General features: G+C 36.1%; 1 protein-coding gene across 1 annotated transcript; it reads right to left on the bottom strand.

Annotated features, from left to right (window-relative positions):
* Positions 1 to 35724: 35724 nt before the first annotated feature.
* Positions 35725 to 108467, bottom strand: LOC131065264 (uncharacterized). The gene is made up of 11 exons (XM_057999735.2): positions 108139 to 108467; positions 104548 to 107430; positions 96664 to 96793; positions 96460 to 96548; positions 77742 to 77986; positions 54516 to 54602; positions 54191 to 54290; positions 53888 to 54068; positions 53430 to 53772; positions 37214 to 37283; positions 35725 to 36970 (listed from the first exon to the last, which is right to left on the bottom strand). The coding sequence occupies exons 1-11, from the start codon at positions 108190 to 108192 to the stop codon at positions 36374 to 36376; spliced, it is 4779 nt and encodes a 1592-aa protein (XP_057855718.2). The 5' UTR covers positions 108193 to 108467; the 3' UTR covers positions 35725 to 36373.
* Between the last annotated feature and the right edge of the window lie 35712 nt (positions 108468 to 144179).

Below are 144179 nucleotides of genomic sequence, written 5' to 3' on the forward strand. Positions count from 1 at the left end.
TTTCCACTACATTTTCTGCCTATGCGCTAAGAATTTTTTTCTACGCGCTACGCTGTTACCTATGCGCTAGCCAAACCCCGCTATGCGCTACCGACTTTACCCTATGTGCTAAACCTTTCCTATGCGCTACCCTGCTCTACCCTTGCACCACCCCTCTAACCCTATGTGCTAGAAAACACCTACGCTCTATCTTAATCCACCCATGCATTGCAACTCTAACCCTACGCACTAGGTTTTACCTACGCACTATCCTATTCTACCCATGCGCAACCCTGTTGACCCTATGTGCTATGTTTCACCTACGTGCTACCCTTTCCCCTGCGCGCTATCCTATTAGCCCTATGTGCTAAAATTCCCTGATGCACTAGCCTACATTGGCTACATGCTACAGAACCTAACCCTGATGCTACCCTATTTTAAAAATCTATGCGCTACGGTTTTTATCGTATGCGCTACAGTTTTTACCCTACATGCTAACTCGTGAGATTCTGACATAAAAAATGAAAAACGTGACCAAAAATGATAGACCAAAAAGCAAAAAGGGGCAAAAATCAATGGCTTATAGGTGGACCATACGTGGCGAGCCTCTGGTACCGACGAATGCACTCGAATCGATGAGAAGCATAGGGAACTGGCATTTTGTCTTTCTCTCCAAATGTCACTTTCTCCAAAGTCAACAAGCACAAATGATACAAATAAAACCACTTTTTACCTTTTTATAGGGTAAACAAAAATTAGGGTTAGGCGGTGGAACATGTAAATTGCTCGTGGTCTCAATTATAACCCTAACAAACATCATTATCGGGAGATGAATCAAATTGGCGCATTCAACATAGACAAAATTTTAAAAATGCGATGAAATTTATCAGCAATTATCAAAATCAAATCAAATTTTCAAATTTTTTATTCATCTCCCAAGGGGGCATTATTAACATCATTTATCAAATCTGGCGCACGACATTGACATTTCGACACTGATCAAATTTTGACGACACATCAATTTTCTTTGAATCAACATGTGCACACACATCACTTCAAAGATGGGCAAAATGTAGACGTATAAAAATGACCATATTCCTAAATAAATATTTAATGTTCATTTTATTCTCATTCCTCTATTTAGTTAAATCTAATTTAATTAAATCATCCACATTCCTCTATTTGATTAAATAAATTATTCAATTTATTTATTTAAATTCACTTAAGCCTTTCACATCATTTAATTAAATAAATCATTTTATTTAATTAAATCCCTTCTCTCTACTTTTAATCAAATTTACATTTAATTTAAATTGTTCACTCTAAATAAATAAATCTAATTTATTTAAATCTTCCACTTACAACCACAATTGAAATAAAGCAATTTATTTTAATTAATTTTATTTATCCCTCACCCACTTGCATTTTCCTACATCTCCCACTTGCCTCCTAACCCCCTTCTTAAATTCTTCTAGAACCCATCTAATCCTAATCAATTAAGCCTAAACCCTTCAATTATCCCCTTTCCCTAAATTTGAGGATGTCACTTCTCAAATTTGGAGTAAAGTCTTCCAAAAGCATTAAAGCCTTTATGCCTTCAACAAGCTTACTTGTTGAATGCCCCCAAATTTGGAAGGAATCTTACAAATTTGTCCCCAGAGTCTTTCAAACCATTTATGGTTAACTAACCCTTTGTGGCATGGTTAGAGACTTTTGGCCTAACTCAACCCTCATCTAACCCAGGGGTCTCATCAAGCATTCATTGCTTTGACCATGATTATCTCCTTAACCCTTGCACAAGAGTTTACCCCTTGGGTAAAAGCTTTATCCAATGGATAGCCCTAACCTAACCTTAACCCTTACCTCCTAAGGTAACCATGAGGTCTTCTCAAGCATTTAATGCTTCTTACATCCCCTCTCAAACAATCTTATGTTGACAATTGTCACCATTTCATTGGTGAAATTTGTAAACATGGATTGATAACTTTAAATCCTGGCCCTTGATAAGATCATCCAATCTTGACCATCCATTGCCCTGTTTCTCTTATAAATAGATCCCTCGTCCCATTCTCATAATCCAAGTCTTTAGCATCATACTTATACTCATTTTTAGAAAAGCATTTAATCTCTCTTTGAAATAGAAATAAATCTAATAATCATTTTAGAATCATTTCTATCATCTTAGTTAATCATATAAACTAGTATATCATGTTAGGATAGTATTTTACTAATCTTGTCATCTTATCATCACTAGTTTAGCTCATTTGTTAAAATCATGCATAGATAGGATGCATTAATACTAAGATTCATCAAAAAGCATCCCTCATTCACATGATTGTCATGTGTAAGTCACTTTTCTCAGTGATTTAGAGAGAAAAGGCATTGGCTTGAGGGGCTTGTGAGATAGAGAATAATGGAACACCCCTTGGGAAGTTGAGCTATTCCACATAGCTCCATAACTTGCACCAAGAGTCCCATTGGTGTGTGGGCAAGTCTTTGAATTTATGTAATTTATGTTTCATTGCACCGCTTTTCCCACATACAAGAATCATGAGAAGTATGATAAGCCCTACAAGACTAATCGGATGTTTAGGAATCAAAAGAACTGTTATTATGTTGTTGATGAAGGTGTTATAGATGAAGAATCAGAAGGCGATGAATTTGTGTTTATTGTGATTAAGGAAGATGGACCAGTACCTTTTGATTCCACAAGATGCACTATTGAGGAGAAAATCTTAGCTGCTAAAGTTGAAGAGAAAGATGAATCAGTGATCGACAGTGGTTGTTAACATCATATGACTGGTGATTAAAGAAAATTTGTGAGTATGGAAAGGTATGATGGTGGAATAGTGAGATTTGGAGATGATAAAGCATGTGTGATCTATGGAAGAGGTTCTATTTATTTTGATGGTAAGCATAACACTGATGATATCTTGTATGTTGAAGTTTTGAAGCATAATCTTTTGAGTGTTGGACAGATGGTTGATAAAGGTTATAATCTACAATTAAAGAATGGAAAATGTAAGATTTTAAATGCCTCTGGTATAGAGATTGCATCTAGAACTAAGACTAAAGGTAACATTTTTTATTTGAATGTTGGTGAGAAAAGTTGTTTGACTGCTCAGATTGATGAGAGCTAGTTGTGGCATAGGAGAATGTGTCATGTTAATTTTGATTCAATGATTAAGTGTTGGAATCCAAGAATACTGAGAGGAGGGGTAAATCAGTGTTCTAACAGCAAGATCAATTTTAACCTTATTAACAAAGTATTTCAGTAACCGGTAATCATAAAAGAGTATAGCAGCAAATAGAAATAAAGCAACCACAAGAGAATACATCATAAAATAGAGATTTATATATGGAAAACCTCAAAGAAGAAAAAACACAGTGGGATTGGTCACCCACAATATCTATCCATTGGCCAAATGAATAAATATTACAATAGGGGCTTGCACATGCAGAAAGGCCAATAGCCTAGAGCGCACTGCTCATCACAAAAGGAGCCTCACTAACTACAAACACCAAATATGGAGATACAAAAAAAATTCTAAACTCTAAAAGTGCATCTGCTATGTTGGATGAGTTTCGGTTAAAGCATAGTCTATATCGGTTTTTCACTATGTCCTCCCTTACCGGTAACTTCCTTCGCTTCCCAAACCTCTAAACCAATATCCAAGACTGACTACAGAATATTGTATTTGCATTCTATCGATCAAGATCGGTTGCACAATATCACATCACTATATTCCATTCCATTACCAAAATAACCTAACCGAACTAAAAAAAGACCTTTCCCAAACACAAAAATAAATTCCTTATGTCGGCTTACAATGTTATTGCAATTTATTTACATGTCGGCTTAGAAAAAAATGAATCCATTGAACTTTGTGACCGATGTCGTTGATCGTTGTCGTCTAGACCTGTCATATCAATCTCCCATGTCAGCCTCATATATCTGTCCTAGTTTGTCGGTTTCCCTTGTTTGTCAGTGTCGGTTCCTTGTGTGTCAAATGAATTGAATGGTGGTTGCCAAACAATGAATACCAGTGAGTACCAGTTAAGTGACCAACCCAAAATGGTGTGTGTTGCCATCAATGACAACACAACTAAACCGGATGAGTGTCAATTGCCAACAATCTCCCCCTTTGGCATTGATGGCAACACTCGTGTGAAAAATGGATCTTTGAAGTGTTGTTCCAAAACTAATGACCAAATCTGATCTCTGAAGACTACTCCCCCTAAGCTATACATTACTTCTTATGTCCCAATCATTTTTGATATCAACCTCTCCCCCTTTGACATCAATGACAAAGTCGGGGAAAATGAATGAAATAATGAGAGAAAAGTTGTGATTACCGGATCTAGATGTACTTGAAAATATCCAGGTAAAAATTCTTCAAAAATCCTAAGTATGTATCTACTGGCATGATTGGCATAATTGATGCAGATGAGTTGATGACTATATCAGTAGAAGAATGATGATGACATGATCAATTATTTTAGTTGTCATTGATGAAAACCTATATCAATTAATTTTTTATGATGGTTACAGATGAACTTTGATGTCTGACTTGTTGGATAAGTAATTTAGTCTACCAGATTTAGAATTTGTAGGTATGACAAGGTTTACTGGCAAGACTGAGAATTAGGACTTCAACCAGTAAAAGAAAAGATTTTGATGGAATCAGTAAATCAGTGATGGTTGGAGACTTGTGGTTTGAGACATAAGCTTTTATGATGGATTTGTGTATGTGACTGGAACTGCATCCTATGTTGATTACCGGAAGGCATGTTTTGAATTTTTTATGAAGTTGTGCTAGGGTTTTAGGACCGGTGATGAATTCACTCAACCAGTAATGATTTCTACTATGACGGTGATCGACGGTGAGTCTCCATGAATTTGGTAACACGGCACAACCCGCATGAAAGATTTAATTATTGTTTTGGTGTGATTCAAGGAAGAATTTCTTGGGAATCAGCAAAATGCTTAGTAAAGTGTTTTGAGGATACATATCGGATTTCCGTGATGGGTTATGAATAATCAACAGTTGATATTGCATTTTAATTTGTTGTAATGATCTGGATATTGATCTGATATGATCTGTATTGTAAATTCAAGATGTAATTAGGGTTTTGTGGTCGAATTAGTTGAGATGGCTATTTAGGGCAACACAACTGATGTTTCATGTGTCGGTGGCATTAGGAGAATGAGTTAAGTCATCCCAGAGAAGATAGATCATTTTTCATTGTTCTTCTCTAACAATTACAACAACATAAATCCCTTAACTGGGTAGGTCCTAACAGGCCTTTTCCATCTAAGTCCCCTCACAGGGTGACTCACAAAAGAGTCTTTAAATCCTTTAACCAGGTTGATCCTAACAGATCATTAAGCTCCTAGCTGGAGTGATAGGCAGATCCCTTAATCGGGTGACTCCTAACAGGGTCTGCTCCTAACTGGGTGAATTGTAAGCTCCTAATAGGGCGTACTTCAAAAGAGTACAAATTATTGTGGGCACCAATCCCCACTATGGTTTTTCCCATTTGGGTTTCCATGTAAAAAATCTTGGTGTTCATGTGTGGAATGTCTTTGCATAGTGTTTATATTTCTATGCATTATTTCTGATTACCAATTATGATTTGCTTACTGTTGTTTATCAGAGATATATAAGTGGTTACCAGTAATATTAATGAATTGATAGATAAATTATTTTGATGTGATAATAAGTTAGTATGAGTTTGTGTTGATCAAATATCTAGTTGGTGAATATTCTGATTAATAAGATTGCATATCAAGTGTATGAGATCTGCTAAAGGGTTAGAATCATTGATTTCAAATCTGTTGTAAATGGTATTTTGATTTGAAGTTATAAATTGTCTTAATATTGATTCACCCACCCCTCTCAGTATTAACCAGATCCTCATAGGATTAACAGTATCCCAACCTGTCTTCAATGTGCTCAAAAATGGATACAAAACCATTAAGAATATATACATGAATCTCTTCTTCTGATAGGTTTGTCGGAGTAGGTTTATCCATTAACTCTATGCTTTCCCTCTTGTGAAGTAATAGAGTTTTCAACCGGGGACTCACCAAACCTCTTAATTCCCTTGCCAACCGGATTAGCCTATCCATGTCCTTCTCTAATGCATAAATCTCAGACTCTGTTATCAAAATCTGACCATCAATGGTACTAGTCAGTGTCTGAGTACCATCAAAACTGTTAGCCAAATGTTCTAACCGGGCCTTCGCCACCTTCAATTTCACCTCAAGGTTCGTTGTAATTTTTTATGTGTTAGTACAAGACCTATATATAATGCTACACTCATTTAGAGCCTTATCAATCTTTGTTATTTCCACCACCAGTTTAGCCTTTTCGGGTGAAATCATGTTATCACGGGTGACTTTCCTAGCTGCATTATACCTCTCTACTAACTATCAGTTTGAAATATGTTGAAGAGTTTTAAACTCTTTGGAAATATGCTCTGTCAAAACTTTTAGTTTTTTGGATGGGCTTCCAATCTGATCTATCTTATATTCTGGTGCAAGCTGGTACAAAATCGGAATGGCCTACGCAATAACCTACTTGTCTTTAGTCCCTTCCTTCCTTAACTTTTGAGTTGCAACATACATCAATTCAAAACTGCTTAGCTGCTCAATATTCTTTTGTGCAAAATCAACTTGACCGGATGAGTCAAATGCCAACAATGAATGACTATCCAAAATATTCCTAGAGGATTCAACCTTATGACTTGTACTAGTGGCTTCACCACTTGGTGCAGTAACATGTTCAACCTTAACCTCTTGAGCATGTACATTTTGTGTCGGAGGTTCAATATCCTCAACCTGTTTATTTTTTGTATCCACATCAATAACCTCTATATCTAGAATGTTTTGTTCCGGTGTATCCTTCTTATCCTATATGGTTTCAATATTATCTTTAGGTTTCTCTACATTTTGTACAGGTGGTTCTACCAGAGGAATATCCTCTGTTAATTTCTATTCAAAAATCGGTGGATCCATGCCCAATATACCTTTCCCCTTATCATCTATCGGGATGTCTGGAGTGTTAGACTTTTGAGGGACTTTCGGTGATGTAAAGAATCCAGGTTTATCTACAAAGAATTTTACCCAAGCCTCATGTGTCTCCTTAACTATCTCATTTACTCTACCTACCATGAAACTCACATGTTGGTGTTTACTCTAAAAAATTGTTTTATTTACAAAATCTAAACACTATTGCATCTCTTCATCAGTTATAGCACCACAAACAGTTAACAATTCATGTACCTTTATGTGGTTATCCTCTTCTGCTGCAGATAATCTCCTAGCATCTAGTTTATTGTACAAGTTTGTCGGTATTTGTTTTTCAATCTCTAAAAGTGCTTTCTTATATATGTCTTAATACAACAAAATTGATTCCTCTATCTCTTTTTGCTCCTTATCATCCATATGTATATAATAATGTTGGATATTACAAAAAATTCCATCTTTAGTTATTTGATCTATTAATTTGGCAATTGAAAGAGGAGGAATGACTTCAATACTCTTACTGGATCTGAGAGCTATATCTATATCTGATTTCTTCTTCTTGTCGGGAGTAGAAGTAGACTCCTTAACCGGTTTCCTCTTCTCTGTGGGCTTCCTCTCCTTCAAAATTTTCTTAGGTGTTGCTGGAGGGGTAACCTATACTTTGTGCAGTTTCCCTTCCTCGGGTTTCTTCCTCTATATCTATATATAAGTCTTGGGAATCTGTGGGGGCTCATCATCAGTATCAGAACCCGATTTAACAAGGGCAATATAAGTCTTTGGTTTCTTTCTCTTTACTATACCCTTGCTAGTTGTTGTTGTCGGTGAGGCCTGAACTGCTGCTAGAGAAGATCCTTCGGCTAGTCCATTAATCTGTTTGATTTCAGAAGACATCTTTTGTACAACTTCCCCAACCTTCTTGATTTTTCCTTCTCTTTTCTTCTTGTTGAATATGTAATACCCTAAAAATGGTCACCTAAACCATGGGCCCCTAATCTCGACAACATTGCCAAGGTCCTAACCAAAGGCAATTAAATCAACTTTGAGCACACAATTAATTAATTCTTCAATCATTAAATGTCACATGGCAAGTGAATTATTTTATATTAATTAAATATTTATTTAATTAATTAAATCATTCCAAGAAAATCATTTTGATCAATTATCCTATTTAATTTATTAAATATCCTAGCATATTTAATTAATTAATAAATTTACCATTAATCATAGAAAAGGAATTAATTTATTACAAAAGAGGAATCAATATGCAAAGCGAGAGTTAAATTGAAAATAAAATAAAAGAATTGAATTGAGAGAGAAATCAAACTTGAGATATTATTTCTTCTTCTAAATTGAGATAACTTGAAATCAGAAAAGCAATTAAATGAATTATTAATCATTCTCTAAAATTGGAACTCAAAGCTTTTGAGAAAAGAAGTTCAGTTGCATTGAAAGACTCTTTTCTTGAATAAATCAAAGAAATTGCATGGAATCACCTACTTTTATCACAAGTGAATGGAATTAATTGAATTTTATCTCCAATGCAAACTTGAACTTATAATTTGAATGCATTTCAATCAAACTATAATTGGAATCTATCTCAAGGTAACTCAATCTGATCTGTCAGTTATTTTAATTATCCTAAATTGTTCTTTTTCTTGAATAATCTCAACCGCTCGTTGCTAATTGATCTTGACCGTTGGTCTCTCTTGTGATTCTCTATAAATGCAGCCTTCATCTCTCATTCAAAATACCCTGGAGATTTATTGTTTTTATACAGTTTTTGCTCTCGAGTCATTGAAGATATTGTGCTTGCTTTTTGAGATTATTGCATCTTAGTTTAGCTTTTTGCATATTTAGTTCAATTATGATTGATTGAATTCATATAGCTTACTATTCATCCATCTAGAATAATCTTGCATCCATTTAGCTTAATATCATGCTCATATAGATTAAATCCTTCGTCTTGGTGCAGTCTAGTCACTGGTATTGCTTATACAAATCTGAGAGCAAGTATATACTCGCATCTTTTAGAAGCCAATTGGTCAATTTGTGATGGTTCTATTATTCATGCTTATATCTGTCTAACCATAAATGCAACGACTTAATTGAAGTGTTGTGTCTTACAGCTTGTAGATACTTATTCCACTTTTCACACACACAAAATCCTATCTGAACTTCAGATTCCTTCTGCTTTGTTGTCCCAAAGGTTTTCTCATGTTCATCTATCGGGGCATCAATAAGAGTCTTGGCATATAAGTCCAAGATCTCAGCATCTACCTCATATCCCTTCTCTGTGATCTAGATCTTTCGTGGTTGCACTGCATCCATCAGTGTTTCATCCTTCTTCACCATAAAGAAAATTTCAGTTGAATATTTGTCAACTATATGTTTTGGAACTCTTTCTCTCTGCCTCATTGTTTTCTGAAATGATTTGAAATAACCCCATAGAATGTAGTCTCTCTCCTTTTCCTGTCCCAAACCTCTTAGAGCTTCTTTAATTTTTTTTCCTACCAGTATCAAATGCCCATTGTGCCTTACTGGTTCTGGGTAACTCATTCAGAAAGAAAAGCATTAAACAAACAAGGTTGCCATACCGGAAAATACCCTTTTTCTCACCCTTAATCTTCCCTAGGTTTATTATCAATTCATCGAACATCCATTGACATAGATCTATATTTTCATTATCCTTGATCATTTTGTGAGCACAGTAAATGCATGAATTGGAAACAAAGTTCAACCAATTAGATTGGGTTACCTTGTAACCAATTATCATGCTTGCTAACTGAACTACTTTGTCTCTGATAGTGCTAATTTTCATTGACTGGTTGTCATATGGTGCACTAGTTAACTTCTCCACCTCATTGTTAGATATCTTATTTCCGGGAATCTGACCAGTTTGGAGCAAACCAGTGATTGCACAAATAGCCTCCTTAGTGATCTTGTTAGGTCATTCAAGCCATATGAATTCCCCATGGACTCAACTCAACACATACCGGATCATATCATCTTCAAATTTAGGCATCTCCAAAATGTCCATGAAACCCTATCCTTCATAATTTGGAATTTTGGTTTCATCGATCCACTTATGTCCAGCAGATTTGTCATGTACATTGTTTTTATCTCAGCAGAACCCAAATCCTCCAGAGTGCAATGGATATATGCACGAACATCCTCGACATACAAAACTCCTTCAGGAACCCTAGAAAATGCGCCAATTGAATCATTGACCTTCGCAATTTGAGGGTATTTCGTGAAAATTGGGCGTAGATGGTCCTTGATGTCAACAACAACAACAACAGGGTTAGCCACACCTACCGGAGTGGAGGTTGATCCAGAAGCCATTGCAAACAAAAGATAGCTCAAAATTTGAAAAAATACCTCACAACCTTTGCCGGTGAAACCTCTTGAAAATCTACTCTAAATGCACTGGAATTTGCTTTGAGAATGCTCTTGATCACCTTGAATCACCTTGAACTCGCTTTGTTTCGCTCTAAATGTTATGTGATCTAAAATGAACCAACATTTCTCTTTTATTTTGTGAAACCCTAATTTCCTTTTGACATTAATTCATGTCGGCATATGATACCGGATACAAAATCCATTATCTCAGCACCGATGAATCTCCAAACTGTCTTCACCAAGATCTTAAACAAGCTTTCAGACCTCTACCAGGTGCAATGTGGGATCTTTCATTAATTTTCCTCCCCCTACGGCAAAGGCCTGAAATTACCAGATAAGTTTCCTGCCCGTGCAGGAACATTTTGTTATGTCAATTGAGTAACCGAAGAATTTACCTCTGTCGATTGATCTTCAAACTTCCTAATCCACTGTTTAGCATGAGCTTATCGGATCTCATCAACCTTTTTCTTTCCTTTCTTTTTTGATGTGTCATTCCCTTCTGGTGTATTCTTGCTTCTGCAATATTTGTAAATATGTCCTATTTTGTTGCATGCATAGCAAGTAATATTGTTCTTCTGAATTGCCTTGTTGAGTCCTTGACAATTCTTTGACCTACATTGATTAGCCATATATCCAAACTTTCCACATGCATGACATCTCAGATTTATCCTACAATCTCTTGTCTTGTGACCATACTTATTACACTTTGACATTGATCGGGAACAACATTATTATTCTAATTTGCTCTATTTCTGCATCCACTTGCTCTATGACCAAACTTATTACAAACAAAGAATGTACCATTAAATTTATGTGCACTAGGTTGCCTTACCGGTGATTTATGATTCCGTTTGTCTAGTGGATTCCCTTGATTTGCAATACCTGAGCTTTCTCCATGCTCAAATCCAAGACCTCTAGTGTCTCTCGTGTCTCTTTGATCCTTCAATAATTCATCAAGCTTTGTAGAACTGACCCTGAACTTTTCTTTGTATTCAATTGCAGCATCCAGATAACTTCTTAGGATTGACATCATTTGTTCCAACTCTTGCTCATTGTTCTTTGATTGTACCAACTCAGTTCTCAACACATCATTCTCACGCGCCAACCTAATGCATTCCTTAGATTTGTCTTTCAAAAATCTGCCAAGATTTTCTTCATTCTTCTTTTGGTCTTCAATCTCCTTGGACAACCTCATAGTCATGGCTTGGATTTCATTCTTCATGACACCATTCTCTTGACTCAGTTTCTGACATAATTCCTTAAGGGAATTTTTCTCTTCATCATCTGGATTTTGTAAAAGTTCCTTCCTTTTAGTTTGAACAGATGACAGCCTCTTCTACAAGGTAAGAATGAATTCATTTGCAGAATTCAACTCAGCTTGCAGCTTCAAGTTCTTCAACCTTTTAGCATCATAGTCATCAAGTGCTACTTCAAGTTCCTTCTGTAGACTCATCTCCATGGATTCCAAATTCAGGATCTTCCTTAAGCTATTAAACTTACTCCAAGGCACCAGGCTCTGATACCAATTGTTGGAATCCAAGAACACTGAGAGGGGGGATGAATTAATGTTCTATCGGCAAGGTCAATTTTAACCTTATTAACAAAGTATTTTAGTAACCGGTAATCATAAAAGAGTATAATAGCAAATAGAAATGAAGAAAACACAAGAGCATACACCATAACACATAGATTTATGCGTGGAAAACCTCAAAGAGGAAAAATCACGGTGAGATTGGTGCCCACAATATCTATCCACTGGCCAAATGAATAAATATTACAATAGGGGCCTGCACATGTAGGAAGGCCAACAACTTAGAGCACACTGCTCATCACAAAAGGAGCCTCACTTACTACAAACATCAAATATGGAGTTACAAACAAAATTCTGAACTCTGAAAGTGCATCTGTTATGTTGGATGAGTTCCGGTTAAAGCACAGTCTGTATCGGTTTTCCACTATGTCCTCCCTTACCGGTATCTTTCTTCGCTTCCCAAACCTCTAAAACAATATCCAAGACCGACTACAGAATATTACATTTGCATTTTTTCAATCAAGATTGCTCACACAATATCACATCACTTTATTCCATTCCATTACCAAAATAACCTAGCCGGACTGACTTAAATACCTTTCCCAAACACAAACATAAATGTCGTATGTCGGCTTACAATAATATTAAAATTTATTTACATGTTGGCCTAGACAAAAATTAATCCATTGAACTTTGTAACCGATGTCATTGATCGTTGTCATGTAGACCTGTCAGATCAATCTCCCATGTTGGCCTCATATATTGGTTCCTATTTTGTCGGTTTACCTTATCTATCGGTAGATGACTTGAATGATGGTTGCCAAACAATGAATATTGGTTGCCAAACAATGAATATCGGTGAGTATCAGTTAAGTGACCAACCCAAAATGATGTGTGTTTCCATCAATGATAACACAACTAAACTGGATGAGTGTCAATTGCCAACATTAAGATCTATTCTACACAAGTTGTTAGAGATTAGCCTAAGATTGTTAAGACTTCTAATCTTGTATGTAAGGAATGTTAGTTGGGTAGGAAAACAAGGATTTATTTCAAGAGAAAATAGTATACATCAGATGGATTGCTAGATCTTCTGCATACTGACCTATGTGAACCTACAAATGTTAGAAACATGCAAGGTGATAGATGCTTTACGCTGCTAATTGATGATTATTCCAGGATGATGTGGGTTATCTTTTTTAAGGAGAAATTAGAAGCATTGGACAAATTCAAGATATTCAAAGATAAGGTGGAGATTGAGTCTGGTTTGAAGGTAGAGTGTCTGAGATATGATAGAGGTGGATAACTTTGTTCTGGTGAGTTCAATTCATTCTGTGAGAAGCATGGGATTAGAAGATAATTATTTGCTCCTAGAACCCCTCAGTAGAATGGAGTTGTTGAAAGGAAGAACAAAATTGTCCTGGATGCTACAAGCACTATGTTGACTGAAGGGAATATTCTGAAGATCTACTAGAGAGAAGCTATTAGCACTATTGTTTACACATTCAACAGATTTCACATCAAAGGTGATACCGGTAAGACTCCTTATAAGTTAGGTTTTGGTCATGTTCCTACTATGAGATACTTTAGAGTATTTGGTAGCAAATGTTATATCAAGAGAGATGAAGATATAGGAAAGTTTGATGCTAGAAGTGACGAAGGAATTTTCTTGGGATATTCCACAAACAGAAAAGCCTACCAGTGCTACAATAAGAGACTGAGAAAGATAGTGGAAAGTGAAAATGTGAAGGTGGATGAGAATATTGGGAAAGAGATCAGAGCATGTGGTTATGATGATGGACAACGTGTTGTTTTTGCCCATGTTCAGACTGAAGAACCTAAGTAAAATGATCTAGTAGAGACAGTTAATCTAGATATTGTTGTTGTCGGTGAAGAGGTGCAGGAACGCGATAATTAGAACAATCAAAATACTCTGAGGTATGTAAGATTGAACCATTCTGAAAAATCAAATTATTGGTGATAAGAATAAAGGTGTAATGACTAGAAGAAGGTTAGTTGTTGAAGAAGTGTGTCTGATTTCTAAAGTTGAAACTTGAACCTAAAGATGTTGTTGAAGCTTGCAAAGATGAAAATTGGATGAGAGATATGGAAGAAGAACTAGATCAAGTTGAAAAGAATAACACATGAGAACTTGTGCCTACACCTAAGGATAAAAATGTTATTGGTACTAAATGGGTATTCAGAAACAAATTGAATGAAGCCGATGAAGTTGTCAGAAATAAAGCTAGATTGGTTTGCAAAGAGTATTCTTAGAAAGAAGGAATTGATTGAGGAGACTTTTTCTCTAGTGGCCAGACTTGAAGTTGTTAGATTGTTGCTTGCATATGTTGCTTATAAATATTTTAAGGTATATCAGATGGATGTCAAACTTGCCTTTTTAAATGTTGATCTTGAGGAAGAAGTCTACATTGAGCAACCTGATGGATTTTCATTATCAGATGATGGAGACATGGTATGTAAACTGAAGAAAGCTCTTTATGGATTGAAGCAAGCCCCTAGAGCCTGGTATGCTAGACTAGATAAATATTTGCTAAAATTGGGATTTAATAAAGGTGTTGTTGACAGTAGTATGTACTTTAAGATAGAGAATGATAATATCTTGATCATTGAAGTCTTTGTTGATGATATTATCTTTGGAGGTGATGATGACTTGAGCATGAAGTTTGTCAATGATATGTAGAAATAATTTGAGATGTCTATGATAGGAGAGATAAAAAAATTCTTAGGTTTGCAAATTTCATGGACTGGAAAAGGTATATTTATATCTCAAACTAAGTATGTGAAGGAATTGCTAACGATATTTTGGTTAGATGACTCCAAACCGATTGGAACTCCTATGGTGACTAGTTGTAAATTGTATAAGAATGATGAATCTCTGAAAGCTAATCAGAGTTTGTACAGATCTATGGTTGGTGGATTGTTATATCTTACTCAGACTAGGTCGAACATCATGCATGTTGTGTGTATGGTTGCTAGATATCAAGCTGATCTGAAAGATAATCATATCACTTATGTTAAGAGGATATTCAAATACAGATTGGGCTGGTGATGTAGATGACCAGAAGATAACTATCGGTGGAGCATTCTTTTTGGGAAATAAATTGGTTTCATGGGCTAGTAAGAAACAAGATTCAGTGTACTTATCTACTGTTGAAGCTGAGTACATTGTTACTGCTGCTAATTGCACTCAGGTAGTCTGGATGAAGCAAATTTTGAAAGACATCAAAGTTATTTATGATGAGCCTACAGTCATTTACTGTGATAATTCTATTTTTTTTAACATGTCAAAGAATCTGGTGCAACATTCAAAGACTAAGCATGTGTCAATCAAATATCATTACTTGAGATAGCAAGTGAGTGAAGAGAAGGTGAAGTTGGAGTATGTATCTACAAAGGAACAAATAGCTAATATTTTCAATAAGCCTTTGTTTGCAGATACATTTGTCTATTTGAGAGACAAGTTAGGGGTATCTACCCCTCCTAATGAAAACTAGATGCATTGAGTTGCATCAATCTGGTGGACTGCAAAGCCGTATTCTTTTATCTGGATTGGTGAGTTGGTGTTTCTCCTCTGGTGGAGTAGTCTATTTTTTAGGGGGAGAGATTCATGATTTTTTTTTGAGGAGAGAGGTTTTGGTTTTCGGTTTTGAGATATTTGGCATTGTTGTCAAAGGGTGAGAGAGATCATGTGAAAGACTTCTTTATATGTCTTGATCTTAGGGGGAGTTTGTTGGAGTTTGTTGGAGATATCTTCTTTCTTTGTATTGACTTTTTTTCACATTCATATGTTGCCATCAATGCCAAAGGGGGAGATTGTTGGTCATTGTTGCTGCTAGGATATGTTGTTGTCATTGATGTCAATGTATCCCTGTGATTTGCTCTATTGTGTGCTGATTGGGAAGGTCTTATGATCTGGTTTGCAGTATTGTTTTACTGATCACTGTATTGCAGAGTTCAGTCTTTCCTCTGGTATATTCTGGTGTGATCAAATCTTGTGCTAATATTTTGGGATATTGTTTAGGATGGTCTTGTGTATCTTCATTTCATATGGATCATGATTTGGTGCTCCGCAAGTTATCTTTCTTTGTGGCAGTTGCTGATTAGTTGTATCCCTGAGCTTTAGTTGTTGATCGATGAAGATTTGATAAGTGATGTTGGTACAGTTGTTCCTATTGATTCTAACATGATTTTTGATTTTTCCGAGTCATGTCCTATTTGTCTTGGTGATCTGCATTGATCGTTATGCAAGTTTTTGATGGTTTTTATGAACCGGTGATGATTTTTGTCTAATGCAGTATTTCTGGTGGTGTAGCATATTGCAGTTGATCTTGGTGAGATTTCTGGTGGAGTAGAGAGTTTGGGAATTTGTTTAGGACCATGTTATGTCATGTAAATCATTATATTGGTCTGGTGGTCAATCTTTGTATCGTGTGATGTAATTTTGTAACTGAGGGTTGAGGATTTAGTCGACCTTGTTATCAAGGTTGATGACTTGTATATATAGGTAATATATTCATGTAATTTAGTTGTCAATGTTGTGTCTCCATTATCAGAGAGTGATGTATGTGTGAACAAGTGATTTATCCTCCAGTATTGTGATTGTGTTGAGATTTGTGCTTAACCAAAACTATAATCAGACATTTGGAGATGCTATTTCTTCGGCTCATTGCATCTGAAATGTAGTCCAAATCTTGTTATAAGTCAGTGAAACTTCCCTGAGGGTTACAACCTTTTGAGCCATTATCTTTTGAGCAGTGAGCTCTAGGCAGTGTGCCTGGATGCATGTGCATCCCCCATTATAATATTTTCACATACTATTGCAGAGTATCATCTTATTGTGGGTAGGTTCCCACCGTGGTTTCTTCCTTAATAGGTTTTTTCACTTCAAAATATTGGTGTTGTTTGTTGTGTTGTTAATTTGCTTATCTTTATTACTATTGTAGTTTATCAGATCTGTTTTTGTGATTAAGTTTGTAGATCTGGTGAAGACTAATTCATCCCCCCCCCTCTCATTCTTCCTCCTCTTTGTTGCTAACAAACTATTAGCTAGGAAAATGGAGGGACACGAAGTGAGGTGATGAACAGCGACTCCAAGGAGGGAGCTCTGATGACCTATACTTATTTATGGTGAGGCTAGTCAACAGTCCTCGGAGCAGCAAGAAGCAACATGGAGGATGGAGCAGATGCAAATGTAGAGTTGGCAGGAGTGATAGGAGGGAAAGTAAGCAAAAATAATGCAAGAAAAGAGGCACAAACCAAAGACTCACCTTCAACCTTCAAAGCGACCTCACATTTTTGAGCCAACGCCAATCAACAATGCTTACGCTTTCACACAACTATATTTGACATAGATGGGGACCATGAAGAGAAGCTTGGAAAGCATAGTAACATCTTTCTCAATAGGAGAGGCCACCAGTGTTGTTACTAGAAAAGAAGTAGGCTTAACCGATGAAGTAGGAGGTGTAACTGTAATAGGCATTGTAGGCTCAGTTGTGGAGAACCTTCCCTATTTTTCTCTAGGAGTAGTCAAAGGAATAGGAGGCACCCTCGAAGGCTTAGATATAAGAGTCGAGGATGAAGGATGAGCATAATCTGAATGCTTACCCTTGCCATAGAGAGCATGAAAAGGGATATCTACTAAGATCGACAACTTGAACAAAGGGTGAGCCTTAGATTTTGGCAATGTGGGCGTCTTTCCTTTGTTTGTTCTAGGCATAGCTACAAGAATAGAAGACACCACCATAGGCTATGTATTCCTCAACAAACCAAGAGGTATACCTTGAGAAATGGGTTTTTCATTAACCCCTTATGAAGAGGGATTGGATAACACAACATGCAACAATACAAGAGTAGACAATGATGGAGCAGCAGAGACAAATGCAAAAGGAGCCAAAGATACATCAGGTTGTACCAATTTAGGCGCTAACTCCCCTGTCTTATATTTATAATATGCCTTATACAATAGATCGCCATAGGGAAGCATAGGCACAACCAGACCAAGCCAAAAATAATCCAAAGAAAATCCCCCATGGGCCCCTAGTGGTTGGTATCCAATATCCTAGACAACATGAACAATACCATCGTGGGGAAACTTCAAACATTTTTGTACCACTAAAGGGACCACATTTATAGCAACCAATCAGGAAATACCTAGCTTTACCTGAAATAGATCTGACTCGGTGACAGCAAAAAACGTGCTAGATATTGCCTTGGATCCCACAAGAACCATCAAGGTGGTGCACCCCAAAGGTGGAATAGATAGCCATCATGCATTCAAATGGTATCACATCACTCTTAATATCTCACCTCATAAAGGCCATTGATGAACATAGCCTATTCTATAATAACAGACAGCACGAAGGGTCAACCATATCACTTCTAATAGTGTTATCGTTAATCTTCAAAGGGATGTAAAGAGGAGCAGGCGCCCCACAATACGAAGCATCCAGAGGTGTGAAGAATATATTAGAATATTTCATAATTTGGCTAAGGGGTGAAATAACAGTGATAGTGACCATATTTACATAAGGGCCATCACTCAATGCAAGAGCAGATGATGCAAAAATGAAATTGATGAATACAGCAGAAACGGGTTAGTGTAGATTCGAAGCTCATTGTTAGCCTTATCAACATAGTTATTAGATTTCTTCTTTTTCTCTCCAACTTGGATGGAACCATTGTCTATATGATCCTAGACAATATGTAGCAAACACATACAGCACTTAGTACCATGGTCAGGCACACAGTAACACTGGTAAAATTTTGAGCCATCATATCACCAAGGGTACAGTCTAATGTCAAGAAGTGGTCTAATTTTGGGGAGGGTCACCAAATTATCTTTTAATAATTTTTTTCAATATGATCAAATAAGAATCGAATAACTTAGTAAATATCTGATTTCATTGAGGCTCCTCCATTCTTTTTTTAGTTGTTTGAGGAATTATAATAACATTGGCCACAACTTTATTCAATTTAGACCCACCTGAGGAATACGCGCCCCCAAATGAATCAGCATGAGAGTTCAGAGCGTAATCTCCAAACTAAGTTAGTGTATGCTAATAATCAATGAGAACAGTACAAAGATTGGTGAAGTTCAGATATTGATTTAAGGAAAAAAATTCCATGAATGTCGACTGCAAAACTTTTCCCTAAATGTTTACTACAAATTTTCAATACATTCTCTAAAGATCACTATCTAGTAGGGAAAAAGGAACTTTGGTTGATATAAACTAATACCTCAAGATAAAGTTGGTCATTTTCTCATTTGGCTTTTGTTTGCAATGAGCAAGGTTAATGATGGTGATATTGCTACCAATGTTAGCTTGGAACCGTTTGAGAAATGCATCCATTAATTTATCAAAAGTACTAACTAAATAATTCGGTAAAGAACTATAGCACTCTAACACAGTCCCTTTGAGAGACCATGAGAATAGCTTGAGCAAAATATGATCCTAATTATGATAGTCACTACATAAGGTAAAGAAAGAACTAATGTGTAAATGAGGATCTCCATCACCATTATACCAATTAAATTTTAGACTCTCAACCCCTTGGGAAAGGGTAGTATTAAAGATATTCAATACAAGTGAGCTTCGATGATAATATGGCAGAAGCAAGGGTTGATTAGCAGAATTTGAAAGGTTAGCAAGTTGTTGCTAACACTATCCCATATTATACAAAATGGTATTGAGGATAGGATTATCAGGTGGAGGAGGCAAAGGTAGGTTATGCATAGCAACAGAGACATATGGACTAGAACTAACACAATAACTAGTGCCAGCACTAGGGCAAGTACTAGCACCAACACCAATGCTAGCAGAAGCAACCTGGGCAATGGAAGTGACAACAAAAGAGCTAACAGCCATGCCAGTGTATTCTAAAGGACATTGAGAGATATGGATGCTCAAAAAAGTACCACTAGTCAAAGAGTCAACCAGAGGACTCGTATCCACCATGTGAACTAACACCCCGAGCATAGCAACACCAATTTAAGGACTAGTGGTGTCAGATTGATTGCCTCAGGGGTTAGTCTCAACAAGAGGAACATGAGATATCACAATCATAGATAATGCCCTTAACACACCTAGACCCCTACAATCTGAAATAAGCATTTCCCTCATATTATTAACAACAAAGAGAGCCTGAGGAAGGACATTCTCCCAATTCAACAATCCTTCAAAATTCCTCAGGTTCTCCTTGAGGGACTAAATCTGATCAAATGGAATCGTCAAAGCAGATTCATGGTCCACAACGAGAGGAGACCCTAGAGGGATATTTGTTGAGGTATTGCTTCGAGAGTTAAGATTAGATCCAAATGTAGTAGAGCCTCCCAAAATGATACCTGATGGAAGAGTTTGTGAAGCAAAAAGGTCCTCGGGATCTATAATCCTAAAGAACATTACAATGAGTCTCATAGAACTATAGCGATTCGGTGGGATGATAGGTCTAGAAGTCCTCCTCACTACAACCCCAGAAATAATCTGGATCATAAAGCTCATAGACAAGCTCTACAACACTCTAATGTAGTGCCCCTCCCTGAATCATCTTGTCTTTGTGCATCAATAGACCATAATGATATATATTATACTACTTTATGATGATTTGATGGTATCTAACCATATACGAACTCTAATTCATGATTACATTGGATATGATGATGATTTTGATAGTGCTTGACTGTCTTCTACTAGGTTTATGATAGAGACGATATCATATCACTAATTGTGAGCATGATATGATGTTGTGATTCTCTTCGCTTGCCTAATCATTTAGGATATATGTTATTATATATGTTATTGCACGTGTATTGGTGGTGACAGGTTTGCGGGTACCAGACATCGACTCCACCTGGCTTCACAGGTTTGAACGTGTCTTATCCAAATGGCAAGTTGATCGGAGATGACATGAAAACCCATTCTACACTCTAGGTTTAAGTTGATTACCCTTGTTGGTTTAAGTCTTGGTGTGAGTTGTTGTTTAGCGTCAAGTGGTTTCTTGAGTTATCCTATGTAGGATTTATTTTAGTGTTATGGTTATTGAATGATTTAATTATTAATTAATTAATTAATTTATATAGTTTAATAATGTTAAATTAAATTAATAGATTTACATAGTTTATAATAATAAATTAAATAAATAGTTGATATAAATTTTCAATATTAATGTATAATTAATAGCTGGGAATTATTATTATTTATCCTCTGGATTTATACTTAATTAATGATTGTATATCATTATTCTCTATCAAGGATTATTTGTTATTTATTTAATTGTTAGGTTGTGGATTTTATATTAATTTGGGTATTTATTTATTCACCCTTGGTTATATTCTTATTGGACTTTTATATTTAATTGTGCCTATGGTTTAATTTATCTTTGGTTGTTATTCCTCTTTTTACCCTTTTGGGATTAATTAATATGTTTTCTCTATCTACCCTATTTCGCTATTGGCTGTGAGTTTGCGGTAAGTTAATTAAATGATATTTTATTATTCTTACCTTGGTTTTGAGAAGGGTTGGTAAGAAATATATTTTATTCTATTATTTTGATTGGTTGACATTTTCATCAAGTTTGCCTTTGATTTTCTATTTAATTGATTTCATGTGCATTCACCTGGGTTGGCCTCCGAGAAGGATTTTTGCATATTCGGCAGTGGATTTGGGGTTGGATTTGTTTTGCTTGAAGATTGTTTCGCTTGTTTGGAGAATCAGATTTCTCTTCATCAAGTTTATTTTGGCCATAACTTCTATTGTTCCAGGTTGGAGATTTTAGCCTGTGTTCTTCGCTTTTAGTTTTCAAAGATTGTTTGCACTGTGTCTGTGATGATTGTTTTGGGTTGGGTACATTGGAAATGCATATGAAATAATATTATTATACATGGGATATAAATATTGACATTGGGGATTTTGGTTTTATATGATTTTGTCGTGAGAGGCTCTCTGTGACTTTTTGTGTATTACCTGTGTGTCGTGGATTTAATCCCGATGGAAGCTTGTTTGACTGATTGAATATTTAGCCTTGTCATTTGATTTCGAAAGTCAATTGCGTCCCTTTGACTGTAATTTCTAAGTCAATCTGAGTCTTTATGATTTTCTGTGTTGATCGCAAGTTATTCATTTCTGTTTGTCTGAATAAATGCGCCAATACTATGGAAGCGCTATTTTTAATATCGAATGTGCTATTATTTTTAGTAAAAGTGCTAACATGTGCCTCATAGGCGCTATGATGTTGGTTATATGTGTTGTTCCTCTTAATGAATGCGCTAAAACTTTATGTATGCGCTAAAAATTATTGCAAAGGCGCTGCAGGATTTTGTAAAAGTGATACTCTATAGGGTGTATGTGTTGATTTGGTTATTTCGCCTTCTGTTTCAGTTTTTGGGATTTTCTGAGTTTTCAGTTTTGGCTTTCTAAAGCCCAGAGGTTGTTTCTGAATCCTGAGATGTTCCAGGACTATTTTATTGATTGATTCATTGATTGATTATTGATTGTTTTGGATTATATTTGGTTTATATGTAGTCGGGCTCATTGATTATATTTGCATATGATGGATTCTTGCTTATTGCTCGAGAGGTTGTTATGTTGCAAAGATGTCATTGGTTGATTTGGAACCTTGATTTACCAGGTCTTGACTTGTTGAGAGGCCTTGTGTTATTTGTGAGGAACCAATTTTACTAAGAGGGGGGGTGAATCAGTAATAATAGTAAACTTTAACAACCACCAAAAACTTCTTTCAAAACAACTCATAAACAGTACCAGTAATAACTGAGATCATACTATTGATCAGATTTATCAAAATGTTCTTCTAAGTGTTCATCAACATGCATGCAATAGAAAGATATCAACTCAACACATAAGAAATCAAGCAACACATGAGCACCAGGTTTTTCACGTGGAAACCCAAATGGGAAAAACCACAGTGGGAATTGGTACCCACAAGATTTTGCACTCTTTCAGAATGTGCCCTGTTAGGAGCCTAGCCCGGTTAGGAACTTACAAATATGCCTGGTTAGGAGCAGACCTTGTTAGGAGTCCCCCGGTTAATGGATTTACCTCAGGCCTGTTAGGAGCTTTACTCTGTTAGGAGTAACCTTGTGAAAGGATTTAGAACCCAAGCTAATGAGTCACCTGGTGAAGGGATTTATACAATCAAGCCTGTCAGGACCTACCCGATTAAGGGATTTTGAGTCCATTGCAACTGTTAGGGAACAACAGATGTATGATCTGAAAATAACACTCTCTGCTTGATTGTACGGGATCCTTTCCTGATCCAATCTACTTCTCTCTTGCAGACACACACACACACACACACACACACACACTAGTTCGGCCACACACTCTTTCTTTGATCACTGACACAGTAAATCATCACAGACTTACCCTAAATAGACTTTACAACTTAATCGGTTACAAAACCCTAACCTCATACTAAGTTTTACATCATAGATCATCACGGATCTTTACAACTCATTAAAGATCATCATATGGATCATTACAATCAATTACAAATCAATTACAGACGTTGAATGATCACCGCACATTGATGTGATACACTTTCAAACCCTTAGCTCATTCTACTAAGCACTTCACTCATTCCCAAGAAATTCGCTCTTTGATCGCGCCAAAACAGCATTTAAACACTTCGCGCGGATTCAGCCACGTCATCGCCATCTTACAAACATAATGTAATACATCACCGAACTCAAAATCATTACCGGTTATAAGATTTGAATACCGGTTCTTAAACCCTACTAAAATCGTCGAGAAAATACATCAGTCAATCACAAACATGACTTTCGGCAGCCAAAACATGATGCGGTTCCGGTCATAACCTCATTACAATGTTACCAACACATTCCAAACCACAACACCAAATTCCTCATCAATCTCAAGATCCAATTACTTAAGCATAACATAGTTTCACATTTACCGGTTAAAGTCCTATTTGCCAGTTAACTGTCAAATCCATTCCATAGCTTTCTGGTCAATCATAGACAACTTAGATAACATGATAGAACAATATAACCATAGTTGTCATCAATGACAACACAAAAAGATCATCAAGTCACCAAACAACATCTCAACTATATCATCACCAACAGTCCTTATACCGGTTCATCAATATCATCAACAGTTATGCCAATATGCCAACACCTTGGTTATGTTGTGATATTTTATGATATGTTGTTACCCTAAGGTCTAAGTGCATGCTAGGGGAGAGGGGGCTTCCAAGTGAGTGACTGGGATTGCGTGGAGTTGACGACCAGGCTAACCAGAGTCTAGATCGTCGGAATATCTCATTGGGAGTTTGACTTTGTAATCAAGTGATAACTTAATTAATAATTCTTGGGGTTTGGGTAGAATAGTTCACCTTAATAAGATAAGAAATGGTTGGTGCCCCTCTATCTTGCCCAATGGTAGTGATTCGGGATAGGATTGGGAAGGCCTTGGTAACCCAGGTAAGCTAATCTCTCTTACTCCATAGAGGTTGAGATGGCTCTGCATGTGCATCTAGGATGGTCGGGACAAGAGCCCACGTTCCCATTTGTCGAATGTGATGACACTCTTTTCCCTACATGTAGGTCCTAGTGCCTTGAGTCTTGATTTGATGAGTTGCCTCTAGAAGTTTTGCATTGGAGGATTTATGATTGGAGATTTTATGTATTGCATCCTTGTGTTAGTATTGTGTTATCCTTGGTTGTTAGGTGTCAACCTAGATCTAAACTGTGAGTGGGATCTTGTGTCATCTCCTAACACGGGGGGTGGTTCCTTTGGTTCCACATGGTCGGGTGGTTTGATGCCTTCTTCTATTGGGATGTTCTTCATTGGATGCTTTTGTGTGGATGTGGACCTCTTGTCTTCTCAACTGTGGATGGATACTTGTAGAAGATTGATATATATGATTTACATGGCATATGTATGTGTTAGATTCATGATGTAATTACATTTGAGAGATATGCTCCTTGATGTAATTGGTTATTGTGTAGTAGATGGTATAGTAGTGGATATATTAATGTATCGTGTGTATCTTGTGATTGATTCATTGGCTCTATCGATATGCATTTAGTGTTGTATGTATGTCTATTATGGTTAAAGGAATGGATTAATAATGTGGTAATTGGTATTGATTAGAGATTATGATGTGAGAAAAGAGTAAGTGATTAGGATTAGGAACATTTGGTATTGGTGTTTTAAAATGAACCTAATGGGACTAATTGGTAGGTGCATGGTTGAAGATCACATTTATGATAGATAGTTTGGAAATGATCTTGCATATGTGCATGGAAAGAATAGTTGATAATAGAAGTAGTGTACATTGGAATAGTTGTAATTATGTTGTTGTTCTGATTAATTAAAAAAGAAGGTTTTCAGGACCCGAAACCTTTAACAAAGGATAAGATAAGACACCAAAAAGTTCAGAGCTTAAGAACCGTATACAAAAAGACTGGCAAAAAGCCAGCGAACCGAAAGGACAGCAAAACAAACAACAACAAAGAAACAAAGAAGGCGCTACACAGTAATTTTCTTCAATAGGTCCTCCGCCTTTATCACCAGCTCGTCGTAAGTGGCCCCGACAGCTTTAAGGTCTTCCAGATCCTTGTTAGGTTTCTTATCCTTCTTTTTGCCTCTGGTATGGGTTCTGAGGCCTTGAGCTTCCCCTGTTCCTTCAGTTTTTGGGTCAATGTCCAGGATTTCCTTTTCTTCATCCAGTTTGCTGATGAGAGTGTTGGTGTTGTTAGCTGAAATCTTCAGGATGCTTAGGCTCTGTTCAGCAATGTTCTTCAGACACTCCTCAATTTTACTGATTTTGCTAACAGTTTCCGAGAGAGTGTGGTCGTTAGTATCAGCAAGATTTTTCCTTTCCAGCAAATCCTTCTCAATTTTTTCAAACCTGGGGTTGAAAGAATCTCTTATGTTTTCGGCTTTGGTAATGGTGCCTTTCAAGTCCTCTATGTAGTTGGCCATGGTCTTCCCTTCCCCAGTATTGATGGTTTCCAGGATCAAGATTCTGTTACAAAGTTTTTTGTTTTCATCCACAGCTTTCTTGTAACCATTAATAAGCCACTCCATAGTTTCCATGAAACCTTGCAAACCCTCGGGGGGAGGGTTAGAAGGGGGGTCAACTTTACTAGGGGATAAAAATATTTTAAGGTAATTATGTTGTTGTTGCTTATGATTAGTAGTGTAAGTAATGACGTTGGGATACCCTAGCAAAGATAGATGTTATGTTGTGTTTTATTTCCGCTTGCATATCATGTTTGGTGATTATGTTCATGATGGGTAATTGTATATAATGTTAATGGATGTTAGATGCATATGAGTAGTTAGTTGATTATGTTGAATTAGTAGATGTTTTTAAAAAAAATTATCTCTATTTGCTTGTTAGTTGGTTAATTTCTCTAGGGTATTTTGGTGGGCATTACATCTAACAACCTCAAGAGTGGACAAGAGAGAAACCTAGAACAAGCACTGATCATGTAAGTTTATGCAAAAATTTTACAAGATTTAAAAAAAAAAACCCACATAAGAGAAAGTTCACGTCAAGTTCACCAAAATGTAGAGTAGGAAAACTAAACCACTGTGAAAGGTGGTCAAACACCTCGACGACTCAATTTCCTCCTCTCTACTCAAAGAAAACCTTTAGGGTTCTTCGACCTCAAAGTTTACTTACTAAGGATAGAAAGGCACACAAAATTCTCTGATATTAATGGATAAAAAAAAATTATGAGAACCAAAAGTGTAGGTCGCCGAGACCGTTTGGTGGAATTTGTGAGCTCTCTGTCCAAGACACACATGCAAGTCAAGGATGACAACGTGGCATGCTAACGTCCTATACAGACGAGACATAGAGGTCGTACCAAGAGTATAAAAGCAACCAAACACATATTTAAAGTATTGAACGTGATAAATAAAACAAGAAGCCATAAATAATTAAAATGAAATAACGAAAAGACAAGGGAAGGAGAGAGAAATTCACAAGAGATCTAGCTAGTGAAGCCTCCAGCCAACGCTATTTCATTCTTCTCCAAAGTTGCACACAAAACAAGCAAGGGCAAAGATGTTGAGGTTGTGATTTAGAGGTTTGCCACAATTAGACCCCCATTTTAGTTTTTCCACCTCCACAAATAGTCAAGATTGATAGATTAATAAATGATAATGAAAGAACAATAAAAGAAAGAATAGGAAACGGTATGCTAAAATGGAGATGAGTAAACGAATAATGCAATGCGCGAAAGAAAAAGAACTCCCCTTCACCACCAAGAAGCTAAAGCTTGTTGAAGCAAAGACAACCACAAATTCATGAATCTATGATGACAACAATAATGTAGCAAATGGGCATAAAAATGGCGGACAAGATGCAAGAAAATCAATAATAAAAGCCTTTTTGACCAACCAGAGATCGTATGATCATGGTGAGAAGTCAAAGAGGGGGAAAAAATGAGCAAAAATGGCAAGATAAAGGGACTAGAGAAGTGTCCCAACTTCGGTGTGCACAGGAGGCATTACACTACCAAAATTAGTAGGTGTAACATCTCAACGGCCACCTTCGGTCTCAATAGTTGAGGGTGAATGCACAACACATGAACATCACCATGACAATCACATGTCCCAAAATAAAATAGCCCACATAGTTAGGAAACCAGAAAAAAAAAAAAAATGGTGACAAAGAAACCCTAGCGAGCAGATGAGGTACAGGCTTGGTCATTGTCTCCGATTCGGCTTAAATAAAAGGCGCCATGTGACATGTAATTGCAAGTGGTGAAATTTATGACATTACATTTTCAATTTTTTTATGGAATCAAAACTCATTATATATTACAATGTCTAATTTTCAAATATGTAATTTTTTTTAAGATTGCATTATATTTTCTCTTTTTAATCATTTTCTACTAATACTAGTCCATAAACTTGAAATATTATGTTTTCATAGTATTTTAATTATTTTTTATTTTTTATTTTTCTTGTAAAAAATAATATGACATCAATCTACACACGGTTCTTTACTAAATGAAAAAAATCAAAAACTAATTAGATTAAGTCAAATTATGGCGACCCTACATGAGGGGAAATCAAAAAAGCAATAAGAGCTCAATCAAATTTAATTTAAGACAAAATTAAAAATTAAAAAATATATTCTCATTAATCTTCTATATAATACACATATTTCCCCAAAAAGAATAAGGAAAAATAATTTTATGTAGGTCAAATGATGGTGGTTGTACACATGCATTATCTTTGTATTAGAATAAATTACATTTTTGAAAACTAGACTCAAACTACCACATTTCATATTACTAGATTTGTTTAGAGATTCAATGTGTTAGTGCTTCAAATTTTTAGTCCAATTGTAAGAAAGTTTGAAAATCAAGAAAAACACTTCCACTTTTTAAACTTTTTTGTGGACCCAACTTCTCGCACCTACCCTCAAATAAATCATTTTGGAGCTCCACCATACATGCATCTTGATAAAGACATTATTCTTCATAGGAAAGTTCATAATGCTTGTCTCTCACTTTCAAGCTCAACTTCAGAAATTTCTATTGTTGTCGTCTCAAAATCAACAAGCTCTTTCATTATCACACTATCTTCCCTGAACTAATCAATATTCTACTGGAACAAACTTGTGCTAGAAGTTACTAATTCATCTTTTTTGTTCTTGCATTGGTGGCTAGGCTTCCAATATTCCTTGCATAAGAAGCAAATATTATTTCTTCTAAGCTCATGTATGCTACTTTCTCTTTTGTTACTTCAAGATTCTCCTCTTCCCTTGTATAGTCTTCTTGTGATTTTTCCTTTTTCACCAACCCTTTCATAAGTGTTTTCCTAATTATTTGATCCTTCTACTCATTGTGCAATTCTTCCAATGTTTCTCTCATAGACTTTACAAAATTGTAATCACCTCCTTGTCTAGAGAATTTTGTATATCTGTAACTTTCAAAGAACAGCTAAAATGAATAAGCAGATGCTAGCCATCAACATGCAAAATACCATTGAACCAACATATTCAACTGAAATTCTAATCTTAACTATGGCATGCAAGTATTGTTCACTAACATGCAATTGAAAATTTACAACAAGAGTTGGGTTTCCAACAAGATGGCAAGAAAACTAGCTATGATACCAATGTAAAAACCACCCCTACATTTTTCTAAATAATCTCAATTGAAAGCCAAGCAACTAACAGTCTTTGATACACCTTTTGATAACTCAAATTGTAAGATAAGCAAGGTGAGAGCATACAGTGTTGAGGATCACACTTCTACTCAATCTACTATTGTAATGGATGTCATCCAAATGAGTATGTACGCACCAGGTGTCCACAACAACCACATGCCATGCTTATTCGGTGGAGTGTGTAATGTGCAAGACAAGCATTCACTAGGCAACTAAGCTGACCACTTTTATGCTTCTTCAATGGAGTGCATGATAAACAATATGAACATGTAAGTTACTAGCATCAGTCAAGCCTTGATTCAAACCAGAATAAATGATAATATCAGGCTTGGCCAATCATGAAATGCTAAATATATTGTTGGAACTAAAAAAAAATTATTACAACGATTAACAGGAGATGCAATATAAGATTTATTTTTTATTTTCAAAGTGAAATATTGTTGCAATACATTTCATGGACTATCACTATGAATCATATAATCAAAAGTAATCATACCCAAGTGAAGGATGGTTGTAGTAGATAATGTAGAAGTCATAAAATCATTGAAATAGCACTAAAAATCATTGTCAAACGTTTACACACAGGTTTGATATAAAATAACAACCAATATGAATTTTAAATAACATTGGATGTCATGTAGAAATCACTCAGGTAACACAATGAATCATACCCCTCACTATTTCAACATTGTAGTTAATGTAAGAATCCTGAAATTCATTGAAAACTCACTATTCACTATTTAATTTCTATCTTATACAGGTTTAAAAATATAAAACAATAAGGAAGGGATTTGAACACCATCAAATCCTAATGCCACAAACCCCAAACTCTTTCCAACATAATTTGATCAACAAGAAGTCATCTCATGATGAATCCTTACAACTAGCCAAAAATCACTCTAGAACAAGCTGGAAGCTTAGTCAGAAACCCACACACATCATCTCATGATGAATCTTTAGAACTAGCCAAAAATCACTCTAGAACAAGCTACAAACTTACTCAGAAACCCAAACACATCATACTCCAACATCGGCGCACCCTCCATGAAATGAATGGAGTTAGGAACCACCTTTGAGAAGGAAGTGTTTGGATAAAAAGTTGGCTAAGTATGGTGTTGAAGTGCATAGTTGGAGTAGAGGGGTGCAACTAATCAAAGTAAAGTCCAAAATTCTAGTTTTCATTGTTGGATGTGTGTGGGAGCATGAAGTGTGCATAGCTATGAGTGGTAAATTGAAATCTAGGTTACATTTAGAAGTGCATAGTGAAGGGTGCTTATTTTCAAATTGAAATTTTCTAAATATAATGTATAAGTGCACACTTCATGAAGGAAACAAAATGTAAAGGTTGAAAGCACTGTTGTTAGTTGCGCATCTTATCAAAGTAAAACTCAAATGTTAAAAAATCATAGCATACTAGTGTGCATGATAGTTCAAGTGTGCACCTAACAATGGAGAGCAAAAGTCTTCAAACTTTTATACTGATAGGGATACATGTAATAACCCCATTTGATCTCTAAAACCAATTGATCAAGGGTGTTATCATAGTCCAAAGGCATCACAAGCCTAGGATGTCTCATGTATCATAGTCCAAAGGCATGGCAAGCCTAGGAGCAAACTAAGAATGATAATGGCTTCACATCTGCTATAAATGATTACTTTTTTCGTTTCAACAATATAGGAGGTTTTTGGGTCGACTAGTGTTTGCATCTCAAAGGTGCACGCTAAAATGCATAGAAATGATATACAATTGGGAATGAGATACAAACAACTTCCTTTGCACTTTTTGATAACCTAGTTCTCGAGAAGGGCAAGGTGACAGCGTGTGAAAGGACCACTATGTCAAATTAAATTCTAGTAGATGAATGGAAAGAACTAAGCAAAAAGCCAACCAATACCACTTATCTAGCAGAGTGCATATACAATACTGAAAATTAAAATGCATGAAATGGTATAGCCATTTTAGCGAGGCAATTCAACACTTAAAACTTTGCAAAATCCCAATACATTAATCAACCCAAAAATTCAACATATATCAATAAACCTCGAAGTCTCCACAAAAAACAACCCCATAGAAACTCAACATGTCTAAAGTAAAACCACCATAAACCGGAAACAGCCAAATCGTGCATTGTGTTATTGACCGCTTGGAAAATCACAGTCATAGTTTGCAAAATCAACGGTGTATAACATGCGACTAATTTTCGTGTTATGCACTTTCCATGCAAACATACTGTGTTTTTGGAGCCAGAATAGTTGTGTCCCCATAACCAGCTATGAAGGATCTCTCACCACTGAAACCAACAATCTCAAAAGGGTTTCATCCAAGGGTTTTTAGGAAGAACACAAGTTCTCTCCAAAATGCAAAAGCAAAAACAAATTCATCAACACCAACAATGAACCTCCCACATCCTTTTATAACTTTTTGAAGCAATTAGATATTTATTTGTCTTATTTACTCCAAAATTCCTTTAAAAAAATAAACTTTATGAAACATTTTTTACCTTTTTAAGGAGTAATAATATTTTCTCATAAATAAGGTCCCTTTTCCAAGGTGTCCCATTAGAAATTACTTTTCAACACCTTTAATATGAACTACTCAATTGTCCCTTTTAATACCTTTAATATGAGCTACTTAGTTGTCCCTTTTAATATTTCCAACATTAGACAACTTAAGTGAAATGTTAATTAAATAACTCAATAATATATCCAAGTTACAAAAAGCACCCAAATGATATAATTTTGCAATTTTGATATACCAAAGTGATATCGAAGACTAGGGACGATGATCAAAGGCAGCCCAGTGACTTTCTAAAGATAGTCTAATCCTGCAAGAATTTTGGAGGGCACCCAAAATGTTGGAAATCGATCTTGAAAGCATCAAAAGATTCTATCTAACCAACTGAACTCAAACCCAATAAAAATTGCTCTGCAAGACTGATCAAATGCTTCTCCAAAACCAAGAATGTTGGAGTTCTCCCTAACTAACCAATTAGCCTCCAAAAGACTTGGAAACTGGCTAAAAGTGTATGAATTGGCTAAAAGCCAAAAGGGAATATTAAAATGAACCTCAATCAAACCACAATGAAAGGAGGTTATTATAACAAAATACTACTATAGCAGCTACCAAGGCAAAAATGTCTGCAAATATTTGAGAACAAGATAGGCATGCAAATTATTTGATTAAGTACCTAAATTCCAAGGAATGCATCATTCAATGTAGGCCTAGGCACAAAATAAATTCATTGAAATAAGTTAGATTTGTATTTGTTTTATCGAATGAGGAAATGGGTTATTAAAAGGGAAAATACTCCCAAGCTTACCACTAGAGATGTTATTATGTATTGGACATAGAATAAACAGGATTGCACATTTTCCACACCCCAATTGCAATCATAAAATGTCATTACCATCCACTACTCATCTCTCCATTTTTCCTAACATACTCCTAGCCTACTCCAAAATGGGTGTCTATGGAATACGGTATATACATCCATCAAAAGAGAAAGGAAAAAAAATGTTGTTGCAACCACCCAGGCAAAAATGTCTTCAAATGTTGGAAGCATAGACAAGGCATGAGAGCCATTGGACAAACTACCTGATTGAAAGGTGGTCTCACAGAACACAGAGGTTGCAATGTGATCACAATACAGATCCAGAAATGTCAAAAACTTTATTCACATGTAGCTAGTCACTATAAATCTTGATTCCATAGACTTTATCAACATTTTTCTAGTATGGACATCCACCAAAGCATAAAGGATACAGGAATTTCATCAAATGTTGGAAATGCTCCAGAAGGCATGCATGCAAAATGTGGAAGCATAGACAAGCATGTGAAAAAAAATGGGGGAAGCATCTAGAAACAATTACCTTCTCAGTATTCCAATTCAAACTGAACTGTTGAATCATAGCATGTAAAATTCTACAACCCACTTGAAAAACACAAGAACTCTAGAATAAATAATTCTAATGTTAGTGATGGAGGGGCCATGACAGAATGATGAGTGACTAGTAGAGGTGATTAAGCTATACGGGAAGCCAGAACAAAGCTTGAACGAAATTTTAAATGACCAAACATGAAATGAAAACAAAACCTTATGGGAACGGAAATGGGGCATGTTGGAAACAAAAACAGGCAAGGGAAAAGGGTGAGCCACCTAAGCAGTCAAATTTTATGGTCTGCTCTTTAAGTACGGCCTTATTTCCCTGCATTCTCTTCACTCTACATTTTTTTATACCAATTTCAAAATATATTGAAGTGGTGCATTCTTGACATCTGTAGTATTGCCTATCGAATAAGCATGTAACTCGAGATTTGAAGAGTATGTATGCTATAGTGAGGACTTTCTCCAACGCTATCTGCATAAAAGTCTCCATATCCCACAATATATAAGGTTGCCAAAGACCAAAGAATGGAGCAGATATATACAGTCCAAAGCTTTTGTGCTTGAAATTTGGATTTGCGTAACCTCTCCAGAATATTTAAGGTTGCCAAAGATCGAAGGATGGAGCAGATTTATACAGTCCAAAGCTTTTCTGCTTGAAATTTGGATTAGCATAAGCAATCCAGGTGCTTCAGTGGTTAGAGTATATGGGCATGCCAATAGGTAGAAGAGACACCCACCACAATGAACAGCAAAAAGACCAAAGAAATAAACATGATGCACACTGCCCATAGATAATTCAAGCCCACGTCCTGCATTCTACATGTCACATAATCATATAACTGTATAGTATGCACATGGAATTTATCCATGCACCCACAATGTGCATATGCTTTAGTTTTTCATATTTGAAAATATTCCAGGCTTAGCCATCTAACATTGGTATTGAACAACAGGCTCCCTTGTAAGTAAGAATACGTGATGCCGATAATCTTGTATTGAGCACAGAACCCTTTTTCTCCAATGCAACATCAAATGCATTTTACTATTGAGCCCAGGCTGAAAGAAATATAAAATACCTAAGCTTCCAGCAGTTTTAGTTCCCACTGTGTTGCACATAAATTTGTGCCACTGGATATTACTTTCACATCCAGGTTGTCCTTCCATGTGATAAGCTTGTCTATACTACGATAGCACTCTGACAATACAACAATGACCCTAATATATGTTCTAGGCCCATCTCTGCTTCATTTGCAGAAGAAAAAAAAAATTTAAAAACTTCCATCAAATAGGAAAAGACCAATCGTAGAGTTTCACTAAGCGGGAGGGGAATCACTCTTGGCTGCCCGATGGGTTTTCAATATGTAAAAAATGTACTTAATTTAATATTTAGCTACCTTTAATTTTAAATGTGTAAGGGTCATTTAAAGCCACACGAAAAACTCCTCCCATAAACATTAACTATTCTCTGCAATGGCATTTAATATAGCCTATAAGTTTTTAGCAGGATTTGGAGCAGTAATTGGGTATGGATGGAACTCTTGATCCAATGCTAACGGTGAGGAGTGGGGGAGGTAGCGTTCATGCTATTAGTCGACATGCATGCATGCATATATCCATCATGCAAGCAGATAGTAGTTAGGCAGGCTTGCAAGTTCCTAGAGTCTCAATTTTCTTTAAGCATCTATCTATTACACTTCTGCTCTTGAGAGCGCACTAATGTGCTTCTATGTATGTTGTAGCATTTCAGTGTTTATGATATAAATAAAGCTTAAACATTCAGACATGTTTGTCTTTATATCACATGAATTTGCATTTATTTTGATTCCAGTGTGATTTATATGCCATGGAAGAGAACAACACTGGAAAATGTTACAATATTTTGCACACTTCTTGATCTGGCAATTTTTCAGTAATATTATACCCAGGACACAGTTTTTTCACCTTTCCAAGTATATTTCAAGTCAGATTGTAAAAACTACAAGAACTAGATATTTTCCCTCTAGACAGATATGGAATGTTAATAAATTCAAAGTGATAGGTATCAAAACGCATGGGTTGTCCCATAACATCCAATGTGAAAAAATTAGGTAGGATGATAAAGGAATTTAAATGACATATCATGTTGTAAATCGTAAGAAAGGTTGCACCATCAATATAGTCAATGGTTAAGCCAAGATGCCATACCTAAAGCACAGCTACATATTTCAAATTGAATATGTTCAAGTCAGAAAAGTAGTAAAAGAGAGAAAAACTAGCATTGCATGCAAAGAAAATTGAAGTAAATGGCATACCATGCAACTCAGTTATTTCTCCCAGTTCATCTCAAACTTATACACATGACAAACAGGAAGAAAGTTTGATTGTTAACAGGAAGTGTTCAATTTGCAGAACAGTGACCACTTATCTGACAAAATATTCTGAATTCTTAAATCCCAAATAGGCAGTGCACAAACCCCATAATGCATGCCACCCATTAGATAAAAACGCTATCAGAATATTAAGTTCTCAAACTTCTTAGACATAAAAGTGGGTACAAATTATTTCATAAAATATCAAGGCAAGAATTTGTATGGTCATCTGACCAAGAATCACTTGAGTGAAAACTGTGTTATTTTTTTATATCTTTCACTCCATGTTTAAAACTTTATAACGTATTAAATTCCAAAGAATGCATCTAACATGAATAAATCCAACGAAGATGGAAGATTTTAAACAACTTTGCCTCTTTCCTTGCATTCCTCAAAATGAAAGAAGAAAATCTATACAATAAATCATTCAAATTATTGATTACAGACAGCCTAAGCACTTGTGCAGAAGCCAATGACAGGAATCCTGATTATTGGTAAAAGGATCTCTCAACTCTAGAAAATCACAATTGAGACTTGACCAACCAAAACTAGAAGATGCAGCTCCTTTAAAAGCTCTCTCCATTTTTTAAACAGCCACATACCTTGCATCTTTAATGAAAAGGCAATCTTATTTACAGCCAATCTTGTGAGTCAAATTTGGCAGCGGAGATCTCAAATATAATCACTCCCTTGTGTCTACATTTTTTTCAACTTCCTGCACTTCTCTGCTTAAGTTACAGTGTATCAGATTTATCTGTGTTCGATGCCACTGCTACAATAACAAGAACTTTCGTTGAAAATGTCCATATTGCCTTTCTATAACAAGTTTCTGCTTGACAACTTATGATTCTGACATTTTACTCAAGCATTCTGCGTCATATTTTTCACATAAATTTAGGACACTTCCTGATTAGCAGAATCCTATCCAGCTATACTTCCAACCATAAATACACAAAAAATCTGTCAAGGTTGAATAGAAGTTACTCTACATTGCTCCAATTTCATCAACGGACTGCATTGGAATGTAAAGATCTTACTGATAATGTTCCATCAGATGGGATATCCCCATACAAGTGATTCCCAGAACATAATAATCTTCTACGTCGCCTATAAAAATACTTAAAAGACTTTATGCAACTCAGATGCCCATAATCATTTTCCCTGTAACACTCACTACTACGTAGTGTATGAGAATTACTCCCCACATTTTCCTTGTGGGAAGCTTCACAATTTGATCTCCCTTCAAGAAATGTAGGTCTATTGAATGCAGATGCACTTGCTTTTAAGGTGGATAAGCAGTTCCCATCAACTGTAGTTGTACTTTTCCTGCATCTTGTTAAATCCTCTTCATCATGTTTCCTTCTTTCAAAGTTGCCAAGCTGAACATCCTTATCCTGTGAAGATTCCAAAGAGTCAGTAACAGTGATAACAGGGCACCTGTCTTGGATAGAAGAATCCTCTTTCTTCTTATAACTTTTTCCTTCACTCCGTTTTCTTTTCACCATACATTCTCTTCCATTGAACTGATGTTCTTCTGACCAGAATGGTTTAAGTTTCTGCCTATGACAAGAATAAGCAACTTTCCACTTCACTTGCCTCACCTACAAATCAACTGAACAATATAAGAGTCCCCAAAATTTGAAACTTATAATGGAATTATATTTATTAGTTGACACTTTCCAAAACTGTCAAATGAACACATACTGATGCACATGTATGTATGTTTTTTCAATATTCATAATTTAAGATTTGCTAAAAGAGAAATTATGTCCTCGAGAAGCTAGCATGGCCTTCAAATTAATGATTTTCCTGATTGACAGTGAAAAAGAAACGACGTCACTTACCAGACGATTTGAACGTGTAGTTCCTACAACCACCTTAGACAAGTACAGATCATCCTCCACTGGAGTAGTTCTGGGTCAAACATTACCAAGAATCCCAAGTCATTTAATTGTACAAGTATCACAAAAAGTCAGCAAATAATTTACTTGACACCACAAGCTAGAAGGGTCTGATATCATGTCATTGGCTAAAACATCAAGCAATTCTTCCCTTGCAGCATTAGAGAAAATAAGGAAAAGATGCCTAAGGCCTAATAAAAACAAGAAACATTTTTATGCCAATAAAAAATCAGACTGCATAATCTCAAAGAAAAAGCTCAATATAATTTGGCAAAAAAGTAATTTACAATAATCCTTGAACCAAAAAGTGAAGGTCACTCTTTTGTCTAGAATCAAATTTTACATTGCAAGAACTCAGCTGGTTTCCGATTCAATGAGAACACTTCCATTGGGAAGATGCATTATGGGTTACTGTCTGTTATCCATCAAATTTGCCGAACCACCTTTCTTTGAAGAAGTGTGTGTGTGTGTGTGTGTCAGACTGTGTGTGAGTGAGTGAGAGAGAGAGAATGTGTGTGTGAGAGAGTGTATGTGAGCACACGTGCGTGTGTGTGTGTGTGTGTGTCGGGTGGTGCATGTGTTCTTCCTTCAATCCCTTAGATACCATGTGGAATGGACTTTGTAAGAGAAGTAATGAGCAAGCATTGCCTAAATTCATGACATTCAATAAGTCCAACACCACGACCAGCTGAGGGATGTAATCAGCAAAGAAACAGAAATTATGCACTAGCTTCATCAAAACAATGACTAAAATGACTTGAACATAACAGATATATCTGCATCTTGTTAGTGTGAATGAGGTTATGTACCTACCTAATTAATTAGTAGGGCCTATTCACATATAAACTTAGGTCCTACGTGTTATTTCTAGTAGTTCTAAATGAGGTCATGTATCTCATTAACTTCTTAGTGTACCAGGCCATTTAATAAATGTCAAGTCAGTTATCTCATAACATAGAATCAAGGAACATGTCACAATCTTGTCTAATACTATTCCCCTACTTTCCTATATAAGCAAGGCTTCATATGTGCATTTTCATCATTCAAGCGTCCATAATCAAGCAAGTTATTATTGCCATTTTCTCTCTTGTGGAGGATATTTTGGTTTAGGAGCTGTTCCTGGGGTGTTGGGAGTTCACCGTTAACTCCTACACATCTCTAAAACTCTGAGGCATTATACCATAATCCAAAGAAACATTCCTACAATATGGAAATAAAGAAAAAATTTCACATAAGAAACAGCATCCTAAAGCATTGCAAAAAATGAACATTGCCCAACACTGTCTATCCTACTGGCATCCCAGTCACTCTTAACAAAGAGTTTATAATAAAGATATTGTTTTCCATCAGTAGGTTGCGACTTTAAAAAAGAACATACCCTAAGACCAGCATAGTCAAAGAACCACAAAAAACACATACTTTCAAGGAGATGCTCCCCTCAACTTCATCCCTAAGGGCTGAACACTTCCAGCATTTCCATTCATCAACATTACCAATTAGCCCAGAAAATGACCCAGATCCAGATCCAATGCATACCTGGTCTATCTCCCCTCCAAATACAAACAAGGTCGCAAAAATCAGACCCAGTTTCTTCAAAGTACATTGCTTTGCAATACCCACAGCAAATCTTGGCAAAACCAGGCTGCTTTTTTGGGTTCTTTTTCCATATTTCTTTTTTGACCACTAGATTTGAACAATTAACTTTGAAAAGCAACCCCGGAGCCTAAACTTGATCCAATCTCCCCTCCAAATACAAACAAGGTCACACAAATCAGACCCAGTTTCTTCAAAGTACATTGCTTTGCAGTACCCACAGCAAATCTTGGCAAAACCAGGCTGTTTTTTTGGGTTCTTTTTCCATATTTCTTTTTTGACCACTAGATTTGAACAATTAACTTTGAAAAGCAACCCCGGAGCCTAAACTTGATCCAATCTCCCCTCCAAATACAAACAAGGTCGCAAAAATCAGACCCAGTTTCTTCAAAGTACATTGCTTTGCAGTACCCACAGCAAATCTTGGCAAAACCAGGCTTCTTTTTTGGGTTCTTTTTCCATATTTCTTTTTTGACCACTAGATTTGAACAATTAACTTTGAAAAGCAACTCTGGAGCCTAAACTTGACCTAAAAACCACTTGAAACACAAAAACAAAGACAATTACATCATTATCTGTCATTGCACAAATAGTGCTGAAGATTGATCTTTGAAGGCTTCAAAGAGGTTGGATTGCTATTATTAAGCATGCGCTACAGCCTGTTTGCAGCCTGTATACTACAAAATCTCTTGTTTTTTCATGTTACCATTCTTCTACATTTAAATTAGTTAAGACATTTTTTTTCATTTCTTTGGAATGTGTTGCCTTCCAAACTTGTTGCCATAGAGATTACAATGGGAGCCAATTCTAGCTTCATATGTGAATCCTAGCTTTAAAACAGACCAAAATTCACTATTGTGGGAGTAATTTAACATGATATAGCAGATAAATGGTGGAGAATATATGGGTTTGCAGCAAGTGTGCTGTAAACTGTATAAGCTTATACAATCAGGTAAAAGCCCATTCGTTTGGTATCTTAGCAGGGGCATCAAAGTTTTCCTAGGCAAAAAGGATGCACTTATCTCAGCATCTAAGTGTTGGAATGTATTAGAGAGCTAGAGCAAGTTGCCCTTAAAATAAGTCCTCCATTAGCAAAGAGACAATCAAGGATTACCCTATGTTTCCCCATCTCTTTGTGGTAGAAAGGCACCCACTTTTGACAATGCATGAAAAAAAGCCCCCTACAAATAAGAGAACAAAGGGGCTATGGGAAAAGGCATTCCAAAATGAATACTAAGAGATTGCCAATCAACACTTTACAAGATGCATCTATGCAGATGGTTTAGACTTCAACATTGTTCAGTCATCATATTGACAAGAAATGGTAAGAAAACTTTAATAAACTCCAAAAGGGGACAAGGGCCAGAGTTTTAAGGTGGTGTACAATAGCTAATTGACAAAGGAGTTTAAACTTGTAGAAGAATTATTGTAGCCCATCAAGGATTTGTAAAAATAGCCAAAAGTGTCTATCATTTCCAAAGGATGGAGATGAGAAAAATCAAAACTTGGTAAATGTGATTATACTGTCTTTTAAAGGGACAATGTTTTTGAAGCTATGGATTGTGAGGGATAAGTGACGGATGTACGATTTATTGCTGATGTCATAGTTCACAAACTAGACTTGGAGACTACTCAGCAAGCCAAATATTTCCAACTTGCAGAGTACTAGGTAGAAAACTGAACAAAACTTGGCAGCTTAAAAAAAAACAAATTTAAAAAAAACATTAATTATATGCAAAATACAACAACAAATAATATCAAATGAGTTTGGTGGGGATCTAGGTTCAATACCACGAACATGGTTAAGAGCCACTACCCCTTGCAAGGGTCTATGTGCAACACCCCCAACAAGTTTGAGTGAACCCTTGCCACCATGTCCAAATGAAGACCTTCAAAACCACAAAAACCTTCATGGCATACACCATTTTCATAAAAAATTTAGAAGGCAAAATACAAATCTTACAAAGCCAAAACCAAAGTTAATAGGCTGTTTAACCCACATTTTTCCACAATTTCGACGCATTGCTAGGAGGACAAGTGGAAAAACTCGCCAAGTTTTTTATTGGTCTTCACAAGTTTTTTCACTTAACAAAGAAACTCGACAAATAAACCTTGTGAGTACTCACAAAGCTAACAAAACTCAGAAGTAATCGACAACTCACTGAGTTTGCGAACTATGACTAGCATCCTAGTGTGTGCTATTGAGGAAGTGGGGCTTATTTAACATCATCCAAGTCATAACAGATAACAAAAAATTACAAAACGGCTGGTTTGTTAGATGAGGCATGTTATGTGCACATCTTTCGTACACTTTATGTTGTCTACTTGCTCAACCTTATGCTTTAAACGATTTGAAATTCGTTGGATCAAATATATGTATGTTAAGGCCAAAAAGATCCAAATGTTCATCACCAACCACTACATTATCATAGGCCATATTCAAATCATTCTTGAATTTGGAGCTAGAAAAAATAATTGAAACAATAGAATTTTATATTTCACTTAAGTAATTTATTTTTAAGAGATTAAGAATCTTTTTTTCTTAATTTTTAATTTTATTAATTTTAGTTTTCAAATAGGTTGCTGAGATAGAATTCACCTCCAGCCAACAATCTTGAGATGCTTGTTAAGGTGCAAAGAACACTTTCTAGCATATGGCCATTAACCGACTTTGATCAATATGAAGGCAATCCACTTTGATCAATATGAAGGCAATCCGAGACTAATAGGGCAACAAACATTAAGCAAATGACCTAGGATAACAATTAATGGAATTGTGTGGGATATCTTCTTAGTATCACCAAGCCCATCATGATTATGATCCGTTACTAATAGGGATAAATCATGCTTGGAAAAGGTATATGATGGCATAGAATCGATCATCGAAAAGATGAACACCCATAAACAAGTGCACGCAATTCTTGTTGAGTAGTGGAACAAAATGACTACCCGCTTGCAACTTCATGCCTTTGCATTGACTCCAAAATATTACAACATTGAGATCCTTCCTTTGTTGGGAGTTGCACCATACAAAGATATGGAAATCAACAAAGGATACAAACTAGCACTTGCCAGACTCTTTGTTATGCCCTCGCCATAGAGGCTCAGATCGCAGCAGTTGGAAATCATTTAGCCCAGCAAAGAAAGCAGCAAAGAGGAACGGTGGATTATGGACAGTGATTCTCGAAAGGGGTGCATGTCTTAACAAACAAAAGTTTAAGCAAGCATTGATTGATAAAGTGCAGCGATTAGCATCAAGGGACACTTCACTTGAAGGAGTTGTATCCCTTGTGGAGAACTACCATAAAAGTCGTGACTTTTCATCCCTTCAAGGGTATTATTAAAGCATGGATCTAGTCTTGGAGAAGGCATGTAATAATAAAACAGCGAGTAGAAAAGGAATTCAGAACTCAGAATCAAATTAAGAGCAGAAATAAACATGCATAATAGCAGCAACTAGATTAAAAGATAAATCTGTGAATAAAGCAAAATTATGTGTGAGTGTGTGAGTGCGCGTGTGTGTGTGCCATAGTGATACTTGCATAAATTAGTGATCTTTATGAGTAATATAAATGCTTCTCTTGTTATTATTATGTAATAGTAGGTTCCTATAATAATCCATTTTGAATTTAGAGAAAAGGGTTGCAAATAGTAAGGACGGCCAGCCTTCATGCTTCTTATCAAGTACACCACCCAGAGATGGAATGGATAACCAGCCTTCCACGCCCATGGGCTGGGGGGTGGAATGGACCAGAAATCTTTCCATGCTTCCGGGCTTGATCAAGGAGGATGGCCAACCTCCAAGGTGAACCAAGGGATGGAAGGGCAACCCAACTTCCATGCTCTCGCAATACAAGAGTGACCAACCTTGTGATTGTGGTTGGCAAACATTTCAACGAATTCCTAATGAGATTGTTATAGAAATATACTTTGGAATGACTATTGCCTTCATTGGATTTTAATATGAATGATGATTATATATACATTCTAATGCTTAGTCAAAATAGATGTTATCTTGGATTATGATATAATGTCAACTTCTAGAGACTAATATTGTGTGCAGGACCTAGATCAAAAATCCTCTTAAAGGGCATTTCAATTAGTAAATTTGCATGCTTAAATGTATTACATTTCTTGTTTCTAATCGGAATTGTGGTTTTAGGGCAAAATTTAGGAACATCCTAATAGGTGACACTCTTCCCTAATCCTAATTTAGAGGATGTTATTGCAAATTAGTTAGTTGATTTTGTACAATCAAAAAGTTAAAGTATTTCCGCTTCTCATAAAAAGTATATAAAGGATGCTCACAATTGGTGGCACTTTCATGGCCAAACATTCCAGCACATATAATCATTTGTTAACAAAGTTCTATTGCATGTTTTTTTAATATTTTATCTGAAACTCTCTATAGTTGAATTTCTTTTCATTTTAATTTTTTCTTTAAGTTTGAAGATTAAATTTATTATTTTATAACTTTGTCTCAATATGTTGCATAATCACCTTCACTTGATCGGAATTGGAGTACACACTACTCCATCCACTCAATAAAGTGCAACTGATAGGCATCAAAAAAGTTATAGGAGTTAGTTTACATGAATTCCAACTTGTACCTTCTTTCACCCAAACAAAATGAGCTACAAGAAAGGGGCAACAAAATTGTGGAATGTCAAGCCAATGCAAGCTCACTTTGATGCTTCTGCTGCTGAAAAATAATTATTTTTTGAGAGGTCAGGTAGCACCATACTTTTAGTACAAGTGTCAATGTCACTTCTTGTGGTTCTCCTAATCTAACTACATCATCTAATGTCAACAATGATAATGATTAATTTTATGTAGACCCATACAATGCTTGTTGCCAATTTTAATAATTTAATATTGAAAAATGAATTTCTATCATGATATTCAAGTTTGATTAATTGGCATCAAAGTAGTATTATTAATTTTTATGGTGACTTTATGTATTATATGCATATTACATGATATTCTAAACTTATTTCCTACTTTTAGGCTGCAAATATGTACATATTTATGATTTTAATATGGTTTTTGTATAGACATACCCAGAATTGATCTAACCCCAAAAAGATTGTCATACCAGCATACATGACCCCGAACCGGTAACAATCTTCATGGTCTCCTACACCCATGCATGCCCAAGGTCCATGGAATGAAGCCAAATCAGAAGAACCGAGTTCCTAAACTTAAATGACCCCCCAAACTGAATTCTTTGATTGGCACCCAGCCCTTTTAGTCCTCTGATATAACCCACGTTCCTACATCATTTCCAAGGCCCTTCTGAATTCATCCTCGTGAACAACAATTTTGAAGATGGCATGCATTTGCTGCTGTTTCCGATCCCTTCTCTCCTGTTGTTTGTTCCAATTATCCAAGGGTTGCATAGAAAATTTTCAAGGGCAAAATTAGTGAAACCTTTTTTCCATTATTTGCTTAGTAAGTCCCTGAATACTTCTTGGCATGGCTTGGGTGGAGTTAATAATTAGCGTATCGAGCAGAACAGCATCATAAAGGGGAATATATAGGCCACATGTTGTGGCCAGGATTGGGGTGTGCTTTGGGATTTTAAGAACTTGGCACACTTAATCTCTAGTGTGCAAAGCCAAATTTCAAGAGAGTTATGGCTTTGACCAAATTCGGACGAGGAAGAATTGCTTGAATTATTAAAACAAGGCTGGTGACTGCTAGGCCTATTGAAAATGGTGGGCAATACATTGGAATGATTATGGAGATGGCAACCAAACTCCTCAATGGTCCAAATTTTTATGAAGTCGGCTCAAAAAATTGGAACAAATGAACCCTATTATACAAAAAAGTATAGGAAAAATCTAAAAATCTAATTATTTATACACACCTATTGACATATTCACTTTTGCCATTGCACTCTCAAGGTCAATAATGGAAGCAAAGCCTAATATTCCATCCTATGTCTCTTGGAAAAGAAAATACAAATTGCTCGCCATGTAACATACCTACAACTGTTAAATCAACAGATCAGGCTTTATCGGATGCTTTGGGTAAGCATATAGCTCTTATTTCTTCACCTTCAGGGACAATGGAGGATAGCCCTCCCCTATCCCTTTGATCTGAGTCTTTGGAGGATAATATCTTGTGGAAGATTGTCCACATAAAGAAAAGAGGTCATTCTTAACATGTATATGCCTCCCACACCCAAGGATTGGGAGCTCAGAGTGATGGGAAGGGTCCATGTGTGGTATAGTGGGCCATCTCTGTTTGTTTTGTTGATAATCTGATTACAATTTCTTGGGTGTTGTTGGTTGTATCTGGTGTGTGACATCTTGTCTGTTGTTTCGTGGTATAGCCTGTCTTTGTTGGCTACGTTTTTCCTGTTTTCCAACTGCATGCTGGATGTTTTTTGTTGTAAAGGTTTATGAGGCCTCTTCAAGACCTATTTCCCCATAATCAAAAACATGCCTACAATTCAATCAAATTAATATTCCATGGTTCATTGGTTCCTCTTTAGTCATGAGACAAGATGAGTCAACCATACACACTCAATGTGTTACAGCCTCATAGAAGTCTGGCATCTCTTGACCTGCAATTCTGGGTCATCAACCAGCATATAGCCCACAATGCAAGATTTAATAGCATCACCAGGTCAATGAAATCATCCTCATCTGTCACTGGTTACTTTGTCCTCTCCTAACATCCTGTTGTGACCTTTTCACACATCGCCCCATTGCTAACGGGACCCCCTCTTTGCCAGCTTCCTGCGCTGTTAGGTTAGGGTTTTGGCTGCTTAGTGGGCAATTTTGCATTTCCCGTGCCCAAGTCTTGGAGTTTTGATCATGCCTAGTGCCGTCTAGGGTTTTTGAAGCGTTAGGATCAAGTTGCAAAAGTTGATATTTTAATGATCCTAAGTTTTGCTAAGTGTTTGACCATTTGAACGTTAAAGTGTTTTTAAACACGCGCATCAGTGGTTCTAAAGTGCCAAGATATTCACAAACCTTTTGGAGTTGTTTTCTCGCTCCTAAGGTATTATTTAAGTTGGTTTGGCACTTTATTCCAATATTTTCCTAGCGTTTCGCTCATATTTATGGAAAATTAGCCTAAGTCCAATTAAATTTAAAGTCGCTGAGTGATTTTGAGTGGTTAAAATGATAAAATCCTAAGGGAAATCCTTATTCCAAGGGTTAAAGGGTCAAAATCCATGCTAGAGGTGCTTTTCCCCTCACATTCCAGACTACCCAACCCATTCCCCCACTCAAAATCCATACTACACATGGGTTTCCCCTGGAATCCATACTGGCTACTAATTTCCCCCACTGTTTATCCACACCTGGATCAAATTTCCCCTGGAAGTGCTAAAATTTGGCTAAATGTCAGGATTTTTCCAAACTGCCATCAAATTTCCCTTGGGAGTTCGGACTGGAGTGCAAGGATAATTCCATGCCTGGGTCGATTTTCCACCAAGATTTTTGTGATGACTAAGTGAGGATTTTTGTCCGGATTTTTATCCAGACAGGGATCGAATTTCCCCTGAGAGCATTTGTAAGGATTTTTGTCCGGATTTTCATCCAGACAGGGATCGCTTTTCCACTGGGAATATTTTGAAGAGTTTTGAGTCCAAATTTTTATCCAGACTGAGGTCGAAATTCCACCAGGGAGGTTTTTTCCAAGTTAAGTGAGTTTTAAGTGTGGATTTTTGTCCAAACTAACATCGAATTTCCCCTAGGGGGTGATTTTTGCAAATTGAGTGCATTTTTGTCTGGATTTTTGTCCAAACTCACATCGAATTTCCCCTAGGAGGGTTTTTATGTGCATTTTGATGAAATTGAGCATGGATTTTTGTCCAAGCATGGGTCGAATTTCCCTTATGGCGTAAATTTTGACACTTGAGTGATTTTTAAAGGGATTTTTCAATCCCAACTGATAGCGATTTTCCCCTGGAGGCTTTATTTTGGATTTAAATTGTAATATTTTAACAAATAAGCCCCATTTAATTGTTTTTAAATAATTATTAATGGTTATTTAAAACTTAAAAGCAAAATTTAATAACTTGCAATAATTATTAAATGTTTGAACCTTCTAGAAGCAAGTTAGGGTTTCACCAAGCAAGTATTTATACAAGTGTTTTATCCCACATTGCTTGTGTGATGAAAGCAAAAGATGAAAGCAAGTATATGAGAGGAACTTCAACATTATTTTATTATTATTTCTGTCAGGTGTCTCCATGAAAGCGATTTTTCTCCAAGTTGGACAAATTTTTAGCAAGGCGTTTTTGTGAAGTGTGGGATTGAGGATTTATTTTCCTCCATTTTTTCCAACTTGCTGATCTATTCCTCTTGGCTGCCATTAAAGACCGGTTTCAGATTTTCAATTTTGCTAAGTTTGGCGATTTTTTCCAAATTTAGCATTTTTTGGTGAAAGTTGGCAATTTCATGATTGGAGACTTGGGCGATCTTTCCTCCACCATTTGGGCTTGTTGTTCAGACCTTCATTGCTGCAGATTGCTGCCATTAATAACATTTTTCAGAATTCTAAAAATTTCGATTTTTTTGCTAAGGAAGACGATTTTTTGTGTTTGGGGTATCCAACCCCAACTCGGGCGATTTTTTCCAGATTGCTGCCATCCTTCATTGCTGCAGATCTAAGCTACCATTGACATCAATTTTCAGAATTCCATTTTGGCGCTAAACTTAGGAAAAATTTTGATTTTGCTTGGGAGGTGATTTGGTGCCATATTTTGATGATTTTCATGCATGTTTTGTGGCTGCCATCATTTCCAGCTTGCTGATTCACTTCAGATCTGAGGTTTGCTTCAGATTTTGACCTCCATTAATGGCTGCCATTAATTTTCAGACTTAAGTTTTTATTGCCCAACCAATTCTAGCTTAAACATTTAGCATTTGGAGGTGTTTTATGGAGTTTTCTGTGCATTTTTTAGACCATTTTATCGCTGTTGCAGGTCTGAAACTCCATTGTTAGGCAGTTGTCTTCAAAAAATTTCATTTCCAGCCACCTAACAAATTTTGGCGAATTTGCTTGGGGCTGTTTCCTTAGCAATTTTTCATCATTTTCAGGGATTTAAACCACTTTGCAAGGTGCTGGTAAGTCTGAAGTATCCGATTTTCAGACTTGTCCTTAGAAAACTAAATTTTACCAGCCATACTTACATTCCAGAAAATGATTGTTTTCATCAATAAAACTGATTTTTATCAATTTTATGCACATTTTGAAGATTGCAACATGTTTTGAAAGTCTGATTTTCAGGTTGTCTTCAGAAATTTTGACCTCCATTGTTGACTGCGGAAGGTGTCTTCAGACATTCATTGTGTGAAAACACAACCTTTCACACCTTTCCCTAATCATCGTCAATCCGGTATACTCCTTTGCATTTTTTGCTTGCATATTTTCTAAGCATAAGGAGGTATTCAATGAATTTTATGGAAGGTTTCCATGCCTTAGTGTTGTCACACTTTGAACTTAATTGCTAAAATTTACCAAGTGTATGGATTATTTTCCTGACTCCATGCTCTGAATTAACTAAATCTTTAGAAAGTCAAGAATTTTATTACGAATATTTTCCTAAGTCTAACTTCAAGCTTCGTACAAGTGCGATGTCAAAGTCAGGATACAAGGAAAGAAAAGAACTGTTGAAGACGCTGGAGACTGGATTTTATCCAGAGTTTAAGATTTCATCCAGATGGAAGGAGATCACTGATACAAACATGCATTTCCTGGACTTCGACCAGATGCAACGTCGGATGTTTGGAGTCAGAGATCAGGTTCCTTCCCCAGCATATACGAATATTATGAAGAGTGGCATTTTCCATGACACTGGATTCCCACAGTCCATACAGTGCAATGAGCTGATCCTGGAATGTGCACGATGTTACGATCCGCTCACGAGAATGATCAAGAGTCCTAAGGGCGTTGTCATCGCCTACCTTGCTGAGGATGCCATTGCTGAGGTGTTCGGAATTCCACGTGGAACTGACATGAAGGATGTGACCAAGGAGGATTATGCAGACAGATACACGAAGAAGATGGGTGTATGTAAGAATTTAATTAACAAAGAATGGATGATCGAGCCTAGGTCTCATCATTCCAAGGCTCCCAAGACACTCATGTGCATAGATTTTAAGGAGGAATATAGTGATTTGATATTCCTACTCAACAGAGTGATGGGGATGTCGCAGGGAGTGATATTTGATGGATGGATGTTCTACCTCATCCAGGATTGTCTTAGAGGAACACTAGTGAATTGGTCCAAGATTATAAGTGACAATCTAGATTTCCAGCTGAGGAATGTAGAGCGGTCCAAGTCATTCGCCATGACTTCCTACCTGGTGTACCTACTTGCACGATTTGTTTCATACAGAGGATTAATATGCAAAGGTGAAGTCGGGAATGGGCAAGGACAATTTAAAAGTTATGAATGCTACCCCCAGCTAAGCATGCATAGAATTGAAGACTATAAGAGAGTGAATGATGCATTCACTATGTACATCACACGGATGCTGCAAGGCGGAATCCACAGAAGATTGTCCAAGGAGGCAACAGAGTTAGTAGAAAGATATGGATCGTGGTATATACAGTTCCCCACTTTCACATACCTCAGGATTCATGGGTTTCAATCTGAACCCTACAGACTTCCTAGGTATCCTACCGACAGAATGATATTGTTGGAAGTGGTGAGACAGCTTCTAGAGTTCGATGTTATCCAGAGAGAGAAGCACAGGACAGGAATGACATTCCCTATTTCAGTTGGGAAGACGTCAGAAGTTTGCCAATCCGCCATAGTCGCCAACACTGCAGGTGAGGAGCTTGCATTCTATCGATTTGCTACATACAAGAAGAGAGAAAGATTCGATCCAAACAAGAAGGTCAGAAGGATCAGAGGAGAGAAGTTCACTCATAAGGTTGACATAGAAAATTATTGGGCTAACCTGATGGACGAGCAAGCAGTGAAGAGAAGAATGCGGTCCAAAATGTCAGTGGATTTCATGAGGAAGTGTGGACTTTTTCTCATCCCTGATCAGGTATTAGATGATAGAGATCATACACACCCACACTATGAGAATGAAATGAAAAAGGCAATCCTATTACCAAATTGGTCAGAGTCAAAAGAGATTGACCTGAATGTATTGATGAGAGAGGTCTTGAATTTCTCCCGCACATAGGTAGATATGCAAATGAATAAGTTGGTTGACATGGGTGTTCCCTTCACTTATGAAAGGATGAAGTCGGAAGAGTCTACTTCCGAGGATGATCAGACGACTGTCAGTGATGTTAGGATTCATGCAGACGAAGAGAGTCAAGCTCCCAAGAGAAGGAAGAACATGCCTGGAGAAGTCAAGGCCAGAGGGAAGAAGATTGAGGAGGTGAAGAAGAAACAGTAGACTATCACTCCACTTCTCCTTCCTTCACCCCCTCCCAGTGTCTCATCAATCGAAGTGATTGAAGTAGCAGAACAGAATAAGGAGACTCGACAGTGTTCCAACACAGTGATACTACCAGAGAATATTCAGGAATTCCATGCCACAACGACATCTGCACCTCCTGATGAGAATAATGATCAGCCGGAATCCCCTACTGTCCTTTTGGAAGTTAGCTTGGGAAATGAAGTATATGATTGGACCAAGACTAATCCTGATGATAATGATGATGTTATTTCGGCATTGAAAGGACTTGATCGAGAAGTATGTCTTGATGATGGTATGGAGATGGCAGCTATTCCTGAATGGCTGAGGATAAGTATGGAGAAAAGTAAACAAATGATAGAGGTACAGCCTATTGATGATATTGATGACTACCTAGCTAGGAGTGCTAAGAAGAAGGAACCCAAGAAAGCGGAGATTTTGTCGCACATAGCTAGAGATAAGACAGGAATGCGGATTGCACAGATTGTTGTTCCTATTGCAAGCGTGACAACGGACATTGCTACTCCTATGGATTTCCAGATCACTTCAGTCGCCTTTGGTCGTACATCCCCAGGGCACGAATTCCAAGAGATTGGTGACAACCCCCAGGCAATCAATGCAAGGTTAGGTAGAGCGATTGCGGAAAATGAAAGGTACAGAGAAGAAAATATTAGACTCAGAGAGTATATTGCAAGGACAAGGCATGGAGATCCCACCCTTATTTCCCCTATTGCAGTTGACCATGGAATACATTCACACTGCGAGGTAGCGAGAGGTACACACTCAGAGGTGGACAAGTGGATTGAAAGCACAAGAAAGCAGGCAGATGATTTCCTTACTCAATTTGTCCATGCATATGATAAGACAACAACGCTCGTATTCAGAATCCAGTATTTGGAGGGAGTTTGGGAAGAATTCCGGCCTATTCAGGACAAGACTATTCCACGCCTCCTGGCATTGAAGAAGGTTCCTAATTCCACCTTGGTCAGCGAGAACATTGTGCACAGTGGAGACATATATGATTTCCATGGCTGGTATTGTGCATTAGCCTTGAAGAAATCAGCTTATGAGAACACCCAATCGAGTTGTATGGAGATGGAAGGATTAATTCAGGACATTCAAATGAAGATCCTTGCCTCGATTGAGGAATTATTGGGTGTTGATGTTAGTGATGCTAGTGATTTACACTTAGCCGAATTAAGAGACAAAATAAAATTTATGTATTTTTGCCAGTTGGACTCTTTGAAGAAGAGTCAGATAGATGACTTGGTCTCTTTGTTGATTCATGTTCATAATTTGCAGAAGCTCATGCCAGAATGGGAGAACACTTTGAATGCTTGCTCAGATTCATTGGATGTGATTGGTTTACAGTAGGATACCTTGCCTAGCATTTCCATGGAGGAGTTAGATTCAGTATTGGCTAGATTCTTGGAGTATGCTAGGAGAGAGAGAGATGCAGGGAGGAATCTTCTAGAAGATTCCCTATATGATGACTAGGTATCTTTTCATTGGGCCATATGTTGGTGGCGCCATTTTTGATGTAACCCTAATTAGGGCAATTCTAGGGTTTTGTTGGCATGATCTCGGTTGTTGATCTTAGATCAATCTGGGCCATCCATTTTTGTAAGAGACTCTATATATGCCTCCTTGTCTCTCATTTGTAAGAGAGTGTTTTTGTAGAATTGTTGGTATATGCTGCAGCTATTTGAATCCTAATCATTGTTCAATTGTTGGTGATTTTGCTCTTCAAATGTTGTCTTTGCATTCATGGTTCTCAATTCCTCCAAGTTAGATTAGAATTTAGATTAGAATTTATTTTCATGTATGTTAGATTGAGTGGAAGATTTGTTGAATTCATTTGTGTGGAATCCTTAATCCATACCACTAGCCTCTTGCCGCTGGTAAGTGCGCCTTGTGTGGTCAACTGGAATTTAAGTAAGCATAACTTCAACTATTACGCGTCCGTTGACAAGCATCAACTTGGATGGTGTCTACGTTTGATGGTGATAGCCTGAAAATCATTAAGTATACCTTAGATGATTGCACTAAGCTTGTGTCAATACCTGATTGTGAGATCTTGCCTGGTTTGATTCCACTAGATCCATTCATCATTTCCTACATTCCTAGTTTTAGAATAGATTTCCTAAACCCTATTCATTTTCCCCCTTTTTTAGTAAGAAGTAAATCCAGAGCCATATTGATAAATCTTAAGTTGTCAGCACACCTATTCCGCATCATTCATGATAATCCAAACATTTGCGTAAGTCCCCAAGTGAAACACAGCAATTCACATCAACCACTGAACTTACCCACTCGTCAAGACCTAACATGTAGAAACCTTGGAATCATTTTAGTTGATCTCATTCTTAGCATCTGAGGTGATTTTGTTCAAGAGAGGGTAAATTACTTTGGTAATTTATTCTGTATTGTTATGTGCATAAAAAACACATCAACGCATCCAAAGCTGAAGATTTAGCAGAAGATGAATGAATACATACACTGTAAGACTCTGTTGTTGTATTTTGTACATCTTAACTTTCTATTTTTAGAAGTGTAGTTCACTTTCGGACACCAAACAACTTTTAACAAAGACCTTTCCATATTATACTTGAGATAGAGATGCAAAATAGTGATCTGCCCATATAACTGTGGAACTACTTGTGGCTGGAAACGAACTTTTATGGCCTATAAAACAAATATGCCCTCACTGGCCCATGACATACATAATGAAACAATTCACTAGACAAACAAGTTAACACCCTGAAACAGAAAAAAAAATGTTGCAGTATATCACATCAATCAAATTCAATATAGATCTTTGCAACTAATCGACTGCTAACTAACTAACAATAACATATCCTACGTTGTAACCACCTGCTCAAATATCTTATACACTTGGTAAGCAACCTATATTCTTGATAAACTGCATGATGGTTTTATAAAAGACCTCTCAAACATCTTTCAGAGTATTAGATGGTGCTGAAGGTGCCTAGAGAATACTAACTTTTTTAAAAATCTGAATAGAAATTATTATGTTTTGAGAGTTTTCAGGTAAAGATTTAAGAATATTCATCAACCCCAAACATAAACTCAACCACCTCAGTAAATTGCAAATAGTTTGAAGACTAAAGTAAGAAATAACTTAGGTCAAGGAAAAACCATACTGGATGACATTTTTTATTGAATTTTTTTGAATTCTGTGCTTTTTCATTGAATAAGAAACTGAACCATCATGCTGATAACCTCTCAGCAGAGACCGCTTCATATCATCATCAATGCAGTCATTTCCTCCAGCACTATAGGGTGACACCTTGTATGTGCTAGTGTCACATGGCAAACTCCAGATAGGAGTCACAATATCTGTAACATCCGCATAAGGTAATCCTATTTTCGATGTACTAATATCAAAATTCTTAGGAACAATTCCTCCCTGAATTGGCTGTTCTCCATGCCCGCTTCCTAGATTAAAATGCATCGCTGCTAGTCCACTTTCGCTGGCAGCTCCTTCTGTAAGACCAGAGTATGTGAAACTATCTTAGAGAATATAATACGTTAAAAAAAACACCAGATTAAATGGAAGGTGAACATATAACCACAACTGCAACTAGTTCCTGTTCTAGACCTGCTCTCACAAATAGCTTCTGAAGCACTGTTGTGTCTGGAAAATTCACAAAACTGTGTTGCAAAAGCTCAAATCTTTCTGCAGAAGTCATCCTCTGAAACCCAAACGCCTTCTCCCATGCATTCTTTAGCTCAGAAATTGCTGGCAAAATAAGCCTTTCAACCCCTAAAGAATGAAGGAGCTGATACCAAGAATGTGTTATTGATTTATATGTAAAAAGACAGACATATACAAAATTAATTACTTGAATAATCAGACAACAGAAACTTGCACCTTCCAAACTCCAAAGTTCAATGACAGTACCTTTTCAAGTTCCTTGACAAGAAGTCGACACATTCCTTTACGACGGTATTTGATGCGTGTACCAATAAGAGGCATTTCTGCAACTCTTTGTCCATGAATCCTGTCAAAAGAATAGGGGGTATCCAACAATAGAATCAAAATTTCAACAACCCCTTTCAGCACAAATGCACATCAATGAAAGAAATATAAACAAGAATCAATGACTAAATACATGTAAAATAAAATAGATTCAAAAGTGTCCTGTATCACCTGATCCGGAAAAATCACATATATGATATATCCATAATCCAATTTTAAAAAGAAATATGAAATGCCTCTCTCTTACCTCACTGTAGCCACAGAAATAAGTTCATCTCCCTTTTCCAGTATCATTGTATAGAAACCACGAAAGTTCAACAAATTTCGATCACATCTGAACACAAAACATTACCAGGTAAAAAATTTTGGCATCTCAGATATCTAGATATGCCAGTTTTTATATTGTCATTTAAAATACAACCTGAAACCACCGTAAGTAATAGATCTTACTGCATGTAGTTTTTAGCTTTGACACAATACTTCTCTAATCCAACAAACATATATGCAGTTGTCCCCTTTATAATTACCCCATCCCTGATTGGTTAAAATAGAATATAAATGTAACATATGCAAAGTACGCTGATTAGATTCCCCCTAAATTCTGAAAATAAAAACAATTTTACTCGGCAAGGATTATGGTAAAATCCACAACGAACATAGAACCTCCAAAATTTAGGAAATTCCATGTTTACCATGAAAATCACACTACAAGACAAATGCATGAGTGTAGTACATCTATTGTAAAGGAAAAAAATTATAATGCATATGAACACAATGCAGGTTGGATATGACCAGGATAGTCAGATCCAAAAGAAATATTTTGGTAGGATTATGTGAAAGGTGAAGACAGAATCTCAGAAATTAAAGCATATCAGTTCTGTTCCAAAAAAAATAAATCACTAAATTTTGATTCCAACTTAAATGCAGAAAAGATATCAACAGTTCTTTCATTCACCACTTTCAATATCAAACTGTATTCTGCTTGAACTAAATCACTGACAATGCAAGTTATACAGATCAAATATTTATAGATTTCAATTCAAATGCATGGAGAAAACAATCAGTCATGACCTAAGAAGAACACTTAAACTTCAGTGTCACATCAAGAAAGGTTAAGAAATTTAAATGAAGAGAGAAAGAAGTTCTGTTGATCCCCAGCTGGAGCAGTGACCAAGACAGAAAAGGCAACTTTCACAGAACTGCAGGCAAGACAACTAACATTGAACAGCCATCTGACAAGAAAACGAGTAGGATTGGAAATTAAGTGTGTTCGCTTCTATGGCACTCTGATCATTTATTGAAGTTTACCCAATATTCAAGACATTGAAGGCAGCCTGGTAGCCTCATCTTCATAATTTCACACTTTCCTGCAGGTTTTCACAAAACAGATTCCAGCGATTTATGGATTTAGTAATATTGTGTAAGCCATTTGAAGCTTAATCTTTGTCTATTTTTTTTTGCAGCCTCCATGTGCCTTCTCTCAAGTTCAATTTCGAGTGTTAGTCAAGTTAGGTATCCAGATCTCTCTAAATGCAAGATTATTGGGCTACATCTCAACATTTCAGCTAATCTACATGTGCTGGACTGCCAGGTAACTTGCTACTAAATTGTTTTGTTGATTCTATTGTTTTGTGGGTTTGTATTGTTGTCAGATTTTCAAATCTCTAAAATCTTTCTATGCCCCAAAGGAGCTAATACACGAGCAGATAACACTTTTCAAAGGATGATTCTTCCATCCTTTCAAACATTCTCTAGCAAAATTCTGTGAGCATGCATCAGGTCCAAAGTTTTCTTATCAACAAAATTCTCTGATTTTCAGTTTTCCCTTAAACTTGATCTCTCTACTATCCTTCACACTACCCTAATGTCTCAGCTGCATACTTTATAATTTCTATTACTGCAGTAGTCTCTTCAAAATTAGGGTCCTCAAAAGCCATCTGCTCCTGATACTGCTACTCTAATAATTGAACACTATCATAACCATAAACAGTATTATTCAGAAGAGTTCCTTAATCTCCTATCTCAACTCTGTTGCTGCCACATCCTGCAAATGCCATCTAAATAAACCTTTTTGCAGTGGATTGACTCTGTGCTGTTATGAATTGTAATAGCTGCAAAATGTCCATTTTCAGACCTGCAGTAGGTCTGCAACCTTTTCCAGAATGGTAATCTTTCCTGAGCAGTGTTTTTGGAGTGTGATTTAAGGGGCGAGAGATGTTTCTAGTTGTTTGCAGTTTTGGGTGTGTTAGAATGCTTTTATTCAGCAATTTCTGTGCATTAGCAGCATGTTTTGATGGTAAAACAGCAGCAATAAGTGTTATTAGACCTGCATCTGCATTATACTACATCCTTACAAGGTATCAAGCTGTTGTTCCATAACTGAGTTGACTTGTTCATGATATTTTGGTGTTATTTGAAGCATTACAGCAGTTTAAGAATTGCATTGCTTTTGATATGTCATTGTAAAACACTAGATGCTAGTGCTGCTAGTGGGATTGATCATTTCTGAAATTTCATTGATGAATGTGCTCACCCCACTGAACAAGTGGAGAATATTGAATTCATCAACCCACTAAACAAGAGGAAAGGTTGTATTTTTCTTTCCCACTGAATAGGTGGAAGTACCATGTTTGCTTTCCGACTGAATAGGTAGAAGTGCCATCTTTGCTTTCCCACTGAACAAGTGGAAGTGCCATGTTTACTTACCCCACCAAACAAGTGGAAGTGCCATGTGGACATATCGTATTTACACACTGTTGAATAAGCATGAAGTGTTCTTTCTTTTCAGTATTGCATAAGCACTACACTGAAGAAGAGAGAATTGGTCAGCTTTGCACCTAGTGCACTTCCTTTTCAGTTGCAGCATTCTAGTTAATTGTATAGTTCTGAACAACTTGTGCTCTCACCTTACCCATCTCCAGAACCGGATGCCCATAAAGTGGGAAGGCCATTACATTGCATCTTACTTTCAATTGGAAAATATTTTCAAAGAAACTTAGGGGTGCTTATTACATTTGACAGCTATGGTGCTTGCAAAGGTGGTTCAAGTTGGTACTCTCTTTTGACTGAATGAATGCACATGCATTTAGTGCAATAATTATTCTATACATACTACAAGACCTATAGAGCAATTTCAAGTTGGTTACAAGTCTGCAGCAAGACATGTAGACCAACTATGGATTGGTTACAAGTATTCATCCTTGACTTCAGGACCTATAGAAAAGTTATAAGTTGAACCTGCATGGAAGTTACAGGTTGCTTGCATGTCTGCAGCTTCTAGTTTTGATAGTTGTGCATTTCAGGTACCTAAGCATGCTCTTACCCCATAGAACAAGTTAACTGCTGAGAAGACAATGCTATGGAAGAAGCATATGGGGCATACAGGTGCGAAAGATCTACAAGAATTGAAAAATAAAAAAATTTGAAGAGGGGCTTACAAATTGTTCGCTTGAATTTGACTTCTGTAAAAATTGCATTTGTGGAAAGCAAAAGTGTGTTCAATTTTATTCTAGTTCTCTATAATCTTTTGGGTTGTTGGATTTGATTCATTCCAATATGTTTGGTCCTATAAATGTTCCTCCATCAACTAAGCCATCATATTATGTGTGATTCATTGATGATTATTCTAGAAGGCCATGGGTTTATTTTCTCAAGAGGAAAAGTCTGAATTCATTTATCGATTTAGGAAGTTTAAGGTTCTCTTTTCAAATCAAACTGGGGGAAAGATGTCATGGCCCCGCAATGACATTACAATCAACATCGAACAGAATCTGGAAATTGTCTTACGAATAGTAAGGCTTCACAATTTCCAGTGATAATCGGAACATCAACAGCAGCACGTGTTAACCACAGCAGGCCCGGTATACTAAGGTTTGATGTTGAAAAAGAAATTGTTAGAAGAGATCGGACTACTCCCTACCCCTTAACAGAAGCGATCTCCTCTAAGAAGATATCAAGGATTAACTAAGAATAAATAATCATTATTTATAAGAGCAGTTTAGTTATGAGAGGACATGCGATTGGCAAGGAAACGCCTCTTGTAACGGACATATCCTTCCAATCCCGATGGACAAGTATAAGAGAACAACACCCATGCATTCAAGGAACATGGAAGGAATCCGATTTGATATTGATAATAAATTAAGGCATACAGCAGATTGATCATATACGGTGATTTTGGTATGAATTTCTTGGGATACACATAGCATAATGAATCTTGTTTATGACTGCTCACTGTTAATTAATGTGCATACAATTTAGAAATATGATATTTGTTTATATATATATAGGACTCTTTGTACCTTTTGCTTAAATGTTATATGTTTTAAGGGCTTACAAGAGGGGAAACAGCGTTGGAATCCTCTTCTAAGTACGCAACCTCATGGTGGTGACAGGGGGTCCCATGAGGCCAAGGGGGTACAAGGAGTGCTACCCTTGGGCTTAGAAGGGAAGGATTTCAGGGACACCCTATGGTAAATGCATCCCAACCCTCTATCATGGTGGATCACTATGCTAAGGAATCCAATCATAGGAAGTGGAAAAGGATTCATGATGAAGGGGAACGGTTATGGGACACCTCATATGGATGGCAAGGGCCACATGAGGTCAAGAGGGATGGTATATCCACTCTTGGACCTAGGGTAGAGGATCTCTAGGGCACCCTATCAAGTCACCTTAGTCTAGCTTCCCTATGGTTGAATTCCATCAAATTAGGTATATCATATGATTAAGTTGATGTTCCTCTATTCCATATCTTGTTTGCTTAAATTTGTGATTTTAGGGCAAACATTAGGGCATTTGCGAAAAGGAGACATTACAAAGGGTATCAGAGCATGATCCTGCCAACCTACAAGGTAAGAATAAATCGATTATGCATTCTAATCAATGAGAAGGGATACATTAACTCAGTCCAAAAATATGACAACAACTAAATGACAATGACAAGACAATATGAAAATAGTTGAACATACATGCATTTGTGTGTACACTTCGTGTCTATATATAGTCATGTGCATGCTTCGTGTTTTCAAGTGTATGCTCCGTGTTTGATTCAAACCTGATGAATTTCAATGTCTACTCCATGAGTATCTACAATTACTATAAACATATTTCTATCATCATGGGATTTCTATTTTTGGTTGATCGAGAAAATGAGAACAAGAGTGAACCAAAGGCATTTAGGAAAGAATATTGCATTTAAGGTCATAGATGTGTGTCATGCTTCTAATCCTTTCCTTAATATATGGAAAGTTCGCCCTTGATTTGTCTATAGGACCAACCAAAACAGTTCTTACAATTACAATTGATGAGAGAATCAGAAAACTTGTCTTAAGATTACAAACCTTGCAAAATTCCAATCATTAGTCAAGATAACACACTCAAATTGAAGAAGGAAACATATAGGTCATAATTCAAATCTATAACTTATCATCATATCAGAGTAGCACAGAGAAAGGTGGATTGTGAATTAGACTCCGTGATCATTCAACTATTGCTTGAGGACAATCAATTTTGGGAAGGGCGGACTGTCATGCCCCCACAACGACATTACAAACAACATCGAACAGAATCTGGAAATTGTCTTACAAATAGTAACACTTCACAATTTCCAGCGATAATTGGAACATCACCGCAGCATGTGTTAACCATAGCAGGCCGCATAGACTAAGGTTTGATGTTGAACAAGAAATTGTTAGAAGAGATCGGACTTCTCCCTTCCCCTTAATGGCAGTGATCTCATCTAGGATGATATCAAGGATTAATTAAGAATAAGTAATCATAATTTGTAAGAGCGGTTTAGTTATGAGAGTACATGCAGTTGGCAAGGAAACACCTCTCATCCCAAAGATCACCACTTTGGGAAAGGACATAACCTTCCAATCCCGATGGAGGAGTATAAGAGAACAACAACCATGCATTCAAGGAACATGGAAGAGATCAGATTTGATATTGATAATTAATTAAGGCATACAGTAGATTGATCATATACTGTGATTTTGGTATAAGTTTCTTGTGATATACATAGCATAATGAATCTTGTTTATGACTGCTCACTGTTGATTAATTAGCATACAGTTTAGAAATATGATATTTGTTCATGATTACTTATATATATATATATATAGGACTCTTTCTATGTTTTGCTTTAATGTTATAATCAACCATGATAGGGGTTTTAAGGGCTTACAAGGATGGGAAACAGCATTGGGATTATCTTCTAAGTACACCACCATTTTAAGGGCTTACAAGGATGGGAAACAGCATTGGGATTATCTTCTAAGTACACCACCTCATGGTGGTGACCGAGGGTCCCATGAGGCCAAGGTAATACAAGGAGTGCTGCCCTTGGGCTTAGAAGGGAAGGATTTCAAGGACACCCTATTGTAAATGCATCCCAACCCTCTATCATGGTGTATCACTATGCTAAGGAATCCAGTCATAGGAAGTGGAAAAGGATGTCATGATGAAGGAGAATGATTAGAGGATACCTCACTAGGTACACCACCTTAAATGTATGGCAAGGACCATATGAGGCCAAGAGGGATGGTATATCCACTCTTGGGCCTAGGATAGAGGATCTCTAGGGCACCATATCAAGTCATCTTATTCTAGCTTCCCTATAGTTGAATTCCATCAAATTAGGTATATCATGTGATTAAGTTAATGTTCCTCTATTCCATTTTTTGTTTTACTAGAAATTGTGATTTTAGGGCCAAAATTAGAGCATTTACAAACAAAAAGGGGACATTACAAAACATCAAGGTGTTGAGGACAGAACATAGTAGTAGGTACTGTTTTGCCGAGTTTGACAGATTCTATATGGAGAATGGTATGGTAGGCATAAAACAACACCATAAACCCCATAACAAAATGGAGTTATAAAATTGACAAACAAGAAATTGATGAAGAGTGCTAGGAGTATGCTCAATGGGGTTGGCTTCAAACAAAAGTTCTAGGCAGAGTTGGTTGCTACTACATCTTACCTGATTTATAGGTATCCTACATTAGCACTCGTTGAAAAAATCCCTGTGGAAGCTTGGACAATGTGCTCAATCTGTTCCATCTCAAATATTTGGAACTTGATATGAAGACAAGAAGATGTTGCATGGTGGCTATTTTGTTCCATCTCTCTAAAACTTTTTGTAAATTTGTTTGAAGAAAGTTTCTTTCAAATCTTGCTCTCAATTAAAACGGTCTTCATCTTCAGTCACTAAGTTGATTTCAATACATCTTTCCCCCAAACAAGACTTCTCCATGTTTGTATAATAAATAGTTCTCAAAATGGCCTCGGTGAAGTTAAGGAGATATTTGACACAATCCCACCAAATGTCATCTAAGATCATCTACTTAATATTTGCTGCCCTTTCGGTGCCAAATTGCCTCAACATGTAATAATTTTGGTTGATGACCATGTTAGAAAGTGCCTCGTGAACCTTCACAAGTCTCAACATGATTGTGATGCAGTTTAAAAAAATTAAAAACAAAGCTTCTTAAACAAGAGAAAAACATAAAAAAAAAAAAAATTCATATTAAAGTGAAACATAAATATTAAAATAATGTTATTGTTTCACTTACCTTCAACTACAACAATTCTGAGAATGTTCTAAATATGCTGTATGGCATGTGCTGGTTGGTGATAAATATTTGGATCTCTTTGACCTCAACATACACCTATTTGATCCAATCAATTTTTAAGCAAATCTTTTGTAACATAACGTTGAAAGAGAGAATAATAAAAGTTGTGTAAAAGATTTCAAATAACACTCAACCAATAAACCAGCTACTTTATACTTTTTGGCATTGTATATTATAACTCGAACAACATCTCAAGGCCTCACTTTTTCAATGTTCATCAAGAGGTTGTTACCAATAAATGCACCACACATCATCCTTCATCTCCCTTCACAATCAACTGACTCCAAAAACATTTTCCCTTAGGTGACACTGCAATGACATTGATCAGTAGTCAACTTTTACATCCTTCCATCCATCAAAAACTATGAACAACCCTATCTCAGCCCATAAATTCTTTATGGGATTAAGAAATCCTTTACAAAATTCACCTCTTTTCCAATAAACTGTTATTCACCTTCTAATAACCTGAGTCATTGTACCCTATTGGAGTCTTATTGTTTTCACAATTTGTTGTCAATATGATGAGTGCACAATCCATTTGCATAGATACATTTCACAATGTGTTGGTCAATAACCATTTGAGACTCCTATGAAATGTCTTTTCCAACAATCTCTTTAATCTCTTATGTGTGAAGACAATCAATTGTTTTTCAAGTATGGCCAAAATGGGTGGCTCCTTGTAGGTCGAAGATTAGATGACAAAGGAGGCAGCTTCATTAGTTGAGATCCTTTTCTAAACAAAGAATCGTTTGATTTATAGCCTGGTACTTGATCTAATTCTTTCTACTAACTAATATATGCTATAACTTTCTCTAATGGAATGGGTACATTATCCTTTCTTGGAAAAACTTTGATGCCATGTTCAGAGATGCCACAAAAATGGGCTTTCACCCATCTATAAGAGTTTAAATACTTAATATCACACCCATTGCAAATCCAAATATAACCCCACAACCTAAACCTGTTGTACTATTTCCACATATTACCAAAGGGGAAAATTTAGGTTTACTTTGAAGTGGGGTTGGCCCATGAAGCCAAAACTAACAACTAGTATAATCCCTATGGCAACAAGATCAATAAACAACAAATTTGAAACAAATGAAAATAAAAAATACAGAGAGGCAAACTCATTTTAAAAAAATAAGCATATGCCATAGATTCATTGAAGAATGAAAATAAAACAAGAGAGTTCGCTTGTAAAACAATATAAAAAAATTAGAAAACAGAAAAAAATCTAACTCTGTGCAAAAAAATCCCTTTAAAATGTTGTTGGTAGCAAATAGACTCTTCATTCAATGGCAAACAAGAATGAATGACTTTTGTGTTTTGCATTCACATTGATGTAAACTACTTTGTTTATGTTGCCTTAGAAGCACTTTTAAGGGTCAAGGATGTATTTTTATGTTGATTTTAATACTTTCAGATTAATAGACTCAGAAATCAGAATTTAGTTTCTAACTAGGTTGATTAGCTGAAAGATTTAGAGATTTCCAACACCAACATTTTATGCATCCAAGTTGAAGTCAATTGTGCTAAACAATTTTTTAAAAAACCAAAAATAAATAAATAACCCATCATTTTCAGCCAGATTTGTTGTGGTTTCTCTAAAATTCACTTGGGTTCTACACAGTTCTCCCAAATTCATCTAGGACAAATTTGAAGATAAAACGGCAAACCGTAGTCTCAGCCCCACCCACAAACAACCAACATAAGGGTCTGGCATAGATTGTACTCAGACCAGCTAGTTAACAAGAATGAACTACTAACACAACTTTTTGGCAAAGTCAGCCCAATTGACTTCCATAAGAATTGTATCCATAATAAATTTCCTACATATTTCTAAAAGAGGGGCGTTCAATCTTCACAAAAAACAATTCACACAATTCCACACAAATCTCAAATCATATTTTTGCATAAAATCATATTTTTGTATATGCAAAAACATGGCAAGCTCCTTTATCCTTGCATCACAGGACAGATTTAGACAATCGAGCTCTAATACCACACATTAGTCTTTACAAATAGAAAACTTAAACAAATGATGGAAACAAATATTAAGTGACAAACCAAGAATCCATCCCTGATTTCATTAATGTGAAAGAACTATACAGTACATAACTTTATATTGGGAGCTTTGTACTCAGCCGACTCACTAAATCTCAAGGCAAGGCTGTCAAAAAAAGACCTATGGACTCAGATTTGTGCCCTAGCAAGTCTGCCAGACTTGCAGGGTTTGCCAAGTCCTGACACTCGGACAGCAAAGTTTAGTGAAATACTAGAGAAAAAAAAAATCATTTAAATCTCTAGTTTTTTTTCATAATTCTTCTTCTGGTTGGTGAGAGATTATAGTTTTTTTTCATGCTCACCTTGTCATTTTGGTGAGACAGATCAGGCGTTTCACTTGTTGATTGGAATTTCTGCAATGCCAGGAAGGATCTCATCATAGACAAGTCAAGATGCAAAATTTGTTGTTTTGCTAAAGATATAAATTAGATGAGTATTTTTTATAATTCTTTTTTTTTTATCGTGTTTGTTATGTGTCTCTGTTCTTATAACAAGCCAATACTTTCAATATAGAATCATAGGTTTCAAGTTATAATCTAGATATCTTCATATAATTGGGTTGGACACTAGAAGGCTCTGCACTTCTCTTCAAAAATCTTAAGACATTTATTTTTGGTGCACTTCACTGCTTTACTGTAATAAACACATATTTCAATCAGAACCTTCAACCTACTAAATGGTGGTATATAAATTACAACATCATCTGACCTCAATTTTACCCTATCTTTCACGTACGGTTTTTTTTTAAAGTACAGTTTAGATTTGACAATTTTCTCCCAAAGTATGAATATGTTGAATCAAACAAGATAAGCCAAACCTTCTAAAGAATCCTTCACGAAAGTAAAATGATACTGAAATAATCAAAAAATTGTCTGTTGTACTGTCACTAATTGCTGAACTATTTGTCAGGTGCCAGCTATCCTGTGGTAGATGTAGTAAGACAATTTCAATGTAACAAAAAAAATTCAACACTACAACAAAAACTCAGCATAGCAGTTGAAAGTCAAGAAAGTAGCATGTTTATGATGCACCCTGTTTAGTGACTCTTCTTATATAATTCTCGCCAATTGGATTGTGATGGCTGAGAATCTTGTCATCAATGAGGATGACATTGCATGGGTGCGTCAATCTGATCTTGAGGCAGAGGCAGTAGCCACAGAGGAGGAAAGAACATGCAAATATGTCATGTCCCCACATTTGTAGAAAATATAATTGATATATTTTTACCATAACATATGTAAAATCATAATGAAATTATTATATTGCATTATTGATATCATATTATTAATTTACACTTTATATTGATTAATGATTATTTTAATTAGCAATGTTCAAAAATACATTATAAGCAATAGGAAGCAACTTACTAATTCTATTTCCTTAGGCCCGATAACCTTTGGTGAATCGGTGGGATGATTAAGTGTTACCCACATCAGATTGTGGAGGGCCCCGCTAGGTAAAGGTGGTGTCCCTTCATACTAGCTACCAAGAGAAGTATTGTGACTTTCCACCACGATGGTTGGGGAGGTTAAATACCCCTCCTCCCTGTGCAAATCAGAGGAGGAGGAAGAACGGAAAATCAGGGGTCTGCTGGAAAGGAAAGAAAAGAAAGGAATCTCCAGGGCTGCCAACAGGGATAAGGGAAAGAGTCAACAGTGACAAGTATGTATAAGTCTGACTTTTGATTTAATAATAGAATATAACCAGTCAGCAATTTATATATATTAAAATCTTATTGGTATGTAATTATATATAACTGCTGTGTGTAATCTTAATCAAATGGGTGACATTTATATGATATTAAGTTGAGAAACAAATAATATATAATTATTCAAACAGTATTGAAATGATTATACATAACAGTACTGTTTGTTAAACATAATACATATAGATATACATCTGTTAATGAATCCAGAAGGAATAAGGCAATCAAATGCAGTTTGTAATAAATTGCTATAATACTGTAAAATGCTATTAATATAAGATGCAGCAATGACACTTATGAATAATTCTGATTTAAAGTAATACTAACAGAAAGAACTGTTAACAATCTGATATAAGACACTAAGCAATATGGTATAATGGAAGTATAATAACTATGTCAAATACAATTGATTATCACAATTAGTTGAGCTGAATAACAAATATGATTTCAGTGGGAATATCATAATTGGTCCATTGCATATGAGGGACCCTCTCTTAGGTACGCCACTCCATAGTGGATGCCTAACCCCTGCCACATGGAGCCAAGAGGGATGAAGCATCTGCTCTTGGGCTTAAGAGAGGGGGTGGTTGTGATGAGGGGGAACGGCGATAGGACACCTTGCTGGGTATGCCACTCCATGATGGATGCTTAACACCTGCCATATGGAGCCAAGGGGGATATGGTATCTGCTCTTGGGCCTAGGAGGGAGGATTCCTTGGACACCCTATCCAACTAGCCTACCCTAGTGTAATGAGGAATTGGATAGCTAAGAAAAGTAACTAGCCTATAAATCTGATTTTATCTAACAAATCTGACTGTATCTGACAGATATAACAATCTGAATTTATTTAATAAATTTCATACTAATGGTAATTAATGCATTAAGACATACATCATTCAACATACTTTTTAGTGCGTGTTTCAGTTTTATGATTATCATTACATATATGTTCTCTGGTTTTTTATATGCAGGAAAACAGTAAACAGAGGTACTCCCCTGAACTTAAATTATTTTAGACTTGGGTAGTTTGGGGTTAACTTTAAAGGTATAGCTAACTAGGGGACATTACAAAATATCATGCCAACATTAGCATTGAGGACCTATCAGAACCATAGGTGCCAGACCCACCATAAAGCCATATATTTTGGGCTGATTGATGCAGGGTCTACTCAAACATAGTTGTGATTTTATTTTCATTTTTGATGCCATGGATATCATAACCAATGAGTTTTGTAAACCTAAAACACTTGAGAATATTAAAATATTTATATATTTAAGAATAATGTTTCCTTCGGCTCAAAACCTCTTTTGTACATCAAAGTAGCTTCTAATTGATTAATTTCTTATATCCATAAAGTTGACGGGTGCATGGCAAAAGTGTTAAATCATTAAGAAAACTATATATTTCATTTTTTTCTGGGTCATTGCCAAGTCCGAGTCCAAGTCAAAAATCAGCCTGTCAAGTCAATATTGAGTCCAAATCATGTATGAATTGAAGCACTTTTGGCCAAACCCACAGACTACTCAATATTCCCAATTGGAGTAAAAGTTGTTTGTACACAGCTAGTTGTCCCCAAACAACATCAGATAACAGGGACGTCTCCAAAGTGAACAGTAGAGTGTGGAAATATCTTAGTGACAACTCAAGCTTTCTCCATGGCAACAGAAAACGCTTGAAAGATGTTCCATGCTTGTATCCAAGTTCTAGAGCTAAGTTGCTGATACGGGTATGGGTATGGGTACGTGGGTACAGTATGCCAGTACGGAAAATTTTCTGGAGGGGGTTTGGGTACGTCTGTACAAAAAAAAAAAATATAAAAAATCATAAATATATACATATATGCAGCCTAAAAAGTAGAAACAAAAATTAAATTTAGAATACCACATATCATCCATATGCTAAACAAAACTTGGAACTACCATAAATATTACAAATTTACTATAAGTCTAATTTGATATCCATTTGTCAAAACTTGAAAGGTGATAGGCATATCAAGTTCATTGTTCATTGATTCAACAGTAAAATAATACAATTAATAATCAGCATCATATGGGTCACTAGAAAGATCAAGATCAACGTCATCATCATTGACATTAGATGATGTAGCTGGATTAGTGGAACCACATGCAGCCTCATTGCCACTTGCACTAGCAGCAAGTTGGCTATCTGACTCCACCAAAAGTAAAGATTGTGTGGCAACTGAAAAATCCAAATCAATCGCTCTGGATCTACATCCCACAACTTTGTGCCCTCCTCCTTGTACTCATTCTCATTTTGTCTATGAGTAAGAAGGCACAAGTTGGAATGCACATAAACAAGTTTTCCCACTTACTTGCTGCAATCGGTTGCATTTCACTAAGTGGATAAAGGAGTATGTGCCCCAATTTCGCTCAGATGAAGAAGAACTAGCAACCTATTGACAAGTTGACACAAAGTTAGAGGGCTACAATTAAAATATTAATTTTAATCTTTAAATTAATAATTTTATTATTTTAAAATAGTAAACAATATAAATTTAGAGAGCAATAAAAATTAAGAAACTTACTTGCGATAAAAGTTTGATTGCAAGAGTTTGAAGGTGTGGTGATGTATGGCCATTGAGGTACCACCAAGCATGAGCATCCTTCTTATACTTGTCACGAAGAGCAGAAACACTTTCACCATTCGAGGCTACAAAATCAGCAAACTCACTTGTAATTAAATCTTCCATTTCATGATCGGGGAAGAGTTTAGTAATTGCTTTCCTACACCCATCACTGACTTTTGTATCTCTATATGGCGATACCCTTGATGGCATAGCAAGAATTTCATCACTATAAAATTTGGGAGTCAATGCAAATGCAAGAAGATGTAGTGGGGTGGTCATTTGTTCCACCACTCAACACAAATTGACTAAACCTATTTGAAGAAAGTTTCTTCGAGATCTCGCTCTTTTGCATTGATGATGACTTCCATTTTCTCAATCATCGAGTCAATGCCATCGTATACCTCTCCAAAACATGGGTGATCCATGTCAATAAAACAAATCGTACTCATGATGGGCTTAGTGAAACGAAGAAGATATTCCGCACGTTCCCACCAAGTGTCATCGAGGATCATGTGCTTTACATTTTTAGCCCTTCAGTATTGGATTGCCTCCATAGGGACCAACTTTGACTAATTACCATGCTAGCAAGTGGCTCCCGCACCTTCACAAGTTTGCCTAAAGACAATTGTGCTAGATGCAAATCGAGTCTCAACAACCTATTCAAAAATTAAAAATCAAATCTAAAATTCAAAGAAGACGTGATCAAATTTAAAAAATAAATTAGTAGTTACTAAAGTGAAATGTAATTTTAAAAATTGAAGTGTTTAACTCCAATTGTGAAAATGATTTGAAAATGGCCTGTGACATGTTATGGTTTATAATGAACATCGGGATCTCTTCGACCTCGACATAGATTTGTTTGATCCAATGTATTTTCCTACCCAACTTTTGTAGCATGAGGTTGAGAGAGTGGACAGCACAAGGTGTCCAGTATATGCGTTCAAACCATGTCTCAATCAACATACCTGCAGCTCTACAATTCTTTGCATTGTCTGTTATTACTTGGACAACATTTTGAGGTCCCACATCCTAAATGCATTGTATAGGGACGTTAGCAATAAATTGTGCATCCTTCACCTGTCCCTCACAATCCACAACTTTCAAAAACATTGCCCCTTTAGGACACACTGCAATTACATTAATTAATGGTAGATTTTTGGTATCCTTCCATCCATCAGAAATGATGAACACCCTTGTTTGTTTCCATGAATTCCTAATGGGAGCCAATGCACTGTCAATACTTTTTACCTCCTTTGCTAGTAAGGTGCAATTCACCTTCTCATAATCTGGCCCTGTGTACCCTTGTGGAGCCTCATTTACTTTTCTCAACATATCCTGCCAATATGGTGATCATACCACATTAAATGACAAACTGTTTGCATATAGACATCTTGCAACGGATTGATCTGCAATCTCTCTAGCATCATTCTTAAATGCTCTCTCTAATGGTTCCTTGCTTCTCTTCACAATAACAGGTTCTTCATCAATTCTGCCCAAGAATGGGTGGCTCTCTACTATGATATCTGAAAAATAAATTGAATGAATGATTCAATAATCGGATAATTACATTGAACGATATACACACGTATATATAGAGTTTACAAGACGATGCTCTATAAATAGAACTAGTCATTAAAGTGAAATCAAATAAGCTAAAAAGCTTAAAAAGCTAAATATAGCTTAAAAGGATAAATAATAAAAAGCTAACTTAACAAGCTAAATAAGTCGACAACTAAGATGACTACTAAAAATAGAAGATGGCCATTATAGAAGATATTAATATTATTTTAACACCCTCCCTAATGGTCATCGTACTCAATACCCTACAGAAGACACTGCAGGTGTTATGATCACAAATGCAAAGACCATCTACGGCTACGGAGACCCTCCCAGGATCTACAAAATGTAAATGACCAAGAGTACCAAAAGCCATCCAAGCTAATGTAGCCTTCACACGCAAATTAAAGATCTGGCACACACGAATTACTGAAGCCTGAAACCATGATTTTGAGGGAAAAATTAGCAAACCCTTTTGCAGAAGAATATTGATCACTGTTTGCTCCAGCAATTCCTAAACAGACTGCAAGATACCACGGTTGTAGATGTTCGCCCTGACAGTGCAACCCAAAACTGATTGCAACAAAGCACAATTTTTGAGGAGAGAAATCAATCAAAACCAAAGAACTTCGCGAATCACAAATCCCACATGAACTTTGAGTATTATAGATGATTTTTGAGGAAAAACGTAAAAACCAGCAAACAACTTTTGAAGAAAAAATTGTGAAAACCTAGAAATTGTGCATTGGGATTCGTGCCTCAAATTCCATTCCAAGATTTCAGTTTTCTTTGTGCAGTTGATTCTCTTTTGATTTTTTCATCAGATTCTTCTATCTCCAGCCTTCACAAGGTTGACCTCGCTCAACCTCGGTTTCCGTGATGGCATCTTTGACCAACATCATGTTGGAACACAATCAGAAATTTATTGGCCTCAACTACAATACCTGGAAATAGCGCATGTTATCGATATTTGAATATCGTTGCCTTGATCAGATGCCATGAAAAATAAATTGAATGAATGATTCAATAATCAAATAATTACACTGAACGATATACATGCGTATATATAGAGTTTACAAGACGATGTTCTATAAATAGAACTAGTCATTAAAGTGAAATCAAATAAGCTAAAAAGCTTAAAAAGCTAAATATAGCTTAAAAGGCTAAATAATAAAAAGCTAACTTAACAAGCTAAATAAGTCGTCGACTAAAAAGCTAAATAGCTAAATAAGTCGACAACTAAGATGACTGCTAAAAATAGAAGATGACCATTATAGAAGATATTAATATTATTTTAACAATATCAAGAAAATTACTATGAGATGGAGAAGTAGGGGGCCTCTTTGATCTATTTCCTCTTCCTCTCAACAAAGAATGGTTTGAGGCACAACCAACAAATACTACTATTTGTTGATGTGGTAACCCATTATCATCCTTTCCTGGACATGGTTTGATTTGTTTTGGGGGAATGGCACAGAAATGGGCTTTGACACAGCTATAGGAGTTAGTATGTTTCACATTACAAAAATTGCATATCCAAACAAATGTTCCACCTCCTTTTACTTAGTCTATTATTTTTACATATTTACATAAAGGTGAATTTGGGTCGATTTTGAAGGTCGGTCGAGCAATAGAGCTAGCAGTCAATGCCATTATGCTATCTACATGTTAAAAAATAATTATTAAAATTTAATATTAAACAATTAATTATAAATGTTAAATATTTAAATTTAATTTAAAGTGAAAATGAAATTGTTAATAATTATGTAAGTAAACATATAACGATATATTTACAAACTTCTAAATTGCAAAATAATTAAATATTCATATTTAAAATAATAATAATACAAATTAAAAGTAATTATTTTAAATATGAATATTTAATTATTTTGTAATTAAGAAGTTTGTAAATATATCATTATATGTTTACATTATAATTATTAACAATTTCATTTTCACTTTAAATTAAATTTAAATATTTAACACATAAATATAAATCATTAAAATTATATTTCAAAATTAAATTCCTAAATAAACAAATAAACATAAAAGTCTAAACTATCGAACTAGCATAATAAACAAATAAAATAAACAAACAAATAAAATAAACAAACAAATAAAAATAAAAATCTAAAACTATAGCTCGCAAAAAATTTTGAAACAAAAAACAAATTAAAACCTACCTCTGAATGGTCACTCAACCTGCAAACACCGTCTCTACCTACGCTCAACCTGCAAACACCATGTCATCTCTACCTGCTCAAACACCGTGTTGCCTTGCTCCTAGTTAACGCCTGCATTCGTGCCCTGATCTTGGTTCATGCCCTTCTATTTTGCCACGTCGTGCTCTTTTTGCTCGTTGTCAACCGCACAAGAGAAATGAAAAATGTGTTGTTGTTTTGAGGGGTTTACACATTGTGTTTTAGGTTTTAACTTTTTGGCCTATTTTCATTCCGAAAAGTTTAAAAAAACGCTCGAAATTCATCCTTGATGTTGATTCGTCAAAAAAACATGACAAAATCGCCACGTCATTTTGGATGCATCGGGATTTGTTGTTGAAAACATGGAAGCGTTTCAAGAGGTAATTGCAGGAACCCTATCCGATTCCACAAGGATTCCAAGATGATTTGGATTCTGAAAAGTCCCGTACCTGGAAGCGACAGAAAACCTAGACAAATCAGTAACTTAGCTCTAGAGACTACAAAGACAACAAAACAAGCCACCCTAACCTTGGAGGCATGCCTCCACGTTCTGTTTGTATATAAGAAGCTGCACAAACAATGGTCTCCTCATTGTAATGTTCACTTTTGGGATTGCCCTAAATCTCTCCCTAAAATCGCAAGTTCTATTAAAATAAGAAATGTAAAATATTTAGAGTTATAGTTTTACCAATTAAAATGCTTTAAGCAAGATAAATCCTGGTTTAGGTCCTGCAATCATATTAGACAACATTGGACATATAATTCATAAAACCTATTATTCCTACAAGGGTTAGGGATCAAACATATAAGCACATATATAATCATCTCAATGCATTAAATAACTCATGTAATATTCATTTTTAGTATTAAGCCATAATAGGGGTTGAATGAGGGAGCACCTCTTGTTTAAGCTAATCAAAGGATGTAATTTTTAATTAATGTCTTTTTATGTAAAGTTCATACAACTCAAAATATCTAGGACAGATGTTTTGCACATGGTATGATGTATAAATATTATACTTGAGATGGATGCTATTTGGTATACCATAGGCCTCAACTTTTGTTGATATGATATACTAGTTCTTATTGTTGGCCCAAGGTTTGCCGTCGCACCAAAAGATCGACCTGTTAATGCCTGATAAAAAGACCAAAGATAAACAAACCACAAGAGGTGGTTAAGCCATGTCGCAAATCCCCGAGGGCGGCACTGAACAACCAAGGGAACGAAGGAACCAACCTTCCAACAATCCCCCCCCCAACGCGACTGAGGGATTCGAACCCATGACTTGAGCTCTGATACCACTTGTTAGCCCAAGGTTTGTTGTTGAACCAAAAGATCGACCTATTAATGCCCAATACAAACACCACAGATAAACAAACCACGGGAGGAAGTTAACCCATGTCACCAATCCCCAAGGGTGGCACTGAACAACCAAGGGGACGAAAGCACCAACCTTCCAACGCTTATTTGTTAAAGACATGTCTACATGCTGGGCATATCTTGTAAACTCCTTAGAATTATGTTTTGATTTGTCAGTTTCAACATACTATTAAAGAAATGACAGTCAGTACTGTTGTTCATAATAACAGCACACAGACAATTTGGTGTCAAGCATGAAAAGTTTTGATGGTTAAATTATATGACAGATTAGTATGACTATAGCAGTCAAAACATATGATAGATTAATGATAAATGGTATGATCCTCATTAATTTCTCAAAAGAGTGAGTCGACTTGTTTAGTCATACATCAGATTTATCATCTTGAACTCAATCAATCAGTGATATATGTCTGAAGGCACAGCTTATGGGAGCACTCGTTCTTCATGTGTTTTCCAACACCTGCATTTCTGTAAATGATGTAATCATGTTGAGCTATACAGGTTCTGCTTAGCATGATATTATTTGTCATATTGGATAGCATGTAATTCCCACCCAAGAGTGATGGGGTATACAGGCTTCACTATTTCGGTTGTTCTTTCCTTGACTTCACTGTTCCCTGGCAATTGAGATCTTACTAACTTTTGATTTCCTTCCTCTACATGAACTAACTGTCTGGTTGAAAAGTTTTTATATAAACCCTAAACTAAAGGCAAGGGACGGCATGCATTTTGGGAGTTGATAGAGATGCCCCTTGCTTTTGTTTGTCATGAGTATATTGAACATATTTTCTTTCACATATAATAATAATTAGTAGGCATCTTACCATATTCATCAAGAGATCCTATACTGAAAATTTTCATAATTGTTAAGCATAAAGAAATCATTAAACACACATGGAGTAAACATGCTGAAAAAATATCAGACATGAAACAAACACAGAAATACACATAAGACACGAAGCATACATGCAAGATACAAGGCATACATGAAAATTCAAGAAGGTACTCATGGAGTGAATATGCTGAAAACATATCAGACACGAAACAAACACAGAAATACACATAAGACACTAAGTGTATATGCAAGATACAAGGCTAACATGAGACGGGTACTCATGGAGTAAACACACTGAAAACACATCCATCATGAAGCAGACACATAAATATATGTAAGTCATAATGCATATACGTATATACATGTATGGCACAAAGCCTACTCATGAATACATGTAAGACATAAAACATGAAGTATGCACATGAATACATGTGAGGCGTGAATATACGTAAGGCTTGAAGTATACACAAATAAATACACATATGGCAAGAAGTATGTACATTAATACACGTAAGGTGTGAAGCATAGAAGTAAATAAATGTAAGGCATTAAGTGTATATAATGTAAGGCATGGGCATGAAGCGTACAAATAAATACACTTAATAAATGAAGTATACACATAAGGCATGGAGCATACATGCAATACACATAAGGCATGAAACATATTCATAAATGCATGTAAGGCATGAAGCAATATAAATACACGCCAAGCACGAAGCATACATTTGAAAGTGCAATGTTGGCATATTTGATTTTATTTTATTCTTTGATTCACTTAAGAAAGGGTTTAAAAGTCAACCCTGATTGTATGGCGGTTAAGTAGGTTTGTCTCACAGGTTGGCAGGATTAAGGCTCTGATACCAATTAGAATGTCCCTTTTTAGGATTGCCCTAAAATCACAAGTTCCGTTAGAATAAAAAATGTAAAAAGGTTAAGAGTTATAATTTTACCAATTAAAATTGTACAACCTGAGTTGGCCTAGTGGTGGAGAACTTGTGCTCTTGAAACAGAAGTCACAAGTTCAAATCCCACAAGGTGGTAGGGTATGTACACCTTATCGGCTTCGGCCCATTACCTATTAAAAAAAAAAATTACCAATTAAAATTCTTTAAGCAAGATAAATCCTGATTTATGTCCTACAATCATATTAGACAACATTGGACATATAGTTCATAAGACCTATTATTTCTACATGGGCTGGGGATCAAACATATAAGTACATATATAATCATCTTAATCCATTAGATAACTCGTGTAATAGTCATTTTTAGTATTCTTCCATAATAGGGGTTGAATGAGGGAGCATGATAGGATGCCCAAAGCAACCCTCACACTAAGCCCAACTAATACCCCCTTGGCCCACCTATGGCAGACACATCAGTCATCCATCATGGGGTGGCCTACCTAGCGGGGGTGCTCGTCTCTACCCTCCCTATTCATGTCACCTTATTCACCCGCCTATGATTTTGACTTCTCCAACAATCAACCATCGTAGAGGTTGGAGAGGAAACCACAATAAGGTGCCTAGAAATCCTTCCTATCTAAGCCCAAGGGTGGAATGCAATACCCCTGGCCCACAATGAGTGCCCTAGGGCTACTCTAATTCACATAATCTTTCATTGCTTGGTTTGCTAATCCTTCACTTATGTTTCTGTTCTAAACCTGCTCTTTATCTGCTCTCAATATGCCCTTTTTGTCTGCTCTAAATAGAGTTATGTTACCTTTTGTTCCTTTCTGTTCTTGCCACATCTTATCTCCCTTTATACCACATCAAAAGGTGCAATTTCTCCAAGAGAGGTGACCTCTTTGGGGGGGAGGGGCCGGCCTTAGTGACGAATATTTTTTTTATTTGAGTCGGCCCCAGGAAATTAATCCTGACCCGGCCTCTTGTATTTTTATTAATTACATCGCCTAGGGTTATTGGGAGGTCAGCATCCTTTAAGTTCCTATTATTATTTTTGCCTGAACTTCATTTATTAAAGCTGAGATGTGATTCACAGGAGAGGGGGCATGACACCCATGAGGTGATGATTAGACACATGTTTGTGAGAAAAGCTCAATGTTTTTGCAATAATGTGACTCAATGACAAAGGATCTGATTTTTCATGATTTAGCTAACTAATAGAGGTATGAAGGCATCTGAGGAATAGTTTATAGTTAAGAGGGAGACTCTTTCAGCAGTAACTAACAAAACCATTTACCCATGACTAAAAAAACACAAAAATGTGAGAAAAGGGATCAATTCAAGCGGTAAAAGCATGAGGCTTCCAAAGCAAAGTCCTAAATCCAGATCCCCGAAAGACATGATAAAGTGTTGTAATTTGGTAAAATATCAAATCCAACTCGTCAGGTGTGTTGTTCCCAAGAATGAAGCAGGGTGGAAGTCTTGGGTGAATTTTTAAAAAAAAGAAAGTGATACCATTCTATTGTGGCATCTAAGTTTATGGTTACCTCACAAGGGGAACCTACCAAACCAAAAGACATTTTTTAAAATTAGAACCCTTTAATAATTATACCGAGCAATATGAAGAGTCCTTGGTGTGGTCAATGCATTAGATAAACAAGATAATAGACAATCAAAGCAACTATTTTACATTAAAAATTCAGCACAATGGCACTTAGCCAACGCCCATAATGCTATACAACATTTTATTCTGAACAAAAACCAGCCAATCACTATTTCAATTGGAATTCCTAAATTCAATCAGCGTTGCTGTGGTATTGAGCTTTCTAATTACACAAGATTCAGGTAAGAAAGGTGTGACCTGACAAAATGCTTACTGTTGCCAGTGAATGATTAAGTTAAATTTTAGATGTTTTAACAATGTTTAGGATTTTAAATATAATCAATAAATAAAGGCAAAAACCATTAATGTTTGCTACAAAAATTGCTAGAACTGATACATTTCCATATTCATGTTCATATAGAAAAAAGTTATGTTCGATTCATTTCTCATTTATTCTTATGTGATTGCTCTAAATGCATGCACCGTAAACTGCCTGTTTTAACTTTCACTTGGATTTTAAAGAGAGGCTTTTGCTTAATAATGTCTAGCAAAGAGAAAATAAACTATAATACAATCAAAATATAAACTGTTGAATGTGAAAAGTACCAACGTGAATCAGTTAACTATGCAAAGTGCAAACTACAGTGAATGAGGAAAGAAATTGACAGATCACTTTTTTATCTGTGAATTGAGCTTTTAATCCTTGTGCAGAAAGCATAATAACACTTACAATCTAAAAACAAATAAAATATAGCAAAGCAATGTAGTCCAGCTTTTTGTCAGTATTGGCATAGTGTGATGTTTTAAATTTGGCGGTGTTGTTTTTTTGCCACCAAGGTTCAAAACCCGTTGGGGTGTCACTGTTGAGTATTTATGTTGGGGATGAGGTCCCCATTTGTGACCTTGCCGGTCCATAGCTCAAGGTCAAAAGCAATTACCTCTCTTTTAAAAAACTATTTATGTTGTCCAGCTTTTTGAAACACAAAACATTCTACTCACCCTCTATTAAAAATCAATCCTTCAACAAGATCCTTCTTTGTCCTGGACTCAATGATAGGCGTAAAACACTCTTGCATTACAGAGAGTGCAACAAACAGCTTGCTGTGATGCTCTGCAGTAGCTTCAACTGATGTTTGATCAAAGCTTTCATGATCTTCTTCTGTTGACCTTAGCAACATCCAAGAGAGACCTTCAACACCTAATGGATTCACCATTCCAACAAGACCCCGAAGCTGTGAAAATATCTACAGAAAGAAAATGGATTTCAGAATATGGTCCAGTAAGAACATGCAAAACAATAGTCTTTTCTTTACTTTCTACATTTTCCAATATTGACCCAAATAGGCTCTAAAGTTTGGCAATCAAAGGGAGCAGGTACAGATCGTAAATAAATGTTCAAGCATAAGAAGAATTCACAAATAATTTCTACTAGCTATTATCCCAGACTAAAGCGGTCATAGTTCAGCCTGCTTTGGGCACAGTTGACCTCACAATTTGACTACACTTGCAAAAGTAAAGTTCAATCCATCCAAGAATACCCCTGCCAGATGCGACTATCAACAAGCAATTGGATCCTTTTAAATTCGTTACTACTAGTTCCAAAGTAAACTTAGATCTTGAGCTTGATGTTTTTAACTACAGACATGTCTTCTCAAGTTTGAAGTCCCCAGAATAATATAAGAAACATTGATTGCGTATAAGAATGATATTGTTGCAATGTGTGTGGTGTATGTTCAGATGAATAGCATTCCTTTGGCAGATTTTAAAGTGACATGTTAAGTGCTATACCTGAGAGTTCAAGACCCAGTCTTCCAAGAATCTCAAGTACTCACTTAAAAAGAACATATATTAGTTATTTCATACTTTGGTTGTTCTTCAACATAAATCATGAATAGTTTACAACTTTATACTACTAAACAGACATAAATGCAGATTTTCCAAACAATGCAAGAAACAGCATCCTAAGAAAACTTACTTGACACCATATCAAAAGTAAAAATCCAGCATGTAAAAAGGTGAAGAATTTAGAATTTTTGAAAAGAATCGGCCTAATTCAGAATATGCTTAAGAAAACTTAAATTATATAAATCCAAGGTTCCACGGAATCATGTCCCTGCCTCTAAAACCAGCATCTATGTTTCCCAAATGGCGGGATGACAGATGACTTCCTCTGTCCCCAATTTTTTGCCAAATGTTGAAACGTCTCCCAGAATGTGTACAGAAGAGCAAGAACATCGAGGGGACGTTTTTCCTTCTCAAGGATGGCTAGGGAATTTTTAGACATCCTTCAACCATCTCAGGGACATTCAAACATTCCCCAAGTGAAAAAAAAATCATCCAAACATCCCCCAGCTGAAAAAAAAACTATCATGGGCAGGTGATTCCTATGGTAGTCATCAGTCAGAAAGAGCAATGTCTGCCATTGCTGCTCCTGTAAAATCTCATGAAAAAATCTGAAACACTTGTGTTGAATCTTCAAACTCTTAGCCATTGCTGCTCCTGTAAAATCTCATGAAAAAATCTGAAACACTTGTGTTGAATCTTCAAACTCTTAGCCATTCGCTGCAGATAACTGAAAGATATGTATGGTATTAGGGTTTTATAGGTGTAGAAAGGGTGGATGAAAACCATGTTATACTTTGTTTTGTACATGGCCTATACAATTCACTATCTAAGCACCAGATTTATTTCACTCTTGGATTTTGTTTGTCTTTTTCACTGCCCAGAAAATTCAAAAGTTAGGCATACAACCTGTAATCTTGAGAATTGATTTATCCTCTATATTTCTAAAGCCCTTATTTCTTTGTAAATTCTAGGAACTTGTAATTTATACTTCCAAAAGATTGCTTCAGCTTTGAGCCAATGATAATTTACTTGGAGCCTGAGACCCCAATGGTTGAGCCACAAGGTTCATGGCCATATTTACAAGATGTCGTGGAATATTACTTATAATTTATAAAGTACATGGATTGACTTAAAGACTCTAAGCTTGATCATCCCAAACAAGGGGATTTATTACTTGGTTTGGATACCCATACAATTGATCAATTAGCTATCAATGTTTAAATTTATTTTTTATTGCTGCTATTCTGTTATCACTAATGAATGTCTAATGTTAAATTTTTATTTCAAGTATAGTTGAGCTTGTAAAAATTTGAGCATCCACCTATGTACATACATGCATGTGTGTGCATTGTTATCACCAAAAAATGACATCCACGAAATGCTGAAAACATAGTATAAATCCCGAGTCCCCTTAGTCTAGTTCACTATATGTTTGAAAAAATTTAAATAATGAAAATCATGTAAGTTCCTTGTAAAACAAATCTGTCTGCACTTGATGATTAGAGCACTCGCAAGACTGTACAACATTTGTCCATAGTTATCAGTCTTACTCTCTAGGTGTGTGTACAAAATTCATAAGATAACATCAATCTACAGTTGGCCATAATGCCTTCAAATGTAAGCACCATACTTAGAGGGCATTCCTAAAGCTCAACTTGGTGATTCCTTATATAAACATTGTGGCATCGTGTTAGAGATTTCAAGTTTATTATACTCCAGGGGTAGAGCCATAAACCTAAACTTTTGATGATCACGTACTCTATAAAGGTGTCCTAGTGTTATGCCTAAACCCTAAATCCTACATTTACAAGTCATTTATGAAACACAATCATGTGCTTGATATTTGAACCTTCATATGAAATTACTAGACCTGATGGATAGGCTCCAATCTTTGTCATTGAACTCGTACATGGGATTCATAAGGTCAGATCCATTTGCTCAACATAAAGCCTTCATTTCTGAAATTGCACTCAAAGAAAGCTCTAAATTTCAAAATTTGTGGCCTCGTTCACTATCGCAATTTCATAGTTGTTTACCTAAATCCTACACCATAAACAATCTAAGCTATCTATAAAACACCTATACCTACACTTTGGGAGAAAATGATTATGTGTGAAAATTAGATTTGAAGGTTGAAACTAGACTTCAATCTTCATATTTCACTACAAAAGCCATAAGGTTGAATCAACTTATCTTCTATAATAGAGTCACAGCTGAAGTTTGATAGTATTTTATTATTCAACACTGTTATGGTGTTTATCCTAGACCCTAAATCTTGAACCATTTTTCCTTCTGAAAAGATTTTCAATGTATATATATACGATAGAAAAGATAATAGTAGGAAAAACATATGTTACCAAGTTCTTGTGTTTTAGGTTGTATAACAAGACCAAATGAGAGTGGATTCCGGAGAAGGGATGGAAGTGCAGATAAAACAACCCATGAGATAAAGTGTTAAAATTTAAGTTACCGGTTCGAGCACGAGTACCCTAAAATTTGTGTATGCTTGTACACACGCAGCGCATGCGCACATATATATATACAAAAAATTAAAGAAATATACAAAATTATAAAACTAAATATATTTTTCATTGTCATTCTTCTTGTTTTGAAAATTTGAAATACATGGCAATTCACTTGCATGCCCATCACATTTTTAAATTTTTTCTATCCATTTTTCATTGTCATTCTTTTTTCGAAGTACATGGCAATTCACTCGCATGCCCATAACATTTTTCTCTCTCCGGATCTGTTGTTCACTATATAACTTAGTTTTCAGGGTGCTGCTTTTCATTCAATTCTTTGGTGGATGATAAGGATGTCCTTTTGGACAATGCTCTCTTTTGGGGATTTTGTTTACTGCTATTTTCTCCTCCTGATTCCTCTTGTGTGCTCACTGAGATTCAAGTTCACTCCTATTGACACATAACTCATTCTCTTGTCCCAGTTTTTCTGCAGTTGGTTCAGTTCTTTCCTTCTCAGCATGCCTTTCTATCTAGTTCTCTCTGATTCAAGTTCAATCCTATTGTCACATATTCCATTCTCCTGTCCCAGTTTTTTCTGCAGTTGATTCTATTCTTTCCTTCTCAGCATGCCTTTCTATCTAGTTCTCTCTGAGCAATATCATGGCTAGCAAGAATGTGAATCACCTTCCTAACTCCTCTAAACTAAATGAGCCTAAATGCCCTAAGAAAACCACCAAGTGTACAATATCTAAAAATTTGAAAAATCCTAGCAAGCTTGAGCATACCCTAGGTGAACCAAGGTGAACCCTCAGCCATACCTGGTAACATAGGTTAAAATTAAAAATAAACAGAATTCAACACAAGTCCATTTGTCATCGCCTTTCATCTATGGACTGAAACATTTTAATAATGTATATTTAATTTTTAATATTTTCAAAGTTTTATAATATTTAATTGGAATCTAGCATACTCTATTTTCTTCACTTGAAAAAAAGATATTTTGATTAATTCAATTATAATTCTGATTCTGTAGAACACAAATATGCTAAGTTACCAGTTCGCGTTCGGGCTCAGAATCGGGTACAAAAACCCAGTTCATGGGTTCGGACAAAAAAAAATTTGCCCTTTGGGTTTGTGGGTCGGGTTCGTTCGTATATATATGCGTGTGTGTATGTGTGTGTATGTCTATATATATATATGCGTGTGTGTATGTGTCTATATATATGTGTGTGTGTGTGTGTATGTGTGTATGTGTTCGTATATATATGCGTGGGTATGTGTCTATGACTCTATGTATATGTATACACATGTATATATATGTATGTATATATACACATGTATATATATACATGTACATACATATAGATGTATATATATACATATACTATGTTACCCAGGGAAGTAAGCTGGATATATTTATTAGGCATCCCCATCCCAAGGACATCCCAGGACAAGGGACTCCTAGGGGACATCCCCATAAATTATGCATATTTACAGTGAATTTTGACAATGAATTCTATAAGCAATTTGAGTTTCACTCTCAAATTTAACACAAATTTGGCATAAGAACTTTGCTAGTTCTTATATGTTAAGGTTCTATAATGTATATATGCATGCTTTATCCATGTTTTCATATGAATATTTTAAATTTCCCTATATATTTTAATTTTCCCTATTTTTATATAGTCGTCCCCTTTGTCATCCCCTAGCCGTCCCCAAAATTGGCAAAAAAATCAGAGTCCCGGAAACGCGTACCCCCATCTCCTATCTTCTCGTCCTGGAAACTTGAGGTAACATGGTACACACACATACATATGTATATAAATACAATATATATATATATACATATACATATACATATACATATACATATACATATACATATACATACACACACACACACATATACATATGTATATACATACAATATATATATATATACATACATGTATATATATGTATATGTATATGCATATATATACATATATACATATACATACATATGTATATACATATATATATATATATATATATATTGCAAAAAATTTAAGAAATATACAAAATTATAAAACCAAATACATTTAATAGTATGCTACTTCATCATTGATCAATGCTAAAAGCCAATTGATATTTCAGAATTTCAATATTATCATATTATGTCATATGACATATGATATATCAATGTATCATATATGTCCAAGTTCACAATTCAAATGAAAATCATTACAACTACAAAATTGACAATCAAAAATAATAATTGTCTTCTATTTTCATAAATCATCAAAAGGATCTAGATCAAGATCATCATCATTTGCTTCAAGTTCAAATTCAAAATCATGTGAACCCAAAGCAGTGCCACTCCCACTAGGTGCATCAAGTGTAGGTATCTCATCATCATTATCCATATTGCCTCTAGCCAGATCATCAATAGTACTTCATTGCTACAGTACCTGGGAGATAATACATGTGCAAGAAGGTGCAATGTCGTGGTCATCTTGTTCCAACGATGAAGAATGATTTTTTCCACCCTTTTAAAAATATTTCTTCGAGGTCATTCTCTTATTTTGCTATTATGACTTCAATTTTTTCTATCATGGTGTCCTTGCCATCATAGCCTTCCCCCAAACATGTTGTATATGTATCAATATACCTGATCATACTCATAATAGGCTCAGTGAAATTCAAGACATATTCCACACAATCCCACCAATTGCCATCTAGGATCGATGACTTAACCTTTTGGGCCCTTTCTGAATTTGATTGCTTCCAAACACCCCATTGGTTACTAATAACCATGGCACTCAATGCCTGTTTCACCTTCAGAAGTTGTCTCGTCACACTATTTTATGTGATGCAAATCGGGTCTCAACAACCTAGGTTAATGTAAAAAATATGTCAATAACACATTAAAAAATATTATATACATTTTAAACGTAGCATAAATAAAATTCAATTAAACTTCAGCAATGAAAAATAATTGAATCAATAATCGAATGATATTGAATTATTAGATACATTAATTAAGAATATACAACCGTATATAAAGGAATTACAAGACGATGTTCTAAAAAGAACGAACCGTTAAACTAAAGCTTAAAACGCTAAATAAAGCTAAAAAGCTTAAAACTAAAAAGAAAACTATGTGTTCTTATAAAAGAAGCAATAGTTTCACTTAAGGAACTAAAAAGCAAAAAGCAAAAGCTAAATAAGTCGACAACTAAGATGACCATTTGTGAGATTTTGCCAAGATCAAGAGCTCAAAGAAAAGTACAAAATGGAGAGACAAAATATATGATAGGAATAAACTGTATTCTATCAAGAGCAAATACTGATCAACTGGATCATCAAAAGTTGTTACATACAATGTAAATGAGCCTACTTATAAAGGCAAGGCTAAGAGACAAGATAGCACACAATGATGGCATGTGGCTCAATGAGATGCAAGAGTAAGTAGGGGTAGGTAGGAGAAATAGTAAAATATTCCATATGAGGTGGATCACCGACCGAAGGTGGAATTATCACTCCACAATAAGTGGATATGATAAAGTAACAACAAAATCACACCATAAAAGGTGGAAATTCTCCTACATACACACTCCCAATGTAGCACATCTCCCTAAGTGTCTCATATGCAAACTACAATGTTATGCATGTACCTAAGCAAACTTGAGTAAAGTGTAATTATATCCAAGATGAATAAATAATTACACCAACACCATGATAGAGTTAGATATAATTATTATTTTAATACCCTCCCTAATGGTCATCATACTCCACACCCTACAGAAAACATTGCAAGTCTTTTGATCACAAATGCAAAGAACATTCTGCTACTACAGAAACCCTCCCAGGATCTGCAGAATGTAAATGACCAAGGGTACCAGAAGCTATCCAAGCTAATGTAATCCTCACACGCAAATTACTGAGCCTGAAACCAAGATTTTGAGGAAAAATAGGCAAACCCTTTTGCAAAAGAAACTGAACACTATTTGCTCCAACAACTCCAAAATAGACAGCAAGATACCACGGTTGCAGATGTTCGCCCCGGCAACTCCAAGTGCGACCCAAAACTGACTGCAATAAAGCACAATTTTTGAGGAAAAAACCGTCAAACCCTGAAAACTTCGTGAATCACAAAATCCCACGCAAACTTCACAAATTAAAAATGATTTTTGAGGAAAAAATCATGAAAACCCTCAGACAATTTTTCAAGTAAAAAAATCGTTAAAACCCTGGGACCTGTAGGACGAGAGGCCTGCCCAAATCAATTTGAACAAGGCAACGATATTCAAATATCGTCAACATGCGTTGTTTCCAAGTGTTGTAGTTGCGTTTGTTGAGCTTCTAACTATGTTCCAACATGATGTTGGTCAAAGATACCATCAAGGAAACCAAGGTTGAACAAGGTCAACCTTGTGAAAGCACGAGACAGAAGAATCTGATTAAAAAACATAATAGAAATAGCTGCACAAAGAATCTGAAACCTTAGAGCGGAATTCGAGGCACAAATCCCAATGCACAAATTTTGAGGTTTGCTTAAAAACCTAGAAATTTAAAATTTCCTGCAAATTTAAAACCTGTAGTTTTTTTGGAAAAAAAAAAATTGAAAAAAATGATAATCTACAGAAAAAAAATATTGATTTTTTTTAAAAAGAAAGTAAAAAACAACTATTTTGGCACGAATCTTGAGATGCAAAATTCTTTGAAACCGAGATAATTTTCTGAAAAACCCAAATAAACTTCTGAAACCCCAGAAAAAAAATATCTGAAAACCCTAGTTCGGATTTACAAAAGAGAAAAATCACAGGAGCAAAAAACACAAAGATTTGTGCCCTAGACGCGGCAAGAACTGCACCCAAAAAAAACCGATCGCAGAGAATAAAATCGTGACCAAAAGAAACGCAGGAAAAAGCCGTGTCGCTCAAAATTGCAGATAAATCGCGGAACACACAGGAAAAATCCACAGACCAAAAACCAGAGTATTGAATCAGGCAAAATTCGCAAAATGAAAATCACGATCTCATCAAATCGCGAAACATTTGCACAAAATTGTCGCCAATGGGAAAAATCACTAGGAATCGCTAAAAAACTCGAGCAAAAATAGTGGAAGGTGAAATCCGTTGGAAACAAATAATCGCACAAGTCGTGAAAATCGCACTCAGCTTGGAAAACGCGAAAAACACGCCAAGAAACACAATAATATTGCATACACGGGAACCAGAAGATTGCTCTGCCAAAAAACGCGAAAAGCGCGATTCAAACCTGCCAACCCACAAAAAATCCACCTAGAACCAAAAAAGAATTTACCCACGAAATCAAAAAAAAATCTTCCAAAAATCTATAGAACGTGAAATGGCCTTGCCCATGAATTGCAAAAAATACCAAAACCCTAGCTCGCAATTTTCTCTCCAATTCAAATTTTTTCATAAAAAAAACTTTAAAAAATTTCTGGAAAGAATATCTAGGTGAAGAGGCTATAAATTTTTTATTAAAAAATTCGCCAAACTTTGAAAAAGCCCATCGACCCGCTCTAATACCATGAAAAATAATTGAATCAATAATCAAATGATATTGAATTATTGGATATGTTAATTACGAATATACAACCGTATATAAAAGAATTACAAGACGGTGTTCTAAAAAGAATGAACTGTTAAACTAAAGCTTAAAACACTAAATAAAGCTAAAAAGCTTAAAACTAAAAAGCAAACTATGTGTTCTTATAAAAGAAGCAATAGTTTCACTTAACGAACTAAAAGGCAAAAAGCAAAAGCTAAATAAGTCTACAACTAAGATGACCATTATAGAATAGATATAATTATTATTTTAATAAGCAATTCCAACTTCAAGAAACTCCTAAAAATGGCCTGTGACATATGGTGGTTTGTCACAAACATTTAGATCTCCTCACCCTCTTGCTATATTTCCTTCACCCACTCTATTTGAGTACCAATTGCTTGCATCACCAAGTTGAGGGAGTGTACGGTTCATGGTGTCCAAAAAATGTGCGTATATCTTTGCTCAACCAAAGCACCTATAGCCCTACAAACCTTTGCATTGTCTATAATGACTTGGACAACATTTTCATGACCCACCATCTCTATGGAATCAAAGAGGATTTTGGAAATGAAATCTGCATCTTTAAGTTGCCCCTCACAATCAATTGCCCTCAAAAATATTGTCCCTTTGGGGGACACTACAATAACATTTATTAATGGATGGTTTTTGCAATCTTTCCATCCATCGAAAACAATAGAAACACCAGACTCAACCCAAGAATATCTAATTGATTTCAATGATGTCTCGACAAAATTCTTCTATCTTGCCAATAAGGTGGTACTGACCTTTTTATACCCAGGATTTGTAGGAATTGTGAAACCAGAAGGTGCACTATTGATTGTCACCACCATCTCCCACCAATATGGTGATCTCACCAAGTTGAAAGGAAGACCATTGGCATAGATGCAACATGCAAATTTTTACTCTGCAATATCTCTTGCTTCCATTTTAAATGCCTTGTCCAATGGGCCTCTTTTGCGGGAAAGATTGGGATTTTCTACTTCATCTTGCATAGAGGGCATCTCCAAGAAAGGATGATGGGAGATCTTTTCTGGTAGTGGATGATCTTTGGGTAAAAGTCATTGTTTTTTTGCTTGCAAATAGATTAGCTCTTAGTTTTTCTCTTGCTATAGCTTGATCAACTTCTTCTTGTTCTCTAATGAATCCTGCTATTTGTGTTGTAGACAATCATTGCTCATGTGGCCCTATACACATTTCAATCCCTTTCCAATCAGGGCCACAAAAAGTGACACTTCACTCGATGATACGAGCACCTATAATTGGTTTTACAAAAATTACAATTCCATTCATATCCCCCACCACCTAGAAGTTGTTGAAGCATTGTAGTATAATTCCATAGAGAAGATCCTCTATCATCTTTAATTTTTGGTTTCGAATCTTGTAACCCCCACCCACTGAACTCAAACTTGTTGCCATTTTTTCGCTATTATAAGAAATTACACATTTTGAAATTAGAAAAAAAAAAAAGCAAGATTAAACAATGTAAAAGCTAAAGAACGTATGAAAAAACATTATAAAAAATAGAACTTGTTTCTCTTTTTCTAAAAAAAAAATTTTAAAAACTTGAAAAATTCGTTAGAAGACCAAAAAAGAATAGGGTTAAATGCTTACCTTAGATGCTTGAATCTCCTTTGTGCAAGCTCTCCTTCCTCAAGCACTCCAGAACAATCTCCTTCGAAAATAATCACCTACCCTTCAAAATGCCACAATGAATGAGCAAATGAGCATATTTTAGTTTGAAATGATGTTATAGGGGGGCAAATTAGGGTTTATTAAAAAAAGGCAAAAAAGGCAAAAAAGCCGTTTTATTGGTGACTAATAGAAACGCACCCAAGTTCACCGAAGTTCTCACCTAGGTTTGCCCAGTGTGCCCCAAGTTCTCTATGGGTCCGCATATACAAACCCACAAAGAACTCAGGGCCTTTGGGGTGCACCCAATACATATACCTAGGTGTAGACCCAAACCCACACAAACCCAATCCAGGCACAGGGCTTAAACCCCACAAACCCAGTACCTTAACAAATATGTTAATAGAAAATAGGTTGAAATAATTTTTATGTATCAACATTTGATTTTATCTAATTCAATTATTATTTATTATTATTCAATGATTTGATAGATATTAAATGCATTTACATATCATATATTTATTACTAATTAATTTATTATATTAATTTATATTATTATTTATAAAATTATAGAGTATTTATATTGATAAATATTTTGAAAAATTTGAATGCTTAACTATTTTATTGTCTTATTAATCTATTATGTAGATATATTATTTTATAAAATACAATATTATGGATCATCTTGATGATGGATCATGGAGTTTGATCCGAAACGTTGATGCAAACAAAATACACAGTTGAATCCAGAAGCTTATCATAATATTCATCATGAACTGTGGAATTTAATATCTTTGATTATACAATATTTTTTATTTTTTATAGTCATATATGTTACAAATTAAAAATTTAATATATATTTTATTTATTAATTTTTAATGTGTCAATACGCATACTTGTATATTTATTTATAAAAAAAGTAGTTCTAACAACCCTGGGGAAAAATAGTCGTACCACTACATTTTAATCCCTACTCACCCAAACCAACAACTTAGCAAAAGAATCGCGTAAATCAACATCATCATGCTAGAAGAGAAACAATATTCCAAGGACATTTTCTAATAATATTTTTTTAGGGTGTTACCATTAAAAAAAAAAAAAGAAGGATATGTGAAGCTCAATACCAATGGCAAAAGAATCAGTTGTAACAAACTATCTATTGCTTCAAGTCACTATGATAAGAACCAATAAAACTTAGAACCACAAACTAACAGAATAATTTTTTCTTCACAAAGGATTTTTTGTGTATTATACAAAATTGGACCATAAATTGTTACCTTGACAAGCTCAATTCTAGACATGATTGGCCTCATCATTTTGGGCCTTGTTGGCTTGTAGAGCTTTGATGTGTGCTTTGTCATTTACTCATCTTAGAGCTCTATTTGATATATATTCCAAAGGGCGGTTCATAAAACCCTCATTCACCTCATCATCATCATCATCAAGGGGAGCTTTGTTAATCCTAGGTGCATATCACTTTGGCTTGAAGGCCTAAGCAGCCATTTGAAGTGTGGTGATTGTTGTGTTCCACCTTTGTGCCACAATAGGTTTGATATACTACTCACAGAATTGTAGCTTAGAATCCTCACAACAAATTGCTTGCATCAATTAGTCAAGCATATGGTCAAATACCTCATAAATCCCTCCAAGGCTAGAGAATTTTATATTAAATCCCTAATTAACCCCACAACAACCAACGTGATAGAGCAAACATATCTACAAGCAAAACTTCAAAGAAATCTCATTTAAAAAAAAAAAAATCAAAATTTTAATGCTTAAGTTTTTCAAAATTAAAAATAAAAGAAAACAAACATTTTAGATTTCTTAACTCACATTAGACCACGAAACATCAAGTACTTATTGTTCTACTTTCTTCTATTTTTGCCTCAACCCACTTTTTCCACTCTCCACAAACCACAATAGATTCTCAAGCCTCATGCACCTCCAACATTATATCCTACAAAATGAAATGGCTATCATATATAGTCTCCACTAGTTGGTAAAACTTCTTCAAAAAAAACTCCTAAGTAATGCAAGTAATATGTGACAATCACATAAAACATTTGTTTCTCTCTAGCTCTAGCCATCATTATCTTCACCCAATCCATCTTGCTAAAATTTCTTAGAGCATGAACATGGGTTCTCAAAAAAAAATGTTCATAAGTGTTTTCAAACACGGATTGAATAAGCTGGAACACTTGAAAACCAAACCTCCTCCACAGCCTTACTAAAACAATAAAAATAGAAGTCAACTACCTTTTTTTCCTAGAACAATCAATATTTTAAGAAAATATGAGTAAATTGAACATGTAAAAATAAAACTAATGAGTGCCCAATGTCAAATATCACTCCACCTATCCATGACAACAAAACAACCTACTTTGATTTATGTTTGGCTCATTCCCTCCATCAAAAAATTCACCTTTGAATATCCTTTTTCATAGGAAATATGCAATCTATCTTCTCCAAGTGAGGTAGATGAGAATCCAATTGTGTGTGTTTTTCAACATTTGTTTGAATTATGGAGAACACGCCACATGAAATAGGATGACATGGGCACAAAAGAATTTGTTTACAAAGTAAATGGCATCCTCACGTGCTTGCTAATTCAACAGCAGATTTCCTATGCTTGTCAATTTGTAGTTCAAACTTGCTGCCTTTGGACATTTTGTTGTACTTTTTATACAATATAAATGCACATTGACAATGAGAGCAACTAAATTTTGTTAATTTGTTTATTGACCCTTGTGTGAAATCGCAATTCAACTCTATTGCTAATTAAGGTTCTATAAGGTATATGATCGATGCCTTATCCATGTTTATCATATGACCATTTGAATTTTCTATATTTTTAAATTTTCCTTATTTTTCTTACAGCCATCCCCTTAAAAATAGCCTTCTAATAGTTCATTCCAGAAATACATTTCCCCCTCCCCTATTATCCCCATACCTGAAACTTGGTGTTGCATAGTTTTCAATGTTTAGTGAATCTTCAAAATGATATTGAGTGAATAATTTGGTGAATTTTTCAATGATTTTGATTAATAATTGGCATGCTAAGATATAAAGTCAAATTTTGTTTAAGTTTTTTTATGACTATTAAAAGTATATTTTCATGCTTTTGTGGTTAACTCTTGCTGAAAATAACTTTTCATTTTTTTTTTCTATTGTCATATCAATATGAGATAATGAGCCTCTGATTTTAATTTTTTATGTTCAAAACTTCAATGTCATGGATGGTGTTTGAATTTCAAATTACAGCCCTTTATAAAGTCATGTAAATGATGAATGTCATTCCATTTCATCTCTTATATATATATATATGTTCAAAACTTCAATGTCATGGATGGTGTTTGAATTTCAAATTACAGCCCTTTATAAAGTCATGTAAATGATGAATGTCATTCCATTTCATCTCTTATATATATATTGCAGACTCGCGAGTCCTAGAGCTCACCGAGACCAATGGCTTTGGACTCAAGAGTCGTGGGCTAGCAAGTCCAAACATGAACTCGCCGAGTTCTGGAGAGGGATTCACATGAATTTTGGAGTCAGACTTGCGAGTCCTCACTCAGTTTTCCCACACATCAGGATACATGCTCAACAAACAATTAAATGAGTGTTTTTTTTACTTTTTTGATCATTTCTTTGCTCTTGGTTGCCAAAAACAGGTATGCACATTGAGATAGGATTGGAAGAAGAGGAGCGTATGAGATCGAAATAGAGCCAAGTGATTTTTCCTCTCTTTTTTTTTTGTTTTTTTTATTGAAATATGAAAAATAGGGGAAAATGCTGGCAAAAGAATTTCCATTTCCCTTCTTTACCTATTTCCTAGTATTTTTAGCTTGTTTCTGAAATCTATTTTTTTCAAATAATTGATTATACACTTTTTTTCTGATTTTTTACAAAACCCTAATAATTTTATTTTTTTACATGTCCAAACAACAATGTTTACTTTAAGGCCATATAGAAAAGACCCCACATGGAAGTATGGGATATTGGGAAATAAGAAGGGTGAGGTCACTTGCACTAAATGCAATAAATAGATGGCAGGGAGAATCAACAAATTAAAATACCACATTGCCAGAATACTTGGACAAAATGTAGACATATGCCTTGCATCAACTTCGAAGATGACTAGAGATGAAGGCCCTTCTTGCTAATTATGAGTTAAAAAAAGGAGAAAGACAAAAGACTAAGGAAGCACTAAAAACAGCCATGAATCAGATGTATCCACTTCTATGCCATAGGATTCCCTTGGTGGTCCAAGTCCAAGCATCCGTCAACCACATTCTTCTTTTGGTGAGTCCTAAGGCTTCTTTTTCTACTGCTAGTGCTAGCCAAATTCCTCCATCATGACCAAATTACTTTATTCCACGCAATGTTCCAAGAGCACAACCTTCACTTGAAGGTACGGGATGGAATAAAGAAAAACATCATGAAGCTAGGATGGCAGCAACAAATTTTTGGTACTATAATAATTTATCTTTTAATGTGGCGAACAACCCATATTGGGAAGGTTTGGTGAATGCATTGACAGTTGCAGGTAAGGGGTTTAAGACCCCAACGACTAGAGATTTGAGTGGGCGCATTGCTAGAGGAATCCGTAAAAAATACATGGCTTGTGGTTGTGACCAAAAAAAAATTGGCAGAGAAAAGGTTGCAACATCTTATCAGATGGATGGACAGATGGACAAATAGGGCTCTCCTATAATTTTTAGTGGCTTCTAAAGGTGCAGTGGTGTTCCTCACGTCCCTAGATGCTTCACACAAAGTCAAAAATGTTGAGACTTTGTGCAGCTTATTAAATGAGGTGATCCAGGAGGTTGGTGTTTAGAATGTTGTCCAAGTTATCACGGACAATGCAGCTGCCTATGTAACTGCAGGTAGACTCCTTATGGAGAGGCGTCCTACAATTTCATGGACTCCTTGTGGTGCACATTGCTTGGAGTTGTTGTTAGAGGACATTGGCAGGGTGAAAAGAATGGTTGAAGATGCTAAAAATGTTACCAAATTTATCTACAACCATACTTGGGCGCTTTCTTTGATGAGGAAACACACAAATGGCAAGGACCTTGTGCAACCAAGAGTGACACGATTTGCTAGCCACTTCCTTACATTGCAATACATTATTGGTGCCATTACTCATCTCAAGCAAATGTTTGTGTCTAATGCTTGGTTGCAATCTCAATTTTCCAAGAAAGTTGAACGGGAGAAAATTGTAACTATGGTTTTTGATGATGCATTCAACAAAAATGGAGAGAAGTTAATCAAGATAAGTTAAAACACAAAGATAAAATTTATACAAGATAATCTATTTGCTGTTTTTTTTTATTTTGAGAGGTTAATTTTCTAATAATTTAAAACTTGTTTTCATTTTTTTAGATGATGGAACCATTGGTTAGGGTTCTTCGTATGGTGGATGGAGAGGGCATGCCAATGAGTTTCATTTATCAGGCCATGAATAGGACCAAAGAGGCCATTTCACATTACTATCGCGGAAACAAAAATAATTATTAAATCATTGGCACATCATTGATTGTACATGGAGAAACCAACTCCACCAACCGATACATGCCTTGGCCTACTTCTTGAACCCAAAATTCTACTTCTCTAATGCATTTAAGGCTGATGAGGAGGTCATGGCAGGTGTTATTGCATGCATTGATAAGATGGTGCCTAATCATGAATTGAGAAACAAGGTTCTTGATGAGTTGGAGGCGACATTTGTTATATCTTATTTATTTTTTTGGCAATGTTGACCATCGAGAAACATCCATTTAAACATTTTGCATACATAGTAACTAATTTTCTATATTTAATTTAATTTTAATTTTAATCTATTCAAGGTCCACAAGGGTGCAGAGGGGAGACTCTTTCCTTCAGCTCAAGCAATTAAAAGGAGAAAAAAACGAGGTAAAAAAATTAGTTCAATACTACAAGAAAAAATAGAAACTTGATTCTTATATTTTTTTACATAATTCTTATAATTCTAAATGATTTTTTTGAAAATTTATGGTGGAAGAATTATGGTGGTGGCACACTTAATCTTCAAAAGATAGCCATTTGTATTATGGTGGTGGCACACTGTCAGTAAACAAAATGATGATAATGTCCTCCTTATTGAAGTAGATCTTGCAGAATTGGAGAGAGGAACAGCAGAAGCAGCAGAATTGGATGCAATGGAGGAGGACGAAGACAATTTTGATTTTGAAGAACAAGAAACACCTCCTCTCGTAGCACCTTCTAGTTTGAGGCCTCAAAAATTGGGTTACATTAGGAGAGGAAAGAGGAAGATGTAGATTTTATTTGGTTGCTTTTCCCATTTTGACATATCATAATATTTAAACATTTATAAACTTATGATGCTGTTATACATTTGAAAGTTTGAAACTATGAGTATGATTATGAATTTATGATTCATGAATGATGAAATTTCAAATATTGAGTGTTTGATGATCATATGACATGTTTAATGTGTAATGTTTGAATTATGGCTTTTAAGTTCTCTAAATGCATTAATTTGTTTTTGTTTTTTTGGTAAAACTATGGTTTTCTTCTTTGTCGAGTCCTACCTGAGTTTTTTGTTGAGTCCCAAGTCCAAGTCCTAAAACTTATATATATATATATGGTTTAATTTTTAATGTTTACCTTTGTATTTATCTTTTTTTTGTCCCCCATTCCAAGATCTGGGAAATTCGCCATCATGAAGACATATCTTCCTGTCCAAAAAGTCAAGAGAAGCATATGATATGAGGTTACAGGCATACAACCCTCATATGAGGTATTTATTTGCACTACATTTTTTATGAAGAGTAATTTGGAATATATTCTTCATTAATTAATAATGATTACTATACTATATCCCAACTTATGGGTACTCTTATAATACTTAGTGTAAAGAATCCAAATAGTAAATGATGTAGACGACTGAAATATAAAATGTATCAGAATATAAATGATTCCAAATACCCATACATTCAATAAGTCCCAAAAAATTAGATGAAAATAGTGTTACACCGTAAAATACTATTTAAGATCAAAAGTAAAATCCAAGTGTAGTGAAAAAGTCACTACAAAGTTCACAAAGTTGACACAAGAGGAAAGCGGAAGATGGTAGGATCAATACTCAACTTTAGCTTTCACAGAAATACTGCAAATTGTTGGTGTATACAACATCTTCTAGTTTTGAAACTTTTTAGTGACAAACTTTAATGAGCCCAAGATGAGTCAACTGGAGAGACAATTCCTACTCTCTTTTTTAGTTTCATTTTTTTTTATACTTTGACAATGGAGCACAAGCAATGCTATACTGCAATTGAATGAATAAATACACATCAATTATTCCGGATATGACAGATTGTAATTCATAAATAAGATAAAGAACATTTTAGGCAGAGTATAATTCTATTTCCATATTTTAATGGATACTACTTTCCTCCAAAAAGATAAAAACTAAAAGAAAAACATCTGCTAATTATGAATATTATTATGCTTAGTTCTATTCTAAGTATGATATAGAATGCATTAGTATGTTTCCTGAAGCCTTATCAAATGGCTGAGATCTATTGTAAAAGGATGCAAATTTGCTTAGAACCATGATAGTAACTGCCGTTTTAGCATACCGTCCAGTTTCATTAATCATCCTGAATTTGACAAACACTTCTAGTTTTTTATGTTATAAATAGTCAGCATCTTTTGGAAGGAACCAAAAAGGAAATATTTGTGAATTATATAAATGCTGAAAAATGAAGCTTGTATGGAGTATCAAAGAAACGAAACATATTCATATATTGAAGCAGCAGAAAAAGGTAAAGAACAATTTGGACTCTGAATTGGTTCCAAAATATAACAGCTCTTTTATTGGTCAACTATTAACTAGATGTTTAGGCAATGTAAGAGGATTCAATACAGGTGCAGATAAAATCAACTCTGCATACAAACACGTCAAATCTGCATTTGGAATGCATATGGTCGTCGAAAGAAACCTAAGCTGGACATGTTGAGATGTATTGGATGTTAATAGAAAAGTTGTCAATAGTTTAGATGTAGGAGCTAAACCCGGTATGTTAGCTATTCATTCATTCGTCTAAAGATGATGTTAGGTGACTGGTCTGTTATATTCTTCTATATAATATTTTTTTTTTTAAAGTAATAAAAGATGCATGCATCCAAAAACTAAAAAGGGTCATACTTACCATAGAACATCTCTCACTACAGAACCAGTTTCCTTTAGGACAAGAATCTAATTTTGGCATTCCTTGGTCATACAAGCATCCCACATGATCTGTAAAGAAATTTATAATTATCAGAAAGAATGGTCTAAATGAGATGCATAAGCACAAGAAAAGCACAATTTCAGATGAGATCACAGAGTACTGAGATAGTGGACATAATCTCACACTGACACTCGCACTGATCACAAAAAAGAACTGTCAATTCTGTGAAGCATTCTGGATCACCATTGAATTCACTGCGCCCACATATTGTGCAGCGACAATTTGGACAGTACCATTTTCCTTTGGGAACAAGCTGCAGCCAAGTTTAAATTTAGATTAGAAATTTGAAGTTCAGCATACCACCAAATTGATATTTATTTATTTAAAAAGTTCAGTGATTCCAACCAAATTCTAATTCTTCATCATCAATTGCAAAATAGAATGCTGAGAATGATTACAGACTACTCAGGATTTATGGTTTGCTATAATGACCACTAAACAACGATACACCACTTTTATATCTTTTCCCTCAACCAGAACTTCAACTAACTAAGCAGATAAAAAAAAGGTTTAAATACAACAGAATACAACTCTCATTACATAATGCCACTTTAAGATAGCCAACATAGCATTAGGACCATTGTAACCTCGTAGGCTACGCATGTGAAGCAGTTTAGACATTACAGACAAATGCAACTCTCAGCAGATCACACAATTAAGATAGCCAAAATGGCACAAAGATAATTGTGACCTTGTAGGCTTCCAAAAATGTGGTTCCAGAACAGTATGGAGGCTAGAGCTTCATTCCAAGTAGAAATAAATTAATAATGATTTATTTGAGGTTTGCAGCTCCCATTCTCACTATCACCATACTTTGCTAATGAGAGCATCTTCAACTTGTTTGAATATGAGCTTTGATGTTCTCATATTGGAAAGCATAGTATATATGCTTTCTGTGGCCATGGCTGTAACTTTCTCACATCTTGTTTATATAGTTTTGAATACTCTGAACCACGGTTATCAGACTGGCAAGTACTCACAAGTTTTTTCGGCTAAGTGAATAAATTGCCCACAATTCATAAATCAAGTCTGTTGAAAACTTCACAAATCACTCAGTGAAACTCACTTGGACCCAGTAAATCTGACAATGAGTATCAAACATAGAATGTAAAATCAAATATACATCCTGCATATGAATTTACACAGAAACAATTATACAATATGCATGGTCAACTACCAAGAAATCAATTTGGAGATTAAGGATAATAGATATGATTGTGATGAGAACAAAACTGGAGCTAGAATTGGCACAGATAACATCAAAAAAGATGAAGAAAAAGCTTAAAAAAACAACGTGACAAGTTTTAAAAATAGTTTTTCAGATCAAATTGATAATCTTCATCAAAATGAAAATAATGAATATAGATAATGAATTTTACTTCATTTAAAAATAACACCTGCAAAGTTCCAAAATTGACTAATATAGAAACTAAGAAATGGTTTAACCATTGACACAGCAGATAGTTCTTGTCACTAGTTCAACTAACTAAACAAACCAGCTGTTATTATATTTAACATTTTAATTAGCTAACTATATTGTCAGGCACTTACCTGCAAACTATCATCAACAGAAGCAATAACATGTGAAAGAACACAATGTTTAGAAAATAGCTACAAGCATGCTCATATTCATGAAATTAGAACAGGTATTGCAAGCCTCTTCAAGGAAGCAACCTCCTTAGGAGCAAAACTCTAATATAAAATATGGTTCCAAGATGCTCCTCTTTATTACAACATCGATATAAAAGCATAATGAAAAGTGAGTTATAAGGTACAACCCAAGAGAGATAATTCCACACTCAATATAAATTCATTAAACTATTCCACTTGATCAATCTTTGAGAGGACTTACAAATCCAAGCCCATGTAAGGCTCACCACATCTGTAGCCTCAACTCAAAGACTCGGCCAAGTCTGACAACTAAGATTCATGACTTGGTGAGAACTTCTGAATCCAAGTCGAAGTCAACCTACACATGTTCGCAGCCTTGACTTACAAACTCGGTCAAGACTGACAACCAAGACACTGAAACTTGCAAGTCTCAGCATTAGAAAATCAACTTGAAATTTCATATATATGTATGTATATGTATCTGACAACTAAGATTCATGACTTGGTGAGAACTTCTGAATCCAAGTCAAAGTCAACCTACGCATGTTCGCAGCCTTGACTTACAAACTCGTTCAAGACTGACAACCAAGACACTGAAACTTGCAAGTCTCAGCATTAGAAAATCAACTTGACATTTCATGTATATGTATGTGTATGTGTATGTGTATGTGTATGTGTATATGTATGTGTATGTGTATGTGTATGTGTATATGTATATATATCCATATGTATATATGTATATATACATGTGTATATATATGTATATACATACATGTGTGTGTGTGTATATATATATATATATATATATATATATATATACATATACATATATACATATACATATATATACATATATATATATATGTGTGTGTGTGTGTGTGTATATATATATACTAGGTTACTGGGTTCGTCCCTGGACCCCCTTGGTACGGGTCCTGGTTCAACCGGGTCCGTGGTTCAGGTCCGGTTCGAACTAGGTTCGACCAGGGTTCGAAAAACCCAGAGGTGGTTCGTCCCTGGTCGAACCCAGTCAAACCCGGGTCGAACCCAATCGAACCCGAGCGGCTGGGTGGCTCATAAAGGCAAAAAATATGCCAAGTTTAATTTTTTTTAATTCCGCCTTCTAAAAAGTGAAACTTATGCCCTAAAAGTGACTTCTAAAACATTATAATATTATATTCACTCATTTCGCCTCATGTGTTGCAAACAAAAGTTTTATGAGAGCAGGTTGAAGAAAGGGTGAACAAAATTTGGCTTCCAAGATCAAAGAGGAGGAGTTGAAGACTGATTTTTGAAGCTTCAACAAGTGTTGCAGCATCATTTCCATACATTTTCAAGCTTCCATTGGCTGCAAGAGGTAGGTTTTTTAACATTTTTTTCCAACTATTTTTGTTTCACAGATTGTCAAACATGAAACTTGAATTTTTTTTCATTATTTAGTTTTTGTTTTTGAATATGTTTATATTATTTCTTGCCATAGGAACTAGAATGGCATCTACATCTTCCTCCATTGGCAATGAACAAATAATTGCAAAACAAAAAAATGATCCAAATTCTCCCTTATGGAAATATGTTGACATTATAAAACAACTTCCGAGAGGTGGGGGATTCCGTTGGAGATGCCATGGATGTGATATTGAACGTAATGGTTCATATTATCGGGTGGTAGGCCATTTGTGTGGAATAAAAGGAAGAGGCATCAAAAAATGCCCTAGAAAAGATGGTAAACCTATACCAAATGAGACAGTGATGAAATATATTAGGGAGCATGAGGCGGCAGAAGAGAGAGAAGCCCGTAGATTGAACCAAACCGCATCAAAGAAAACAAAGGGAATGCAAGGCCCTTCTAATCCCAGTATTGTAGTAGAAGACCACCCCTTCTTTGCCACAAATGAATTTCAAAGTGAACCACCCTTGACACGTAAAAGAACAAAGGGGCCTTTAGAAACCGCATTCCAAAATGAGAGTATAGACAATGCTGACGAAGATATACTAAGGTGCATTTATGCAAATGGGTTGTCTTTCAATGTTGTTCGCTCCCCATATTGGAAGCAAATGATAAAAAGTGTTAATGAGGCTCCAAGAGGGTATAAGGGCCCCGGTTATGAGAAGGTACGTGGAACATTATTGGAGAAAGAGGTGAAGAGGGTTGAAGATGCATTGAAACCCATAAGGGATTCATGGGTTGAGACAGGTGTAACAATTGTTTCAGATGGGTGGAAAGATGCTAAAAACCGTCCCTTGATCAATGTCATAGCGGTGTCCCCTAAAGGGGCAATGTTTTTGAAAGCTGTGGATTGTGAGGGCCAAATAAAAGATGGCCAATTTATTGCAGAAATTCTCATCTCCGCCATTGAGTCTGTGGGACCCCGCAATGTTGTCAAAGTCATAACGGACAATGCAAAAAATTGTAGAGCTGCTGGTTTGTTGGTTGAGCAACGCTATGATCACATCTTTTGGACACCTTGTGCGGCACATTCACTCAATCTTATGCTACAAAGGATTGGGCAAAAAATAAAATGGATCAGAGATGTGTATGCAGAGGCTGAGGACATCCAGATGCTCATCACAAACCACTGTTGATTATAATTAGGGAATGGTAGATTCCAATTGCCTTGGGCAACATTGGAATCCGCCCAAGGGGGCCAGCCCCTTTCTCCAACGTGTAGGGTTGGGCCCTATACCTCACTTCTCTCCACGCTACATAATCAAACCCCACGCCACATACAAGGTAGCATGCTAAACATAATAGGGCCAACCCTATCTAATGCATTTCGGTTAAAGGAAAAACAATAATTAAAGGTCAAACCGACATAAATGGATTTTAGTATAAGCCGACATAAATGGATATTACATCATATAAATAAAGTTACTTTCACCTCAATCAAACACACATTCAATACATCATCATGCGAAATATCTACATCTGCCTAATGCGAATTTGAAGGAGCAATATCACAGTGAATCACATCTGCTATACCAGCGAATTACATCTGCCATTAAAGGGTGCAAAATTCATCCATGAGGAGAGCAAACTGAGGGCTAAGGTTGCAGTCCAACAAAGTGCAAACTTCACATGCAGACCTAGGGCTTGGCCCTGATTGTTGTTGGAAGTGGTAAAGGGATGCTTGTGAAAGTGCAGTCTTGTGGAAGACATTATCAGCCCTAAGTGCAAACATCTTCAAGTGCTTGAGATAAGTGTTGTAATCTTTATATGACTATAATCCATAATCAGATCTAAAGATCTTTTCTGGCTGGGTTTTTCCTCCTAGGAGGTTTTCCCAGGGTAACCGTGTGTTGTTCTTATTTCTTTGTTCATTTCTATGTCATGCCTAAATCTAGATATCTCTAAATCTTTCAGATAATCAAACTAAAATCTGATTTCTGAGTTTATATTAATCTAAAAGTAGTAAAAATAACCACCACCACATGTCTCAAGGGATTTTTAGAACCTATTCGAATTTGGAGCTATTGAAGGTAAGTGAAATTGTAATTTAATTTTACATTTTCTGATTTTTTTTAATTTTCAATGTTCATAATATCACTGTGTAAGCTATATTGTGTATTCTTCTTTAAAGTTTGGCTTTATTTTTTAATCATTTGGCATTAATTTGTGTTATAGGTTGCTGAGACCCGTTTTGCATCAAACACAATTGTCTTAAGACGACTTGTGAAAGTTAGAGTGGCACTATGCAATATGGTGATCAGCACCAACTGGACTGTATGAAAGCAGAGTAGCACTGAGAGGGCAGAAAAAATTAGGGATAGAATATTGAATGAGAAATGGTGGGATCTTGTTACATATCTCCTAAGTATCACTGAGCCCATCATGAGCATAATTCGCTATACAGACATGGATAGGCCTTGCATAGGTGAGATTTATGATGGCATTGACTCAATGCTTGAAAAAATAAAGGTCACTATAAATGAAAAAGAGAATGACCCCCAAGAGAAATTCTTCAAAGCACTGGAAGTAATTATTGTAGAAAGGTGGAATAAGATGACCACTCCTTTGCATCTTCTTGCCTATGCTTTGACACCTAAGTACTATAGTAATCAGTTTCTTGATAAACCAGGAAGGATTCCACCATGGAGAGATCTAGAAGTATTTGATGGGTACAAGGCAGCATTTCTTAGACTATATCCCGATGATGATTTGCGAGATGTTGTTACAAATGAGTTCATAGAATTCGCAAATGGGAATGGTCTAAGTGTTGATGCACTACGTCATAGATCCAAGAAGGATGCTTATAGCTGGTGGTACTTCCATGGCACATGCTTCCAACACCTACAACCCCTCACTATAAAAGTTTTATCACAAGTAAGTTTAATTAATTAAAATTTTAAATTTACAAGTTTTAGTTTATTTATAGTTTACTTTGTCTTCATAGGTTGCTAGTAATTTTATTTTTATTAATGTATAACTTTAATTGTTTACTTTGTCTTCATAGGTTGCTAGTTCATCTGCTTTAGAAAGAAATTGGAGCACATACTCTTTCATCCACTCAGTAAAGTACAATAGGTTGCTATCAAAAAGAGCGGAGAATTTAGTATATGTGCATTCCAACCTACGTCTTCTTTCACACAAACAACATAACTACACACAAGGGGAAACGAAGATGTGGGATATAGAGCCAGAGCATACTGATTTGGATGCTCCTTCTTCTCAGCTTCTTGCATTGACACTTGATGACTCGGAAATTGAGCCAACTTATAGTGCAAGTGCAAGTGGCATTGGCTCATCTAATGTCAATGTCAATGAGGAGGAGGAGGAGGAGGATGAATTAGATGATCCATTTGATGATTAAACTTTATATTGTTGAAAGTTGAAACAATGATACTTGAATATTTTGTCATTTTGATATTAAACTTGATGTATATGATGCTATTATTGTATTATCATGATGCTATGATTAAAAGCTTATGTTTGTTTTGTTGTTTATATGATGCTATGTGACATGCAAATTTTAATTCATGCTTATAGGCTTCACAAATATCAAAATATATATATAATTTACATGTTTTTGTACTAACGAACCCAAACCCCTTTTCAAAATTTTGTCGTACCGGCGTACCAGGTTCTTCGAACCCGAACCCGAACCGGTAACTTAGTATATGTGTGTGTGTGTGTATATACATATATGTGAATATGTACATATATGTATACATATATACGTGTATACATGTGCATACATATATGCATACACATATGTATACATATATACGTGTATACATGTGCATACATATATGCATACACATATGTACATATATACATATATGTGCATATGTACATATATACATATATGTGCATATGTACATATATACATATATGTGCATATGTACATACGTGTATACATGTGTATACATACATACATACACACACACACACACACACATATATATATGCATACATACATACATGTGTATACATATGCACATATACATGTGTATAAATATGCATACATATGCACGCGCGCGCACACACACACACACACATATATATAAACCATTCAGTATTCACTCAGGTTAGCATAGACTTGACAAGATTCACTGTGTCTCACGACAGCCAAGCTCAGCGCAGCCCTCATCACTGTTGCACCATATTGAAAGGGACATTCCTGGTATCCCAAGTTAAAAGGAAACACACTTGGGTCAAGGACATCGCACAAACTAAGATAACTCCAGTGTAGGTGAACATTGCATTTATTTTTCCAGTGTGGGAATGCAAAAATACCACCTACAGCACCATCACCTAGTGAGATTCATAAGTGAATTGGCACATCCAACCACTGTTTACAAGGTGTAGACCTTAATCAGATCATCTACAAGTTTCAGACCAGCAAGCACTCCGGCCACCATAGCATACTCAGATCCATCATATTGCAGGGTGCAGGTCTGCAATCTGTAAGTGATTCATATTAATTTTCTCCTCGGGCTATTGCTGTTGTAAAACCCTAGGTCGGTCTACAGACATATAGCAAATGGAGGGAATTGTTGCTGCATTGTTTTGTAACCCAGATCTGGCTGTATACCAGCAATTTCTATTTCTATTTCAAAATGTGCCTATAGTAATAACTAATATCATTACCTGCATGGTTCAGCTTCCACCGATTGGATTAATGTTATAACTCTTAATCTGATGTTTAATGTTTAATTATCCTTATTTTGTACCAAGCTACACAACAGATGTTGCCGGGAATTAAATTTAATAAACTGTACTACTCAAATAACCCATGGTTATCACACCATTAGCTACAACATGTTTATAATGCAAAAGCACTTCCAGAATTGATGTTCTATGTGATGATAGCATGGTCGTATCAAAAACAAACAACAAAAATCATGTATCCAACTTACAAACAAGAGTTGATTAACAAATATTAAGGCATATCATACCTCCATATTAATGCATTCTATATGGAATGAATTTGGGCAATGATCACACAGGATCAATTTTCCACCAAAGTGACAGATCTTGCAGATGTCATCGCTTTGGAATTGAGCTTTTCTCTTTCTTAGTCCTCTTGTTGCGGCTCCATGCCCCTTTGGCCTGTTATTGTTGTCCAACATCTTCATCTGGCATTGCAGCAATGACCTGCCATCTTCTAAAACAAGATTGGTTGAAGGGCGGTGAAGCTTGCTTCCTGCATGGAATTCAAAATTACTTAGAGAATATACATTTCTGCAACATTTACATCGAATTCCCTCACGGGTTATCCAACCCTCTGCCATTGAGTAGTTTTCCTTTCTATTCCAGTAAAAAACTCTCTGATTTTCAGCCACCACGTCATTTTCTATCATCCAGGATAAAACAGAGTGGACAGTACGCCTACCATGACTTAAAGATACATCCTTTGATTTTTCTGAAGTAGAAAGAAGTGCCTGCATTCGGTGACCATTGGTTGATTTGCCATTTCTTTTCAGCAGAAGGTGGCAACGTTTTGCTTTTTTTTGTTTCTGATATCTCCTTGAACCTTCCAAATTGAATTTACGCTTTTTGCTGCTTGAAAAAGTAGCCTGTTCTGGACCTTGCCCAGAATTTTTAGATTTTGTTCCTTCTGTGCTACCATTTGTTTGCACAACATCCCGGTCAAAGAACTCTGATTGAAAATCACATACCTTTAATCTCTGAGATGTTTCTGATAGATGTAACACATCACGTGTAACACTTCTCTGCTTATTGCCGTGATTATGAAGCTTCCCACCTTTGCTAACCCCTTGTTTCAATCCTTTATAAATTTTGGAAGTATCTTCAGCATTATTGTCATTGTTGAGTTCACACCTTGCAACTTCTGATGGGACAGAAACTCTCTGTCGCTTCTTTCCAAATTCAACACGGCAAGCTAACTTGTTTCTCCTAACCCTCAACCCAGCATTTTGTAGGGGCAGAGATGCAGACACGCAACCTAGCATATTATTATTTGATGTTTCAGCCTCTGCATTATCTTCACAATTCCCATCTATCGTGGCCTGATGCTTCTGCTCATTCTTCCATGCCGAACAAGCTTTAAAAAGAGAATAGTAATTATGGCCTGTTGGTGAAACATATCGTATATCGCATCTTTCCTTGCCAGGGCGATTTTTAAACTCAAATTTCCATCCTACAGCTAGAAGGTGCATTTTTGCTTTCATACAGGCTTCTTTCTTTAAATTCTTGTCCAAATTAGGCTTATAGTTAAGGACTGCTGGAGGACAATATGTTGAGTCAAAGTTTACTTTATTTACACACTGCTCCCATGTTAGAGTTGGAGTTGATTGCAGTCCCAATTTTTGCTTCTCTTCAGATTTCCTGGGCATTGCCAAAGCATGTGATTTGCAATTACCTGACACTTTGTTAGATAATTCTGTGACATTTGTGAAAGTATTTTGATCCTTCAATCCATTTGTTAAAGACTCTGATAACACTGTATCAATGCACTCAGTTTTGTCATTTAAACATGTTTTATAGGATGGAGACTCTGAGACCAATGTTTCAATGCACTCTGATTTTTCCTTCAAACCTGCACCATTCAATACAGCATCAGACAACATCCTATCAATGTGTTCTTTTTTTCCCTTTAATTTTGCTCTGATGAGTAAATCCTTCAATAATACTGTATCATAGCTGTCCATTTGCTCCTTCAAATTCAACTTGCTGGCTGCACTGTTGAATGATTCCCTGCCTGCTGAGCCTGCTTGTTCCTTCACTTCTGCCACACTCACCTCCTGAGATTCCAGTGAGCTTCTACTACATTCTTTGTCAATACAATCTACTTCAACACCCAAACCTACTGTACTAGATGATGCATTACACAATTCTTTCTCTATAGGATCCATTAGCTCTTCAAAGCCCAACTCAGGGGGGCACTCAGATGACATGTTGGTCCTTTCATGTATGGTTGTCATTGAATCTTTTTCACTAGTATATGAAGCAATCGGAATATCTGGGGAGACAGTGGAATCTAAAGCCCCTCCAAGAACAGATTTTTCACAGCAAATTATGGCCCCAGCATCATTGTCTTGGACCAAATTAGATACGAGGCTCTCTTCAGACTCCTGAGTCTTGTTTGAGGCTTTCAGTTCAGCATGCAATGGTTGCTGTGTGTTTGAATAATTGCAAGTTAATCTTGAATATTCTGTGGAAGATTCCATAAAAGGTAATATTTGCTTTGAAGGCTGTGCTGTGAGTTCAGCCACAACTTCCTTCATCAACTTGGCACACAATAATTCTTCTTGGGCAGCAGAAGTCCATTCCCCCACCTTCTTTATAAAACCAACTTTCTCTCTTAAATAATACCAAACTACCCTAATAGACAACCCTTCTCTTTCAAAATTCTCTCGCATGGAGGCCAAAACCCAATGCCCACGGACACTCCAGGTCCCCTCCTTTTCATCCCAGTCCTGTGTGACTCTCAAATTCTTCTTATGAATTACATGCACATCGCCTTCATCTGGAAAAAGTACTGGCCTATCTTCAGAGTCTTCTAAATCGTCTAAAAGAATGCCCTCCCACCAAGCATCTTCAAAAAAAGCATCAACACAGAGGCCATACTTATATGCCCATTTCTGATCCAGAGCAGGGGGCAACGGCCTAATACAACCCCTGTATATTTTACTTTTCCTTCCAACCCTCAGACCCAAACCTTCTACTGCTTCACTTACTTGAATATTCTCCACAAGCTTCTTCACTCCATCTTCGCTTAGAAGCTCCTTATATTCAACATAACGTCGCCATTTCTGCACCTTAATCACAGCCCCTGCATGCCATGCCCCTCGCAGCCCCTCCTCAAGCTGGCGAACCTGCATAAAATCCGGGTTTACTTTCTGTGCAATATAAATGGCCACCATAATTCTTAAGAGAAAGCAGTAACAATATACCAAAGACTCAAAGTTTCAAGAGACAATGATGTTTTCTGACAAAGAGCTTTTGGGAAAAAAAAGCACAGGAAAATGTAAAGCTTCTATGTCTTCTATTGCCAGAAAGCTATCTTTCAAACAAATAATAGAAATTCTGCAAAGAAAGCAGTAATAATATACAAATGACTTTGAGCTGTGACAACATCTGATGTTTCAACAATAGCCTCGAAAACATTACAAAGAAAAATAGTGAAAGCTTCAACAACCTTTTTGTTTTTTTCGCACAGGCTTTTTTTCAACTGTACATTATTTATGTACTTACATGTAACACTATTTCATTTTTTTAAATTAATAATATAGTTGATTCTACCGTCATTCGTAAAACCTGAACTTAAACCCCTACAGACGTTCAGCCCTTCTAAATGTGAGTGTGTTAATTTCAAAATTTTCTCTGCAAATCCTTAGTAAGAAAGGAAACCAAAGACTCCTATCTCTTTAAGCATGGAATTGAAATTTCAAACAAACAAACAAAAAGTGTTCACAAAATTATAGCTCCTTCAATCAAGTTACAATTCCTCGCAAGATTTTTGTCTCAGAAAACACGACTCAGACAGCAACGAGAAAGATGATGATGATGAAAGACAAACATACCTCTACATCTTGCCCGAGGAGAAGCTTCTTTTCACCAGCCATTGCCAATGTCATCGTCACAGTAATCGCCTCTCTTCACGAGTGTCGAACAGGAGACATGAGGTGTTCACAGGCATGTTCTGGTAATAAAAAAAACCCTACCCTAAGCAAAACTGCTAATTTGGCAATTCAGCGACCACGATTCCAATGACATAAAAGCTGCTCCCCTCCTATCGGCGGGCAAATTCAGCCCCAATTTTAGCTGTTAATTTTTTTTGTTCTTCCCTTTCCCACGGTAAACCTCAACTGTGTCGGTCTTAGCTTTAAGGATATTTACCGCTTAATTTGGCGGAGATATTTAGCGGAACGATAAATGAGCAGTTCCCGCGAGAATGTGACCACATAAATTGGCAATGTAAAAGTAGGGGAGGGAGGGAAAGATTGTTTATTGTTATTATTTTTTTGTATAATTTTGAAAGCGAGGCTATAAATGATTATTATTATTATTATTATTTTGTAAAATTAATTTTGAAAGCCAGCCTCAAAGTCCACTTCATTTGCGTTTTTAGGAACACGTGGTTTTCCTTTTCACTTTACTTGCGGCCCAAGTAGCTAAGTACTACTCTATCTGGGGTTTATCATTTAGGTTTACTATCGTATCTATCGATACCGTATGGGGTTTATCATTTAGGTTTACTATCCTATCTATCTTTAGAAAAGTTTATGTTAGAGATGATGGCAGATATCTACCATTTCAAGTTTTTATTCTATTTAAATCAAAATTTAAAATTTAGTGTCACAAAATAAAATTTTGAATCTCTTTTATATATTTTTTCTTAAAAATAGATAGTTTATTTTAATTTTTTTAATTATAAAAAAAAATTGTAAAATATGTTAAATTTATCTTTTTAAGTACTTGATTATTAATTAAGATTTAAAATAATAAAAATGTTATTTTGTTTAGAAGATAGAAAAGTAAGTCAATATTTGAGCTTTCAGATGTTGATAAAATATTATAAAATAAATATATAATTTGTCATGGAAGCAGAAGCTTAAACCCATAAAATTAAATATTGTAGCACAATTTAGTTGTAAATAAATAAGGAAGAAAAAGAAACAAAATAACAAAATAGCACATAAGACATACTCAATAAAACTTTGACAAAATGCCAAGGAAACATGCATGGGACAAGGTCTTTGTATTTTTATTATTTGAAGAAAACAATTACAAATTCCATAGTTGCTACTATCTCTTTTACAAATTTGAATTTGCAATACAACATCTTAAAACTACTCTTGCAATCTACAATTCTCAACCACATCACTTTGTCTTGAAGGCAACAAAGATATATAGAATATCTCTAAATTACAACCACCACCCAACATAGAAATAACCTTGTTAATTCCATTAAAGAAATTTGAAACATTCTCACAAGAAAAAATTGTTATTCACAAGGTAAGACTAAATTAAATGTTTCTATTGTTTTCTTTTGTTGCCATTATCCAACAATCTCCACCTTGACAACAATTTACTTGATACCTATTCATGCCCATTCACCACCTTAGTCTCCAAGTATCCATCAGCACCTGAAACCAATCAATCCATGGTAAACCTCAAATACAAAACCTACATAGCCATGAAGCTCCAAGCAAATGATCAATGCACTCAATACCACAAAAACCAAACAAGATCAATTGTTAGAGTTCCAACTGTAGAACTAGGAATCTAACCATGATCTAACCATATCCTCCTAAGTGATCACATGTAATCAATGCAAACATCCTAGTCGCAAGAGAACATGTATCATGCCTACACTCTAATCTAGAATCAAGATTAAATCATGGCATTATACAAAACCATCCTCTAAACCAAATAACACGTGTCAAAGTCAACAATTCATGACACCTCAACTAGAGACTAAAAGTTATTCATGTCATACCAAGATGTCAACACCTCCAATCAACATGAAGATAACCATCTCTTGTTAATGAAACCCGGGATGCCAAAGAACCCTCACTACATATAAAATAGAATCCAAGAGTCCATCCAAGACACCAACAAACACTACAAAAGATCATCCACTGTCGATTAGTGAATCCACATCACCACAACCAACTCCCACTTAATTGTGATACCAGTTTTTGCATGGCATCATGACGCACCATTCTCTAATTGAAGATCTACAAACCTACAACTTTTAGAAATAGGAAAACTACAAAACCTATCAAGTTGTCTAGGAGCATTAAGTCCATAGAATAACCAACTTCACAAGTCACATGTAACTAGTGGCTAACCATTTAGTGCTCTCAAAAAACCAAGGGATGAAACCACAAACCCAATATAAGCACTCCATACTATAGTCCAAATAGTAAATGTTTCCACATGTGACTACAAGGCTAAAAACACACAACCAACATGCACACCCTTTCACTATACGTGATTATGCATGGAAAAGGAACATAACCACCATGCAAAATGAGAGTAACATATTGCCAAACTGGAGCTCCAAATCACTACTATGCAAGAAGAAACACGTGAGCAACTCCAAGAGAAACACCCATGAGCATCAAATGCCCACCATAAATATCTTTGACAAATTTGAAGCTTCCACTCTGCTCAATAAGTCTATCATTGTTTCCTCACCTACAATATTGAAAAGAACCTTATCTACCAAACACAACTAAATTATGCTGAGAGCTCTCATATTAAGATATCCTAGTCCTCGTTAAGCATTTGTAAGTTTCTTTAAATTTCTTACCAATGCCTTGTGCAATCCTTGTTGCACTAACAAATTGTGCATCTTAAGCTTCCACAACTCAAAGTTATTCTTTCCATTAAATTTCTCCACCTCAAACCTTGCATTTGAAACATTCACCATTTGATGCTACAAAATCAACACCAAATCCTAACAAAGTCTCTACAAAAAGAATTGCTTTGAAACCACTTGTTGTGGAAGCAAAAGCATAAACCAAAAAAATTAAATATTGTAGCACAAATTAGTTGTAAAGAAATACGAAGAAAAATAAATACAATAAAAAAATAACACATAAGACATTGTATCCTTATTGTTTGGAGAAAACAATTAAAAACTCCATAGTTGTTATTATCACTTTTACAATTTTGAATTCGCAATTTGCAACATCTTAACAATTGCTCTTGCAATTTACAATTTTCAACAACATCAATTTGTCTTCAAGGCAACAAAGATATATATAATATCTCTAGATTACAACCACCACCCAACATGGAAAGAACCTCCTTAATTCCATTAAAAAATTTACGAACTTTCCCACAAAGCCTCCTTAATTCCATTAAAGAAATTAGGAACATTCTCGCAACAAAAAATTGTTATTCTAAAAACGCAAGATTAAATTAGAAATTTCTATTGTTTTCTTTTGTTGCATTATCCAACATAAGTAAATATATAATACAAATATGCAATATATAATGTTGTGTTATATTAACAATATAGTTAACATTTTATAGCATATAGAAATATAATATATAATAATAGATAATCCCAATAGAATTTTCATAATAAAATAGATTGGATACTAGCATACTTATAACTTTTTTTAAATATGTAAAAGACATTAAAACATATCATATATGTTCATTATGATATTGTAATTAATATCAAATCATTATTATTTTATGATTTTGTAATTAATATTAAATTATTACTATGATGTGATTATATTATTATATTTTAATATATTATAGTTATTGTATTTGTACATTCTTATTAAACTCTTTACAAACAATTTTTTTTTTCAACAAGATTTTTTTTTATCAGTAATAGTTTATATTTATATTAATAATTAACTTAAAGATACATAATGAGAGTTTCAAAAGGGGGAGTAACCTCAATCAGCGAACCATGAAACTTTGAAAAACCTATCTACCCTTCTTGTCAAACTCCTACTTTCCAGCCTATGAAACAGTTATATCCCCATCCCCCAAAAAATGGCATGTAACCGTCCAAACTACATCAACTAGAAATATTAACATTTATACACTTCAAAAAATAAAATTCATTAAAACATTTACAATTTCATTTCCTTCTTGCCAGGTTCGTTTATCGAGTAGTCCACTGGGGCGAAATTTGTCTTCTTGGCTTCATCCTTCTTCTTCACCTCCCTCACTTTCCTCAGCTCCGCCTCCTTCTCCCAAAGGTAATCCTTTAGATTTTTCCATCTCAAGTGTGCCTCCTCAGTCCTTGTCTCTCCGTTTGTTCCATCTCGCCACAACACAAACGGTCTAAACTCCACCTCGCTCCCTTTCGACATCGATCCTTCACCAAACAGGCACCGGAAACCATGACCTGCGACCGCCCTCGCCATAAGAGAAGTTATTCCACACAGAGAGTGGTCTGAGATGCAAGCTTTGGCCACCCAGACCAACTCTTCCCTTCTCTCGAACATCAGACCCCACGCCACCATCATTGATATTATTTATGCATTTGTGGGATAACGAAACTCAGAAACCAAATACTCTTCACCCAATAGAGTTTCCATAATTTGAAAAATCAAGGGGTCATCAAATTTGAAAATTCCCCCGAGTCTTTTTTCGGAGACCTTTCCAAAAAAGGCCAATTGTTGCTTTATTGAATGAAGCGAGAAATTCACTTCCATGAGTGTCACCTATGGTTTCTACCCTCTGTCTTTTGTCGCTCTCTAGAGTATTCTTCACCAAATCCACTATTGAACACCAACTCGCACCGCTTCCTTGGTTTAAAAGACCACGTCTCGTCTTGTCCCATCACTAAGTTTCTAGTTAATATGCCCTCATTCCAAGGACACCCTGCTCAGCCATCTCAAAATCATGAATTTATTTCTCTCATGTCACCTTTCACACTTCCAGTGTCAATGTGCCACGTCGATATGTTTGTAGAGAATGACGGCATACTCAAATCTTGAACATTAAACGTGTAGATTTTTTGGCTCAATCGCATCCCAAAAATAATTTAAAATCATGCCCTCCCATGTGCCTTTACATTAAAAAAGACTTTCTCTTTCAAATGGTTACTTCCACGTGTGCTCTGCCTCCCTCCCACCACTTCTCAACCTGGACCTCCAACTAACAACCCACGTTGAACAACACATCAACTTCAGAGTTGCCCTATCTACGTACATGTGATATTTTGAAGTCTTTGAACTTTATAAATTTTTTCACCAATGATGAAAATAATTTTTTTTGTTTTCTATCTACTAGAAGGATGGCCAATAAAGCTTCTCTCGCCTCCACCTCATTATTTGTTCCATCTAAAAGTCGTTGTGCCCCCCTTTCCAAGAACATGCCTTCATCATTCCTCATAATGCAACCTACGTTTGATACTCTCAAGTTCCCTCTCGAAGCCCCATCAAAATTTATCTTTATCCATCCCTTCTTTGGTTTTTTCCACACATCCCTTTGCTTTCAATCCACTATAGGATTCATCCTACCAAGCCCATTAATAGGACTTTTTCAACAAGATTATTATTATTACATATTTCTATTAAACTCTTTACAAAAGCAAAAATATTATTAAAACTATATTATTATTATATTATTGTATCATTTTATTTTTCTTTTATATTCAGTCTTATCCTTTCTTGACAAAAAAGTGGATTTTATGTACAAACACTTTCAATCCCCCATGCTCCGACTATAATATGGTGTAAATATTAAATATCTAATATATTTACTATTTCTCTTGTCCTTGTTATAACATGGATAATGTTTAAAAAAATACATGTTATTGATATACTAGAACTTACCCAACATTCTTAATATTTGTAAACATTGTTCATAGCTAAATGTGATAAACAATCAATAACCTACAATTTACCTCACATTCTTTAGATTTGTAAACATGGATTAGTCAAATGTATCTCATAATTGACACCTAGCAATTCACTTAATATGCTTACAAATTCTAGTTGTGGATCACAATCAAATATAATGCATAATACGCATATTGCAACTCACTTGACCTATTAAAGATTTTCAAACATGGAACATGGTCAAATATAAATTATCATCGATATTATTAAACTTTTGTTACATTCTCAGGTTTCAAAATGTAGAATATAGTGAAATCAATACCATACAATATGTTTCGTTATCTTGAAATTTGTCAGTGTAGATCATATGATAAAATGTACTCCTTTAATAATACACCATAACTACTCCTACATTCTTAATATATGAAAACATGGCTAGCAATCAAATGTAACCATAATTGACATCAAAACTCAACCCACATTCTCAAGATTTGAAAACCTAGATCACATGCAAATTGGTACCATGTACAATATACGCTTGCATTCTTCAAACTTATTTACAATCAAATCTAACTACATGTTTGATTCAATAAGAAAGCCTAATAATTCATATTACCCATTCCAAACATGTTTTGAAATCACTTTTAGTCATAGATTACACACATTAGGGAAGACAAGGGAATAATGAACAAGTTTTTTTCTACTTTCCATAAGCATTATTTACTTTGGCATTAGAGGAAGGGGATTAAAGAGGAAATAAATGACTTTATTTATTTTCAATGCAATACCATAGCGATTCATTTCATATTATATAATCATTTATCTCACCATCAATATATAGAGATGAGAGGGAGAGGGAGAGAGGGATACAGAGGGGGAGGAGGGGAGAGCGAGAGACAAAAACACGCTTTCATTCTTTTGAAATATATTATTATCATTTAAACTATTTATCATTTTGAAGTCATAATATAACAGAGAGTAATCATAATTACATGTCAGATCTCCTACCTATTATATTTTCTTATAAAATGACAATAATATATTACTAATAATTAGTTTTACAACATGTTCCAACAAACAGGTTGGGGGCTTGGCTCAATTGGTCAAGGCTTCATGTGGTAAAGCACAAGGTCACGAGGTCCAGTCTCCCCTCAGCCCACGTGGTATTAGAGGACATGTTGCCCCAGTCTCAACAGTCATGTTAAAAAGTTGACCAGATGCATTATAGTTTATAGGGGGTATACCCAACTCCTGCAATCTATAAAAATATGACAATAAACCTCCTACTATCAATTGTGGATTTAAAGAAAACTAAAACATATTTGTATAAATGTTATATGATATGTAGGATATTTCTAAATTCAACTTGAAAACTTGACAACATGTAAAGTGTGACATTGGAAACAATGCCTCTTATCAAAGTTGCAAGAAAATAAACATGTTTCATGATAGAGATATAGAGATTGGGAGATTAGTAGATACATGTGTAGAGGAAGATAAGGGAATAGAGAGAAATATATATATAGCAAGCGAGAAGAGATGTGAAAAATTATATTTCAAAGAATTAGTTTATAATAAATACTTTCATGTTACTAATACATATAATTGTTTACAATTTATAAAAGAAAGGAGGTGAGAAGGGAAAGGGAAATATACAAAGGTGAAGTATGAGAGAGAGAGAGAGAGAGAGAGAGAGAGAGAGAGGTAAAAGAGACATAAAGAAGGGGAGATATAGAGATCAATAGATCAAGAGCAGTGGAATATAAAATAAAGTCTAAAGGAGATGGCTACCTTGATATAAATTTATCTAAACCCCAACCATTTTCCACTCAATCTATAGTTAGAACTTGTTGAACAATATATTTGAACTTAAAAATCTTCCCAAAGGCGTGAAAGCTAAAAGATCATCGGCAAAAAATATCATGTCGAGCATCTCAAAATGAGTTTCACCGAAAGAATACTTTCATCGAAATAAAACATAAAGTGTAAAACACTAAGTTAAGATGTCTTCGGCAGAATATCTCTTTCGGTAAATGAAAGAAGCCGCTCATCGATATCCCAGTTTCATCGAAAAGTTAAAGGTCAACAAAGAGTGAAGTCGAGGAAATAAAATTGCTGAGGGAACTCAAAAAGCATTCATCGACAAGCAAATCTTATCGATAACAATATGTCGATAAAAACAGAGGGATTTCATCGATAAAAAAAGGACATCGAAGAAAGAAGGATTTCGGAGGGCTCGCGTGAACTTTCACCGAAATATAAAACTCATCGAAATATGATTTCGATGAGATTCACGAATAACTCATCGAAAAGGATTTCATCGAGGAGAGGATGATTTCGGGGAGACTAGAAGATGGTTTTTCGACAAAGGCCATTCACCGATGAGTGGATATCGAGGAGAATGAACTTTCGATGAAAGATTGAAGCATTTAACCGAAGACAGGGGTTTCATCGAAATCTCGATTCACAATCTTTTCAGCTAAACAGTACTTCCCGCGAAGGAATTAAAAGCTCAAGTTGAGGATGTCACATCTGCAATTAAGTTTAAACATTTGAGTAGCCGTTATAAACATAGAGACATTAACTATTGCACAAGTTGCCCACACAGTTACAGCTGAGTTGATCAAATTTTCATAAGAACCAGATTGTGGCCAAAAGACGGAAAGTTACAAGGAGTTAGCTGAAGTTCGTAAACAACAGTCAGAAGAGCTCGACAATTCTCCAAGTAAGTGTGATATCTCACATTGATTGAAATTATGGAACCATCTTCTTCTTCTAAAAAGAGTAGGAAAGGAAAGGAATTGAACCCTGAAGAGAAACCCAAATGACAGAAAAAGGAGGGTAGAGCTTTAGCTCAGGATCTGTTAGACCAGTGCCCGGCATCCAGTGCGAGGTCTAAAAAAATCAAAAGTGAAGAGGAAGGGTTGGAAGATAGATTTGAACATTTAGGAGACATATGGACTGAAATCAGAGGACATGAGTTGTTCTTATTTGGTTACAAGAGAAGGGATGCTCCTAAGCCCGTGAGTAACTTGTGGAAGAAAAATTTGGGGAAATTGGCAGTTCCGAATGTATTTGTGGATGTCGAATTAATGAAAGCCCTAGTAGATTGTTATGATCCAAAAACCAAAACCATATGTGACTACTGAGGGAATCCTATGATGGTAATTAACAAACAGACCATTGATACGGTGTTTGATCTAGACTGGGATGTAGAAGAGAAAATTGACATACAGAGACTGTCGCAAGAGTTCTTCAATTTAGAGGACATCTATAGGAAATGGAGACTACCCATTCACCGGCCAAAAGTGGGAAAGTCCTTAGTTCCTTTCAGTAAAGATGACAAGGTGCCTTTTGATGTCAACCAATTCCATCCGTATTTCAAGTATACATACTATGCTGCAGCCCAAGTATTAGGCTTAGAAGCTCATCCTCTCATGGATATTGGGGTTATGGTTCTCTATGCTGATCTACAGTCAAAAGACCCTAGGCCGTTTGACTATGCCACTTATGTTGCAGAAGCCCTAAATCATGGGTTGGAGAAGTTAAAAGGAGACCTTGTAAATGTTCATTTCTCATTATATTCCTTATTAATGCACATTATTCTTTATTGTGGACAAGAAGTCAATTTCTGGTCAGACGATTTTAGCATCAGAGCTTATGATAAAAATGGTTTGAAGAAACCAGTCCAGTTGTGGGTTTCTGCATGGGATCAAAGATTTATAAACAACCAGTATTGGCACTTTCAGGAATATTTTGTAAAACCACTCAGTGCAGCCTTCGGACAACATAGAAATTATGCTTTGTCTCCTGAAATCAAAAGATTCCTCAGGCCAAAAGACTTCTCTCCAGAGTCTCAGATTGATCACAGCTGGGGTGATTGGTATTGCCACCCTAATCATACAAAAATCAGGGTTTTCGGGTATGAAGGAAAGCCATACATGCTTCCAATTACAGTGCCAAACAGGGTGGCTAGTCTAGAGATTATAAGACAACTGTCTGCTGTTAGTGCCAAACATCTCACAGATTTTGGTAAACAATCTATTGTGCCAAGGTTACTGGTGTTTTCTGATTTCATTGTTAAAAGTTATAAAAGTTATCATTTACTTCAAAATAAGTTAGATTATTATGGCATGACTCTGGGTGATCCTAGAGAGAACTTTGATCCTGAGGGATATATAAAAGCTGCAAGGGCATCACAGAAGCTAAAGGCTGGAATACATGTGGCTCAAATGCTAGACGATTTAATAAGGAACCTTGAAAGGGAAGAGGCTAAGGTTTTGAGAGAAAGAAGCGAGATGACTTGGGAAGCTTTCAAGTGGAAAAGAGCAAGGGGGATGGTGGATGGGGACCTACTTGGAAACCTCCAAGATCCTTTGGAGATAGCCAAAAAACTACTTCAGCATGAGGAAGAGATTATGCATAGAGTACCCCCACAGTTCCTCCATTTTGTCAACACCGAAAGAGATAGTAAGCCATTGGCTCACATGTCACCAAAATCAACTACTAGTAGCTTCCCTGCTGACTCCCCTAGAGAAGATTATCCACCTGGTTTTGAAGCAGAGGTAGATGTGGAAACTGGTGATTTTAATATTAGGGATATAGTTGATATAAGGATGACAGAGCATGAAGACTTTGTTGCAGATGATGGATTTGCTTCCTCAGGAGAATTCCTTTCATTCTTATACTAGTACAAGGGGGCTCATGTGAGACGAAGTATGGCTGGGAGATCAGAAGAAGAGCAGATGAGAAGGCTGCAAGATGAGATAGATGCTCTCATGAAAGACATGACCCCTGAGAAGGGGAGGAAAATATTAAAGGAGGCTGGAGTTATCATATTTTTAGGTTGGGATATAAATTCAGCACTTCTGTTTGATGGATTCTTGAAGAAGCAAGACACAAATCAACAGGTATTGCCTCAAGAAGTAGATAAATTGTTCATGGGCTCGGGGTATGATCCTGATCAAAAAGCTCTCCTACAATGGGCACTATATCCGAGAGGAAAAAGACCAATTATTGTAGATGTTGAAGAAACCTTTGGACACCTTATGGTCCATCAGGTAGGAAAGACTGACCCTAGGGTCACTGCAAAATTAAACTTGGATGTAGCCAAATTAAATCTGGATCAGACAGAGTTTTTGGTCAGGGAAAATATTACCTATAAGGGTTTATATGAAAGAACTAAAGAGGAGAATCAGAGGCTACAAGCAAGGATATTGCAATTTGAGACAGGAACTCCTTTAAATGAATATGCTGCATATCCCATAGGACGAAGCTTGGATGATGTCTCTGATGTTCTGTATTGGAAATATCAAGCAGAAAAGGCTACCAAACAAGTGAGTAATATTCAATAGAGGATGGATAAAATGGTTAATGATATCATTGAACACAGGTTCAACACCATGCTCATCCATGTTGAACATTATTGGAGGGTGTACACTGGAACCATAAAGGCATTAAGAGAGCATGAAAGGTTAAAAGCACGATTGCATGAAGTGATAAACAGTGTTGATGTGATGACGCTAGAGGAGAAAACAGAAGGGACTTCGTATATGGAAAATCATGTTAAATTCGAAGATGTGCTAAAAGGAGATCTTAAAGAATTGGATGATGGGAACCCTATTGGAATGCCCTCGATTTATAAAGAGGGAGAATTAATATCTATGGATGAATGGCGGAATGAACTTCTGAGCGTCAAGGATCGGGCTCTGTCAAGATTGGATCGAAGCAAAGACATGGCCCCTACCGTCAACCAGATGATATTCGAATACCTTTCACAGGGAGAAGAATTAAAGAAATAGAGCATCAAGATCAAGACTTTTAAAGAAGATGATTACATTCATCATTTAGGGATGCTTAATCTCTTTTTACTTAAGTTTGTTAGGAATGTTCACATTGACAGTTAGTATTTCGAAAAGACATGTCTTTTCATAGATAGCATTTTGCTCTCATATATATATGAGAAAGGTTTCTTGTAATTTAAAAAATATAACATGATAGCAAGAATACAGTGATATATGATAGCTTGTAAGTTTCCTGTTACACAAATTTTGACGGATACATAATATAATCAGTTGTCTTTTCTTTGCATATGTGCTGTGGATTATTTCATTCATTGTTGGCAATTGCTTGTGATATTATCTAAAGGAGATAAGGTTATTCATATTCTTTGAGTGAAATTTATGTTGTATGTTATAAGGTTGAAATAAAAGTTCTGCTTGTGAATTATAATTGTTCTTTGCAGTGCTTACTTGGATGGTCCCTTAAAGGTAGGGTTAAATTCATTCAAGCAACTTATGATATAGGCATTCAATTGATCTCATAAGAAATAGTAACTGATAGACCCATAAAAGGGGTGGGTTTAAAAACTGTCTCACAAGTTCACACAATAAGTCCTAAGGCAATATAAAGACTCTGTAGCCCAGACAGCAAAGAAGGCACTGGCCATTTGTAAATTACAACTTATCACCATATTCATCATATTTTATTTTACAATAGGAGTAATTGAGTAGGAAGCATAGAGTAAGTTGGCAATAGTGTATACATATAAAATTCTAAGCACAAAGATCAAATAGCTTCCACAACAACAATCTTGAACTCATCTGCTATATCTCCATTCTAGGAACTTATGCCATTCTGTGATAGGAGGAAACCAGATCAAGATACTTAATCTGCTATAAAAAGCACTAGTCTTTGAAAACAACTAGTGAATAGGTATACCCGCCTAGGTCCTGCAGAGCCTAAAGTGAGAGAGTCAGTAACCAAATAGGTTCACTCTATAAGTTGGCCAAGTCAATTGGAGGGTTTGATCATAGGAGTTGGAATTTTCTTAGAACCTATCCAATCTGTTGATTGAGACCCAACAGAACTAAAAAGGGTTGTTTTTTACTAAGGAGCAAATAGGTTTCGAGAGGACCCAAAACCCCCTACAACAAGTTTTGAAGGGACCTAAAACCCTCGGATTTTGCTCGGATCCGAAACCCAAAGAAGAACGCTACTACAAGAATCAACAAAGACTTCCAGCAGCCCACCCTCAGCCTAACAAAGAAATCATTGAAGAACCAACTGAAAAAGGAGGTCAACTCCATCCTTAAGAAAACTCAAACAACACCAAAATATGTCAAGATAAGAAAATCCAAGGGTTTTATCAAGGCTCCCTTAACCTTCACAAATACCAAGGGTTTTTCCAGAAACCTATAACCCAAATATTGGGTTTTAGCAATGATCTGAAAACCATAGCAGCCAGAATCTTGAAGAGAAGCATAAAGGAACAATCTAGAACCAGAGGGTTTTGAAAGGCTCCCCAAACCTTCATATTGGGTTTTGACTTGGCTCCCAAAACCAACAAGTTGAAACCAACAAAGACAATCCAGTTGAAAATCAACTCCCTACGAGCATAACTCCTTACCACCTCAATATGAAGGAGACCCACCTCAATAGGAACTAAAGGGAAACAAACTACCGGCTGAACCAACCAAACACCAGTCAACCCCAACAAGTAGCACCTTCCATATTCTTCAACAAAAACCATCTTCACCTCAATAGAAGATAGCTCCACCTCAATAGGAATATCCAAAGAAGACCAAAGATGTTGAAACAAAAAAACAAACCAACCCAGCCAGACACTCTTCACTTCAATGCGAAAGACCAAAGCCAAGACAACAAAAAGGGTAAATAAAATCCCCTTAGAAGCAACACCAACAAGAAGAGCCCACCTCCATAGGGCCATTGAGCAGATCCATAGAGGCAAAGCCATGAAAGAAAAACCTCTGCATGAAAAATGAGCATGGGAACCAAACCATGGATCCCAACGAAACACAGACGAGGGTCCAAGGGAAACCCCACCACAATGAAAACCCATAAAAATCCCTCCAACGGACAATGTTGAAAAAGGCCAGTAAGGAGGGCCATAGATAGCAAAATAGGGGCAACCAAACCTCGATCATGGCAGAACCACATTCAAATAGGAGCATCCACCCCCAAACAAGGGACCGGAGAAAAACCAGGGAGGCGATCCAAACCCACCTAAACCACAGATCCAGTTGCACATACCTCATCTACAACACCTACAACATCATCCCTGCCTGAAAATGAAACCCATGAACCTCCTCCTCTATCGTATTGGCTATGTCTCCGGCTCCTGCACATCTTCAAACTCCTGCATGTCTCCCATAGGGCCAAATTTGAGCCAAAGAGAAGGAAGGTGTTGAGGGAAGCAATGCACATAAAGGACCACACCTCCCGCCATCCGCCATGCCAAACACCAAAAAAATGCATCCATCAACTCAATACACCCCAACATGCACTGATAATCGTGCCAAAGGGAGCCAGACAAAGTTGGGGAACGTCCTCTTCATCACCATCGTTGTCCTTTGACTCCTTTGCAACCTCCCCTGAAACCCTAGCTCATCCCCTGCTTTCACTCTCGCTCCCTCTTTCGCTCCTCATTTAAAAAATTCATATCAAAGTTGGCTAAAAACTTAGAAGCTAAATAACTTTGAAAGTAACACAAAAGATAAAGGTAATCAAACTCACTGCAAAACATCTTGACTTTGTCTAAGACATTGGAAAGCTTGAAACTTTGGGTTGAAACCACATTATAAATTATTTTAATAATAAAAAAGGGTTGTTACTCAATATCAAAGTTGGCTAAAAACTTAGTAGCTAAATTAATTTGAAAGTAACACAAAAAGGGTTGAACTAAAAAGGGTTGTTACTCAATAGTGGCTAGAAACTTAGTAGCTAAATTACTTTGAAAGTAACACAAAAGAGAAAGCTAATCAAAAACATCACAAAAAATCTTGACTTTGTCTAAGACATTGGGAAGCTTTAAACTTTGGGTTGAAACCACATTACAAATTATTTTAATAACCACCTAAGCTGCACCTTCAAAAATCAACTTTTTGATGTTTAATAAAACAACCATAGCAAGACTTTGCACAACACCTGCTTTGTTGTTAAATATTTAAGAAGAAAAAATCTCCCTTGGAAAAATTATCCTTAAGAGTCTTTGACAATTGTCTCTTTTCCCTATTTTGTTTGTGTGTTGTGATTGATCCATATCCATCTACTAATTTCACTTAAATCGATGATCTATTTATATTTTTAAGGAAATTTAAAAGGGGAGCAATAGTGCATGAAGTGCTAATAGATGTGTGGTGACACAACTAATATCGCATGAATTGAAAAATAAATTTCCACACAGGAAACGATTGATTGTTATAAAGAACAATTGAGGTATAATAAGATAACCAAATCTAAATAGTGCGAAGGACAAGATGCCCTATATGCAACAAATGACTAGTTAAGGAAAACAAGATATTGGTAATATTGCTAAAGTTGAAACTAGAATAAATGATAAGTTTGATTTAGTGAATAATGTGGTAGGTAATTGGAAGAAACTAGAAAGAAGAATAATGCTATTGACTAAAGTCATTAGATAAATAGGGAAAGTTGCAAGGTGTGGCAAAAAATACTTTTATAGCAAATGTGTGGTATGATGGTTAGTTTTAAGAGGTAATGAAGATGAGTTTCTCCATGGATATCAAGTGGGTGTTATAAGGTTTGGATAAATATAGAGAAGTCATGTGCATAACCAAAAGAATAGAGAATGATCGTTGATGTTGAGGATCGATGAATAAAATTAATGGAAATAATATTGGAAGAAAAACTAGCATTAGAAAATTATGGTATCCAAATTATTCATACCTAAGAAGTGTATTTGTCAGGCCCCTAACTTGTATAACTGATTTAAATTTTATCTCCTTTGTCACCCTTTATTTATCTTGGCCCAACACTTATGTCAAGTAATATATTTTGAATGGGCCCTCATTATTGAAATCATAAAAAATGTTGAAAATGTCATGCATGCCTCTAATCTCTTATGAAATTAATCAATGATACAATTATTTAATCTTGGACCACTTTATTATTTCTTTTTGGTTCAAAATGTCTAAGTCAAAAAGGGGATACCTCAACATAGAGAGGTGTTTTTTCTTCCATAGAAAAGGGTCGTAAGGTCACAGAGTATGTTATTCACAATAACTATTTACAACAAGATTACAACCTTGCCAAAAACGTGTTAAATATAGGCATGCTCTATTATTTCAGCTAACTATCTTATCCTAAGACAATTATAGACTTTAGGAGTAATGAAACATAGCCTAGATTGGCATCATTCCTATATATTTTATGGATAATTTATCATGCTATGTATTTCAATCTCATTCACCATTAATATTGAGAGTGGTTTCAAATTAATGAAAAAAACATTTTTTGTTCCTTGCACGTAAATTAGATTGTATTTCAAAATGATGGTAAGAGTGATCCAAGGAGAAGAAATGCGTAGAAGATGTGGATAATTATTGCAAAGTAGTAATCAATTGAATTATGAGTTTAATGCTAATATGCATGCCCTCTTAAAGTTGGTAGCAATTCGTTGGGGGATACTTATGGTGAAAACTCTCATTTATAAATGGAATGGAAATAAAAAGATAAAGTGTTTACAAAACCAACAGAAGGAAGAAAGTGGTATCACAACCTTGCAATAATAAAAATGTATTGTTGATAAAAGGTTACTATTGATGTTTGAGTGTGGGGTTGCAAGGGGGCACCGCCCTTGCGGACTTCAGTTCCTTGAATGGCTAGGAGTTGGGGGCAACATGCCTTCGCAAGGGTTTTCGAGGGCAACGCCCTCGATAAAAAAATTTAATTATAATTTATCATTGTGAATCCTAATCATTTATCATTAGGTCATAGATCTAATGGTGGATATTTTTTGCACTTTGTTTGCCCCAAAAAACAACCCTGTATTATGGCTATGTATTGTGATGTATTTCGAGAGTCTAATAGTTGTTGGGTTACCTCTAGATCTCCATTGGTGATACTCCTATGAGACGCTTGCTCTGCAAGTATATTGTAATTTGTTGCTGATTTTTTAATAATATATTGGGTGGCTTTTGGAGTGTAGGGTTTTTCTCCCAAAAGGATTTTCCTTGCGTAAATCATTGTGTTGTGGTATGCATGCTATTTTAGTTTTTTTTTGGTTAAGTTTTTGTAACTATTGTAAATATATATAAAAATTTTGCATTTCCCTCCTCTCATTTTTAGTGTACGGAGTTGTTCCGCTACAACAACTTTCTTACAAAATGTATTCATAAGAATCCCTCAAGTTCCAAGTTCTATTTTTGGGTATTATGTTTTAATTGTATCTTCATTTGGGTTTGTTAAAATCTTGTAATAAGGTCCTTGTAACCTTTGAATATTCAATGTAAAGAGCATATTCAACCTCGATTTAGTGTATCCAAATGTAGCATGTTCGTTTCTAGATGTGTTTGTGATTAGTTAATCAACTAGATGATTGTAAAATATTCGCAATCTTTTGTGAAGTATCTTTTCAAAATAACAAAGTAAATGTTCATGTTATGTAGGGATTACTAAGTATTTCTCTTATAATAGCTTATAGATCTGTCTTTGTAAACATATCTATAGAACCTAGTTTTCTTATATATTTAGAATTGTATAACCCTTTTTGGAACCTTCATTAAGATCTCAACTTTGGTTTATATGGTTGCATTATTTAAGTAGATTCAATAAATTTATGCCCAAATGGATAGAAACATTTCTCCATTATTTTATCCATATATTCCATCACCTTAACACATAAACAACAAAATATTTTATAAATTATCAATTTGTTTATATTTTTACAAACATTTGTATCTTCAAACACTACCTTAATCCTTTATCAATTTGAGTAATGGTGCTTGACCCTACATGATCAAACTAGCAAATGGTTACATTATGACAATAAAAATAGGGGTACTCTCTCTCTCTCTCTCTCTCTCTCTCTCTCTCTCTCTCTCTCTCTCTCTCTCTCTCTCAAACTTAGCTATCTAGTCACTATATTTAATTGTATATTCTCATATTTACTTGTAGATACATAAAATTTGTCATCTTAGAATCCACTTCATTTTTCATGCATTATTCCATCTATAATCATTTATCCATTATTAATATTATCATTAATATTGTTATTATTTATCATTCATCCATTATATTATTATTATTTATCAGCTATATATCTATAATATCATCTATACATTATTAATATTATTTTCCATTTATCATTTAATAATATTATTATTCTATCACCTATTTATCATCTATCACCTATACATTTAATAATAATATCATTTATCTATTTTCACAACTATGTGCATAAGCATTTATGCTTTCTTCTCTACCCATTTGCATCCACCTCACACATGTGGGATCAAATTCTCAAACCCTATTCTTTGTCCCACATTTGTACCACAACCTGGATTCAACTGGAGGATGCTTATAAAATCAGAGCCCCTCTCCCATTTTTGGATCCACAACTTTGCATCCAAAATCTATAACCTGACATTCATTAGCTATTCGCGTCTTGATCCTAGTGTTATCAATCTTCGTTCTAGTTTTAGTTGGTTTTCGCATCTTGTTTATGAGTTTTCATCTTTCATTTTGATTTGCATTTGAATATATCTCATAGTTTATTTCTTCATAGCATCTTGTGTAAAGTGTTTTTGAAAGCACCCGTCTTGCAAACACAAGACCTTGAAGAATAGGAAAACAATGGAGTTGGCTTGGTTTGCATGCATGCATGTGTATGTGTTTCGTTTAGATTAGTTGTTTGAAAGTTTGCATGTGTGTGTAAGAACCGGATCTTCATTGTTGGATGTTGGAATGCTCTAGAATCTGAGATTTTGATAGCACATTTCCTCCATCTACATTACTTTTATTAATTGTTTAGGTGTAAAAAAGGGACTAGCTAGACTAGCTATCAACTCCACTAGGACCAAAGCCTCTTCCAACTAAACATTGGAATACAAACCATTAAAGGGGTGATATGCTTGACTGACTCTTATCCAAAGAGACTCAAGTAATCCCTATGGGCCATATTCCTTTGTGTTGGAAACAACGAACACTGAGAGGGGGGGTGAAGCAGTGTTCTGCAATTTATAACTTGCTTTAACTAATTTTTAAACCACCAGATGCAAATGAATAAAAGAAAAGTGCATAAACTGAACACACACAAGCACAAAACCATAACACCATAATTTTTATGTTGAAACCCGGAAAGGGAAAACCACGGTGGGATTGAGACCCACAATATAATAATACTGTGATCATGAGTATAATAATATTACAAGGAGAATGCACATGCATTCAGACACACTACCTAGAGCTCACTTCTCAATTACAAAGGAGGGATACAACCCCAAAGGACTCACTGTCCTACAAATGATTACAAATGATAACAAATTGTCTCAACTGATGAATAGCATCTACAAATGCCAAAATCTAGTTCCAGTTAAGCACACAAAGTCTTCTTTCATTGTTCTAACTCACTTCTCTGTTATGCTCTGCTCTATCATATACCGGAACATCTATCCAAGGATAGCACACATGAAACTGTGCACAAACTCTCACACAGTCTTGCATACTCACACCAATATCCAAAATGCTCATACAAATCGGTCTAATATATCCACAACACTTGATCATGTCTCCCATATGTTGATTCCAAAAAGATGAAACATGTAACAAGAAGTCGGCTCAATTCGATTAAAAATATACATGTGGACTAAAACAAATTGATTATACGCTTCAATCAAGTCGGCACAACAACTACAAACATGGCACCAATCAATAAAATTATCTTGAAGATTCTGCATAACAGGCTACACCAAAATAACCTTGTTCTTCCTGAAATATCGGTTACTGGATCATCAAAATTGTACTAGAATCAACACTGAAAGCTAGGATTGCAGACTAAGAAATTCCAATCATCAAGTCAACTACCTCTTCCACCATAAACAAAAATGTGCACCCAAAATCGAGTCCTACTCAATGTACTCATACTCTGCCGAACACTGTGTTCCACCTTACAGACTTAAGCAAAATTTTCGGTAAAGTGAATTTGCATATACCAGATAACACATCTGATCTGAGTTTCCATCAATGACAACCCCTAAACAATTCTCAAGCATTAATCTCTTCCTGAACAGTGTCTCTTGCCAACAATCTCCCCCTTTGGCATTGATGGCAACACTTAGTGAAAAATGACTAAGTGTCAAACCAAAAATGTCAAACATTGCAAAAATTCAAAACTTTGATTCTAACAAGATCCCCTTGAGAATATACATCATTTTTCACTCTTCTCTCTCCCCCTTTGACATCAATGGCAAAGGCAACTATCCGCTCAATATTATATGTACAAGGGTATGTACAACAACTTTATAAAAATTTGAAAATATCTGCAAAAATGATCTTCAAGTACTACAAGTGGTCATCCCATCCTTTCTTTAGGTTCTCCAAAATGTTTATCAGAGCGCTAAAAATATAGGCATGCATTTTTGCTCCTTTAAGATTGGAAGGAACAATCTTATTCAGTGCATTTAAAGCATCTTGTTGAGTGCTCCGAAGAGTATCCAACTGAGGAGTGATCAGATTTCTCAGCTCTCCCACTCTACCAATTACCCCATCCTTCTCTTGATTCAGGGACTTTATTTTATCAAGTAAAGACATTACCTGAACCTCATGATTACTTGTAAAAACAACCTGGGGTGAATGCGACTAAGATATACCTGCCAGTTGTCCTTCACATTCTTTGATTTTCTTGTCAAGTTCTATGGTGAACTTCAACAATAGAAGAAAGGACTTATATATTTTTCCGCCTTTCAATGCCTCCTGAATGCTCTTCACATTGGTTATCAAACTGACCCTATCATCTTCAACCATTCTCAAAACTGTCCTTAACCTCATAGCATTAAAATGATTCAAAATCTTTATATCAATCGCTTTCGCAAGAGATTCAAAATGAGAATCTACTGCCTTAAGCCTATTTCTTAGCTTACCATAGGGCGAGTCATTAGTGTCTTGCTTGAATGTTGGCAAAATTTCTTAGGAAAACCTATAGCCAAAGATATAAGTTCTCTATTCTCAGAGTGAGACTTCAACAAGTCTTCACTGGTTTTTGCTTGAGCTAAGGCTGCAAATTTCAGTGCTTGCATAGGAGATAATGAGTTCAGATTGATAGGCTCTTGAATGATATCAGTGTCACTTACTATTTGCTTTCCCTTGTCAGATTCTAAAGTGTCTCTTGCCACCAAAATCTGTTCAATATTTCCTTCATCCTTCTCCTTCTCTCTCACCTCTACATCCTTTGCCTTCTCATCACAAGCTTCCTTAGCATCCTTCTTTGAATCATCATTTATTACCAGAGGATCCTAAACTGCTGCACTAGAGTCTGCAATATGTTGACTGTTATCAATATCATCCATTGTAACCTGTTCAATTGACTATACATCTGGTTTTGCAATTTTTGGCTCATCACCTTTGGGTGGCATCCCAAAGACTTCCGGAACAAACTTATGTACACTTCCCTAATACCTTTCAGGAACCACATCATAATCATATTTCTTTATTATTTTCATCAAAATTTCTTGTGTCTCCTTATGAACCTCTGCATGCTTTCCAAATATTATTTTATTTACACGGGTTTTACTTCCAAACCTTTCTTTATTTTCCTTAAGAATTCTATCAACTTTTATCTTAGCAATCACCAGACGGAGTTGCACTAATTCATACTCCCTAATTCTTTCCTCTTATATTCTTCCAACTTCTTTTCTCATATCCAAAATATCATACAGACTCTTAGGTATTTCAGAAGCTGTCTCAATAAGCACCTTGTTATACTTATTGAAATATGCAATAGTAGCTTCTTCTAGAGATCTTTTCCCCTTTTCATCCAAATGTTCATAAAATTGAGAAAGTAATTTAAGGTTATTTTGTTCAATGATTGCTTCCTTCACTTTCTTTAGAGTTATCCCAGATGGAACAACATCTACTCTTGGCTTCTTGCTTAATTGATTTCCACTGGAGGATTGCGGCTTCACAACCCTAGCAGAAGTTGCATTCTTCTTCACCTCCCTCACTGCTTCATCTGATTCAGTTTCTTCTTCTCCAGTGGTTGCTGCATAGACTCTTTTAGGTTTCCCTTTCTTCCTCTTTCTCTGCTCCACCAGATGGTTTTGATTGAGGCTTAGGTGGAGGAACAAGATTTTGAGCACCAGAGGAAGGTGTTGGCTTCCTTGTTTTCCTTGGCTTCAGGGAAAGAGATCTCGGTTTGGTCTTCTTAGGTTTCACCATATCTTCTTCCTTCAAGATATTATGCTCTCGGGTTCTCCAAACTGCATCGTTTGTAATTCCCATGTCCTCAACAAGCTATTCTACTTCCTTCTTCACTCTCCTTTGCATTCTAGGCTTGGTGAACTAAGAGTGCAGACTCAAGCTTTTCTCCTTGTATGTTCCAAACCTTTCCTCATTAGTGTCTACTGGCTTGCTCAAAAGATGTTGATCGTATGCATCAAGAATGCCACCACTAACCTCATACCCCATGGGCATGATCCAAATTGTCCTAGGTTTGACAACCTCCATTAAGCATTGATCAGCGTCCACCATGAAGCATATGGAGTCTTCATACTTCTTCACAATATCCTTAAGGATCCTTTCCCTACTCTGCAACATGCCTTAGAAATTTTTAAAGTAATCCCACTAGAGTAGCTCTCTGAGCTTGTGCATCACCCAATCCACTTAGATTTTCCTTTATCTGCACCGCCACCGGCCTGTCATAGGCCCATTGAACTTTTCCTAAATCGGGGACATCATTCATAAAATAGAAGTACAAACAGATAATCAGGGTATCGAACTTGAATTTATGCTTTTTGTCCTGCTTAATCTTCTGCAGATTATTCAAGAGCTCACACTGGAGCACCTCGCATAGATCATATAGCTTATCTTCCTTAATAATTTGAAAAGCAGCATAAATGGTCATACCGGACACTGATTTTTCTCTGCTAGACTGATAAACCTTTTATCCCATCACTATGGATGCAAATCTAACATCATGTTCAATAATATCACTAATTGTCAAGGATCTTCCATCATGTTCAGAACCAATTGCCTCTATCACGGTCGTGTTCTTCACATTCCTTAGGGAAAGAACTACACCGGTTGCATTCAAGCATGTTACTGCTTTGATTGCTTTCTTTGTAATCTTGTGCAGCCTATCAAGCCACATGAATTCGCCATGAAATTTTCTCGAATCTAACCCATTCGGGTTTGTCAAAGACCAAAAAATTCACAAACTAGATGAAACCCTTGTCTTGGAGTGATTTGAATTCGGGTTTAAGATTGCCCATGCCATCTATCATGTACTTTGTGTAAAGCTTCAACATTTCAACATTCCCAAGTTCTTCAAAATTGCAATGAATATATGCCCTAATGTCTTCAACATGTAAAACACCATACAGAATGGTCAAAAATGCCCCTTGTGGGTCATCTTCCATCGTTTTATATGGTGTTTCTTGAATTTAGGTCTTTCCCTATCAACTATATTAACAACTAATGGAGTCACCACACCAAATGATGCCATTGTCGAATTCTAGGCTACAAACAAGAAAGTTTTCAAACTCTAAAAAATACCTTTTAACCTTCAACCAGATGCAAGAAATCTTTGTTGAATCTCTTAAATCTCTGGGTTCACCTCGCAATCTCGACACCAAGCTCTCCTGCTCTTTCAATTTGAACACAATGTGAGAAATGAGAGTTAAAATGCTTTTTTATCTGTCGCATACCTAACTTTTAGGTATGATAAATGATCAACCCTAACTCTACTGGATGTTCTGTATTTTATGACTATTCTTCCAGAGTCACAAATCTACATGAAGTCTTTCAAAGATCCTTCAGGATCGACTGCACAAACATTCAAAACCATCTGCAACCTCCCGCAACAAGTTACAGATCTCAAACATGGGGTTTTTAGGGTCTGCATGAAAAGCTTCCCCCTAAGGCCAAGTGCCTTAGTTATCAGATGAGGTTCCAATATCGGAATCAAGTGCGGACTCATCTACTGCATCTAAATCACCCTTTTTAACCAATTTCTTCTTGTACCACTCTCTGATTTCTTCAACCTTTGCTTTGCCCTTATCATCTGACTTGTTCTTATTTACTGGAGCATTCTTGTTCCCATTTTTGCTTCTATAGTATTTTGCAATATGACCGGATTTGTTGCAAGCATAGCAAACAATGTTGCTTCTTTGATTAGGCCTGGAATTACCTTGATTTCCCCTCGATTTGCATTGGTTAGCGATATGTCCAAATCTTCCACAAGTATAACATCTCACATTTCTCCTATTTACCATACTTCTGAATTCAACTGACTTATGACCATATTTATTGCAATTGAAACATTATCCAAAGAATGATGAATTGTTATGATTTACCCTATTTCTGCATTGACTTTCCATATGACCAAATTTATTGCAAACAAAATATTTACCATAGAATTTATAAGCATTAGGTTGTCTTACTAGAGATCTCTTGTTCTTCTAATGATTGCTTTGACCAAATTCAGAGCTTTCTCTTTTCTCAAATCCAAGTACTCCCATATCACCTTTATTCTTCTGACTTTGTAGCATTTCATCCAACTTAGCTAAGCTAGCATTGAATTTTTCTTTGTATTGATTAGTAGTGGTAAGTTCATCTCTCAGAATTATGATCTTTCTTTCAAGCTCTTGCTCATTATTCCTAGATTGTATCAATTCAAGCTTCAGTAGGTCATTTTCATGATTAAGTCTGCAACATTCATCAAATCTTTCCTTTAGTGACTGAGTCAAGCTTTCCTCATTCTTCTTCATGTCTTCAATCTCCTTTGTCATCTTGATCACAATGGATTGCATTTCATTCTTCAAGATTGCATTATCTATAGCAAGTTTTTCACATTCATTTGTCTTGTCTTTTAAGGCTTGGTCATTAATGCTTTGGTCTTCTTTCTCTTTATGTTTGTCCATAAGCTCCTTTCTCCTTTCTTTGGATGTGTTCACTTTCTCCTTCAAAGACTCAATTAAGTCTTCAACATCACTTATATTTCTTCTCAGACTATTTACTTCATTTCTTATTGTATCTAGATCTTCAAGTGCCACAGTAAGTTGTTTCTGTAAACTGCAGTCCATTGATTCTCTCTCCCAGATCTTCCTTAAGCTATTAGGCTTCCTTGAAGGAACTAGGCTCTGATACCAATTGTTGGAATCAATGAACACTGAGAGGGGGGGGGGGGGTGTGAATTAGTGTTATGTAATTTATAACTTTCTTTAACTGATTTTTAAACCACCAGATGCAAATGAATAAAAGCAAAGTGCAAAAACTCAACACACACAAGCACAAAACCATAACACCGAAATTTTTACGTGGAAACTCAGAAAGGGAAAAACCACGGTGGGATTGAGACCCACAATATTATAATATTGTGATCAGGAGTATAATAATATTACAAGGGGAATGCATATGCATTTAGGTACACTGCCTAGAGGTCGCTGCTCAATTATAAAGGAGGGCTACAACCCCAGGGGACTCACTGTCTTACAAATGATTAAAAATGATAACAAATTGTCTGAGCTGATGAATAGAATCTAAAAATGCCAAAATGTAGTTCCGATTAAGCACAAAAAGTCTTCTTCCATTGTTCTGACTCACTGTTATGTTCTACTCTGCTCTGTTATATACCAAAGCATCAATCCAAGGATAGCGGACGTGAAATTGCACATAGACACTCACACAATCTTCGCATACTCACACCTATATCCAAAATGCTCATACATGTCGGTCTAATATATCCGCAACAGGTGATTAGGTCTCCCATATGTCGGCTCCAAAGAGATGAAACATGTAACAAGAAGTCGGCTCAATTTGATTACAAATATACATGCAAACCCAAAAAAATTGATTATATGCTTCAATAAAGTTGGCACAACAACCTTGAACATGACACCAATCAACAAAATCATCCCAAAGATTTTGCATAACACGCTACAACAAAATAATCTTATTCTTCCTGAAATACTAGTTATTGGATCATCAAACTTGCACTAGAATCAAAATTGAAAGCTAGGATTGCGGACTAAGCAATTCTAATCATCGAATCAACTACCTCTTCCACCATAAACAAAAATGTGCACCCAAAATTGAGTCCCGCTCAATGTACTCATACTCTATCGAACACTGTGCTCCACCTTCCAGACTTAAGCAAAACTTTTGGTAAAGTGAATTTGCATATGTTGGATAACACATCTGATCTGAGTTGCCATCAATGACAATCTCTAAACAATTATCAAGCATTAATCTCTTCCAAAATAGTGTCTCTTGCCAACAGTTTCTCTTAAAGATTGCTTATTTGATTTGAAATATGAGCTAACTAGGTTTAACCATGTATCAGTGAACATATGAACTAATTAAACTATCTCATACATAAACTAAAATTGCAGAGTAGACCTAGAAATGAAACAAAGACTCAAAAATGTACTTGTGCCCAAAAATAGAGCTAAAACTGCATGGACTATCGGTTAGGTGCCCTAGACTTGATTGGTGAATCACTAAGCACTGAAAATGCATCTAGAATTTTGAAACTTTGTATCTACTTCGTATCAAATCTTGAGGCTAAATTGAGAGGACTATGGTGCTAGGAACCCTAGTCTTGGAGGATAGGGTGATAGGACCCTAGTTCAAGTATTTTCTAATCAAATTTGCAGTGGATCTCTGTCTCTGGGTTCTAAGTAATTTCCTATCTCCAATCTCTATCAAAAACCTATAGTCGAATATGCAAAACAAAGAGAAGGTGTGGTTGTGGATATATAAGCGTTTTCCTTATTAAATCCCTTGTTTTGGGGATTCACAAATAGCCAATATTGAATTTGAAAATAATTTGTGTCCTTGAACCTTAAGTGTGTCTAATATTTCTATGAGCTAAGATGCATAAAATATAAACTAGAGTCCCACTCGAGTGTATTAGAGTAAACCCCAAATTAAATGATCAAATGTAAAACGTGAATTAATTCAAGAATGCATGAATCACATATCTTGAATGATAAAACTCAGATCTAAAGGTGAGAATAACATGAAATCATACCCAACCCCTTATGGAGAGGTAAAAGTTAGTCATCAATCTATGACTCCCTATCATCCTCCAAAATCCCTTGAAGCTTCCATATCAATGTGAAAAAATACAACATTTAAGTGGGGAAAAGTTGTTTCGAAATTTTAAATGGGGTATTATGAATTAAAATAATAAAAGAATATAGGGCATGCCTTAAAATAAGGGCCCAAATAAGAGTGTGGTGGGATTTAAAATAAGAAAGGACACATATTCTTGAGTTAAACATTAATTAAATACTAGAAGAGGTCCTATAATGCATAGAGGAGTGAGGAACACTAAAATGGGTGTTAGGAGAGTGTGAAATTGGACTCCACAATTAAAGGAGTATAATTTACAATGCTACATTAATATATATTTTATTGATGATCTCTCATATTTTATTTGAAAAACAATATTTTTAAAATAGATTTAAAATTAGGATTCCCTAGAGGAGAGAATATTTCTTGGGATTTCATTTTTTGAACTTTTTCAATACTTAGAGTAATGTGTCAAGATTTAAAAATAACCTAATAATATTTATCTAAAATTCAAATTAAAACATAAAACACAATAATGTAGACACCTAAAATTGTCCTAGCCTAATTAAATAAATTTGGTCCTTCTTCTATTAATTAAATAGATCTTTATTTATTTAATTAATTCATTAGCTTTTTTCCTCCATGACACTTGTCATTCATCTCTTAATTTTCCTTTTTTTGAATAAAAGGGGTAAAAACTTTATTGAAACTTAATCACAAGAATTACAAAGAGAGCCAGAGCCCCGAGGCCCCAGAAAAGAACCATCAAACCAGCCCCACTTCATCCAGCTACATAACCATCCATGTCCTCAGTAAAATTCTTCTGCAAGTCCCGAGAGTGATCCTCAGACAGATGCTCCCAACCTTCAACTTTCCAATCACTGCCATGTTCCGATGCCCACTTTGCCAAACAATCAGCTGCTCTATTCCATTCTCGAGAGATGTGGATGAAAGACACCTGCTCCATTAAAGAACTAATATGGAGAATCTGTTGAACAATCCCTGCCAACTGCCACTGGATCCCATTCACCTTCTGCTCATTCAACAAATTAACAACAATTTATGAATCCAATTCACAAATCACCTGCCTTCGACCCAGCTCCCAAGCTCGCTCTAGGGCATAGAGAATTGCAAATCCCTCCATAAAATTATTAGATTGCCTCCCTTTATGCATCGAAAAGAGGAAAACTACCTCCCCCCTACTATTCCTGCCAACACCACCAACTCCAACAGGGCCTGGGTTACCCCTAGATGAGCCATCAGTGTTAATCTTGATAATCCCATCTTGAGGAGGTATCCACCTTCCCACCCTTTGTACCTTCTTTGTAGCCCGTCTACCTCTCTTGACACAAGCTGAGGTAGGAGACAACTCCTGCAGGCCAAACCTACTCACAATATCTGCCTCATCTCTACTCAGCGGAAAATTCACCTCACATTTAGCTTCCACTGTCTCCCGGATCATAGCAATGATCCTATTCTAAACTTGTTGAACAAAAATTGGACCTCACAAAAGATCCTCCTGTTCCTCTCGAGCCAGATCTTCCATAGAATGAAGATGGACCCAATATACCAGACAGTCTAGAGGAAGGGGGACAAGATAGGAGGTCTGCCCAAACTGCTCCAGAACTCAACCGGAGAGTCCGCGTGGACACAAGGATGCTTCCACACCCCCACCAATAATGCCAAATAAGCATAGAGAAGGGACATCTGAAGAACAGGTGTGAGGAATCTTCCTCCCCATTACCACACAAAACACAAATAGAAGGCCCCAAGAATCCCCGCTTGCGGATATTGTCCCAGGTTAGACATTTATTCAAAACCAAGGTCCAAGTAAAGCAGTTACACTTCGGCCAAGAAACATTATTCCACACCTGTTTCCACCAGTTCACCTCTCCTTCCTCAAGTCTTCGGTTCAACAATTCCCAGTATCCACTAGCCATAGTAGAAACTCCCTTAGGATTTGGAGACCAAGCAAGCCCATCCCTTCCCTTGAGGAATCTACAATGTCTACTCGCCAAAATGCCATACAACTCTGCACACTCTTCCTCCATCCCAACAACTGGCCACTCATTAGGAGCCTTCCACCGCTCCAAATCTAGCCTACCACACCTATAAACAGCCTTAAAGTCACTTACCCTTGACTATCCCGCCTCCAAAAACCTTTGGCACAGATTCCCAAGGTGAGGAAACTGATAAAGGATGGGAGGATATCCATCCCAAGAATCATTCCAGAAAAGGACCTCTTCCCCTCTTCTACAAATCCAAAAAAGCCCAGAATTAATGAGAGCAGCCCCCCTCTTGAGAGTATACTAGATTGATGAGCCCTTTCCCTCAAGCAGATATCTAGGGATTTCCTCCATCGGGATCCTTTGCATATATTTGTTGGCCAAAATCCTAGCCTAGCCTCGATCCTACTCCACACATCACCTCTAGTACAATTTAGCAGCCAACGCTTCCCCAAAAAGAATAGACTGCCTTAAACCAAGCCCCCCGACTGCTTCGGGCTACACATTAGGTCCCAATTGACCAGAATCCATTTGGAAGAGGAAATATTGCCTGCCCATAAGAATTGCCTAGCCAGAGAATCCAAACCCTTCAAGAACCACTTAGGGACCACATGAAGCATACATCGATAGATCGAAAGAGCCTATACCATCGACTGAATCGGTTGAACCCTCCTAGCAAAGTATAGCCATCTATGAGTCCAGTGTTCAACCTTTGTGCAAAATTTATCCAAAATACCCTGCCAAGGCTCCCTAGGAGGGTTGCCAGGAGAAATAGGAATACCCAAATAAATCAAGGGCAGGGAGCCAACTTGGAATCTCAATATAAGAGAAATCCTCCTTTGAATAGTTTCAAGAGTGTTGAAAAAGATGATAGAATATTTATCCTCATTGATCAACTGGCCCGAGGCCGCAAGATAAACATCCAAGACCTTACACAGATTAGTAGCTTCTCTGACCCGAGCTAGCCCCAAAAGGGCTGTGTCATCCACAAAGTACAAATGTGATTGCGGCTGCAGGTCATTACCCCATCTCCAACCTTGAATAATACCCAGACCCACATAATGCTTAATCAGCCTCCCCATACCCTCAACCATAAGAATGAATAAATAAGGTGAGAGAGGGTCCCCCTGGCGAAGACCCTTGGAAGCACCAAACAGCTCAGTATGGTCTCCATTGATAAGCAATGAGAAAGAAGTAGACGTAACACAACTCATAACCCATTGGACCCACTCGTCAGCAAAACCAAAGGCCCTGAGGATCTTCTGAAGGAAGGACCACCGGAATATATCGTACGCCTTAGCCATATCCAACTTGATAAACATAGCTTTTTCCTTGGATGAAGCCATAGAATGAATGGTCTCCATAGCAATGACCACACCATCTAGAATTTGGCGACCTTCCACAAATCCACTTTGCTCCTCAGAGATAACATCCCCCAAGCACTTCTTCAATCTATCCGCTATCAGCTTAGAGATGATCTTATAAATCACGTTGCAAAGAGAGATAGGGCAGAACTGGCCTAACCGGTCGACCCCATCACACTTCAAGATTAGAGCAATGAAAGTCCCATTCAATGCTCGAAGCATCTGATTATTCCTCTGGGACTCTTGGACTGCATCCAATAAATCCAATTTGATACTATCCCAGAACTCTTGAAAGAATTCTACTAGGAACCCATTCGGTCCAGGAGCTTTTCCTTTCCTCATGTGAAAGACAATCCTCTCAAGCTCATCCAACAAAATAGGACACAAAAGTTGCTCATTCATCTCCCCCGTGACCAGAGAAGGAATGCAATCAAGAACCTAATTCTCCGCCACTGAATCCCCCGGGGGGTCCTCCCTGAAGAGGGCCTGAAAAAACTGTAACGACTCCTTGGAGATCTCCTGCAAGGATAAGCACTGCTCACCTCTATCGTTAACTAGAATAGGGATGGAATTTCCATGTCTTCTTGCTTTCACTGAGTTGAAGAAGAAAGCAGTGTTCTTGTCCCCCTCCTTCAGCTAATCAATACGAGCTCTCTACTTCCAGTATATTTCTTCCCTAAGCTCCCATTTCTCAACCAACTTGACAACCCCATCCTCCTCCCTGAGCAACTCTTCAGATAGGCCATGCTCTCTGATTTCACTGGTGATCCCATTCAACACAAGTTGAGCAACTTTCTTAACATGAGAAATATTCCCAAAACCCTGGTGGTTCCACTGTTTAAGCTGAAACTTAACAAATTGTAACTGCTTGGCAAAAGAGTACATGGCAGTGTCAAAGGTTGGCTTCCCCTTCCTCCACCACTCCGCTACAAGAACCTGCAAAGAAGGATCCCAGAGCCACATAAGTTGGAATTTGAAAGAAGGAGAGTGAGCTACCCAAGCCGAAGAAGAAACCAGCTTGATGGGCTAGTGATCTGACCCTCTCTAATCGAGAATCTCAGTACTTGTGGACCACCCCCCACCAATCCAAAAACTAGAGACCAGGAAACGATCAAACCTCTCTGCAATCCAATACTCTCCCATCCTCCTATTGTTCCAAGTGAACAAACCATTGCCAGGCTTAATGTCAACAAGCTACAACAAGGATATATTATCCTGAAAAAGGACAGAAGAAGGTTCCAATCGCATGACACCCCCCCTCTTTTCACTCAACTCAAGGATGGCATTGAAGTCTCCTGCCATAATCCAAGGATGAAAAGGGGCCAACCTTCGCATACAAGAAATATGAGACCATAAGTTTTGCTTACCCTGAAAATCTGTAGGGGCATAGATGTTAGAAAACAAGATGAACTCCCCAGTCTCAAAACTAGAAATAACCCTGGATAAAGAATATTTGGAGGCAATCCACAAGACAAGGCGAAATCTTAAAGGGTTCCAAAGACATGCCACCCCTCCAGAGGAACTAGCTACCCCAGCACACTGACACTCGCCTCTCCCCCACAACTTTGGCACTAGACCCATCATACTCTCCACTGAAAGTTTAGTTTCTTGCAAGAATAAGACATCATGTGAATGATTCCTAATCAAATCTCGAACAACTTTTTGTCTAGGGCCACTGTTCAAGCCCCTCACATTCCATGAAAGCACAATCATTTTGGGGGATTGGAAAAGTGAGAATCCAAAGTCTTTACTAACCCTTACTCAACCAAGTTCTCCCCCATCAATTTGATCTTATCTAGATCCTTCTTTCTGCCAACCTTTGAGCTCTTCTCTGAAGTACTTTTCTTAATATCTTTCTGATGCAGACCTAGGAGAGCGGAGAGGACTTATTCCTTTTCACCCCAGCCGGATCCAATTTCAAAGCTATCAGAGAACCCTTCCTCTCAACCAAATTCCCCTCCAAACCAGGAGTGAGTCCCAACTGGACTCCTATTGGCTAATCCATCTCCATATGTTGGCTTCCAACCACTAGCAAGGCCTGGGTAGAGTCCTCGATTACACTTTTCGGAGCCCCCCTAATGCACCTTGATCCAGAGGGGTTAACCCCGGATTTACTTCTTGGTGGCTAAGATAATCCAAGACCTCGAATATGTTGAAGGAATCCTCCCCCTGTCTCTCCTGTAAGGGCCTCTTTTGTCCTTGGTTCTTGTTCTTTGTCTTAACTAAGACAAAACCATCATCACCCTCAACCTCAACCGACATGGCAGCTTTCCCTTTCTCACTCCTATCTAGGCTCGGGTCTGACTGCTGAGATTGGCGCACTGCCGGTTTATATCTAGGACACTTACGTTGTAAATGACCATACTCATGACACAGACGACATCAAAATGGTAAAGTCTCATAATCTAACTGCTGAACCCAAGAAAAAGAGCCTACGCACATATCTATAGCATCTGGCAATGGTTTACTAAGATCAATTTCAACACAAATACGCGCAAAGGTCATTACCTTTCTCACCAAGGTTTGTATTGAAGATCCCACTGGCCTCCCAAGCAGAGCAGCAAGCATCCATAGCACATCCTCCCTACAACATTCCATAGGAAAATGTGGTAGCCGAACCCACACTGGAACCCTATTTGGGAGCTCCTCAGAAGGATTAAACCCTGCATGCCAAGGTTTGATGAACAAACCCAATTAGTTGTAAAAATACGGGCCGCCTTCAAAGACCCTATTGTGATCCTCCATGCAATTGAAAGTAACCATGAAATAGTTATTTTCCAACAACATAATCTCCATTTCCCCTTCCGGTGCCCAAGTCGTTTGCGCCTAGTTTTCCAAAAACTGCAAGGACACCCTCATTCCCAAAAACTTGCAATATAGGGAGTGTTTTGAAAAATATTCAATGTCTTCAGCTATCATCTCAGGAGGAATAACCAACTTTGGCCTCTCGCTGCGTCTCTCCAAACAACCATTAATCTTCATAATGCGAGAGCTTCCAACGCTCCCAAGCCCATAATCAGATGAAAAAAGATTATTGTTAAAAGTCTTCATACTCTGGAGTGGGGGTTTTGAGCCCACCATAGCATGGAAATCCATGGTTGACGCAACCTACAAGGCCTCACCACCAAGACTCGACATTGGAGCATAAAAATAAATAAAACACTAGGGCCAAGAACCCACACCCCAAAAGGGCCACACAAGGAGGCTCGACACCCAAGGCACCACCCCCTCCAACACCACCGCAAGTAAGGGTCTGCTGACACCCCCAGGCCCATGGGAAAACAACTAGTCGTAGCAAACCGAAGCCCCACCTCCACGCAGTCGAAGCCCTACCCCGCGCAGCCACAACCCCGCCCTCACACAACAAAAGCCCCGCCCCCCAAAGCCCCGCAGCCGCTACGCTCCCCCAACGCCCTGCACAACCCTTCCCCGCCGCACTTGCAACCAAACCACACACGAGTTAGGGCCACGAAACCCTAGCTCAACCGCTCGAGCACCCTCGCACGCACGCCATCGAAAAAACCATCTCTTAATTTTCCTTTAACCACCTCTCTAATATTTTATTATTTCCTATACCTACCCCTGTAATCCTAGTCGGCCATTTATTCTTTCACCTCTTAATCCTATCCCTCCATTTCTAAGGTGTTCTCTATATAAGAGGATCATTCCATCCTTGTCAACCCTAAATAATGTGATCATATCCTTAACGAGTGAATCAATCTTTATGCAACCTTTCATAGAGATCAAGCAATCAAGTGTATACGCAGTCATAATCTATACTTTGTTGAGCTCTTGTGGACAATAAATTTTTTGAGAGCAACCATATCAGGCAAGATCAATCGAGTCAGGAAATAATGGAGAACAAACCCTACTAAGCATGTGAATGGTATAATATTTTATGTTGTTGATATTTTGCATGTTTTAGGTTCTTCATTAGTGTATGGTGGATCTTGATTGTAGAACAAGGGCTTTTATGCGCTGGAATCTTTGTTGGTTTTACAATAGTTTAAACATCCCATTTTTACTATATACAATTAAAAATTTACATATAATTAGTTTGCATCATTTCAAAATCTTATATGTGTGTGTGTGACATTTTGCATGCACTCAAGTCAAAAGCCTAGTTCACATGCTACTACTATTCATTTCCTTTATCATGACCTATTATGGATTCAAATTTCTTCTACTCAACTCTCCTTAATTTTAAATCAAGTTTTAGTTCATATATTTGTTGTTCCCTAAATGATAACAGTGGAGATGTTAGAATTTAAATTCTTCATGAAGAATAGTGGTACCATGCAATCTTGGAGTAGATTGACAACTCACTGTAAAATTTTGAAATCTTAGATAAACTAGATATATAGAGAGATTCTAGAGTTTATGCTAGGCTGTGTGTAAGAAAAGATTTTTCCAAACCCTTATCAATTGAAATTCAACTAAAATCTAATACAAGGAATAAAAATTAGTTGATAGGAATTAAGGTTAATCCAACCTTGTAGCCATTATAAATTAAAAATCTATTACATTAAAAAATATAGATAGAATATCCCACAAATTACCATGAAATAGGTGAGAAAATAATTAGTTGATCCTAATAAATCTTCAAATAAAAATAAACACACACACAAAAAAAAATTATAGGAAATGAGGAGATTATAACTGTATACACCTAAAAATGGTGTGAAGATAATTAATTAAATATGCAATTATTTAATTAATCCCCCTTCCCAATTAATTGAATTCACAAGCAATTTGATTAATTTGCCCTTTCATCTACTTATAAATAAGTCTAAGGATTTATTTATTAAGTTCATTTTATAATCCCCTTCGATTAATTAATCTAAATTAATTAATCCTCCCCCATCTAAATTCATTCTTCTAATCTCATAATTAGTTAAAACAAATCAAATCATGTTTTGTTGAGATTAATTATCTTTTTCAAATATTTGAATTTCTAAATTCAAATGAGCAGATGGCTCCTAACTTTTAACCACCTAACCTAACCACCCCCTAACCTAACCCATTCTATCTAATCATAGGGTCTAACTAACCCTATCCTCTTGCACATCCTAACCTCTTTTATCCTAACCTCTTATGGGTTGGATTTTCTCCCCTTGAGACACATGGCACTTTTTCCACATGTCTCCTCCCTTGGACACTTGCCCTCTCATGAGCAAGGCTCCTTGACACTTGTCACCACAGAGATGACAAGTGTCCCTTCCTCCAATCTCTTCTCCAACTTCCTCAATCTTGACCCTTGATATCTTTAGATCAAATCTGAACCATCAATTCTTGCCACATCAGCTTTGGCCTTGGAATTCCTATAAATACCCCTCATTTTGGAGCAATGAGGATCCCTTGCATTCATAGTTTTAGCATCGTTACTATAGGAATCTTCATTTCAATCATCTAGCATAATTAGCATATTGGATTAATCATGCATAATAATCATGCTTTTCATACCATTTGCATAATCATGAAGTAGCTACTCAACTCTTGAGTTGCCACTTTGGAGGTCATTGCTCCGTGAGAGCCAACAATTCTTCAACCTTCAAGGTCCTCAAGAATAGAGGAAGATGGGACATCTCAAAGAAGTATTTGGTTTGCATTTGTTTAGCTTTCTATTTGCTTCGTAATTTCATTATGTTTTTCGCATCTATGTGTATGCTTGTTTCATTTAACCACATGTTTAGCATCACATTAATTGGTGCCCACCATGGGGCCTAGCACCTTTGATCTTTAACAAGTTTTCTTGCAGGAAATCTCATTGATAGGTTGATTAGCTCTTTCGGTGCACAAAATATCTCTCTCAGGCTCCCGATTAGCGTTTTTAGTCTCCATTGTAGCGTCCCGACACCTCAAATGGCGTTTATGG

Source organism: Cryptomeria japonica, chromosome 2, assembly GCF_030272615.1.
Source record: "Cryptomeria japonica chromosome 2, Sugi_1.0, whole genome shotgun sequence".
In the NCBI taxonomy this organism is placed as follows: domain Eukaryota; kingdom Viridiplantae; phylum Streptophyta; class Pinopsida; order Cupressales; family Cupressaceae; genus Cryptomeria; species Cryptomeria japonica.

Excerpts from the sequence above, each read along its gene's own strand:
- LOC131065264 (XM_057999735.2), bottom strand. The coding sequence starts at position 108,192 with ATGACATTGGCAATGGCTGGTGAAAAGAAGCTTCTCCTCGGGCAAGAT. Across the intron at positions 96,549-96,663 it reads TGATCAGTGCGAGTGTCAGT|ATCATGTGGGATGCTTGTAT; the intron begins GTGAGATTATGT and ends ATTTCTTTACAG. Across the intron at positions 53,773-53,887 it reads GAAGCTATTTGTGAGAGCAG|AAGGAGCTGCCAGCGAAAGT; the intron begins GTCTAGAACAGG and ends CTGGTCTTACAG.